The 144179-nt window shown below is 43.1% G+C and overlaps 2 protein-coding genes across 3 annotated transcripts in view; one reads left to right on the top strand and one right to left on the bottom strand.

Moving 5' to 3' along the window:
• Nucleotides 1-26445: 26445 nt before the first annotated feature.
• Nucleotides 26446-99553, bottom strand: DPL1 (dihydrosphingosine phosphate lyase). 2 transcript variants are annotated; one of them, XM_087388820.1, is made up of 17 exons: nucleotides 99433-99553; nucleotides 99124-99279; nucleotides 98721-98763; nucleotides 98570-98615; nucleotides 68071-68222; nucleotides 59134-59193; nucleotides 41509-41733; nucleotides 41230-41371; nucleotides 40660-40710; nucleotides 40393-40484; nucleotides 39322-39448; nucleotides 38881-38896; nucleotides 36232-36339; nucleotides 36061-36115; nucleotides 32285-32431; nucleotides 27143-27221; nucleotides 26446-26923 (listed from the first exon to the last, which is right to left on the bottom strand). In XM_087388820.1, exons 2-17 carry the CDS (start codon nucleotides 99275-99277, stop codon nucleotides 26801-26803), a joined length of 1620 nt encoding a protein of 539 aa, XP_087244946.1. In that variant the 5' UTR covers nucleotides 99278-99279; nucleotides 99433-99553; the 3' UTR covers nucleotides 26446-26800. The 2 variants fall into 2 exon arrangements, with proteins under 2 accessions (XP_087244946.1, XP_087244945.1); XM_087388819.1 differs by having other exon boundaries at nucleotides 99124-99312; nucleotides 99361-99545.
• A 33028-nt stretch (nucleotides 99554-132581) lies between these two features.
• The window catches only part of LOC147892304 (GTP-binding protein At2g22870-like), a 16992-nt gene continuing 5394 nt past the window's right edge, over nucleotides 132582-144179 (top strand). Inside the window, exons 1-2 of the mRNA XM_087388115.1 lie at nucleotides 132582-133439; nucleotides 136270-136339. Coding sequence (XP_087244241.1) covers nucleotides 132830-133439; nucleotides 136270-136339 — 680 coding nt within the window. The 5' untranslated portion in view covers nucleotides 132582-132829. The remainder of the gene's footprint in view (nucleotides 133440-136269; nucleotides 136340-144179) is intronic.

Genomic DNA, 144179 nt, shown 5'->3' with positions numbered 1-144179 from the left:
GGAGATAAACACACTGATTTCATAATCATCTACAAAAAAGGTTGATGAAGAAGAGCAAGAATTGTCGAAAACACCCCAAGTAGACCCACAGCAGCTCAGACGGTCTACTAGGGAAAGAAGACCTCTAGCCAGATTGGCATATGCTCAAAAAGGCAAAGCAATTCAAGTTGAAACCACCAACTATGCTCTTATAACTACTGTCCTCCTACCGCCATGGCTATAAAAGAGCCAATGTACTTCGAAGATGTAGTAGACAAGCCAGAATGGCAAACTGCTATGAAGGAAGAATTGGATGCTTTGTATAAGAATAATACTTGAGAATTATGCAACCTTCCACCAGGAAATTAGGCCATAGCAAACAAATGGTATACAAAGTAAAGTATAATACAGATGGCAATATTCAAAGATACAAAGCCAGACTAGTTGCCAAAGGATTTGCACAGCAATACGGTCAAGATTATGATCAGACTTATGCTCCTTTAAAGAAGGAAGGTGCCAAGAAGCTAAAGGCCGGCATCAGAGTCGATGAGGGGGACAAGAGCATCGGGGGTGAGGTGGTAGCTGCCGCATGTGCACTTCGGATGGATCCATTGCCAGTCGTTGAAGGACTGGGTAATAAACTGTGTAATGGGGCGAACCTCCATGATTTCATAGAGGTGGAGGTGAGAGCCCTCGAGCTGCGTTTTCTAGTGATGCATTAGTGCGCTGTCGTGTAGTTCTTGGAAGGATTGCATATCGGGTCTCCACTGAACATCTTCGGATGAGGAGGAGGGGGTTGCTAGAGGAACATCATCGTCATCCATAGGCATAGGATCCTCTTTAGCAGTCCCTATGGGCAACGTGATGATGGGCGTATGTACAAAACTCACCGACTTGAGGAGTGTGTTGAGTGCTTCATTTGGGAGGTCGACCAGGGTGTTGGAGGAGATGGACTGGGAGGTCCCATGCTATGCAAAGCTGGTGTTGGAGGAATTGGAGGAGTACTCAGGGAGGTTTGTGCAAGGGAGTGGGGGCGAGGTGCATTGAGTGGCTTGCTGGGGGGGTTGGGCAGGATCAACAGGAGATGGCTATGGGATTTTGATGGGTGGGGTAGTAGAGTTAAAAACTACTATGGCTTCTTGCCCCTCCACCTCGACAATTTCTTCGAGATATGCTACGTGGATTGTTTCAAAATTGCTGACCAAGGACTTAAGAGAGTCCTGGAGAGCTTGTAGTACCCGATTGTACATAATGATTATGATGAGGGGATGGTAGGTAGTGGAGTGGTATGTAACTAGATGCACTTGCATTTGGACCGCTGAGGCCCGGTCATAGGTCTGCATCCAGTTGATATTGGCTTGGAGGCCATCGGGCATGTAAACCCATGGACCTCTTTGGGCTTGGCTAGTTGCATCACGTCATTGTCCTGTGGGTAATTAGTGGAATCGGTGATGACCCAACACCACACTTGGATATTGAGTAGGATGGGGTGGGCAGCAAGGGCCTGAAGGTCGGAGGGGCAAAGAAGAGAGAGGTTGGCGGCGGGCTAAAGATCAAGAGAGAATTATGACATGGCAAGAATGGGACGGCAGTGGTCGGGATTGCAGTGGAGGATGGTTTAGAGGGAGTTAGGAGGAAGCGAAGCAATGAGGCCGACATGGAAGATAAGGTTTTGTGCACGAAGGGCATCGAAGTGCATTTGTAGGGTTTAGGGGACATTGTATGGGGCTAGAGTGTATGTGGCTACTTGGGCTGAGACCTCTCGGTACATTTGGAACTCATGTTGCTCTCGGTCTTCCAATGTGGATTCCTTTAGGTGGCCAGAGGTGCGTAGGTGCTCATTGTCTACTTGCATAGTAACGGTGAGTGCATGCTCCTATGCCAAGAGATCTTGGAGGGTCTAAATTTGTCAGCGGTATCCCTCCCAAAGTCTATCTTGCTACTCTTTTACTTGCGCCCTTTATTTGTCTGCGATGCATAGGCAAGATTTTGCCTCGCCCACTTGGTCCATGAGAGTTTGTCGCTGGTCGAGAACTCATCTTTGAGATTTGTGACAAAGAGTTCCAACTCTTTGGCCTTGTTGCGATACTCTTTCACTCTGCCGAGGGCGGTTTGCCTTGTAGCTTGGGTGGCGACCATCAACGAATGGCTATCGCGCATGGAGAGTTGTACCTGGAGGAGAGTAGAGGAGAGTTGGGAGGCATGTTCTTGCTACCTTTGTAGAATCGTTTGGGCTACCTGTTGGAGCCGGGCCATTGCATCAAATAGCTGAAGCTCCATCTCATTACAAAAAAAGGGAGCTCATTTTGGGGCCTTTTAGGGTTTAGAAAAATAGGCTCTCGACCAATCAAAAGAGGGCCAATGTAACATTGGAAAAATACCAAAAACCATGTAAAAATATAAAATGAATCATATTCAAAATCTTTTTCTTTTATTATGTCTGACGTGCGTGATCTTCAAAATATGATTTTTTGTACAATATTTGATGATTTTGACATCGCCAACGCATTCGGAGCAGGCCCAAACCCCCTAATCAACCTTGGAGACATCGAAAACCGACGCTCGGAGGCTCAAAAAATGGCAAAAATATTGTCCAGCTGGCCAAATTGCATTTTTGTGCAAATCCCCTATTCCATGCATTTTTTCCCTTTTTCGAGCCTCTGGACATCGATTTTCATTGTCTCCAAGGTCGATTTGGGGGGTTTTGACCCGCTCCAGACGTGCTGGCAATGTCAGAATCATCAAATACTGTAGAGAAAAACAAGGATCTTATATATGCATCTAATGTGAAGCCTGAGTACTAGACTAACATTTTTACAGTAAGTATCCATATTTTATGGCATTTTCCATATTTTGAGTGCAACAAAAATAGGTAAATAGTGAATTTCTTAGAGGACCCAAAAATGAGTTCCCTTCTTTCCTAATGGATGGGCACGGGAGAGCTGCAACTGACATATTAATGCAATGGGGTGCACTATAAAACTGAAGGACTTTGGTGAGCCATGCCCACGAGGATGAGGAGGAGCCGATGATTGATGAAGGAGGTGTCTCCTGAGGGTGGGCTATGGCTGAGGTCCAGACTTAAGGTGCAGAGGATGTGGCCTAAGTATCTTGAGCTCTGGGGTGGAGGCCAATGTGGATTGTGTCATCCCTAGGGAGATCATCGATGTGGATGGGGTCCTATGGTATGGCCTTGCCCTTAGGGCATGGATTAGAGTGATCCATTTGGTGTTGCCTACAAAGAAATGCTTGCATGTGTCAGTCTTCGTACTGGACAAGCAGTTGACTGTGGAGGGATGGTTGAGCGGGGTGGCTGGTAGGGGTGGCACTTGGCTCTGCTATCCTTTATCTCTTAGGTGTAGCCACTATCTCCTCTTCATTGGCTAGCACTGGTCCTGTGATGGCTTTGTCAGCCAACCCATAGCCAATTGGCAGTCTTTGTTGTAGCATATGATAGAGGACTAGTATGTACAGCATAGGGTTGTCGAGGACTTTGTCGTGTGTCTTGAGGTCCTCCCACATCTGGTTGTAAAAATAGTCTACCCAATTGGTGACCTAGGATTTTGCTAGTCTTGCTAGGATGTTGGGCATGATAGATTGGTGGGTGATCCATATGTTTGACTTGGGCCAACCACTAGAGAGCCCATGCCGACTTTTCCAACTCTGGCTTGATGATCTTCGAAAAATGGATGTGCCCCTTGCTCTTTTTCTAGTCATATCTGCAGATTTTGTTGAGGGCCTCGGGCATTTTTTCTTCTCAGCGTATTTGTTGACGATGACTGGGAGGCTTGCACCACATCCATGTTGAGGTGGTAAAAGTGGGGGGTGCATGTCACATCACGCAAGATGCCAACATTAGTGTTGGAGTTGTAGGCCTAGTGGAATTCTCCTAACAGCCTCATGTCCAGGTGACAAGGGAGGCGGCGGTCCGCCATGGATCCACAAGACCTATCAATGCGAGAGATGCCTAAACCTCCAGCTCTTTGAGTGCTTGATATGCCACTGCATTATGGTAGTGGAGGGTGTAGTCGTGTCCCTTGTAGGCATAGCGGGAGTGGATGGCACATTCGTTGAGATGCTAGAGCCACAAGCCTCTCCAAGCGGTAAGTACGTCTGAGACCGCACAATCTTGTATTCCCCTTGCATGGGGGTGGGGGTGCACTTTCTTGATGACTTGGAGGGAGTAGTGCCAATTACTGTAGGTGCATCTTGAGTGGCCTATTGTGTCGATATCTCTTCCTCCACATGTAGGTCCTCTAATGGGATGTCGAAGGGCATACGGATGGTCCCTAAGGGTGTACTTTGAGATTCGAAGGGGCCAGTGGCTTGTGAAATTGGGGGGTGGAGACCGAGCTCCATCTCAAACTCGAAGAATTCATTTTTTGGATCCATGGGAAAGAACAAGTGTAGTTGTGTGATAAGAGAGTCAGTGGAAGAGGAGGAGGCTGAGGACATCAACTAGGGGCTGAAATGCAGGCTAGAAGAGGGTAGAGGCTGGGGGAAGTCTGGCAAAAATTTGGTGGAATTTCACTAGTTTTGTTATGGCGACGACCTGAGGGGATAGGGGGTCCTTTTACTTATTTTAGTATCCCTACGGCCGGGAGGATGGTGTAAAGTGATAGGTCATGTGGATGGGAGTTATGGCGACGGTTAGTGGAATGGGAACTATGACCACAGGCGACAAGTTATTGGGAAGACGATGGTCGATGGGATAGAAGTTAGGGCAATGAGCCATGGGAATAAGAGAAAGGCAACGACTAGCGAGATAGCAAGAAGGCAATGGCCAATGGGATAGCAGGAAGGCAACATCCATGGGGATAACAGAAAGGCAGTAGCAGGTAGGATAGCAGGAAGGCAACTGCCATGGGGATAATAGAAAGGCAACGACTGTGGGTATAACAGCCATCAGAATTTGAGAGAGGAGAAAAAAAAAAGAAAAGAAAGAAGAAAAAGGAAAAGGAAAAGGGGTGTGGGAAGGGAAGCATAGGAGGAGGGTGTTGAGATATCAAGCTCCACTCGTGATATGCCAGGGTGACCATTGTGCATTTATGTCACCGATTTGTTAGCTGCAGATGTGGTTGGTACACTGCCCATGAATAATAGCTAGATGATAGCTATCTTTATGTACTCTAGTTAGTGGCTCAGTTAGTAAGCCACCTTAGTTAGCTGAGTTTGGTTTGAGACCCACATATAGGATTCACCTATTCTTTGTACTAAGAGAGTTCTTTTGGCTTTCACAACTAAGAAGAGGAAAACTATTTTCAGCCTCCACCTTTGTGATATTCCCCCATTGTGTATGTGAGAAAGATGCAAGTGAGACTCCTTCCTTCTCTCCCACTCTCTTCACATGGTATTAGAGCTCGGTTCATGGTAAGGAGCTCAAGAAGGAAAACCAAGTTCACGGTGTCCTAGTAAGAGGATCAGTGTTGCTTTCCTTTTTTTCAAGTTTGGGAGCAAATCTCTACAGGTAGCACAGTCGAAAAGTGCAAGAGTGCAGTGGGACGCCCTTCGCAGTGTGGCAAGAGAGCAGTATATGCTATGAGAGAGGGCAAAGCCCATGGTGAAATTATTTTTTTGATTTGAGGCCATTTCGGGGCCCATTTTGGTGGTGGAAGTTTGCTGCAGGCACTCAGGAAAGTGCCCTGTTTGGTTGTGCGACCACTGTTCTGCAGGTCGGTGAAAAGTTATCACATAAATTACATCGTATGCCTATGTGCAGAGATATTAGCAGTGACATAATCATTCTTATTGCCTATTGATGCATAATCGTCACTAGGAAGTGACTATGTGGTCGAATACCACTCTCGTCAGGTTTGCAGTTTTGCCCTTGTGAGACAGAAGTTGTGTTTTTTTGCAGTGACAGAATATTTTGCAGTGTTTTGTAATGACGTCGGATGCTCTTTCACAGATTGTCACTAAAAAGCTTGACAAGAACAACTTCCAAGCATGGAAGTTTAGAATGACGAATTTCCTTAAGGGAAAAGGCTATTGGGAGTTCATTACTGGAGCTGAACAAGAACCAGTTATTCCTAATGTTCCCAATCAACAAGAGTTGCAGGCATTTAAAGGCTGGCATGAGAGAGCCAGAAAAGTTATGTACTGGCTATCTATCAGTATTTCAGATTCTATGATTGTGCATATTCAGGATGCAAGCACGCCGAAGGAGGTGTGGGATGGTGCAGCACATGACCAATTCTGTGACAAGTGCAGAAGGAAGTAATGATGTGTGGTATGTTGACTCAGGTGCGTCAAACCACATGACAGGTCATGCAGAATGGATGCAGGAGATGCAAGGAAAATGAAAAGACCAGGATTTGTGGAGACTAGTGATGATACTACACATCCTATTTTGCAGATTGGTAAAACTCCTTTGTCTATGCCAAATGGAAAAAAGAAATACCTGTCTGATGTATTTCATGTCCCATATATCACCAAGAACCTAGTTTCTGTTGGTCAAATGGTTGAGCAGGGCTTGTAGGTCAAATTTAATCCTCATGGATGCTTTGTTGAGGATATGAAAAATAAAGGTCGCTTGATAGCAAAAGGGAAGAAGAAGGGAAGGATGTTTATGTTGGATGCGGACATGCTTGAATTGAGAGCAGCGATGTTTGCACATGGGACCAGTGTAGTTGCAAATATTGATATCTGGCTTAAATCCATTGGTCATGTTAATGTACAATGACTTAAATTAATGCAGACCCAAAATATTGTTGCAGGATTGCCTAAGTTCAATGTTGCAGAAATGCATAAGGTATGTGAAGCCTGTCAATTTGGAAAACAGGTAAGGAAACCATTTCCTAGACATGCTCAAGAGAGTAAGAGGTCATTGGAACTAATCCACTCTGATGTCTGGACTACTAAAGCTGCATCTATCGAAGGCTGTCATTATTTTGTCACTTTTATTGATGACTACAGTAGAAAAGTTTGGGTGTATTTTATGAAAAAGAAAAGTAAAGTGTTTGGGCATTTCAAAGCTTTTAAAGCTATGGTTGAAAAAGAAACAGGGCTGCAAATAAAATGCCTAAGGTCACATGGAGGGGGAGAGTACCTCTCAAATGAGTTTGCAAGTTTCCTGCAAGAGCATGGCATAAAGCAGCAATATTCATGCAGTCATACCCCACAGCAAAATGGACTTGCAAAAAGGAAAAGCAAGCATATTGGAGAGATATCTCGTGCCATGCTCAATGAAAAAGACCTGCCATATTATTATTGGGCTGAAGCAATTGCTACAATAGTCTACATAATGAATAGGACTCCCACTATAGCAACACATGGCATGATGCCAGAGGAGAGGTATACTGGTAGGAAACCAGATATTTCTCATTTGAAAGTTTTTGGTTACATTGCGTATGTTCATGTGCTAGATGAGTTGAGATTCAAGTTGGATCCAAAAGCTGAGAAGTGCATCTTTATTGGTTATTCTCTGCAGCAAAAAGGGTATAGATGCTATAACCCTTCTACTCGTAAGTTTACAATGAGCAGAGATGTTGTTTTTTATGAGATGAGCAGGTGGTATAAACCAGTAAATGTGATTGATGATGTAGATGCACAAAATGATAATGCTACACAGAATTCACAGCAGTAATCACAAAATATTAGTGGACCTGTAGTGTTCTCTAGCAGTGGTTCACATACTTCACCATGGACAGGCAAATTGAGATCAGGAGGATCTCCTCAAAGCAATGCAGATAGTGGTATGTAAGTATCACGAAAAGGAAAAGAGAAAGTAGATCATCCCATGGTTGATGTGAATGCAGGTCACTCTTATGTGGATGGTGAATCCAGTGGCTCAGAATAGAGCCTTGATGATAAGTAGGGTATTCCTTCTATTGTTACACCTAGAGTAAGGAAAACAAGGAATGTTTTGATAGCACCTGGTAGTGAGCCTATTTTGCACAAGTCTACTAGAGCTAGGTATCCTGTGGATAGGCTGAAATATGATGGATTTACAGCCATTCACTATGCCTCCATGGTCAAAGTGATACATGAACCAGAACCCACTTCTTTTGAGCAAGCCATGGGAAAAGAAAAATGGAAGAAAGCCATGGATGAAGAAATGGATGCCTTGGAAGCAAATGCTACATGGGAATTGGTGCCTTTGCCTAAAGACAAGAATGCAATTGGCTGCAAGTGGGTTTGTGAGCAGATACAAGGCAAGATTAGTTGTCAAGGGGTATGCATAGACATATGGCATTGATTATGAAGAAACATTCAGTCCGGTTGCAAGGATGGCAACCGTAAGAGCATTCATTGCCATGGCTGCATCATAGGGATGGTCTTTACATCAGATGGATGTAAAGAATGCTTTCTTGCATGGTGATTTGCAAGAAAAGGTCTATATGGAGCAACCACCAGGTTATCTTCATGCTGTTCATCCTGAGTTTGTTTGCAAGTTGAAGAAAGCCTTGTATGGCTTGAAGCAAGCACCCAAAGCATGGTTTGACAAGATAGGACAGTATCTTGTCACTATTGGCTTTTAGATTTCCAAGGCAAAATTCTCACTTTATGTGAGAAAAATAGAGAAAGGCATTATGCTGCTTGTCATTTATGTTAATGATTTGATCATCACAGGTGATAGTGATGAAGATATCCTTCATGTGAAAATGCTATTGAAGCAAAAGTTTGAGATGAAAGATTTGGGAGAGCTACGTTACTTCTTGGGCATTGAGGTGATTAGATCCACAAGTGGGATATGGCTCTTGCAGAGGTAGTATGGATTGGACATGCTGTCCAAATATGGGATGACAGGCTATAAGCCTATTTCAGTTCCTTTTCAGCAGAATGTGAAGTTGAGCGTAGATGCAGGTGAGCTTATGGAAGACCCTATTATGTACAGACGCATAGTAGGAAGTTTGATTTATATGACTATTACCAAGCCAGATTTGAGCTATGCTATTGTGTTAGTAAGTCAGTTTATGCAGGCTCCAAGGAAACCGCATTTGGATGCAGCTAGACGCATACTGAGGTATGTGAGTCCACATTGCAGTATGGACTATTTTATGAGACTGGGGTTCAGATACAGTTGCATGGATACACTGATGCTGATTGGGCTGGTAGTATTTCTGATAGACGATCTACCTATGGATATGTGTTCTCTTTTGGGAGTGTTGCAATCACTTGGAGTAGCAAGAAACAGCCTACAGTTGCCTTGTTGAGCACAGAGGCTGAGTACATGGGTGCAGCAATGGCTGCATGTGAGGCAACTTGGTTGCATAAGCTACTTTATGATATGCACCAGTCTATAGATGGGCCAGTTGTCATTTATTGTGACAACATGAGCAGTATACACTTAGCAAATAACCCAGTCTATCATGCTAGAACAAAGCACATTGAGGTGCATTATCACTTTTTGTGGGAGAAGGTTCTAGTAGGTTTTATTGATCTAGTTTATGTCAGCATAGAGGATCAGGTAGCTGACATATTCACGAAGGCATTGGGCACAAAGAAGCTGTGCAAGTTCAGAGACCTGCTTGGTGTGCAAGAATTGGGATTAAGCTCGAGGGGGAGTGTTGAGATATCGAGCTCCACTTGTGATATGCCAGAGTGACCATTATGCATTTATGTCACCGACTTGTTAGCTGCAGATGCGGATGGTACACTGCCCATGAATAATAGCTGGATGACAGCTATCTTTATGTACTCTAGTTAGTGGCTCAGTTAGTATGCCACCTTAGTTAGCTGAGTTTGGTTTGAGACCCACATATAGGGTTCACCTATTCTTTTATACTAAGAGAGTTATTTTGGCTTTCACAACTAAGAAGAGGAAAACTATTTTCAGCCTCCACTTTTGTGTATATTCCCCCATTGTGTATGTGAGAAACCTGCAAGTGAGACTCCTTCCTTCTCTCCCACACTCTTCACAGAGGGAGGGGGGAAAAGATACATAAGAAAAAGAGGAAAAAAGTAAAGAAGAAAAAAAGAAAAAGTGAAGGAGGTGGTTATGGATGTCGAAGTCTAGGTCGCGCAAAGGGAAACGTGAGGTGAACGGACTAGGTGTCATGTGGACTTATGAGATCAATGTGCGAGAATGCAAATTTGAAGATAATGCACAAGAGATGTACTTGGCTGTAATCACCTATTGTTGATCGTGAATTTGAGTAAGTGCATTGGCATACCAAGGACTTGTGAGCTGCTAGTGCATGGTGGTGATCTGCCTACCATACAGACTCACCTAGACCTAGACTTGATGCTTATGTGGGATGCAGTGGAGATGAATGTCGCATAGCTGCATAGTGTGTCATCCAGCCAAGTAGAGCATGAGTCGAGTTTGTACCTCATCGTGGTTGTCAGGGGTCTGTTGGCATGGTGGTGTTCATTCGGATGGAACCCTTTTGAGGTAGGGTATGCGGGTTCTTGTGTGGCTACAACCATTGTGGAAATAGGTTCTTGTGGTACAGCGTCCCTTGCTATAGCAGGTGGTTCATGCCCAAGTAGCACCGCAAGTGCTGCTATGGGTAAGACGTCCTTTGATGGCACATGCACGGATCTACTGGAGAAGGTTCTTGTGTAACTACATCCAATGTTGACACACGTTCTTGTGTTACTCCCTCGGTTGCCTAGGCGACTGTCTCATTGAGTTGCACTATTTGTGGTATCATGGCACTCCAGGGGCTTGGGGGTTTGCTCATCGTAACGGGCTCGAGGGTAGGTTCTTGTGGTATTGCATTCAATGTTGACACAAGTTCTTGTGTTACTACCTTTTGGACCCTTGCAAGTTGGGATCACATGTTTGGTGCCATAGGAAACTTCTAGACCCAAGCGGCCTACTTGCCTTTGTAGTAGTCCTAGGACTCCAAGAGCTTTTGGCGACCCAGTGCTTGTGGGGCCACTATGCTTGGAGTGGCAGGTTTGGTCCTGGAAGTCGAGGAAATTGGTGACCTCAAGCTTATCTCTTAGATGGGTTTGCATGTGTCAATGTTGGCCAAGGAGTGATCGAAGACCCTCCCCTACTTTGGCTTTTTTCAGCCGCCGATTACCATTGAAGTGGCGTTGAGCACAAAGAATAGCTTCTTGCATCTAATTTTCATGGCATTTCTAGGTGGGCGGTAGGGGTGGCAGAGTAGCTTGCAATGCTACTCTGCCGCCATTACGGTTATGACTTTGTACTAGGGCCTTCTTCTGTGGGTCAAAATCAAGAGTGCTAGAGGTGGTTGGGGCCTTAGATTCGCCTTTATTTAGAGCTTCCTTGCCTCTGGCAAGTGGTGAACTGTGGGGGGAGTGGGATGATGTTCACAAAGAGAAATTACTACAGTCCTCCCACCATTCGTGAGAGATGTTTTTCTACCCCTCCAGTCAATTTGGCAGTTCATGGTGTAGCACCAGGTCCTTCCCAATATCATCTGCTCGTCAGTCACTTATGTGGGGAAAATATAAAACCATATCTCTACTACCTCACCAGTCACTTCTGTGGGGAAAACATAAAAGCAAATCTCTACTTCCTGGGCGAACAACCATTAGCCCCCACATACCCTGATCTGCTTAAGAGTTGACCGTTGATAGCGCATACTAAAGCCATAGTAAGGTTTATGGGTACCTGTAGATTTTCCATTCTTCGCAAGAGATGAACTTGTGGCTCGCTCCCGAATCCATGAGCGCTTGGATGCATAAGCTCGGACCCTATAATTGGACATTCAACCTAGCTTGTTCTATCGTTAGTTCATCAATTAGCCATGGATGTTTGAGTGTTGCCTTAAGAAAGGCCATTTGCTTACATTGTTTGATCTTGATGTTATGTTCCTTGGCTTCTTTGATGGCCTGGTGTTTCATCCGGGCCACCTCGGCCTTAAGCTCCTTCTCCCTATGGATGGTCTGAAGGGTCTGCAGGGTGATACGGCCATAGTATCTTTTCAATTTACTCCCATTGAGGTAGTTGTCCATTTCTACTCCATCTAGGGTAGCTATGTGGCATGCCCCTTGTGGAGTGATCTCCACCACGCGGTAGGGACCCATGCCCTTGTATTTAAGCTTATGTTTGGTGTTGCAAATGCTATAGAGGAGTTTGTGATCTCCTTCCTTGAGGTCCTTGTTCTTAGTATTGTGGTCAAACCATTTTTTACATCATGCCTTCTCTACCTGGAGGCAATAGGCTATACGCAATCTTGTCTCATCTAGCTTTTTATCTCCATTGAGGTGGTTGGCTATTTAATGCTGCATATAGTCCATCGTGGATCTCATTGTTGGATGTGGTCCTCTAGGAGCAACTGCTTGTGGGCTGGATGCAGGGTGCAAAGAATGGAGGAGCATCTTTTGTGAAGTCACCTGCAGGTCGTTGATGAAAAACGATCAAAGTTTGGCTTATAGAGGCTAATTGCCTTTGCTGTAGTGAGGCATGTGCTGATACATTGCACTTTGATGGATAGGCTATAGATGCCTTCCTTTGCTTGTTGTAGTGGCCCTATAAGACAGATTGAAGGCTTAATATCTTGCTAAAGGAGAGTTGGAGCCAACAAGTCTCTCGCTTAGGATAGAGAGCTTTCTTTCTTCTCTCTATGAACTAAGTGCACTCAAAAAACTCTATGAAAATAGAGGGTCTTTCTCCTAAGCTTCAAAAGTAGTGTATGTAGAGTAGACCTCTCTTAAAGTGTATGTAGAGAAGACATAAATCTCTCAAAGACAACACTCAAAGAACTCTCTCTTTCAAGGACGGAATAAATGGATGGAATTTTCTCTCAATGGAAGAGAATGGATGCTCACTCAATCACTCTCAATCAATCTCACTCTCACACGATGATCTCGATGCCTCAGCGAAAGGCAAGGGAGCTCTGTGATACCATGACAAAATATGAAGAGGGGAGAGAAGAAGAGTGGAGATGAGGAGAGAGGGCTCAACTATAGAGCACACCACAAATGACTAAATGGACACTAGATTTAGTTAAAAATGTAGAATATATACAAACCCATTTAGGGTTAGGGTTATGGAATCTAACCCTTTCCTTTATAGCACTCTATATCTGTTACTGCTATGCACATGTAATCACATGATGTTGAGCGTGGTCTCTCAACACACCCCACTCAATTGCAAAGGCCATTTTATGTTGATCCTGTGGAGTGACGGACACCTAATTGTATCCAAAGAATCCATCTAGGAAGCTATAAGCTTCCTTTTTGGCTACTCTTTCTAGCACATGTTTCATGAATGGCAAGGGATAGTGGTCGTGCCTGGTGGTAGCATTGACTTTTTTCATATCCACACATACTCAAATCTTTCCATTCTTCTTTAAGACTATCAAGATGGATGATACCCAGTCTGTATGCTCAATCTCATAGTTGAATCCTGCATCTATGAGTTTTTGGATCTCCTCTCTCACTACGAGCGCATATTTGGGATTCATGGGGTAGGGACATTGATGCACTGGCTTGGCATCATCAAGCATGGGTATTGTGTGCTATATGACTTCAACGGGCACTCCCTTCATATTAGTGTCTTTCCAAGCCATGTAGTCCTTGTACTTTCCCAAGAGGGCTATTAAAGCATTCTCCTCATTGGGGGTGAGATCTTTGTGAGGAACACTGGTTGGGGGTCTTCCCCTTCTGGCCCTAGGTTTACCTTCTTAACCTTAGTTAGGCTATCATATCCCTGGAAGCACCCTTCTTCCTAAGTTCTATTGGCCTACTAGTATAAGATCGTATGATCCTCAATTATGTAGGCCTTGTAATGGGCAGGTACCTATCATAGATCCTCCTTTCTTCATCCTCTCCCTCCACTCCTCCTTGGGAGGTATTCCTCTTGGCCCTAGCAGAAGCCTTTGGGCTTTTGGATGTTGGGAGCTTTGGACTTGAAGCTAGCTCCTTCATGGCAATCATGGAGTCGATTGGGGAGGCAACCTTGCTCAATCATGCTCCCCAATCGAGTAGAAGTCGCACCCACATACATTAGCTAGTGGAGGTCCAATTTGACCCTTACCATCCCCTTGCTCACCTCGTAGGGTTTGAGCATGTTAAACATTCTGAGGGGAGCCATTGGGATCAACCCTTCATGTTCGAATGTTGTCAATTGGAACCCTATTCTCTATGGGACATCAATGCTTGCTAGAATGTGCATTTGGTTCTAAGAGAACTCTAGCTCGAGGAGAGGGTCATACCAAGATTCATATGCCTCCCTCTCATCCTCTTCTTTCCCACAAGTTGGGAATAGTTTTAGGGATGTGGTCCTATCAGTTGTGCCAAATTTTGTGGCAAATATTTGTCGTGATAGTGGGTAGGTCTTGTATGTATGCAAGTCCACTCGGATGATTTGCTCCTCATGCCACAAATAGATGTTGTCAGTACAACAATCGTGTACAAGTTCAAACATTTGCAAGAAGGGCCTACATAGTATGGCTTCATATCCAGGCTATTGGGTAAAGTCCATGACTACAAATCTAATGGGGTACGTGAAGCTGAATATCTTAATGTTAATGCCGGTGAGGGGTTCAGCAATTCCATCATCAGCTTACTTCACAACCATGTGGGTTTGCTCGAGATAAGGTTTGCCCCACCTCTCCTAGCATTACTTGGTGTAGAGACTCACACCCGCTCCCCCATCTAGGATGGCATCAACCTTTTAGTTCTAGTAGGTTATGGGGATGGCTGCATTACTATCATCACCTTTGAAGTATTGACCCAGCTTATTGATGGAGACCTTGGGTAAGGGGGTTGGTAGCTCCTTGGGGTAGGAATTGTCCATTCATCTAGCTTGAGAGGTCTCACCAGAGGGTAGGATTCTCTCTGGCATCTTCACCTCGGTGGAGAAGAACACTACTAACCTAGCACTATTGCATGGTTCCTGAGAGGTCTCTCTACCTACTGATGTGGTAGATCCTCAAGATTGTAAATGTGTCCTTTTTCTCATAGGTTCCATAATACCAGCTCCTCTTGGAACATTCATTGCATTAAGTCTAGAGCCTTTGATTTACCGAAGTTGAATCGTTCCTCTTTTTCCACCCTTTCTAGCACCCTAGGGTCCTTTACTCCTCAGTGAGTGGTCAAGTGGTTTGGGTGGATGGTATCCAACCCTCTGCTAGCCTTTGAGCCTATGCTCGAACTTCTCTTGGCATTCCCGTACCAAGTTTTGAGCGTCTATTATGTGTTGTTTTTCCATGATTGGATTTGGATAGGTTCCCTTATATTGAGGTAGAGGTGTGAGGCCTTGGGCCTACACTGACTTGTTTACATCCGATTATGGAGGCATACTCAGGTCATCCTAGGAGGGTGTTTGTCTGAAGGCAGAGGAGATGGCAAGGGTGGCTATCTCCTCTTCAGATCCATCTTGGATGAGCACATGGTCTACTCCTTTGCCTACCCGAATGGCCCTCTTGGACCTAGTCTGTGGGGGTCGGGACGCCTCGAGGTTTTGCAGTAGGGGAGATTTATCCTTCCTTGCTTGCTTCTTCATTTCCCTGCCTATGGCTTTGGCCTGCATCCTTGTGATGACCTTCAAGGGTAATGCTGCTACTTGACCCTGTTCAATACTCAGCAAATTAATGCTAGTGCTCTTAGGCGGGATGGCCGGAGTCACTGGTCTTCTCAAGGGGCAATCCTTGAATAAATGCTCTACTCCGCAACCAACACACAAGGGCATAGGGCATGTTGTGGGTGAAACTACCAGGGTAAGATCCCTATAGGGGTAGTCCTTTAAAAAATGCAGCCCCTGGCACTTAAAGCATGACACTAGAGGGTTTGCTGAGGGGCCGTCAGGGCTAGTGGTGGTCTTGCTTGATACATCGGTTGGGAAAGGACCCTTGGGAATCGACATTGGGAGGTGTCATGGTTTCCCCATCTAGAGCAGTGTGCACAATAGAGTGCTTGCCTTGCCCTAAGGCAGGGGCACTCATTGGAGGGATGATTGCCATTGCATACCCCGCACCACACATTGTCTCTCGTTGGAAACAAATGGGGGTTACTCGACATCTCCTTGAAGGTCCCTGACTTCCACTACTGGCCTAGCTGATTCCATAGATTTGAGGCCAACTCACTCGTATCCAAGCCCTTGGGCTCATTGTTCTCCTTCTTGGTAAGCTCCACACTAGAAGACCTTACTGATTGTGATACCTCTGATGGAGTTGTGGTTTTTTCATGAACAACCTTATCCATCATATTATCACTTATACGGATAGCCACCTTGATACAAAGTTCGAAGGAAGTAGGATTCATAACCATTAAGTGGTCATGCAGCTTCAAGTCTATCAATCCAATGAGAAAGCGAGGCAACAATCATTTATTGCTCATCGTTTCATATGGTTTGCCACGAGAATTGAGGTGTTTGATTCTGGCGATGTAATCTCGAAGGGATTCCTTATCATTCTGCTTCACCTCATATAACTGGTTAATCGGGCTCCACTTATGTCCACTTGGGGAAAACCCTACAATGAATGCTTTTTGCAGTGCCTCCCAGTTTATTTTATTCCGGGTTGAGATCCCTATACCATTGGCCTGCCTTACCATCCAGACTAAGGCCAAATGCATCAACCATTTCTAGATCTTCGAGAGCACCAAAGGCTTCATATATTTGCTCAAATCACTCCACGTGGGAGATAGGATCTCCTTCCCCAAGGAATTTAGTCATCAACTTGGAGATGGTTATGGGTCGAATCCTAGAGGGATTGGCGATCCTTGTTGGAAATACGGGTGCAATCGGGGGTGGTGCAGTCCCCCTTCCTAGTGCATTCATCAGGTTGCACATCACCTCATCTGATAGCACTGTTTGGGAAGCTTGTGGAGGCGGCACCATTGTTGCTGGCCTAATGGGTCATAGAGGTGGCCTCAAGCCTAGCCTTAGTGGTGGGATCCATTGAGTTGCCGGTGCTAGCATTGGGGCTGAAAAACCTACCCCCCCATACATAGGAGTAGCAGCTGTAGGAGTGAGAACTGTCGAGTTCCAGGAGGGAGCAAGTCACTAGGCATCTGCATGGAGATTCCTTACATTGGATGGTAAGGTGGACCTTGTGGAGCTATGTAGTCGGCGAATGTTGACGGCACCTGGAAGGTCAAAAGTTCATAGGAATTTCCCCCTTGAGAGTCTCGTGTGTTTCCTGTGAAGTCCCTCATCCATGGGTCTTTGTCCTCCATCCATTCCAAGTCAGCATGCCTTATGAAGGCTATGGGCCTTGAGTCCACAAAGGCAGTCTCAGTCCCTATCTATGGCTCAAGATCTGGTTGTTGCAGCCTCCCCTTTCCTCGCACATACCGGTGGTGAAGGGGTTCTCCATGTCTATTGAGTCCATTTGTCCCAACCATCCAAACATGTTGGATATCGTACCTCTTAACTTGGAGGCTATGGAAGGGGCAGGAGAGTTAGATGGAGCCAAGCTAGTATAGGGGGTTTAGAGGCCCTTGGACTTGCAGGGTCTTGCATCTCCTCGTTCAAACTCTCCATCTTGTTGGAACTAGAGGGGTCCTCATATCGAGGCCCTAACATTGATTGAGAGCTAGGAACAAAGCTTTTGGTTTGGACTGATCCCAAATTGGGGCAAAAGGCGAGCTAAGCATAGCTCAAAACACTGTCCTCGAGCTCAAGTTCCTTGGGCAAAATTCTTCGAGACCTCAAGTGCATGTATAAGATCTCCAAGGTGATATACTCTGGCTCAATTTTAATTTTATATTTTTTGACTATCCCAAAGGTATCTCGGTGATCATGCGGATAGAGATAAGGTGACAAGCATAGGGTCAGAACTACAGCGATGAGCATAGGATTAGAGCTAAATCGATGGACGAGTGTAGGGTTAGGAAGTTGACACGTTTTGGCGGGATGGAATGTAGATGGTATGCCCACGATTGTGGGGTTAGTGCTAAGGCTATGGGCGGCAGGATGCTCACGTTAGTGGGATGTAAGTATGGTGATGAGCATGGCGTTGATAGTAAGGCAATGGGTTGTGGGCATAGTCTCAAGACCACGGGTCAACGCCTGTCAAACCGACAAGATAGCATATTCTGACACGTATTAATTAGGGTGGTGGGTTAGATGGTGGTCATAAGTTAGGTCATGGGGATGGGCTAAGCCAACAGGTCAACAAATATTTGATCATGGGGATATCACTATAGCAATGGGTCAGGGGGATAGTGCTATGGGAACGACCCGTGGGGATAGGAAATGTCTCGAAACATGAATTTTGATGACTTCTATTTGGTGATTTTTGGTGATTTTTTAGTTTTTATTCCAAGCTTGAGTGTTTGTGGGTGCTATGCACTACCTAAACTACCTATAATCAATAAAAAAGAACAAAAAACATCAACTTTTAGTGCATGAATGAGAAATTTCTACAAGTTGGGTTGTCCACCCTCAAGAACCATTTTAAAATTGCACTTCCATCTCCATTTTTAGGTGTTTTTGTTAGGATTTTCTATCACACACGCCTTAGCAATCTTCTAAGCTACCTTCCTATCACTCAAAACACTACCAAACATAAAAAACAAGCTTCCTATGCTAAAAAATGCTTTCCAATAGAAAATAACAATTGTTCACCTTTTTTTCGTCCAAACACCCACTTCTTCACTTATTCCACTCCTACAACTCCACTAACAAAGCTCCAAGTTAATCTTGAAACAATGTGCAATGGGTAAATGATGAGAGAAGGCAAATGCAATGCAAAAGCATACCTTAAACTCCCCGGCAGTGGTGCCAAAGATGTGTAGTATCAACGGTGACTCACGTGTCACGAGGATCTTGAAGGAATGCCAATGGATCCTCCACTCCAAGCTACTCCTTGTGAGAGCAATGCAAAACATGAGCCATCTGCATATGTCACTCAAGCGGCTCCCGTATGTTGCAATGTGTTTCCATGAGAGAAAGGGGAAAGGGGAGAAGGGGGGAAGGGGGAGAAGGGGAAAGGGGGAAGGGGGAGAAGGGAGAGTAGCAGGAGAAGGGGAGAAGAGAGGGGAGAAGGAAGGGAGAAGGAGGGAAGGAAGGAGAGAGTGAAGGGTTATGGAGTGGCAAACACAAAGGCACTACAAGGGAAACAAGAGAACACCCAAAGACACTCTTGGAAGAGAAGAGGGAGCTTGTATTCCAAACTCATACAACAATGAAAACCAAAGGCAACCATTTGGCCTTTTATACAAGTCACTTTTTGAAGGGAGGGCCAACCCTTTTCCTTTTTGCACTCTCCCTCTCTTTCCATTCACAAGGCTCTTGGTCCCATAGGATGTCAAGGTATCTTCTCTATCCTTCTATTGCAGCTTCTATTATAACGCTTCTCCGTGTGTCAAAAATAGCACTTGTGTTAACTATATAAAAGCGCTTAGGACAAACTGGACACTAGGAGGTGCTCCTACCCGAGTCACAAATAGCACTTGTGTTAACCTTGCCCATCCGAGTCCTAAGCTATTTGAGGCTCAAAACTTGGATGTGAGGCTCAAAACCTAGATTGGCGAGGTTGATCTTGAGCCATTTGTAGCTCAAAACCCATAAGGCCTATAGTTGTAAACCCATAGGGCCCACAATTGTTCTCCATCCATGGCTGTGGCTGTTAAAGTAAATCATGGAGCCTAATCACCTCCAATCACTCATTATCATGCATTTTGGGGCTGTGGTTGTTAACACCCTGGGCATCCCACAACCTCTTTAGCTGCGTCCCTGATAAACATGGCCCAGTATTCTAAAAAACTGCTTGATCATCCTGTCCCCTTGCTGGACCCATCTGGCCTGGGATGAGTGATACAAAAGCTCATCTCTATGGACCTCCATGGCTTATAGGATGAGTCTCACAGCCTCATGGCAGCCCCTAAGCCACTAAGAGACTAGGTCATGCTCCTTGAGTCTCTCTATGGAAGCTAGATCCCGCCCCAGTGCCTCTCACACTCTTGAAGTGCATGCTTCCATAGGAAGGCCTATGACTAGAGCTCCTCACTACCTCCTCTGGATTGCATCTTCAACCCAAGCAACCCATCCCTCAACTAGCCTATTATCTGGTAGCTACCATATCAAAGCCACTACCCACTAAATCTCCTCCTCCTATAAGAGGCTATCCAGGATGAGGATACCCTTCTGGGGGAGACCACTGCGGGGCTACTTGAGGATTATTATCATCATAGGGAGTGGTTTGACATGGTGGTACCTACAAAAAGGGAGGTAGAGTCGCCCGTGTGTAAAGCCCAGTCCCCTATGTAGAATCTATCTAGTTGCTCCAGAAGCCCATCCTATCTTCGTTGTGGCCAAAGGAGCACTACACACTACTTGGGAATCGCATGAGCTCCGCCTCTCGCTAAGGATCCCTCCCTCTAATCACAAAGACCAACATTAAGAAAACATCTCAGCACACTTTTGGAGTGGCCAGTAGTGTGATTGAGCAAGCTTTACCTCAGGTGACAATCTGACCACTCCTATTGCCAGGCCACAGATAACTTTGGCACCATGGGCAAGCCATAGGTTCAAACACTGCACGCCCATCCAATCCTCCATCGTACATGACAACTGATATCCAAGCATGGCATCAAACATAGCTATAGTCCACTTCTCCACCCCTGTGGAAGCGAATTGAAATCTACAAGTTAGATGTCTGTGGGAGCCTGCTACATTGATCGAACCCCCTTTCTGGGTTTGTAGAACCAGCAGTGTCATTTTCAATGGCATAGGATAGAAATCCAAAATATCAAGGTAGTTCTAGGGCCTGCACCTCTAGAACTCCCATGAAAGAGGTTGCGCAGGCTGGAGTAGTGGAGATGAGAACTCAGGGGATGAGCCACTTCCCCCAGAGGTCTGTTTGGAAGCTGAGGGGTGAGAGGGGGGAGGAGTCACGTGATGAGGCTGAACCGTGTTCAGGAGATCCATTGGACTAGGCTTTTGAGAGGCAAAGAAGCCCCTGTCTGTGGGGTCCCACCCTTGCCTGTGTGCTAAGGGTTGAGCACGATCTGGGAAGGAGCACGAGATGTTGAGGGAGTGGTGGGGAGGGGGGTGAGAAGTGAGGGTGATAACAACTAGGCGAGTGGGTGGGGGCAAGAGGGAGGATCGGGGCAAGGAGAGGGGCAACTTGTGGTAGCAAAGAGGGGTCAGAAGGGTGGGGAGTCAGGGCAGGTGGGGGGGAGGCAACCTCTCCTAATGCGGAGGGATAAGTCGGGGATGTGATTGGAGCCAGTCTCTGGGATCTAGCCTATGAGCCTGCAGTCTCCTTCTTGACCATCAAAGCGAGTCTATTTGCTTGTCGAGCAAGGTCCCTACACCTCCTTGGCCCTATTGCTACTGAGTGGATGTCTACATGCCCTAGATCCCTTCCTTAGCAGGCTTTGTCAGGGGGTGGGATTTTCCATGAAGATGTCCCTGAGAATGAGAGGCTACTTCATGCTCAGCTTTCACATTTGCTTTAAGGCGGGCTCTCCTTCATCACTTCTTCATAGTCTTTTTGGAAGGTTTGTTCTTATGCTCCACTTTTATCCATTTACCACTAGAGGACTCCACCCAGGGTGTCTGAGACTGGTACTACTACTGCCTATGCAAGTGACTTGATCTATCCATCGGTGGCTTTCACTGGCGATTCTACGATTAAGGGGATCATCTTAGACCTCGAGAGAAATCCCTAGGTAGGTGTCCGTGCTCTTTGCAATGAAGCACTGACCCTAAGATCTCAATCGTCTGACGTAGCTCCCTTCCCTTGAGAGTCTCAAGAAGGATCCACTGTGGAATGGACCTAGGGTCATGTATCACCAGTTGGAGTCTAGGGACCCCCTCATCTATCACCACTGATGCAACTGACTCTCGGGGGGACTCCCGTGCCAAAAGCTCTACCAATGAAAGGGAGAATGGGCTTGTACCCCTAGGGAAGTCTTGGAAAATGAAGCATCATTGAAAAGTGAGGCAGACGGTGGGACGAGTCCATGTCCTCTATCGTAAAGCCATGGTACCATGGAAAAACAAAAACCAGGTGCAGGCCCAAATAGATGGGGTTCTACTCAACTAGTGCCTAGGTGGTGTCGAGTGAGTGTAGCTAGAGAAGGAAGACTCCTCATCCATAGATGGTGACCTCTTGGATGTTGTCCCCCTCTAATGCTAAACTCACCTATTTATAGAAGAGCCTCCATCCTCTCCAACTCGTGCTTTCTAGTTTTTCACAACCACTTGCAACTGAGGAAGAAATTCCCATCTTGCACCCATACATTGCCTCAAATGGGCTCATTCCAATAGAGATGCTTATTGTTGTTGTGGAAAATTTAGCAAGTGCAAGCCACTTATCCCACGACCTCTATGTGCCATGACAGAAATGCCTTTGGTATTCCACTACCGATTTTGTTCACCCTTTCAAATTGACCATCAGTCTCAAGATGGATTGCATTGCTAGGGGTGAGTAATTGCTATAAATAATTCTGGATAAAACTGACATATAAATTTTGCATCTCTATCTCGCTGATAATTTCTTGATGGAATCCATGATGCTTAAACACATGATTAATGAATAACTAAGCAACCTGTGATGCTAAATATCGATCCTTTGTGGTAGGGCACGAGGAATTGGATCACAACTTTTGAAATTCAAAATTGCCCTATTACCACTGCACCGATCTTATTCATAGTGAATCTAAATAAAGGAACAAGTTAATCTCAATAGACCCATGTCATTTGAAAATAAAAATTATTTATAAGAGATGTCATTGTTGGCCAATTAACATGTTCAATGAAAGTCAAAGTCCTATGTATAGTTGGGAGCATGACATAACGCTTGCATAATTTCTTCTTGACTCCGTTACTTATTCAATATGATACTTTTTGGAGTTGGATTCCCATAATTCATTTTGGACTTCTTACATCTTAAAAGAGTGCATGGGTTTAGCATATTCTTTTGAGAGAGAAATAACATTTTGCAGGAAACACATCTCATAGTATTTGGATGAACACAATACACACTCTGATGGCCAATTGGTTGAGCATGCAAGGGTCTTCCTAGGTGGCCTCAACTAAGAGGACTATCATCCTCAAGGAGTGAAGAGGCTCCCATTTTTTATCAAAGTCCACCATAGGGTTGAGGTGGCATTTTCAGCCTACATGCACATGTGCGTGCACACATGCATGCAGACCTAGGTAGGTAGCATAGTGCCAGTTTTGCTCTTTAAAAATAGACAAAAAGTGATGCGGTATTTACTCTAGCTCACTTAAAATAAGCACTATAACGACTTGTTGCATGCGGTCTTTTCTAACCTCCTTGTATCCATCACAACTAACCCTCAAGAGATTGGGAGCTTTAGTCGCACCAACCCGAATACACTCTCAATTTCTTCATTCAAAACACAAACGATTTGTTGCTAGTAAAGGAACTAGCCGTGTGGCAAGGGCTTGCAAGTTTAGCAAACTATACTATTCAATTCTCAGCAAATGATTTTGAGACCATCTAGAAGGTGGTAGCAATGAAAATCAAGCACAAGATGTTTATGGTAAGGGGATTTCGATCGACAGATTGGTGTTTTGATATGATTGAATTGTTGTGTGCCTATTGATTGCTTCAAAAAATCTAGAGAGTGATTTCATCCGCTTGATCTGAGCTTAGACTGTAATAAGATAAATTTAAACAAAGTGTTCACTACCTCAATTAGGCCTTTCAAAGTGAGTGATTTCTTTTGGTTGATAGGAGCTTTGAACAAGCGTGAGGGAGGCCTTGCAAAGGAAATAGACTCCCCCACCGTTCTTGCTTGCAGCTCACTTAGCTTTTTGGGTGCTTCTTTGCATCTTCTTTTTTGTTTTGTTTGGGGTGTTGCTTTTCAATCCTTGCCTTTTGAAGAAAACTTCCACAACAAACGGTGTACTGGAACCAATCTAACTTACAACTCATAAAAGTTGAAAATATTCAAGGTTTCATTGGATTTTGTTCCATGGATGTAAACAATCGCCATGTAAGTGAATAAAGAAAATTAGAAATAATTGTACTCGTGGATATCAGTTCTTGTAGGTGCCTACTTTCCTACTTTCAAATCTTTAATCCGTGAGCACTCAATTCTCTCGCACGCTTCAATCTTCATGCTCACATTTTATATTGGATCTGTCGAATTTCCATAGGGTAGATTAGTTTTTCCAATTACTATCACCCTCGCTTCCTTCGTGCCGCAAAGAGCATTGGGGGAGCTATTTCAATCATTATTTGTGTCTCTCCTCTAATAGACCCGTAAGTCATGAGTTGCGACGTAGTATATGAGGCTATTAGCATGCTTGAGAGTGAATTCATCTCACCTGGCATACACATAGAGAAGCAACAGCTTTACTTGTCCACTCGGGCATGGATAAAAATGTCAATATTTACGTAGGCTTCTATTCAACAAGGTGGATCTTGATGAGTAACCCTCCATGAGTAGCCTCTACAAGACCTTGGATCAATTATCTCCTGAACATAACCAACAACTGGCCTAGATGGAAGAGCATGGAATTACAATAGTAAGAGAGAGTAGTAGTTAACACACTCGCAAATGCACTTTTAGAGCTATTTGAAAATTGCAATTTCTAACCATGCCCATTATTCGAATAGCTAACCGGACCCCATGATGATACATGGCCGAGATTTTGACCTTGAGGAAGTTTTTCTTATCTCAATATATAGTTCTAACCTGGACTGAAAACAAACCTTTGCTAGCATAGTGAAGTTTGCTTAGCATTTTGGCAAACACTTAGCATGTCATAATGAAGTCTACAATCTAGAAAGCACATAACATGTCAATAGACAATCGTCTATAGAAGCTAACACTCTGGCCAGCTCCTTACCTTGCTTTGTTCTTAGATGACACCAACTCTTAGGTGGTTTTTGGTTTTCTATGATAGAAGCCAACTTCTTCTCTTTGTGGGTTCAACCTCAAGTGCTCATTCTTTTGAATGCCCATATATAGTTCTAACCTAGCATAGTGTTCAAGTTTGCTTAGCATTTTGGCCAACACTTAGCATGTCATAATGAAGTCTACAATCTAGAAACCTTAGTGCTTGTCTCATAACATGTCAATAGACAATCATCTATAGTCGCTAACAGTTTGGCCGGCTCCTTACCTCTCGCGTTGTTTTGAGATGACACCAACTCTTAGGTGGTTTTTGATTTTCTATGATAGAAGCTAACTTCTTCTCTACCTTCGTTGGTTCAACCTCAAGTGCTCATTCTTTTGAATGCCCATGGGATTGTGCTTGCTTATCCGTTTCCATTTCAAGAAAACCCAAATCTTCTTCCTCTTTGAAAAACTTACCTATAAACACTAACAGATGTGACTAGAACAAATAGCCTGCACAACAGCCTAGATTCCTTCAAAGGTATTATTTGTTGATTTTTCCTTCGAATTGGCTAGATTGCAAAGATGCCTATTACATCAATGCAAAATGGTGTGCAATGTAGATGCGAATTCTATCAATGCGAAGTGCTATATGTTGAATGCAATGTAGTAAATGCAAAAATGTACTTAAGGACATGTTCCTTGGTCTTATAATTTTTGGAGAGGACGTGTGCCAACTCTTCCCCCACTTGAATGTATGGTTGGGCAAGAAGTCCTTTGTGCTATGTGTAAAGTCCAAAGTGCTATGTATGATAAGTCATATGTCCTAAATGCAAAGTGCTACATGCTAAATGCAATGTGCAATGTGGTGAATCCAATGTGGAATGTACCCCAAGAAGGCACGTTTCTTGGTCTTATAATATTAGGAGAGGAAGCGTGCCAACTCTCCCCCACATGAATGTGTGGTTGTGTAGATAGTGCAGGAAGGGCACTTTCCTTGGTCTTACAATTTTTGGAGAGGAAGTGTGCCATTTGTCCCCCCACACGGATGTATGGTAGTGCAATAAGTGCAAAGTGCTATGTGCTAAATGCAATGTGCAATGTGCTTAACTCAACATATGCTTGAAATTAGAATACATTGGCAACTATGTTGGATAATAAAGAGGGAGAAAGTAAGATAAGAATTGAATTGATACATTGTACCATGACTGCGTACACATGATTTGCCCCAAGTATCAGCTTATCAGCAATGATAACGAAATGCAATCTAAGTTCAAAATGCATAAAAACTTAACGCTATATGTTGTCTCAAGCTATGTATTTGACGAAGACACTCCCTTTATTAAATATTCATCAATGTGGATTGCAAAAATGTAAAGAATACTTGAATATTAAAAAAGAGGGTCCTCAACAAATCAAATTAGTACTGAGGAACACTGCAGCTGGAGTTCAACATAAAGCTGCTGCAATGTGATTTCGAAAGGAAAAAACCCTTTCAACTTCCAATTCACCTTCTCTTTTATAAAATTAGGTGTCTGATTTTACTCCAATACTGCTTTCTCAGGGTCTACTTTTGTAATCTCATGGTCATTCCTCCTCTCAAATTTCCAATACTAATTGTGGTTGAATTGGAGCTCAACTACTGACTCTAATTGTTATGTTCTAAATGTACTCTGTGCACCTTAGTTTAGAAGTAGTTATTCAAGTGTTTAGTTCTTGTTAATTCCTAATCAATGCACCTTAGTTTAGAAGTAGTTATTCAAGTGTTTGGTTCTTGTTAATTGCTAATCAAAACGAATAGCAAATGTCTTCAAATTCCTCCACCTACCCTTCTATGAAATCCTTAATCTATCATTCCTTATGTTTCCAGTTGCATACATAAGGCAAGAAATTTATTCTGCTCTCCTGAATGGTGCCAGACAACTGCTGGTGATAAATGCTTGGCATACGAAAAACTTATCCCACGTGAATCTTCTTCGAACAAGAACCACATAAACTTGGACTCCTACAATTTATTATCAAGCCAGAGAGCTGTGAACTTTTGATAAGCTGCACGCCACACTGGCTGAGGTGTCCAATAAGGCATTCCTATATGGGTTTTTGCAAGGCCTTTACTCCCAACCTAATGATGCAATAGTATTAAAAGTAATCATGTAATTTAGGATACCTATATTACGAGATCAATTCAGCAAGTGTTGTCCATGTACGCAAGGAGCAGATCCTTTACAGTTCCTCTGTCTGGCATCTTTGCTGCTGCTCCATAAATTGGGGCCATGCCATCTTCGAAGCTACCAGGATTTTCTTTTACCTGTAGACGTTGATGTTTGGGGGGGGATTAGAACTTTTAATGCCGACCAGGGGTGATCAAAAGTCATTAATGCTGGCAAGCTATTTAAAAATTGCAAACTTAGTGAGGGGGAATCCAAGCCCATCTGAGTCAATGATTTTTCCCATTAAATGTTCTGTTGTCACCAAAGAACCCACTGGGGGGAACCATCCACAATGAAAAGGGATACAAAAGGTTTACCCAATTAACAGCATCCATCAGGTCCTTCACAAACTCTTCTACCTTGTTGACGTGTTGCAGAGTGATACAGATGTGTAAGCTGCAGCCAGCATTGAACAGTTGGGCTACAGTAAGCAAGAAATATAATGGTATGCATACCATTCATCAACTTGTTCAATCTCTGAATCTTGCTTCAAGAGTCCATGAAAAGGCACAAATGATAACTTTTAACTACAAGAAGAGGCATAGATGATATAAAGTAAATTTAGCCTTCTTGACATGATAATGCTACATTCACTGTATGTGTATAAATGTTTGTTTATGTTTTGTCGTTGCTATTTTTGTGGATCGCTGCGAATATATAAACAAAAATGGGTGCTTGTAACACGTGTGCCACTGCAGGTCAAGGAAGTATTCTTTGATTAAAATACAATCTTTCTAAAACTTTGATATGTGATACATAGATGTTTAACTTTCTATCAATGACAACACATACACTTTAAGAAGGGCCTCCAATGTTTGCTTGTGGATCCTGACCCACATTTTTTGCATACATATTTGGTGGGATGCCCAAGGGTCCATGTGATAGTGGAGAAGAAATTTTCAAGTTGATGATTTCACGCTAAGGATATAGCACCATTACTATTCCATGATGCCTGATTAAATCTACCAGATACCCCTATATGTTTCCAAAGATCCCATACACATCCACGCCTGCTTGAGTCCAAAAAGCTACATAATCAGCTAACAGACCTCCCTGTTATGTTCAAATCGGAATGTAATATAACGTTGGAAGGGTCGGTGGACAAGTCGTTAGAAAGGGTCAGCGGACACTGACTCCTTAGGGAGGGTTGGTGTGTTTTGTGTGTGTTTTCAAGTGAAGAGATCCCTATTGTGGCACATCCAAGTCACACACGTTGGAAGGAGAAAAAATTCTCAAATACTTGTGAGTATGTAGAGCAAAAAATTTGTTGTGTGACCTCTACTTCAAGTAGAGACAGCCTATACAAAACTTGATTGTAACAATTTGGTATCAAAGCTTGGTCGAGGGTTGCAATTCAATGTAGGTGCTTGGTTTAGGCATAGATGGTTTTGGGGTTGTCAGTTTGTGTGGTTGATAGACTACCCTACAATATACTCCAAGCACACTCGAACCGTTCTCGTTTTCCACATGTTAGTGACAAGCATAATGGAAAATTCAAACTAAGAGAAGTTAATCCATAACCAAAAAGTAAGATAATAGCAAAATGTGTCTAACGCATGCACATTTGAAGCTAGCATTTGTGAAACAAAGCAACGGATTAACAAAAAAGTAAGATAAGTACAAAATGTGTCTGACGCATGCACATTTTAAGCTATCATTTGTAGATGGCCTCTCTCGGCTCCCGTTGGATCCCATGTGATCACAACAATGAGGTACTTAGGATATCTAGTGGGCATTGATATTACAGATGAGCAGCCAAAAGCCTTGGTTCTAGAGAGTATGCGAAGCAAGCTACTGTATTGGAGCTCAGCCAAACTCTCATCTACATGGTGAGTCTCTTCCTGGTGTTTTCACAAGGGTTGCATGAGGCAGCTTAGACGCTTGGTGTGCAACTTCTTGTGGGCAACAACATTCGATGGTATCAGGAACAGTAGAGCGGAAACAGTGATCCTACCTCAAGTAGGGAGAAGAGTTGACATCATTGATCCAGAAATGCAAAGTAGAGCCTTGATGGGCAAGCTGGGAGTGTGTGGTCTCACCCCAAATTGGAGCTTTGGAAGCTTTGCTTCAACAAGGGGTTCTAAGAACACCCCCCCGCCTACAAGGATAGTTGTAGTAGTCTCATCGATGGAGTTTCTAGAGGCCCCCTTTAGAAGGAAGGGTTCGCCGTTGATGAGGAATCCACCTAGGCTTTGCAGCATTTGTCTCATCCAAGCCAACCCTCGGTGTCGAGAGGAGTTTGAGCGCTAGCCCCTTCTCTAGCATCTGATGGTTCAAGGCAAGAGGGCTGCATGTTCGGGCAGCGGATGCACTTTGGTTGAGTGCAGTGGGACAATGGCCCAGCTAGTTCTTTTGAAGCATGGAATCGGCAACCCCAAGAGACGAAGGCAGATGCAAGAGCCCTTTTTGACCCAAGGGGGGTGGACAAGAGGATGCTCAAGATAGACGATGCCATCCTCGAGTCTTGGATTGTTGGTCTACACAGAACCTCAGCTCCCCTGAGCTAGCATGGGTAGTTCTCTTGTACAGGGGTGCCCTAAGGATCCTTTATATGCATTGAGCAATCGCCGCCTTCCGCCCCATGCAATACAAAGTGGGGTAGGGGGGTTCTTCAACCAAAGTTAGAGGGAGGCCCACAGCTGAATGGGGCCCTAGTTTTTCTTGAGTGGACTAGAGTAGTGGGTCGTCTTGTTAAGGGTTGGTCTATTGACCTAGCACCAGTCGCTTTGGGATAGAACCGATCGCGATGGCGCCTTTGGTTGTAGGAGGGCTGTCCCCTTAGAGAGGTACAAAGGCATCCAGGCCTAGAGTAGGGCTCTCGAAGAGGATTATAGAGGTGTCGTTCTCGTACAATACATGCATTGGTTGCCATCTTCAACTTGAGAACTGGGACCCCTTCGAGAGAGACATATTAGGTAGAGCAATAGGTGTCCCAAGAGGTCATTCAAGATTTTGATTGCGATTGTGGACTAGCCTCCAACTAAAGAAGATTACATATTTCTCCTGCATGGTGGCCCTCGTGGGATTGCCCATTGGCCCATGGTTAGAGCAAATGCAAGCGGATGGGAGGTGCCACCCATGCGCAGACAAGACACCTCTAGACGCAGAGTTACGCCACTACACAAAGGATTTGGCAGGAAGCCCTCTGGATCATGGCTACGATGCATAGGCATTAAATCCTGGCTGACAGAGGGGAGTCATGCCTTCTCGATTGACACTATTACGCTAGCCTATAGGATTGAGATGCTAGACCTCCTACTAGTTAGCGGCTCGTGTCCTCACTAGAAGGGACACGGGATGGTATTTGCGAGATGGTGACTAGCAATACTGCTTGGAACCTCTGGGTCGTCCGTTGTAGTTTGGTGATGGGAGGCCAGCAAGACCCCCCAGCAGCCACCCTCATTGCCCTTTGCTAGGATATCATCTATACCTTGCACACCATATGTGAGCAAGGGACGATGAGATCTCAGACGAACGCCGAGATGCAACCCAACCTGGTTGTTAGCTTTTCAGAAACTTCCTAGGCAATGAGCTTGGTTCTCCACTACAGCTTGACGCAACATTCCAAGTTATCACGTACCTCTAGCCAGCCAAGGATTATGGCTCTTGTACCACAAGCCGACGTAGGTTCCATTGATGGCCCTATCTTCATCCATGACTCTAGTGGTTGAGAGCGATGACAAGGCTTGGTACGCACGTACACACAGATGGTTTGAGAGTCTGGGGCTCAACGGATAGTGGCCCTTCGCGCTCCTTTGGGACGCGGAGGCAACTTCCTATGGAGGAGGAGGATAGAGACCAGGCACTGTCACACATCAGAGGAACCGGGACTAGGGCGGCAGAAATAGATGCAACGATACCACTCCTAGTGGGAAGGACTGAGCACCACCTGGACTCCGCACTATACTAGGCAGTTTTCACGGACAGGAGTGCCTCTCAGGGTAGAGTTCCTCAACCACACTCTTTGCTGCTTCCAGCGGAGTTTCTACAGAGTAGGGGAGGGAGGCCTTTTGTTAGCAGAGCTCGATAGTAATCAATGGGACGAGGATGCTATGGATGGGCTTACTTGGTAGAGGATCGGGACTGTGGGACGACTGGGCAAGAACTGGATAATTGACCCGGATACGGTTCTCTCGGACAAGGAGGGAGCACATTGGTGCCTTTGGTTATGGGAGGGGTGTCCTCTCAGGGACATTCAGTGGACTCAAGGAGAGAGGTTATGGCCGCTCGAGTAGGGCACTTTGACAAGTAGCTTTCTTCTCTTACGCGACCCTTATAGGTCGCCGTTTGCTGTTAGAGGCAGCAACATAGACTCCCTTGAGGGAGCAACACGGGGTCGAGTAGGAGGTCCCCAGGGAGACCATTTCCCGGTTCTGGTCATGCTTCTCGTCCCGCTTGCGACCATGGAAGATTTCTTGTTTCTTTTGGATGTGGTAACACACGGGGGCTTACCCATTGGACACTGGTTGGAGCAGATGAGGGTGGATGGCAAATGCCAGTATTGTACACATGGCATGACAGAGATAATTCCTCACTGCCTTTGGGGATGCCCGGTAGCACAAAGGGTTTGGTCAGCAGCTTTGAGGATAGTGGCGAGTACCCAACGCATGGAATGCAACTTCACTTGGGGGATGGTGGCTTGGCTCACGGTGGGGGGGCATAAGTTCTTAAAGAACCCACCTTGCCATCCTTTCGGATTCATGGACAAAGAGTGACCAGGATCAAGGCACACGAGGTAGTTCCACAGTCGCTAGCATCACTGCTTGGCATATCTGGGTCGCTCACTGCAGCTAGGCGATAGGAGGCCAGTAGACTACAACGGCCACTCTAGTTGCCACATGGCAAGACATCATCTACACCCTGCGTGCTATATGGAAGCGCCGGACTCCGGGATCTAGAGCGACTGCCAGAGGGCGCGCACGTTTCTGCAAGGCATGGCCTGCAAGCTCCTTCTATGTTCTTACGGAGAGAGGGCATCCTTGGTTGTATAGTCTGCTATTGTGTTTGTTAGCCCCTGTTCCAAAGACTCTCCAGGCAATATGCTGGGAGCTCACGAAACAGGTTGGCCCCTTTAGGTGGCAATTGTTCTTTCTTTTCCCTTAATCAGCACCTCTAGATTGGCTGATTTGTAAGGTGGTTTCTTTTCCCTTAATCAGCACCTCTGAATTGGTCGAATTGTATGGTGGTTTCTATCAAGCATTAATAGAAGTTCCTTTTTTTCTGTCTTCAAAAAAAAAAAAGCAAGACTTCATTTATAGTCACTAAGAACTGCAATATGCAGTGCCTACTACTTCTTATGGCATTTTTAATGTCTGTCTCTAACGAATTACTTGTCATACATGGGCAAGAATCAGTATTCAGTCCAGCAGTTTGTGCATGTAAAAGGTTATAAGTGAATGAAAATATAAACTATGCATAAAACCACAGCAGAACTTCACTGAAAACATTTATCATGCTACCTGCTTGGTTTATGCAATGCATTCAGGCTCCATCCTTTAGCTGTCATTGCATCATTGACTTTGTAAATGTCAACCGTATGTGATGAAAATGCAATGACTGTCATGTCTGGCTTTCCTATAATGTAGAGGTCTGCAATGCTGCTGATTCTGCCACAAGGTCACGCCAAAAGTGCTGACAATTTAGGCTATATTTTGACAATACTTTGCAAGACAAAAGAATACAGTAGTGAAGAAGTATGGCGAGCCATGAAAATATGAATTGTGTACTAATTTGCCTATTTTAGGTTCCCCTAACCCCAACAAGCCACCTAGACAATGAGATATCAACAGACAACACCACAGATGGACTATCATCCTTCCACAGCTTTCATTTAAAATGCAAACATAACCACATATTTCCATAAAGCAAATATATTTATAAGATTAGTTGCACATAGCTGTAAGTATCACACAACAAAACCTCTTATGAAATTGTATCTATTGATAATTAAGTTTGTCCTTACGAGAAAGCTTGGACCCAGGAATCAGTGCAGGAAAATGCACACACATACTGCATCTTTTCCACGGCCAAGGTTGCAACCAGAGCTAAGAGACGTCATTCAAGTACAGTAACCAGTTTCAGAAAGAACGCCATACAAAGTACGTATAAGAGTTGCAAAGCTAACGTGGAGTTGGCCCCACAGACAACATAGGTCTAGGAATCGAATGGATAGCTAACCAATTGGTAGATGACCACGGGCTCGTCCTCCTCGTTCCCTTATTTAGATTTTCTCTCTCTTGCAGTGACAACGCGATGTATTTATTCTTCTCATTAGAGACTTCAGCCTTGGGTATGGTTGCCCGTTTAGTGGCCCCGAGTTGCACTTCCTCTAGACAAAATTGTATGAGTGATTCAAGATTAGCAATACACTCAAGGAGTGTTTAGTAGATAAACTACCTTGGAAATTAGTTCTATCTCTTCATTTTCATTTTGGAGTGTTTAGGGGTTCCTCTTGTCTCTCCTTAGTCGTCCAGTGGAGTTGGCCCCACAAACAACATACATAGGACCAGGAATCAGATGGATAGCTAACCAATTGGTAGATGATCACAGGCTTCTCCTCCTTGTTCCCTCGTTTGTATTTTCTCTCTCTTGCAGCGACAACGCAATGTATTTATTTCTTCTCATCAGAGACTTCAGCCTTGGGTATGGGTGCCCGTTTAGTGGCCCGGAGTTGCACTTCCTTTGAGCAAAATTGTATGCCCCTAGCTTCCTGCAGATCTACACCTTATGCACCTGCGTAAATTTCTGCTGGACAGCCCGTCAATTTCCCCTACAACTCCTACACATTCCTGATTGCTGGCCGTTCAACTTGTCCTCAAACTCCTGCCGGGTATTGTCAGCGCACCATGTGGCGGCTGAAAATGCCACCTCATCCGTGAAGGACCTTCCAAGACTTGAATCGAGCCTCGGCTTGGATTTATAAGTCTAGCTTTGTTATCTCTAGCATTCAACTTCTTTTCTTTGGAGTTATGTCTTAAATAGCAGTTAACTAAAAAAATAGCACATTTTTACTTCAAATGAGAACGTCTATTGTGTTCATAAATCTTGGCAGAAAGATGGAGAACTTCATCTAACAATGACAATGATATTAGGCATGGTGGATACTAAGATGGAAAGGCTTTTGAAAAAACACACATGTAGAGTGGGTTTCTCATAGAAAATCCCCATACCTTCTATTTGATAGGGGAGTATACTTGAAGAAAACCTCTCATAATCCCTCTTCATGAAGAAACTCATTTGAAGGAAGCAGTTTCATCGTGAAACTACCTTGGACTTTGAAGAAACGCTGTCATCACTCCTCTTCATGGGGGTTTCTCCAAAGAAAGCCATTTGTAGGAAGCCTTCCAAGGTAGTTTCGCCGACAAAACTAAATTCTTGGACAACTTTTTTAAAAATGTCATGACTTTCACATCCAATGTCCAAAGATAGTCATTTAGCCACTCAAATCAAACGAAAAAGGCCATTTGAGCCATCTACAAGGTTATAAGTTATAATTATAACATTTAGAGTCCTAAATTTTTGAATTTAATTTTTAAGAGTATAAAAATAGTCACAATATGTATTTAGTCTTAGTAGATTTTTTACTTTTTAATGAAATAATCATTAATTCTCATTGTTGAAGCCTCTAATGAGAGTCACAAAAAGTGATAAGAAAACTCTATGGAGAGGAGGTATAACAAGCTATGGTTTGATGGAAGCACAATATTTAATTATTGGTTCATTGTTTTTGCCTTGGTTTGCCAAATGACTCAAGCATAAACACCGTCCACTGGCATATGCATCAATAATATCTCATCCAAGAGAGCATAGCACTATCAGTGCATCACCTGCAATGTGTCAAAGATGTCCCTCAGCATAAAATAGCATCCATGTGCAAAGCGTCCATAAAAAATAGCATCCCACAAGGCAATTTGGGCCTATCAGTGCATCCAATAAGGACCGCAATGCATCCAAATGGCCTATAAATCATCCACTACAACCCAATGCATACCACAAATGAGCGCACACTACTCAAACTGCAACCAGAGTGATTTGCATAAGGTATGCTCAAGAAATCATAGTACTTAATAGAATATACAATCTATAAAATTCGTGCTACTAAACACTCCTAAACACTCTTGAAATAGCCAGCAAATTGCATTCTACTAAACACTCCGAAACACTACAGAATGAAAATGAAGAGATAGAGCTAATTTCCAAGGTAGTTTCTCTACTAAACACTCCTTCAGTGTATTGCTAATCCTGATGTGCATGTCCAGACTTTTGCAAATGGAATCGTGGAGGTGTTCAATAAGGAATCGTGCGGTAACTTGGCGATGTTGTAACTTGTACACGGCTTGCAGAGTAGACGTCGTACAGGAAATTGGTAGCGTCGCTATGTCTCAAGGTGAAGCTATCGGGAGCTGCCACAAGAGATAGCAGTGACGCTTTCATAAGCTACAGGCCGATTGAGATGATTTTGCTGGCGGTGAAGAAAGCGTTGACGATCAAGAGAGCAGGTTTGTCTACGCAGGATAAGAGCAACATTTGCAGGTCTGGGCCAGCAAATAGTAAGCTGAGTGTCGGCAACATAGAAAACGGCATGCTCACGATGGTGCCAAGAAATCAGGGAAAACAGATCAAGTTGGTCGACAGATCCGCCGATAGGGATGATGAGCTAAAGAAAGAACGATAATCAGAAATAGGCGTGCAGGTCCACACGAGCAGATCAGGAACGGGGTTCCAGGAAGGAGTGGACGTGTGTATCAGGAATAGTCACAAACAACACATCCTCGAAATCAGCCAGGAGCGGAGAGTAGCAAACAAATGAGGAGAAGTCTGGGAGCTTGAACTAGCTCTGATACCAATTGTTGGTTCAGAGATCATGGAGGAGGAGGTGGTGATAGTATACACATGATAGGCACACAAGTAGTTGTGGATTGCTTGATTTGCAAGAACTGTGGCAATTTTATAGGCTAGGAAAGGCTTATCTTCAACACTCAACCACCTCATAGATGAGGTCACACAGGAATCAAATCTAATCTAACCCCTCGCACTCTCAAGAGACAGACCCACACACTAGTGGCCCATGTGACTCACATAGGGACACATTCACACCCACACACTGAAGGACACTCTAGGCCAGTGTTCCACACCTTTGCCTATGAAATATCCAACACAATTAAAATTGAAGCTATACATCTTATTCTAACTGACTGCAATTTTTTGACACAAACTTCTTGATTTCTAGACTCACCCTTTCTTAAATTTCTCAGATGCTTCCATGACTTGTCTTGCTGCATCCATATATCCTACAGTTCAAACAAAAAATTCTATCAAACATTCAACCGGCTCCAGTCATGAAAACAATAAAGTTCTCAAAAACTCAATGAGCCTTTAAATATGAGTAATACATATCATCACTTACCATCGACTCCAAGAGACATCATTGAAGCCCAAGCCCCCGCAATGAGAGCTCCTGGTCTGCTCCCAGCCATGGACGGAGAAATATACAGACCACCAGACCACTCCGTCACTTCAGATCAAACAACAGAGAAATAAGTTTAGATACTGCATGCAATGGAATCAAGAGGCTCTAAAGAAATTTTAGATTTTAAAAAACGGCCATTGTGCTATATCTTTAACATGAAGACAAGGAGCCAACGCATCACTGTAATGCAGAACGCTTTTCTTGCCCAAGGAAAATAAACATGAACGCTTTCACACAACCTCCAGTGATCACTTTATGAGATCCTCACAGATAGAGGCTAGAGCACTTGGAAAAGCATGTAGAATTTTGTTTAGTTTTCACAATAAGCATTGAAACGGAGAGATTTCGTGCATGTAAATGGGGTCCCTCAATGAAAACTTAGCATAAAATAGTGTTTCTACATGTTGACTGTCAATAGGAAGATTCTGGGAAACAGGAATCAGGCAGTATCCATGTGAAGCGTCCTTTGGCATGATGTTGCATCATCCAAAACAGTTCCTAGATATACAGCCAGACCCTATGACATGGTGATCGTGCAAATAATGTCAATAGGAAGATTCTGGGCGACATGAATCATGCAGTATCCATGTGAAGTGTCCTTTGGCGTGATGTTGCTATCCAAAACAGTTCCGAGGCATATATCCAGACCCTATGACATGCTAGTAACTCTGTAGGTCATTTCATCTTGTTGGAGTTGGGTTTGCTTTTTTATTGTCTCAGCTACCCAATATTTAAAGTTTTTTTGTTAATCTCGGAGTTATTAAAGTATCCCTATACAGAAATTAAGTTTTCCTAAAGGGTAAAGTGATTTTCGGCATGGTACATTGGTTGCATGCTGCATCCTGTGTTGAGCCTGCTGGCAAGATTACGGAATCAACCATTTCCTAACAATCCATGTGCCATGTCCTTCTTTATGTAGCTTGTATAGCTCAACTGCCAAGCTATTGAAATTTGGCATTCGTCGGGATAGCACGTGCGTCAATATCTATGCAGTGTTCCATGCCATTTGCAGACCACTTGTAGGAAGGATGATACTGTCTGCAAGCTTATTTACAGGGCCATTTGGGCTTGGATTTCCTTTAGCTGATGCATATGGCCTCCTTATTGAGCCACTTCAGTCAACTAGATTTAGCATGGCAATTAAGGTCACATCATACTGATTCCTCTCAATGCGTGTCCATTGGCCGTTTTCAGACAATTAATAATCTGAACTCATATAAAATTACAGTCCATATAATTCTAGATTCAAAAATAATTTCCTAAGAATAAGGAACTTGAAGGGGCAATTGAACTGTCTGCCACAGAAAGCTCTAATCTGTGGATAAGAAGCCCAAGTACATTTGTTTATATGTAGCGTCACAAACAGCATAGCATTCTCAGCTCACAAGAGAGAGGTCACAAAGTTTCAAACCAAAAAACCTATAAGCATCATGTGGAGGACAACCTATAGCATCTCTTTTTGCAGCATCAGCACCAAAGGTCTATGCTATATTCACTTTAATATTTTTCATATGTAGATGTTATGATAGCTTAGTCTGTCCTTTGGCCCTTTAGAAGTGATAAATTTGTTATAGGGGCCAAACTGAGCTGTTATTCTGATGATAGTGTTGTCTGGTTGACAAGTTGCACGCATGCCAACATAATCAGAGGGTGGTACAACACACATGTCAAGTCATATCAAGTAATATTACAAGATGACCAACAGGCCTTTGCACCCCTTAGCTCAACCAGATGAAGCATCAGAAGGAAATCTTGCATGCATCACAAGCAGACTGGGAAAAATGCCATTTTTCTTTTCAGCAACAATTGGTGACTAAACCTGCCGCGCATAAACCATAGTTAGGGGAAATGGAAACAGAAACGGGTCCCACTCCATTTCCCCCTGGGAAATTTTTCCCCACAGAAATACTTTCTGGACAGCCCCGAAATGATATTTCCCAAAGCACCACCTCCGAAACGCATTTCCCCGTAACTATGGCATAAACTAATTGCAGCATATTTGGTCTAGATGAATGCCTTGAATACCCTTGGTGATCCCTTGACTAATCTTGACTAACTGCACCATATCTGGTCTTGATGAATGCCTTGACTAACCTTGATGTTGAAAGCATGCCCACACAGGGAAAATAATTAATTAATAATAACGTTGTAAAAAAACAGGTAAATCCTTTGACTTTAACAAGCATGCAGTGTCAACCTTGCAAAATGAACAAAACCAGTTCCATACATTAGCAGCCATCCCATCAGAGACTCCATGAAACTTTCTTTTATATCTGTCCAATTCTATAATAAGATGGGAATCAATGGTCTTGAGATGTTCAATAAAAATTTTGAATGTGGAGTCTACCAAGTGATCACATATTATAGCATTTATGAGAGTAGCTTGCTTCCATGCTATTTGGTAGTATGTTGCCCCACACTTTTTATTCAGCTTAGTATTTGCATCCAATAAAAAAGACATTGCTTTGGGACTAGCTAGCTTGTACTATGACCAAATGCCAGCTGCCTTCCACCTATGAAGAGCTTAATGAACAAAACAAATACATGCAAGCAAATTCTTTTAAAAAAATTGTCGATCCAACTCACCAGCCACAAATTGGTGCTGTTGCAGATGGCCGTTCACATCAGCAGCAGTACCACATAGAATTGAACCAAACAACAGTTTATGAGCCTTAATTGGTAAAATTTTAAACACAATATATTTGCACAATATTGAATTTCACATAATGTGTATCTGCAACATAGATCCATGTCAACTGTTTACAAACATTAATTCATAGGAATGCAATATCGTTCGAAATTCCTAGAATCTGACAAGAGACGAGCTTGAGTGCTCTTTCTTTCAACTTTCAAGATATGATTGAATCGTAAGGATTCAAGATTCAGGTCCTTCAAAGATTTTAGAAGCCTTTAATGTCTAAAGCCTCTTGAATCCCATTAGCATTTCTCCCCGTCTTTGTAAATAAAGCACAGGGATGTATATCTACAAGAAAAGAAATGTTCTACATAAGAAAGTCGAACCAATACCCGACGGATTTCATGATTTCTGTAGAGCACAACGCTTGTGCCTTTTGGTCCTAACCCATATTTGTGAACATCTACTGATATGGAAGTTACTCCTGGCACAGTAAAATCAAATGCTGGAATAGGATACCTACAAAAACAGTCGAGGGAAGTGAGCAACAAATAAACTTGAAAGCAGAAATACGCATAAAACTATAATGATTGGGATGTAATATGATTTTTTAAAGCTTCATGGTGCTTTTGTTCTCCGGAAAACCTGTGTACTTCCATGAGTATTTATGCAGAATTGAAAAAATATCAGCCACACCAAAACAACAAACATAAACTTTCAGATATAGCATACATCCTGATGCCACCATGCACTATCAGCATGCAAAGAACAAGATAATGCACAGGTTTTTCTCTAGAGAATATTGCTAGGAGTTCTTCCATCTGGACAGTTTTTGTCATGCCGACATGTTTCTCCACCTGTTTGTCACAGATGCTTGGCTCCACAAGAGTCAGTGCCTCATCTTCTTTGGCATTGCTCTCACACTCCTGACTTTTTGGGATTGCTCCGCCAGCGTTTACAAACAAGATTCCACAGTGCAGCTTTCAGAAAATCTTTCTAATTATTTGGGATTCACCCACAACGACAGGGATTTGATTTGTTTTTTGTATGGGTTCGGTATTGGGCACTATGGACTCTCTAGAAAGATAGAAATCATAGAATCTTTGGTGATCCCTTTTTCCCCCTATACTCCTTCTTCAGGCACTCTTTGCAGCAATCTTTTTTTGATTGCTTGCAAATAGGGACTTTTGATCATGATGTATATTTGTCATATCTCTTGATGTACTTGAGCACAACCTGCTTTTGGATTGTGACTCTGTAATATAAAAAATAACTCTTTTCACCCAAAAAAATGTGTGTGTGTGTGTGTGTGTGTGTGTGTGTGAGAGAGAGAGAGAGAGAGCGAGAGATAGAGAGAGAGATATTTCCACGTAAGCAGTCGTTTTTGACATTAAAATATAATTATCCTTATGCTTATATACTAGGTTGCAACAAGAGTTTCCCAAAAAATCCAATATTCATACCCAAGTTTGCGTGCAAAGGGTAGTACAAAGCCCCCGAGGCAGAGATCAACATGAAAGCATATTCCCTTCTTTTGAGCCAGCACACCCATTTCCTACTTCCAACAAGAGGGCATGTTGAATAGGCTGATCAGCTGAAAATCCTCCACATTACTATTAAGAGAAAAAATCTGTAGAATTTATAAAAGAACAATGCTTTGCTTGTTTATCCAAAACATCACAACTTGACAGAATAGCATAAACAGTATGAAGAGAAGTAAGCTGGTTTACTTCGAGAGGATCTATGATTCCATGAGGAAAACCAGGTGCAGAGCCTACAATCTGCACCAAAAATTTTCACAACTCTAATCAACCTGTAACACCTCCTGGAAGCAACTGCTCAGGAAACAGCCTAGTGCACCCAAAGCAGCACAAATAATTTAGGAGGTCTGAAGCAGAACAACACTTTCAGAACAGAAGTAATGACGTCCTCAAGGTTGAGTTCATTATCATTCTACTCAAAGCATATACTGCATCAGAATATTCTTCTTAAAGTTCATGCGTTGCAGGATATTAATGACAAACATATTCACACTGACTTTCTTATGCCTCTCTTAAGCCACCTTGTACTAGCACATTGGATACACACGTCCCACATCTCTCTCTCATTCCTCAAAAGCAAGAGTGAATTCTCTAAATCCCAACAACAATCCTGCTTCTACCTCCTTTAAGTTAGGTGGGGCATTTGCAATTCTATATTGGCATTTTTTAATTGGATCGCTCAAAGCTATGCCATGGTTGTATTTATCAGAAAAATCAAACCGAAAGAAAGATGGCACTATTTTTAAATAATACACCCACCAAAATTGTGTTCCTGTTTACAAGCCTCTTGATGCTTCCAATGTCTGCTTGGAATTCTTTATTTACTGCAGCACGCCATAACTTGATTTGAAAATATTGGGCAGCTTTATCATATGCTGAATGAGCAGATTCGGGAATAATCCTGTCAGAGAGAACGCAAAATTCCAAAAATTACAATAGAAAACAGAATATTATTCTCTGCAAGAGGCAATGTTTTATGATTTCTGAAGTCTGTAGGATTGCACTATATATTTTTGGAGGATAAAAAAGGTTGATTACATTTCAGGCCTTGTGATACCCTTCACTGATTTCATGTAGTCTCGAGTTGACTTGACAGCCATCAGAATGCTCTCTGTGCCCCCTGATGTCATGTTCCCACACACTTGTCCCCCTGCACACTTGTCCTTTGCCCCAAGAAGGGAAGCCGTAATTGCAACCACCTCTGCCTCAAACTTTGACACACTTGGAAAAAGGTCTGGATGCAAAGGATTTGTATGTGCAAACCTGCGACAATGCAAGTAAAATAATCAGGAAACCAAAAGAATGTCAGTCTTGTTATCATAAATACCTGCAAAGCAAAGAAAATATACACTATACCGAAAAGAGTAATATATTCCATTCAAAACAACAAAGTACCAAAGTACAATCATTACACCAGAGGTCGGAGAGCTATCTCCAGCCCAATCCTCCTCAAAAACCCCAAAAAACAATTACATCAGAGGTGGAGAGATAAATCTCAATTCGTAACCTATTCAAAAGGCAGGAGATCTCAATCCTACAAATCTACGAAGAGCTCAAAAAAGGCCTTCCCTGACTGCTACCTTGCCGCAACAGGTCAACACATGAAACCTTTGAAACCTGCATTGTTCCTGCATGAAGTGCCACAATTCCAGGGGACAAACAGTGGCCTGTTTTCCTAGAGCATGTAAAACACGGGTGCCAGAAACTATTTTGAGGGAGAAAATAGTAAAAACCATGCTCAAGAAGAACTATTGAAACAGTGACAAGAGGAAAATAGGTTGAAATCAGTTCCTCTAACTCTCCTAAACTGGATGTCACCCCAAACTGGCTCCCTCCCGAAGAATCCTTCTCTAAGCCAAAGATTGACAGGAGTAGCAGTGTGCCCTCCATTGTCAGCGACCCAAGGCAGAATGGCGAGAAAGATTGTAAACTACTCGGTGCTTTCTATCAATTCAAACAACGGATTTTGCAGAGGCATTTGAATGAGATGATTGCGAGTTGCCAAACACATATACTTGAACTTAAGAGTTTGCAATTAAGCTGGAATTAAGACTTATACAGCTTAAACACAAAGTGACATCATTGGAGAATGCAATATGATTGAGGGGCCAAGACGGGCCCCCCCCCTTATCCAGGCTCACTTTATTCTTGAAAATGGAGATACAAGACCAAGGTGCAATGCACCTTCCAAACTGATGAACTCAGTGAAAACCTAGGACCTAGATACAAGACTCAAGAGCATATGTACAAGGTAGACAACAAAAAGGAGGACTCCAAGCTCAGGTTTCAGCTCTTGGCTTGCCCAATCCACAAGGAAGAAGCCTGCAACAATCACCACTTACATCCAACATTAGAGACAAACACTAGTTTCTAGAAAGATAGTAGAAACAACATGAAATAGTGCTGTAAATGAGATAAACTTGACAATACAGGCTCCCTTCGTGACTTGGCCCTTTTGTAGATGAAGTCCTTGATGCCTCTGAAGCTACCTTGGGTGAGGAGAGTGTGGAAATGGGGCTGGAATGAGAACAGCTTAGAAAGACAGCCTGTAGGCTAGAGAGAGAAAGCTTTTATGGAGTGATAGCTGTAGAGAGAGAGTGCCTATGCTGATCCCAAGGGAGGAGATGTAAGAGAGGAGCTGCTGCTGTTCTAGAGGTGCACAGAAAGGCAGATTTCTGCAAGGGAAATGGGCTGGAACAGTAGAGAGAGAAATTCTGCAGTAGAGAGAGAAAGACTGCAGCAGGAGAGAGAAAGGGGCTGTGGCTGCTCCAGGCTAGGTGAAGGAGAGAGGATGCTGCTGCTGTTCCAGAAGAGCTGAGAGGGGGCAGATTTCTGGAGAGTAGGGGCTGGAACTGTAGAGAGAGAATGTGCTGTTGTAGAGAGAGAAAGTGCTGCTGAGGTGAGAGAATGGCCTGGGGAGAAGCTGGCTGCACCCAAGGAGCTGGAGAGGTTCTGCTGCATCATCTAAAAGGAGGGAGAAGAAAAGTGACGAAATTTTCATGTGTGGAATGAAGGGGAGAGGTCTTCTTTTATAGGCTCAGCCCTCCTCCTAGGCCTAGAGTGGAAGGTGGACACTTGTCCCAGATTTTTGGTGGGCTGCAGTCCCAAAGAGGACAGCCCACCACTTGCCCTAAATCTACCAGATTTGGGGCCAAACACTTGGCCTGCATGCCCTGCCACTTGCCATGCATGCTGCCACATGTGTGGGACAGGTGGACTGACCTGCCAGCTCAGATTCCAAGTGGCAGTCTGCCACGTGTCAGCTGCCACGTCACTCCCAAAATCCCTAAAATTTCAAAGTTGTCAGAATTTAATTCTGATCGCACCCACGGGTTCCTAACAGCTTAGACTATCTATTGACGTACTCTAAGGTCATAATTGAGCCATACTGAGCTCATTTGTTTGTCGTCTTATCTTGTATCTCCATTACTCTTGGCATGCTGCCAGGCCCACACCCAAAGCTCAGGGAACATTCTCTTGAATGGTTCCTAGGTCGGTATGCAATCTGTGCATTTGATTGGTCCCATGTTTGGGTACTCAGGTGGGGTGTGGTTTCTAGATGTCCCTCTCAAAGAGAGGCCATCACTCTTGTGGGTCACTAATGCCCATAACCCCAAGCAAGGGGGTCCACCCTCAAATGCTAGACCTAGTCCCCATTGTCCGTAACTGAACAGAAGGAAAACATTTCATTTCTTAATAAGCATACTATTGAAAAACAAAAAGAAATAGTACCAAGCAAGTGGATACATGCTGAAGCAGGATGACATTCCCTCCGTCTTTCATTCGGTTGTCCGCAACTGAAATGCTTCCTCATAAGCATCCAGGATTTCAGGACACTCCTAAAATGTAGCTCTGTCCACCCATTGGGCATCGGTGGATGGGAGCCCTCTGAACTTCAAAAGGTACATTTTGCGAGTCGTGCCTCGACGTCCCGTAGTGAAGTTATGCAAAATAATTTGCTCTGGGATCAACAAAATCTCAGTGTCCTCTACTTCAGGTGCATCGTCCAGTGTGTGCTCTTGAGGTGGTTCCCCAATGAAGGGTTTCACCAAGCTTACGTGGAAGACATTGTGGATCTTCCAATGCTCTGGAAGTCTCAATCGGACCGAGACATCATTTATTACCTGCAACACCTGAAAAGGACCATAATATCGAAAGGATAGCTTGAAGTAGATGCGCTTTTTGCCCACCAATGTAAACTACTCGGTGCTTTCTATCAAATTTCAATAAGACCCATTGGCCTTCTTTCACTGCAAGCGCCCTCCGTCTTTTATTTGCAGCTGCTCTTTGTTTCTCCTGTGCCTTTTGAATGGCTGCTCGAACCGTGGCATAAGCAGAGTCATAATCCTCCCAAAAACGATCAACATACTCACTGACTTTCTCTTCTTGGCGTTGGCGGAGGATGTCCCACTGCACCATTGTATCTCTCTTAAACTCCTTAGGCAGGAAGTGCCTCATCAAGTTCTTCTTGAAGTGCTTCCAGGTGTGGGCTTGCTGTCCAGTGTTGACCATAGCTGCCCACCAGAGTGAAGCACGGTCTTGCATGTGCAGGACGGCAAACCGGATCTTCGCCTTGTCTTCGTACTCATCCCCCTCAAAGAAATACTCGAGGTCTCGGATCCAAGCCAGCAAGACCTCGGGCTTGTCCTCTCCCTTGTACTTGGTAAACTTGAAGAGCTTATCTCCAAGAGGTACCTTAAGCTTTGCATACCTTCGTCTCCGTGGACGTCTCGAAGGAGATGGACTCCGATGACGCCGTCTACCTCGAGGAGGGGAAGAAGAGGATGATCTTCCCTCCTTGTTGGAGTTGGTGTTGTCCGCACGGCCTCTTCCTTGGGATTGGGGCCCTATGTCATGAGTTCCTGCTTGGCTGCTTTCCAGCACTTGAACCTGTTGAGCAATGTTTGCCAAGAGAGCACTCAACTCATGCAGGTTAGGAGGAGGGTCAGGTCCATTGGCTGCCATGATGACAAGATAACTCAATGAAGGAGAGACTCAACAAGAGAAAGCACAGAGTACAGGACCACTGCCTAAGCTCTGATACCAATGTAAACTACTCGGTGCTTTCTATCAATTCAAACAACGGATTTTGCAGAGGCATTTGAATGAGATGATTGCGAGCTGCCAAACACATATACTTGAACTTAAGAGTTTGCAATTAAGCTGGAATTAAGACTTATACAGCTTAAACACAAAGTGACATCATTGGAGAATGCAATATGATTGAGGGGCCAAGACGGGCCCCCCCCCTTATCCAGGCTCACTTTATTCTTGAAAATGGAGATACAAGACCAAGGTGCAATGCACCTTCCAAACTGATGAACTCAGTGAAAACCTAGGACCTAGATACAAGACTCAAGAGCATATGTACAAGGTAGACAACAAAAAGGAGGACTCCAAGCTCAGGTTTCAGCTCTTGGCTTGCCCAATCCACAAGGAAGAAGCCTGCAACAATCACCACTTACATCCAACATTAGAGACAAACACTAGTTTCTAGAAAGATAGTAGAAACAACATGAAATAGTGCTGTAAATGAGATAAACTTGACAATACAGGCTCCCTTCGTGACTTGGCCCTTTTGTAGATGAAGTCCTTGATGCCTCTGAAGCTACCTTGGGTGAGGAGAGTGTGGAAATGGGGCTGGAATGAGAACAGCTTAGAAAGACAGCCTGTAGGCTAGAGAGAAAGCTTTTATGGAGTGATAGCTGTAGAGAGAGAGTGCCTATGCTGATCCCAAGGGAGGAGATGTAAGAGAGGAGCTGCTGCTGTTCTAGAGGTGCACAGAAAGGCAGATTTCTGCAAGGGAAATGGGCTGGAACAGTAGAGAGAGAAATTCTGCAGTAGAGAGAGAAAGACTGCAGCAGGAGAGAGAAAGGGGCTGTGGCTGCTCCAGGCTAGGTGAAGGAGAGAGGATGCTGCTGCTGTTCCAGAAGAGCTGAGAGGGGGCAGATTTCTGGAGAGTAGGGGCTGGAACTGTAGAGAGAGAATGTGCTGTTGTAGAGAGAGAAAGTGCTGCTGAGGTGAGAGAATGGCCTGGGGAGAAGCTGGCTGCACCCAAGGAGCTGGAGAGGTTCTGCTGCATCATCTAAAAGGAGGGAGAAGAAAAGTGACGAAATTTTCATGTGTGGAATGAAGGGAAGAGGTCTTCTTTTATAGGCTCAGCCCTCCTCCTAGGCCTAGAGTGGAAGGTGGACACTTGTCCCAGATTTTTGGTGGGCTGCAGTCCCAAAGAGGACAGCCCACCACTTGCCCTAAATCTACCAGATTTGGGGCCAAACACTTGGCCTGCATGCCCTGCCACTTGCCATGCATGCTGCCACATGTGTGGGACAGGTGGACTGACCTGCCAGCTCAGATTCCAAGTGGCAGTCTGCCACGTGTCAGCTGCCACGTCACTCCCAAAAACCCTAAAATTTCAAAGTTGTCAGAATTTAATTCTGATCGCACCCACGGGTTCCTAACAGCTTAGACTATCTATTGACGTACTCTAAGGTCATAATTGAGCCATACTGAGCTCATTTGTTTGTCGTCTTATCTTGTATCTCCATTACTCTTGGCATGCTGCCAGGCCCACACCCAAAGCTCAGGGAACATTCTCTTGAATGGTTCCTAGGTCGGTATGCAATCTGTGCATTTGATTGGTCCCATGTTTGGGTACTCAGGTGGGGTGTGGTTTCTAGATGTCCCTCTCAAAGAGAGGCCATCACTCTTGTGGGTCACTAATGCCCATAACCCCAAGCAAGGGGGTCCACCCTCAAATGCTAGACCTAGTCCCCATTGTCCGTAACTGAACAGAAGGAAAACATTTCATTTCTTAATAAGCATACTATTGAAAAACAAAAAGAAATAGTACCAAGCAAGTGGATACATGCTGAAGCAGGATGACAAAGATAAAGCCCCTAAGTCCGAGCAGGAGAGGTAGGGAAGAAGGGGGAACGTCAAGCAAGTCTATGCCATGTCTAGTACGGCCAAGCAAAGGGAAGAGAGAGAAAGAAAGAAAGAAAGAAAGAAAGTCTATTAACATCCACTGGAGACCAAAAGGTCTATGGGACAGCAAGAAACCCTCTAGTACATCTGCTTTAGGGAGGGCACATGGCAGCTCCCAAGGAGTGCAAAAAGCAACCCCTATTATTTAGAGTACCTACATGATATTCTGGAAGAGTAAACAGCCATACATCAGTTTAAGACTGAGAGTCTTTTGGTTTTGATTTAAACTCTCTGATTAGTGCTACGCTTTCACGGTAAACTGCCCATTTTCCATCCTTTCTGGCAGCCCCGACTTTAGCTAATTCAGTCGCCTTAATCTTGAGTTGAGTTTGTGTAAGCGCCTCTGCTATCCATACTTTGGTGCCCTTCAGCTTTGTAAGATTGTCGAAGAAGCTTGATCCGCATATCTTTTGACTTCAGTGTAAGGATTGCATGACCTCTATAGTGCAAAATAGAAGCTGGCCTGGAGTCATCATCCTACTCATCATCATTCACCCATTCAATGTTGGGCAAGCTTGATTTGATCTTTGTCAAAATTTCACTATATGTGTCCTCCTCTTTGTACCAATCTTCTGGGAGTCCCCCTATTCTAATCTTCAGCGCATTATCACATCTAGCTTCGTGTTCTTTAATCTCTGCTTGAATATCAGACTTACTTGCTTTGTTGTCCACTTCCACAATCACTTCCTTCTTAGCAGTTTGTACTTTGGTGTGAACAAGATCTTTGACTATAGAGACTAGCTGCGGGATAGGACTATAGAGACTAGCTGCGGGGTAGGGGGGGAATCCTTACAAGATTTTACAGCCTCATCAATTATTGCCTGCTTACCGGGCCTTTCTGCCAACTCCAATCGTAGCTCTCTCACTGCCTGCTGCAGATTAAAAATTGCCCGAGGATGGGTCGTTTTGAGCCTTCTTGTTGGTAATTATGTGCATATGGAGAGGGTGTCACATAGTTGGCTGTATGATGAACCCCCTAGCTTAACCTAACCCCCGGGTTGGGTTGGGGGTTTAGCCCAACTCAAGGTTAGGGAGGACTAGGACTAGGTACATACGGGAGGTATGGAGAGATGGAGAGGTGTTGACGGAGGGGGGGGGGGTACAGAGGTGGTACGGACGACTAAGGACAGAGGTACGACTGTGGTATGGAGGCACAGACGGGCTGTATGGTACGGATGGAGTGTCATCCTGCTTCAACATGTATCCACTTGCTTGGTACTATTTCTTTTTGTTTTTCAATAGTATGCTTATTAAGAAATGAAATGTTTTCCTTCTGTTCAGTTACGGACAATGGGGACTAGGTCTAGCATTTGAGGGTGGACCCCCTTGCTTGGGGTTATGGGCATTAGTGACCCACAAGAGTGATGGCCTCTCTTTGAGAGGGACATCTAGAAACCACACCCCACCTGAGTACCCAAACATGGGACCAATCAAATGCACAGATTGCATACCGACCTAGGAACCATTCAAGAGAATGTTCCCTGAGCTTTGGGTGTGGGCCTGGCAGCATGCCAAGAGTAATGGAGATACAAGATAAGACGACAAACAAATGAGCTCAGTATGGCTCAATTATGACCTTAGAGTACGTCAATAGATAGTCTAAGCTGTTAGGAACCCGTGTGTGCGATCAGAATTAAATTCTGACAACTTTGAAATTTTAGGGTTTTTGGGAGTGACGTGGCAGCTGACACGTGGCAGACTGCCACTTGGAATCTGAGCTGGCAGGTCAGTCCACCTGTCCCACACATGTGGCAGCATGCATGGCAAGTGGCAGGGCATGCAGGCCAAGTGTTTGGCCCCAAATCTGGTAGATTTGGGGCAGGTTGTGGGCTGTCCTCTTTGGGACTGCAGCCCACCAAAAATCTGGGACAAGTGTCCACCTTCCACTCTAGGCCTAGGGGGGGGCTGAGCCTATAAAAGAAGGCCTCTCCCCTTCATTCCACACATGAAAATTTCGTCACTTTTCTTCTCCCTCCTTTTAGATGTAGGGGCTGAAGTAAACCCTTGGGTTTTCCTCTCTCATACTTAGCTTTTTGACATGCGAGACAAGCTAAAATGTAGGCAGCAGTGTCCTTTTTCATGTTAGGCCAGTAGAAAATTTTATCCATGGCTGAAAAGGTGGCCACAATACCCCTATGACCAGCATAGGGTGGGTTATGGCTTTCCTCCATCACTTTAGATCTAAGCTGCTTTGTGATACATAGTTTGTTCTCCATGAATAAATAGCCATCCCTGATGTGGTAGGCATGATGGGTGCCTCCATCTTTCAAATGTGCCCATGGCTGAGCAAAATCAGCATCTCCCTCATAGAATTCTTTGAGGGCTGTTAGCTCATCATGATAGGGAACTGAAATATGGTGAAGCCGTGGTCTACAAGAAAGGGCATCAGCCACTACATTCTCTTTTCCAGGAGTATATTGTATCTGAAAATGAAATGATTGCAGAAAGGTAGACCATTTCATATGTCTCTCTCTGATCAGAGGTTGAGTTAGAAAATATTTAAGACTTTCATGATCAGTTTTTACAAGAAAATCTATCCCTAAAAGATAATGTTTCCAAAGTTTGAGAGCATGAATTACAGCTAAGAGTTCTTTTTCATAGATATCATAATGAAATTCAGCATCTCTTAGCCGTCGGCTTTCAAAGGCCACAGCATGACCATCCTGGGTAAGAGAAGCCCCAAGGCAATCGCCACTGGCATCAGCTGCTACTAGGAATGGTTTCCTTAAGTCAGGAATGATAAGTACAGGAGCTGTAGTCAGGGCATGCTTTAGAGCATTAAAAGAGTCCTTTTCTTTTTGAGTCCATCTGAACTTCAGATTTTTCTTAGTGAGATCATGTAGAGGGGCTGCAAGTTCAGCAAAATGCCAAATAAACCTTCGGTAATATGAGCATAGGCCTAGAAAAGACCTTACCTCATGGGCATTCTTCAAGTCAGGCCACTCTACAATTGTCTGTATCTTGGCTGGGTCCATACGGACACCTTCTCGTGAGATAATGTGACCAAGATAGTGAATCTCAGGAAGAAAGAACTCACTTTTCTTCTCATTGATGTGAAGGGCATTTTCAGCTAAGATTTGAAATACAATCTTTAGATGTTCCTTATGCTCTTCCTCATTCTTGCTGAAAATGAGGATGTCATCAAAGAAGACGGCAATGAACTGTCTATAGTTCCTGAACAACCGTTCCATCAGTCGATTGAACGTGGCTGGGGCATTAGTAAGGCCAAATGGCATTACCATATATTCGTACAGCCCAAATGTGGTTCGGAAGGCTGTTTTATGAATGTCCTCAGGTACAACTCGTACCTGATGGTAGCCACTCTTAAGATCTATACGGCTGAAAATTTCAAATCCTCCTAAACGATCAAAGATATCGTCTATACGAGGAATTGGGAAACGATTCTTAACTGTCTGTTTGTTTAAGGCTCTATAGTCTATGCACATCCTGAAGGTTTTATCCTTCTTTTGGACTAGTAAGACAGGAGAGCAAAAAGAAGAACTACTGGGTTGGATCAATCCCTTGTCTAAGAGTTCTTGGACTTGCTTGAAGATTTCATCTTGTTGAGATTGACTAACTCTATATGGGGGTCTATTTGGAGGTGAAGACCCTGGAACTAAGTCAATTTTGTGATCCTCTGGTCTCTCAGGAGGGAGGTGACTAGGAAGTTCCTGAGAGAAGCAACTAGAGAATTCCTGAAGGAAATCTAATCTTTCTTTTGTGAGAGGATCTGACTTTTCTTCACTTGGTTGCTTATCGCGTACAAACACTAGAAAAGAACATACTCCTTTCTTAAGCAAATTGGGAGATCGTGCATGACTTACCATAGGAATGGTGTTTCCTGAAACTCCCGCTGTAATGCTCACATCTCTACCCTTATGTTGGAGGGTTAGAATATTCTTCACATAATCGATTCGGGGGTTGACTTGCTTATGCCAGGGCATGCCGAGAATTACATCTGATCCTTGAAGTGGTGCCACCATGAAGGGTAGATGATCCAAGTACCCTTGGATGTGTACCCGAAGCTTGCCGATGATGGGGTACACCTTCTCTTCTTGGTTCTTGAAGGCTGCAGTTGCCTCCAAGGCTTCTCCTTTATCCTCTGGGGCTATCCCCAAGTTCTGTGCATGACCAGCAAACCTTTTGGGAGAAATTCCTTCCTCTTGTGGAGTTTGCTTATAACAACACAATTCATTCCTCCACTGGAAAAGCTCCTTTCGAAATTGTATATGGTAGATCTTTACCAACTCCACTCATGCAAACAAAAGAGAAAATCTTTGCCGCTGATCAATTCGTGGAGGATTATGACTCTGCTTATGCCACGGTTCGAGCAGCCATTCAAAAGGCACAGGAGAAACAAAGAGCAGCTGCAAATAAAAGACGGAGGGCGTTTGCAGTGAAAGAAGGCCAATGGGTCTTATTGAAATTTGAGAAAGCCGGGTTAAAAACCAAAGTGGGCAAAAAGCGCATCTACTTCAAGCTATCCTTCCGATATTATGGTCCTTTTCAGGTGTTGCAGGTAATAAATGATGTCTCGGTCCGATTGAGACTTCCAGAGCATTGGAAGATCCACAATGTCTTCCATGTAAGCTTGGTGAAACCCTTCATTGGGGAACCACCTCAAGAGCTCACACTGGACGATGCACCTGAAGTAGAGGACACTGAGATCTTGTTGATCCCAGAGCAAATTATTTTGCATAACTTCACTACGGGACGTCGAGGCACGACTCGCAAAATGTACCTTTTGAAGTTCAGAGGGCTCCCATCCACCGATGCCCAATGGATGGACAGAGCTACATTTCAGGAGTGTCCTGAAATCCTGGATGCTTATGAGGAAGCATTTCAGTTGCGGACAACCGAATGAAAGACGGAGGGAATGTCATCCTGCTTCAACATGTATCCACTTGCTTGGTACTATTTCTTTTTGTTTTTCAATAGTATGCTTATTAAGAAATGAAATGTTTTCCTTCTGTTCAGTTACGGACAATGGGGACTAGGTCTAGCATTTGAGGGTGGACCCCCTTGCTTGGGGTTATGGGCATTAGTGACCCACAAGAGTGATGGCCTCTCTTTGAGAGGGACATCTAGAAACCACACCCCACCTGAGTACCCAAACATGGGACCAATCAAATGCACAGATTGCATACCGACCTAGGAACCATTCAAGAGAATGTTCCCTGAGCTTTGGGTGTGGGCCTGGCAGCATGCCAAGAGTAATGGAGATACAAGATAAGACGACAAACAAATGAGCTCAGTATGGCTCAATTATGACCTTAGAGTACGTCAATAGATAGTCTAAGCTGTTAGGAACCCGTGTGTGCGATCAGAATTAAATTCTGACAACTTTGAAATTTTAGGGTTTTTGGGAGTGACGTGGCAGCTGACACGTGGCAGACTGCCACATGGAATCTGAGCTGGCAAGTCAGTCCACCTGTCCCACACATGTGGCAGCATGCATGGCAAGTGGCAGGGCATGCAGGCCAAGTGTTTGGCCCCAAATCTGGTAGATTTGGGGCAGGTTGTGGGCTGTCCTCTTTGGGACTGCAGCCCACCAAAAATCTGGGACAAGTGTCCACCTTCCACTCTAGGCCTAGGGGGGGGGCTGAGCCTATAAAAGAAGGCCTCTCCCCTTCATTCCACACATGAAAATTTCGTCACTTTTCTTCTCCCTCCTTTTAGATGATGCAGCAGAACCTCTCCAGCTCCTTGGGTGCAGCCAGCTTCTCCCCAGGCCCTTCTCTCACCTCAGCAGCACTTTCTCTCTCTACAACAGCACATTCTCTCTCTCTACAGTTCCAACCCCTCCTCTCCAGAAATCTGCCCCCTCTCAGCTCTTCTGGAACAGCAGCAGCATCCTCTCTCCTTCACCTAGCCTGGAGCGGCCACAGCCTCTTTCTCTCTCTACTGCAGAATTTCTCTCTCTACTATTCCAGCCCATTTCCCTTGCAGAAATCTGCCTTTCTGTGCACCTCTGGAACAGCAGCAGCTCCTCTCTTACATCTCCTCCCTTGGGATCAGCATAGGCACTCTCTCTCTACAGCTATCACTCCATAAAAGCTTTCTCTCTCTAGCCTACAGGCTGTTTTTCTAAGCTGTTCTCATTCTAGCCCCATTTCCACACTCTCCTCACCCAAGGTAGCTTCAGAGGCATCAAGGACTTCATCTACAAAAGGGCCAAGTCACGAAGGGAGCCTGTATTGTCAAGTTTATCTCATTTACAGCACTATTTCATGTTGTTTCTACTATCTTTCTAGAAACTAGTGTTTGTCTCTAGTGTTGGATGTAAGTGGTGATTGTTGCAGGCTTCTTCCTTGTGGATTGGGCAAGCCAAGAGCTGAAACCTGAGCTTGGAGTCCTCCTTTTTGTTGTCTACCTTGTACATATGCTCTTGAGTCTTGTATCTAGGTCCTAGGTTTTCACTGAGTTCATCAGTTTGGAAGGTGCATTGCACCTTGGTCTTGTATCTCCATTTTCAAGAATAAAGTGAGCTTGGATAAGGGGGGGGCCCCGTCTTGGCCCCTCAATCATATTGCATTCTCCAATGATGTCACTTTGTGTTTAAGCTGTATAAGTCTTAATTCCAGCTTAATTGCAAACTCTTAAGTTCAAGTATATGTGTTTGGCAACTCGCAATCATCTCATTCAAATGCCTCTGCAAAATCCGTTGTCTGAATTGATAGAAAGCACCGAGTAGTTTACATGGAGGGGGCTGTACGGATGGGGAGCTGCAGGTGAGGCTGTGTGGAGGTACGGACGGAGAGAAGGAGAGGCTAAGCGGAGGGGCTGAAAGGGAGAGGCTGAGAGAGAGAAAGCGGGAAGGGGGGGCGCTCTGAGTACTATCCAACTCAAAGAGGGTGTGGTGAGGGTGAGGAGCAGGGTCAGGCGCTAGGATGCGGCCAGGGCCTGTTCTTGGAAGCACATTGAAAATCTACACTTTCAGGAAAGACTAGCCTCAGAAAAATGCTCCTCATATGTCACACAATTCACTCATATGAAAATCTAGAGGTGTCTAGCAATTCTCAATGGTACGGATGGAGGGGGCTGTACGGATGGGGAGCTGCAGGTGAGGCTGTGCGGAGGTACGGACGGAGAGAAGGAGAGGCTAAGCGGAGGGGCTCAGAGGGAGAGGCTGAGAGAGAGAAAGCGGGAAGGGGGGGCGCTCTGAGTACTATCCAACTCAAAGAGGGTGTGGTGAGGGTGAGGAGCAGGGTCGGGCGCTAGGATGCGGCCAGGGCCTGTTCTTGGAAGCACATTGAAAATCTACACTTTCAGGAAAGACTAGCCTAAGAAAAATGCTCCTCATATGTAACACAGTTCACTCATATGAAAATCTAGAGGTGTCTAGCAATTCTCTAAGCGTCTAGTGTTGAAACTGAAATGCAACTGAAACTGGAAAAAGGAATACACTCCACATGTGGCAGGTTATCCTGTCATGTGTCATCCATGAGTAATCTGAGCTCTGTGCAAGCCCAACTAGGGTCCACTGGGAGACCTAGTGCCTCTTGAACATGCATAACGTCTACTCCCGTTGACCCCTCTTTGTGGTGTGCACTTGTGGCCTTCATGAAGCAGCAACTTGGTGCTATGATGCAGCAATGAGGATGCCTTGGATGGGATAGGACCTTGCTCCGCCTATGTCCAGCCTCTTTGCTCATGTCTCTAGAGGATAGGCTCAAGGTCCCGAGCTGAGTGATCCCTAGTCACATGAGCTCCTCACTTGTGAAGAAGTCTTTGATCTGCTACTGTTGGGAGCCACATTAGGGTGGGTCATGGTTGTATGGCCTTCCTCTTAGTAGCCCAAGCTTGAGAGGTTAATCATAGACCCTCATCTGTGGGGTGACGGCATTTTCTAGGTCAATGGGTTAGGAGGTAAGCTAACCTATCATCCCAAGGCGCATACTGTCTATGTTCCAGCATTGAGTCGTAAGGATTGGCAGCGGTTCATTTTATGCAGGGCTATGTTTGATCAGTTGTATGACATATGCACAAAATCACATGATGCAAGCTTTGCAAAGTTAATTGCTTGCTACTCCTATGATTATTGACTTTTCAGTTATAGATGTAAAGAAAACGCAGGAGTATTTTGATGTATGTCTGTTCAAATGGAAAATGAAATGTACACTGTTACAAGTACATAAGATGGGACTATTTAGCCTAGTAAGTTACTACAGGGAGTGCCTGATCTTCTGGTGAAGGACCACGGATTTCATAATGTGTGGACAACAACGGTTGAAAATTTTATCCGACAAGAAAAACCATTCATTTTTGTGGATGGTTGATGGTTGATCTCACAGATTACTTGAAGGTCTAATATATTTCATCAAGGTCAATCTTTGATCCAGATATCATGACATTCGAGACAACCCACTCCTTATTTCAGAAATTGCAATGTGGTTGTGAATACTTGGCTCCACCATTTGCTAACCAACACACTAGCTACTTTCTAAAGGCAACGAATGATAATATTTTTGGTTGCCTTTTTGGATTATATACTTGTATACATTATATCGTTGAAAGAACACAAAACACCTTATCAGATTTTTGTGGAAGTTTCAAGGCAAGAGATTTTTGCTATCGTCTTAAACCCGCTCTCAAAAGCGTTGAAAAACAAGGAAGGCAAGCAAGCCAAGTTCCCCCATCCAAATGAGGAACTAAAGAAGAGATTTTTGCTATCGTCTTAAACCCGCTCTCAAAAGCGTTGAAAAACAAGGAAGGCAAGCAAGCCAAGTTCCCCCATCCAAATGAGGAACTAAAGAAGAGCTATGAAATTTCAAAGTATATAGTAGTCATTTGTGCTGGAAACTGATGCCATTATGACTTAGCTTTCTTCCAAGATAGTAGGCTGTGATTTTGACTTTCACAGATACACAAAGCAAGTACTGCACTCCACAGAGGAACTCTTGGCAATTATCCATGCACGAATGCTCTGTGGGCAGTATTTGTATGGTGTGCTGGATCAATTATATTCATGGAAGCACGTATGTAACAGGCTTGACCTCGAGCATCAAAAGGCAAGTGGGTTAAGTTCATGCAAGATTATGACTTCGAGACATGTTACTTGAAGGGAACACTCAAGTGAGGCGTGCGGGAAAAATTTTCCTTCACATAAATTCATATCACTTCTGTCTTTATCTTAGAGGCATTCAAAGTTCACCTAGAGATTTAAGAAAGCTTCAAATTGTTGTAGCTGAGTTCAAGAAGACGCAACAATACTCCATAGTGAATGAATTGTGGTAAGAAAGAGACACTTCGTGTTGTCGAGGCACTTTTACTTGCAAAAAATAGAGTTTTGGGGTGTATTAGGATTGGATCCTAAGCTAGGGTTGGCAACCCTCTGGGCTCTATAGAGAGGTGTGTATTTAAGGGAAGGCCGAGATACTCATAAGGCTTACAAAATATAATAAAGGAGCTGACATTAGATTAGAGAAAAGCCCTCAATGCTGCCATTCATCATTGTGGAACTTGGATCCCCAATGAAAAGTGGGTTGCATCATACGGATATCGGAGCCGTGGCTTACCATCCTGCGTCCAGATCTTCATGGGGGAACTCAATGTAGGATTTCTATTTCTAAGTGTGAGTGTGACAACTTGTTAGTGTGTTCTTACATGCATCCAGATATATGTCCCATCTAGACAACTGGTCTAGTAGAGGTGTTTAATGATGCAGTTTTGCCTTTAAAAACTTCCTCTTCTTTCTCCTAAGCAGCTGTTTGTTTATACTTTCCTTCGCTGTTTTGTTTTCCTATACTTTCCTTTGCTGTTTTGTTTTCCCTCTACTATCGATTTCAAGATGTCCTCATGTTTTGTCATACCAGATGTTCCATGGAATTACTTGTTCAATTGCCTATCTGAACCTCTTAAGGGCTTTGTCTTTCAAGATCTTTATTGATTGGTTTTTCATCTCGGTGGAACTTCTTCTCTAGTGTAGGTTTGGGATTTTCAGTAATTCATTCCTAGACAGCATTTAATTTGTTATTCCTTCGTGCTCTACTGTATAGTACTACACCTGCTATGATGGATATCGCCCTCTTGTCAGAGTCCAAAAGTTGATGACCGGACATTAAGTATGAATTTCTCATCAAGACGAGTCCTTGTTGAAGTATCTACAGCCCACCAATGGATGCTTTTGAGGTCCCACATGTAAAAATTCAGCTGTATAAGCTCCATCTCCATTGGGAACAGCAATATAGTATGATACTTGACCATGTATGTCATATCTCCATCATTTCAGACTCTGGCATTATTCTCTTCTCTGATTCCAGCCATTCTGCTGCCTGCTTGGTCTTTACCCTACTAAATTTACCAATCATTTGTTGATATAGCATACAATCCCTGTGTGAGTTCAGACTACGGTCACCATGAAGCCTTTTGTAGTTGGGCCTTTATTCCCTTAACATACCCGTGTTTCTAGTGCTTTTTCTAAACCATAATATTATACATGCATACATAGATACACACATAATACTTATTACTTACATATAGTTACATTTGCAATAATGCACACCTCCCCCGCCCCTCTTACAATTTCACTTGATAAGCTGGATCCATAAGGGGCTTGGTCCTCATAATTGGCTACTGATCGGTGAGGACTCATATAGCTACAACCCCTAAAGCTAATTTAGATAGACTTGTAATTCCGCCCTAGAACATTCCTTAGATGTTTGTCATGTTGGCCCTTAAGCTCGACGGCTGTCCACCTTAGCTGATACGCATGCCTACATACGTGAATACATCCCTGAGGTTGCATAAAAGCTAGCTACGAGATTGGCTCACACTTACACTACTCCCCCTTAGATGAGGATTTATGTCCTCATTATCAATAGCAGGGCTTCAGTCAACCCTCTCACAAGAATCATCATCCTCCTACCTACTCTTCCATTGGATGAAGTATTCATGACAAGTATGGTTCTTGAGACCTTTTGCTCTTGATTAAGAACCAATTCCTCCTTTAATGGAATATAGGTACTTGAATTCTCCAGTTGGGGACTAGATCCTCATCAGAGATCAAGCTGTCCCTATCACCCAGTATTTCTAAATGATCAATGGACTTAGGGAGTTGCCAGTGGTGGTAGGCAGGATGATTTAACTTCTGTGTGATCAAGTACGAACCACAAGACTAAGAAGATATCTTATAAATAATGCTTTCTAGTTCGTATTGTCTTAGAGTTTGCAAATGTACCCACATGCCCTCCTTCAAAATCCGAGGTGATTTACCATGATGAGCACTAATATAACATCCTATCATGCCGAACCAAGATTGACCTGCTAAAGTTTGTCATGTGCATTCCAGTTCTAGCGGTAGTAAACCTACCACAGTAGGTCTCAAACAGAAATTTAAGCAGAAGCATTGGAAAGGCCGACTACAAATAGGGAATATGAATGAAGCTTATTTCAATTCAAAGAATACTGGGGGGAAAAGTTGGCCCAAAGAGCCATAAAAAGACGGATCAGTGCCTTAGCCCTGTCAAAAAAACTCAGTAAAGATTGGAAGATTTGGAATGACACTCAGACCCTTCTAGTCTATAAAGCACCCTCGCCATCTTTCTGAACATGAGGACATTATCAAAACAAGTATTTTAAAACAAACCTAGTCCAAATTAGATTTAATTAAATTTTTGAGCTCAAGACGGATCACAGTTCATCTGAACATCTTTAAGAAAGAGTAACTGCACTTACATCGCATATGCTGCATTCAATGTGTTGAAATGCCCCTCAGTTTCATTCCCACCAATGTACCTGAATTTTTTAACAACACAAATACCATTACATATACCAAAGACCTGCACAATTACATCATAAGAAAAAGAAAACCCTTACTCAAAACGTGCAATTTGCATATTGGCCACACCTCTTCACACCATGTTGTGAGAAGTGCAGCGAAACTGAACAACAATGGAAAGAGAGAGAGCAAACTAATCACAAGACTGAATGGGAAAACAGAGAAAACAAGAGAGACTTGCACAAGGATCTCAGAAGTGCAGCGAAACTGAACAACAATGGAAAGAGAGAGCAAACTACTCACAAGACTGAACGGGAAAACAGAGAAAACAAGAGAGACTTGCACAAGGATCTTAGGGAGAAAACCCTCCACTTCTAGGGAAAACCTCAAATCAGAAGTGGACTAGCTGCTGTACACTGAGATGGAAACAATGAGGGAAGGGAGCCTTATATATAGGGTCACCCCCTGCCCTAGGGAACCGACTGGAGGGGGCTGAGGTGGCCGACCCAGGGTCAGGTCATGTGACCCCGATTGGCCAAATGGGGCCCTGGCTGAACCCCCAATCAAGGCTCCACTAGGGCCATGAAGGTGGCCTGGTGGCAGCCGTACGGCAGGCCCAAGGCAGGCACAAATGACTCCCTAGATCTGTCCGCAGCAGTCGCGGACTGCAGGCGGCCTAGTACGGGCTCCATACACCCCCACACCTGCTCCGTACACCCCCCACTCATGTGCTGGACTGAGCAGCCATCACAGTGATCCCCCTCTACCTCACCTGGGCGGGCAAACCCACAAGCAAGGCCCTCAACTCTCCCTTACATGGGCAGGCAGACCCACAACCAAGGCCCTCGGTCAGTCATACAGGAGATGTCACCTCTAACACCCCCTCTCAACTGCTGGATCATGGATCATCCTGAAGGAGTTGGAATGGTCTCCAAGCGGTTGCTGTGCCTAGGGCTTGGTGCCTTGTTGCCCTCCATCTTGCAGTACGTAAGCTGGATCACATCAGCAAGCACCTTCTCCCGGACATAATAGTACTGGATCTCAATGTGCTTGGTTCGAGCGTGGTGAAGGGTCACGTAGATAAAAGAGAGCACGTACAAGGTACAAGGGTCGATGAGAAACGCCGTCACGTGAGTCTAGGATAATAGAAAAGAAAGAGTACAAAGTACTTGTACCTAGACCTAGGACTAAGTGTCCTAGGTGTCACATGTCCTATGTGGCCTAAAAGGCACTAAGACCTCAAGTGCCTATATTTATGCCTACAAGGCACATACCATGGCCTATAGGGCATCACTAGAACTACCAGGAGATGGCCTACAAACCCCCCTCCATGGGATGGGCTGAAGTACTCTAGAAACGTCTCAGAATACCTGGTATTTTCTCGTCATGGTGGCACATGTTCATCCAAAAGGATATAGCCACCTATGAATGTACAAGGGATGTTAGATCATGTAACAAAGGGAACCAAGTGTAAAGCCTGTCGAAAGACTTCGAACTTGGGATGAGGAAGTGCCTTTGTAAACATAAATGCTATGTTGTCCTCTATGGGAAGATAGGACAACTCTATGTCTCCTGCTGACAACCGCTCCCGAACATAATGATAATGAACTTCAATATGCTTGGTACGCGCATGAAACACTGGGTTACGCGCAATGGCCAAAGCACTCTGGCTGTCAGTGTAGACAATAGTGGAGGATGTCTGGCAAATACCAAGATCTGTAAGTAACTATCGAAACCAAACACACTCTACTATTGCAGTGAAAGCTGCCTTGTACTCAGCCTCACAGCTAGATGTGGCAACTGTTGGTTGCTTCTTGCTGAGCCAACTCTTGGACAAGGGATTGATCCAACCAAGTACTTCTCTCTTCTGCTCTCCTGTCTTACTAGTCCAAAAGAAGGATAAAACCTTCAGGATGTACATAGACTATAGAGCCTTAAACAAACAGACGGTTAAGAACCGTTTCCCGATTCCTCATAGAGACGATATCTTTGATCGTTTAGGAGGATTTGAAATTTTCAGCCGCATAGATCTTAAGAGTGGCTACCATCAGGTACGAGTTGTACCTGAGGACATTCATAAAACAGCCTTCCGAACCACATTCGGGCTGTATGAATATATGGTAATGCCATTTGGCCTTACCAACGCCCCACCCACGTTCAATCGGCTGATGGAACGGTTGTTCAGGAACTATAAACAGTTCACTACCGTCTTCTTTGATGACATCCTCATTTTCAGCAAGAATGAGGAAAAGCATAAGGAGCATCTAAAGATTATATTTCAAATCTTAGCTGAAAATGCTCTTCACATCAATGAGAAGAAAAGTGAGTTCTTTCTTCCTGAGATTCACTATCTTGGTCACATTATCTCACGAGAAGGTGTCTATATGGACCCAGCCAAGATACAAACAATTGTAGAGTGGCCTAACCTGAAGAATGCCCATAAGGTAAGGTCTTTTCTAGGCCTATGCTCATATTGCCGAAGGTTTATTTGGCATTTTGCTGAACTTGCAGCCCCTCTACATGATCTTACTAAGAAAAATCTGAAGTTCAGATCGACCCAAAAAGAAAAGGACTCTTTTAATGCTCTAAAGCATGCTCTAACTACAGCTCTTGTACTTATCATTCCTAACTTAAGGAAACCATTCCTAGTAGCAGTTGATGCCAGTGGCAATTGCCTTGGGGCTTCTCTTACCCAGGATGGTCATGCTATGGCCTTTGAAAGCCGACGGCTAAGAGATGCTGAACTTCAATATGATATTTATGAAAAAGAACTCTTAGCTGTAATTCATGCTCTCAAACTTTGGAAACATTATCTTTTAGAGATAGATTTTCTTGTAAAAACTAATCATGAAAGTCTTAAATATTTTTTAACTCAACCTCTGATCAGAGAGAGACATATGAATTTCTGCAATCATTTCATTTTCAGATACAATATACTCCTGGAAAAGAGAATGTAGTGGCTGATGCCCTTTCTCGTAGACCACGGCTTCACCATATTTCAGTTCCCTATCATGATGAGCTAACAGCCCTCAAAGAATTCTACGAGGGAGATGCTGATTTTACTCAGCCATGGGCACATCTGAAAGATGGAGGCACCCATCATGCCTACCACATCAGGGATGGCTATTTATTCATGGAGAACAAACTATGTATCACAAAGCAGCTTAGATCTAAAGTGATGGAGGCAAGCCATAACCCACCCTATGCTGGTCATAGGGGTATTGTGGCCACTTTTTCAGCCATGGATAAATTTTTCTACTGGCCTGACATGAAAAAGAACACTGCTGCCTACATTTCAGCTTGGCATGTCAAAAAGCTAAGTATGAGAGAGGAAAACCCAAGGGTTTACTTCAGACCCTACTCATTCCTGAGAGACCATGGGAACACATCACCATGGACTTCATTACAAGAATTCCCAAGACCAATCAAAATCATGACATGATTTGGGTGATAGTAGATCGATTCAGCAAGCAAGCCCACTTCATTCCTTGCACAAAGAATCTCAAGGCACCTAAAGCTGCCCATTTATTTATTAGACACAACTTTAGGCACCACGGCATGCCCAAGTCTATAGTATCAGATAGAGACTCAAAGTTCACTAGTAACTTCTGGCAGGCTTTGTTTGAGAACATTGGAACTCTTCTAAGTTTCTCCTCAGCTTTTCATCCTCAAACGGATGGCCAAACTGAAGTTACGAATAGTACACTCTTGGATTTGCTGAAATTTTATCTGCATGACCAGACCTTTTGGGAGAAATTCCTTCCTCTTGTGGAGTTTGCCTATAACAACACAATTCATTCCTCACTTGAAAAGCTCCTTTCGAAATTGTATATGGTAGATCTTTACCAACTCCACTCATGCAAACAAAAGAGAAAATCTTTGCCGCTGATCAATTCGTGGAGGATTTTAACTCTGCTTATGCCACGGTTTGAGCAGCCATTCAAAAGGCACAGGAGAAACAAAGAGCAGCTGCAAATAAAAGACAGAGGGCGTTTGCAATGAAAGAAGGCCAATGGGTCTTATTGAAATTTGAGAAAGCCCGGTTAAAAACCAAAGTGGGCAAAAAGCGCATCTACTTTAAGCTATCCTTTCGATATTATGGTCCTTTTCAGGTGTTGCAGGTAATAAATGATGTCTCAGTCCGATTGAGACTTCCAGAGCATTGAAAGATTCACGATGTCTTCCACGTAAGCTTGGTGAAACCCTTCATTGGGAAACCACCTCAAGAGCCCACACTGGACGATGCACCTGAAGTAGAGGACACTGAGATATTGTTGATCCCGGAGCAAATTATTCTGCATAACTTCACTACGGGACGTCGAGGCGCGACTCGCAAGATGTACCTTTTGAAGTTCAGAGGGCTCCCATCCACCAATGCCCAATGGGTGGACAGAGCTACATTTCAGGAGTGTCCTGAAATCCTGGATGCTTATGAGGAAGCATTTCAGTTGAGGACAACCGAATGAAAGACGGAGGGAATGTCATCCTGCTTCAACAACATGTATCCACTTGCTTGGTAATATTTCTTTTTGTTTTTGAATAGTATGCTTATTAAGAAATGAAATGTTTTCCTACTGTCCCTATGGGCATTAGTGATCCACAAGAGTGATGGCTTCTCTTTGAGAGGGACATCTAGAAACCACACCCCACCTGAGTACCCAAACATGGGACCAATCAAATGCACAAATTACATACCGACCTAGGAACCATTCAAGAGAATGTTCCCTGAGCTTTGCGTGTGGGCCTGGCAGCATGTCAAGAGTAATGGAGATACAAGATAAGACGACAAACAAATGAGCTCAGTATGGCTCAATTATGACCTTAGAGTACGTCAGTAGATAGTCCAAGCTGTTAGGAACCTGTGGGTGCGATCAGAATTGAATTCTGACAACTTTGAAATTTTAGGGTTTTGGGAGTGACACGTGTCAGACTGCCACATGGAATCTGAGCTGGCAGGTCAGTCCACCTGTCCCACACATGTGGCAGCATGCATGGCAAGTGGCAAGGCATGCAAGCCAAGTGTCTGGCCCCAAATCTGGTAGATTTGGGGCACGTTGTGGGCTGTCCTCTTCGGGACTACAGCCCACCAAAAATCTGGGACAAGTGTCCACCTTCCACTCTGGGCCTGGGGGGTGGGGGCTGAGCCTATAAAAGAAGGCCTCTCCCCTTCATTCCCTACATGAAAATTCGTCACTTTTCTTCTCCCTCCTTTTGGTTAATGCAGCAGAACCTCTCCAGCTCCTTGGGTGCAGCCAGCTTCTCCCCAGGCCATTCTCTCACCTCAGCAGCACTTTCTCTTTCCACAATAGCACACTCTCTCTCTACAATTCCAGCCCCTCCTCTCTAGAAATCTGCCCCCTCTCAGCTCCTCTGGAACAGCAGCAGCTTCCTCTCTCCTTCTCCTAGCCTGGAGCAGCCACAGCCCCTTTCTCTCTCCTGCTGCAGTCTTTCTCTCTCTACTACAAAATTTCTCTCTCTACTATTCCAACCCCTTCCCCTTGCAGAAATCTGCCTTTCTCTGCACCTCTAGAAAAGCAACAGCTCCTCTCTTACATCCCCTCCCTTGGGGTCAGCATTGGCACTCTCTCTCTACAGCTATCACTCCATAAAGGCTTTCACTCTCTAGTCTACAGGCTGTTTTTCTAAGCTGTTCTCATTCCAGTCCCATTTCCACACTCTCCTCACCCAACGGAGCTTCAGAGGCATCAAGGACTTCATCTACAAAAGGTTCAAGTCATGAAGGGAATCTGTATTGTCAAGTTTATCTCATTTACAGCACTATTTCATGTTGTTTCTACTATCTTTCTAGAACTAGTGCTTGCCTCTAATGTTGAATGTAAGCGGTGATTGTTGCAGGCTTCTTCCTTGTGGATTGGGCAAGCCAAGAGTTGAAACCTGAGCTTGGAGTCCTCCTTTATGTTGTCTACCTTGTACATATGCTCTTGAGTCTTGTATCTAGGTCCTAGGCTTTCACTGTGTTCATCAGTTTGGAAGGTGCATTGCACCTTGGTCTTGTATCTCCATTTTCAAGAATAAAGTGAGCCTAGATAAGGGGGGGGGCCGTCTTGGCCCCTGAATCATATTGCAATTTCCAATGATGTCACTTTGTGTTTAAGCTGTATAAGTCTTAATTTCAGCTTAATTGCAATCTCTTAAGTTCAAGTATATGTGTTTGGCAACTCGCAATCATTTCATTCAAACGCCTCTCCAAAATCCGTTGTCTGAATTGATAGAAAGCACCGAGTAGTTTACATATAGAGGGAGACAGGTCCAAGCGTACTAGAGCAAGTTCGATAGCCTTTCTGCAGGTCTGTGTGTGCTGGAGGGTGTGGTCTTGGAGCAAGTTCGATGGCCCCAGAAGGGCCCTTTGATGTAGCAGCGTAGTGATGATCATTTGGAAGCTGTTGGAGGGGATCAAGCTCAAGAGGGAGCCAACAATGTGTGAGGTCTGTGGTGGCATAAAGCAAGCGCTAGCGGCTATCGATATGTGTGATCTACTGTGGTCTACAAGCTATGGCCCTACGTCGGACAAGTGCCACACTCACTCCCATCATTCATGCATTAGATCTAGTGAACATGGAAGGAAGGTCCCCTAGTCTAATCTACGCCTCAACCCACTGGTAGGTTTGTTGCGTCTCTCGGTTTGGTCCTCAGATCCGCCGTCTCCCTGAGGCCTGTTGGGCCAAGCTGTCTGACTGAAACAACTGAATGATCATGTCTGAGTGGAGTCCGACTGCACACCCTAATCTCATCCATGTGCCTTGAATAAACGCTTCATGTGTTGGAGAGCCTCATGAATGAAAGTCGACAGGCATCTCTGATCTAGATAGGACAAGAAACTACATAGGGGTCTGAAACCATCCCTAAAGAGACAGTGATAGCAACCTTGGATCTCCTAATATACAAGGTATCTGAAACCAAAATGCTCCTCTGACTCGATCTCATGTCGTGATCATGTTCTCTAGATATGCCCTCAGCTCATCCATTCTCAATGCAAAGTCAGTGTGATGAGACGCGGAACTCCCTTATCGATATCCTCAAGTAGTGGGGGAGATGGATCCGTGTATAGCATGGTGGGTCAATGAAGCCCTCCACTTAAATCCACAAGTAGTGATCTCTGTAGAAGCTAAGCTTCACAGGAAGCTCGCTAGGTGCCAACCAGAACCTAAATGTGTGTAGTTGTAAGAGATCCTCTCAAATACCTCGTTCACCTCATGGCATGTAAGTGGGATGAAAAGAGCCTCAATGTTGTACTGGAAGGGGGGTAGTCTGTATATGCTTTCAAACCATCTACATGTACATGCATACTAACACCTCTGGTCGGCCTCAACTGCTAAAGCCATGGATAAAGATAGGGCAAGCAATGGTAGATTGCGTCGGCCTGTAGTACACAAGCCATAATCCTTGATGCTATAGATATACATGAAAACCTGGATGTTGCGTCAAGCTATAATGGGGAAGCTCCGCATTAAGCCAAGACTATGCGGGTCTGAAGGCTTACTAGGGCGGACCAAGGAGTCAAAGAGAAACTACTTGGTCCGAGGTTCCTGGAAATAGGAGTGAAAGCATTGCCGCTCAAGTCTAGCAAGTGCCACATATCCCCTGCTCAGTCAGACCTGCATCACTGGTCGCATCATGAAAATCGAGACGAAGAAAAGAACCCCCAAGTATGTGTAGGATACAAAAACCTCCACCAGTTACCCATCTAACATAATCCATATGCATAGCTGTCCAGGATGTGTTGGACCATGACCTTGGTTTTACCAAGGTTGACCTTCAAGTCAAGTGCCTCGCAGAAAGTATTAAGTGCACCTAATTGCCACTAAAGCCCCTCTATTGAGGATGAGAGTAAGACCACATCATCTGCATATAGCAGGATCTAGATCAGGGATTGGGCGAGAGAGTAGCCAGCCACCCCTAGGGTCTTGATGAAAGTCTCAAGCTCATCTAATATACACGCCAAATAAGGTCTGTGAGAGTGGACAAGCTTGTTTGACCCCAATAGTGCTCATAATCTCCTCTGTCCATATGCACCTATCCGAAGTCTGCCTGATACTCTCTCATATTGTGCCATGACTGCCTAGATGATCTCCAGATCATACCCCAACACCTACAGACGTCTGATAAGGCTATCCTTAAATGCACAATGAGGCATTTACAAATCAAAAAATTGCATGCAGGCAAAAGTTGCACATGCAACCCCTATTCAGGCATTGGCTACCTCTCCATATACTATATCTCCAGCTAATGTCCTGCAAAATATAGTTACATCCTTGAATGCACAGTGAGGCATTTACCAATCAAAAAATTGCATGCAGGCAAAAGATGTGCATGCAACCCCCCATTCAGGCATTGGCTACCTCTCCCTATACTAGATTTCCAGCTAATATCCTGGAGTGCGCAAAAGTAAAGGCATTAACAGAGGTATCTTTTTCCACAATTCAGCTTTGATCTGCTGCTATTGTTTGCTTACATTGGTCAAATTTCCTACTTCTGAATTTGATAACTACATAATCTCCTCGTTTCATGCATGTGTAACAATTTAACTAGGCATTGCTTGGTTTTAAAAAACAGAAGTGGAAGCAGTAAATTCAAGATGGCAGCAATGACAAGCACACAAAGCGCATAGTCTCACAGGTGATGTAGTATTAAAAATTTATGTTGCTAGAATAAAATTTTCTATAGAAATCTAGGCAAAGCAATTGATTATCAATGCATAACTTCATCTAATCTTTGTGTTCTCTGTGCATATTTATTTACACTTCATGCATCTACAAATCAGAAGCTGGGAGAATCAACAGTCTTCTTTAAACAATACACTATCCAACAATGTCACAATGGAAAAAAAGTTGCCAATGCAATGAATGCAAACAAGCCATACTCGTAGTACCTACACTGCACCAGAACTTCTCCCTTGCCATGTTGAATCCTTTGACTTCTCATGCTTCAGCTTATCAAGGACTTTACTTCCCAAACCTTTAGGGGGCAGCTCAGATTGCCAAAATTCCCGTTCAGAATTCCCACTGGATCTCATTTTACTTAGCACCTAAAAACATGTGAGGTACAACATCAATAAGGCATGAAAATGACTTTGCAACTCAAATAACTATTTCTGCTAGAAGATTATTGTTAGGTTCCCACACCTGACTATCCATCTCAAGGTCTCACTTGCAAGATATATTGACCAAAAAGAAAGAAACTGAGGGTGAATAGCGTTCTGCTCACCTTCCAATCAAAGAGCTACTCAAAGCTCACCCACGAGCTGGAGGTCAAGGTTCCAACTACACCTAATTCCATAAGGAAGTCAGAATATCTATACCCACTGTCCATGGAGGAAGGGCAGGCTCTTTCTTGCACCTATCCTCTGCCTAGTCCCCCAGGGGTGTAGAAATGACTTCCAATCAAGGGGAAAAGGGAGAGCATAGTTGCACGAAACGCCCGTTTCGTGGGCAGAAACGGAAACGCCGAAACGGAAACGGCGTTTCGTCAAGAAACGCCGTTTCGTCAAGAAACGCCGTTTCGTCAAGAAACGCCGTTTCGTATTTTCTGTTTTTTCACTAACCCTAAAAACGGGATTTCTTTCGCCGCCTTCGTCTTTCGCCGCCTCCCGCCTGTTCTACTCCTCTTGTGCATCCTTCCTCCTCTCTCCACCTTCTTCAAGCTCTCTCCATCCCATCCTTTGCTCTTGGACCTACCCTCACCTCCATCCTTCTCTGAGCTCTCTCCATCCTCTTCATCCTTTGGGACCATCCTGCAAGCTGCAGCCTGCAGCTTGGCAGCCTGCTCTCTTGACTCCATCCCTCCATCCTTCTTCTCTCCATCCTCCTTTACTTCTACCTCTCCATCCTCTCCATCCTCCTTTACTTCTACCTCTCCATCCTCTCCATCCTCTTTTACCTCTATCTCGATTCTTTCCATCCTCCTTCTACGGTCTACCTCCCATCCTTTCTCACGAGTCACTTGTGACCTCTCCATCCTCCTTCTCACCTCTCCATCCTCCTCAATGCCGAGAGATGCTTATTGGGTCCATGTCTCCCTCCTGAATAGTTATAAAGGAGGCAGTGGCTCCAAGAAGTGGAGATGCAACTATTGCGGCATAAGCAAGACGGGGTCTGTCACACGGGTGAAAGACCATCTAGCAGGTGTTCCCAGCAAGGATGTAGGACCTTGTGAGTTCCTGCCTACTGCAGTGAAAGGTGGCCTAACAAAATGGAAGCGTGCGCGTACGGCAGCCTTGGCTGCAAAAAGTGGAGGACAAGGGTTGCAAGATGAAGAAGAGGCTGCTGACACTGAGCCATTGGATGATGCCAGCACATTGGGTTCTACAAAGAGAAGTAGAGGGGCATCAACTACATCGAGCGCGGGTCCTAGTGCCACAAGAACACCCTTGCCACATGGATCAATTAGTGTGGATGCTAGTGCGGGGAAAAGAGGATCACTGCAAAGGTCTAGCATTCAAGCACGCTTGCAAAAGCAAGCAGTGAAGGAGGCCACTAGTGAGCTTACAAAGCTCTTCATACAATGTGCAATACCCTTTCATGTGGCGAAGACTACACGATGGAGGAAGGCCATGAGAGCCGTAAGCCGCATTGGGTATGAATGGGAAGGGCCTACATATGAGGCCTTGCGGACAAGAGAGCTAAGAAGAGAGAGGGAATGTGTGGAAGACCAAATGAAGCCCTTGAAAGAGACTTGGAAAAAATATGGATGCACACTCTTATGCAATGGATGGTCAGATGCACGCAAGAGGAATGTGTACAATATTTTAGTGTCTTCTTGCAAGGGAACCATGTTCTTGAGAGCCATAGACGCTTCCACTACAGGTACAGTGATTACAGGGCTGTATATTTGGGAGCATTTACGGGCAGCCATTATGGAGATAGGTGTTGAGTATGTGGTGCAGGTGGTGACAGATAATGGCAGCAATTGTGTGTCAATGGGTGCCATGTTAGAAGATGAGTTCCCTAAGATTGTGTGGACACCCTGTGCCTCACATTGCCTTGATCTTTTGATCGAGGACCTAGGGAAGATACCTTGGATTGATGCCATCTTCTCCACAGCCCGCAGTATCGTGAAGTTTGTCACGAAGAGACCCAAAGTCCTCAGCATCTATTGGGCTTAGTGACCTTGAGCTATTGAAACCTCCAACCACAAGGTTTGCTTACATGTTCATAGTGGTGGAGAGGCTTGTGCGAGTGCGCCAGGGCTTGTTGCGCACGGTTGTGTCTCGAGAGTGGGGAGATTGGGATGATAGAGGCCAAGCAAAGTCTATCAAATTTTTTCGCATGATCATGGATGAGTCTTGGTGGAATCAGGCGGAGGCATTAATCAAATCGATTAATCCTATCTACACGGTGCTTCGCATCACAGACATGGAGGGAAGCACATTAGGGCTCTTGTACGAGTTTATGGACAAGATTGGAGAGGCCCTCAACAGAAACACTTCCCTATCGCCTGATAAGTAAGACTTTTTACTTTTGTAATATGTATAATTATTGCAGTTACTAAATGGCAATTTGTTATCATGAAGCCTGGAATTTTCAGATATATATTATGTATGTACTATTATCTATAGTCTATGAATTTTGCATGCATAATGCATTCTAATTTCTTGTGGCATGATTTAGGGTTGAGTCCATCCGTGCTATATGGAATAAGCGGTGGAATTGGTTCCACCGCCCAATCCATGCGGTGGCACATGTATTGCATCCGTTCTGGCGCAGTCAAGAGCAATATGAGAATGACGAGTTGGAGGAGGGGATGCAACAGTATCTACAAAATTGGACGGGTGGTGACTTGGAGATGCAACGAAGACTGGAGGATGAACTTCTATTGTTCCGCAATCACAGCCTCTCCTTTGGTCGACCTACGGCTAGGCTCCGAGAGACACAGTTGCAACCTGTCTCCTGGTGGGAGAAATATGGCAACTGTACTCCTACTTTGGTAAGAGTCTAAGAGACAAGTTTCAACGCCACTAGTTGGAGCTTAGTCATTAAGTAATTTTAAGTTTTATCTACTACAAATATGTTTAAAGTTATCAAGTTCCTGATACTTATCTCGGCTTAATTGGCTTATGGCAGAAACGCCTTGCTATAAGTGTTCTCTCACAGGACTACAGTTCCGGTCCTTGTGAGAGGAACTGGAGCACTTGGGCCCTCTTTCACACAAAGAAGAGGAACAGATTGAGCACGGCTCAATTGGAGCGGTTGGTGTTTTGTCATTGCAACCTCCGTCTCCTTGAGTTCACCGCCGGCTGCCCCGAACCTCGCCAAGTGAATGTAGACAAGGTGGACGTGGAGAAGATGGAGGTCATACCAGATATCCCACGGGAGGAGCTGGACATATACACCATGTTGTATGAGGAGCTGTCAGCACCAGCACACCACACACGATCATACACTCAACCATCTGGAGATGGTGCTATTACTTCAGTTGCACCCGATGGTCCTGATCCTGATGTTGATGATTCTTCTTCAGACAGTGACACAGATGCCTCGAACTTATCTGAGGACGCAGAGGATGACGATGACAAGGAGTCCATGGATGATGCAGATGATCAGTAGTCCTGCTGCTTTTTTTTATATCATCCATGAGTGCTTTTATTTTGAGTCTTGCATGACTCATGAGTCATGAGTCATGAATCATGATCATGAAATTTGTGGACCATGAATCATGATCATCTATGGAGTCTGGACATTGAATACTTTCAAGTTTCAAGTTTCAAGTTTCAAGTTTCAACTTGTGTGCTAAGTTTAAACTTTTAAGTACTTCAAACTTCTAAATTTCAGATTCTTGTAATGCCAAACTTGTTAGTCATGACTCATGATACATGTTGATTTCAGATTATTGAAGCATCATTCAAGAATTTAGAATCATAGAGGCATGAATCATGAATGATGCATTGATGCTTGAAGGCTGAAGCCTGAAGCCTTCAAGTATAGATAATTGTAATTTGTATTATGTATGATTTGCACTCTATTGATAATTATATTATGTATAAAAAATAAATTTTTATACATAAATTGTATCATATTGCTGTTTCTTCCGTTTCCGTTTCGGCGGGGCCCGGAAACTCCGTTTCTTCCGTTTCCGTTTCGGCTGGTAACTATGAGGGAGAGAAAGTGGGGATACACATTCTGAGAGCTGAAAAGAGAAGGAAGAGCAAGGTTCACAGGTGTAGAAGCCGAAAACAGGAGAGAGAGGCTAAAATATCTGCAACAGGATCCCCAGAGGTGCAGAACAACCCGTACAGCTTCAGAATGGGTCGTTCAATCAAGAAAACATGATGTACCAACTGGAAATCAGGTCTTGGACTGCGTGCCAGCAGTTTTAGTGCAGGAGAGCTGCCTTGAGATGCATGCCAGCAGCAAAAACGGGCTGAAATGCAGCAAAAGCAGGTCAAATTGCAGCAGATATGCTGCCTAGGGATGCGTGCCAGCCCTGGGTGGCTGTTCCAGCTTTGAAATCTGAGCAGAAACCAGCAAAAACAGCTTCCAATCACCTTGGGAAGTGGGCAGCAGCAAAAACCAAGGTCCTTGCACCTTGAGAAAGATGAAAATCAGCCGTACAACAATGAAGTTATGTTGAATAACGTGGGGGAGGGTGAAGGGGGGGAAGAAGCTTGTATGGGGAATTGCCACATGACCCCTCATTAATGCTCTAACCCTCCAAACTAATGAAACAGTTGGTTTGCCCCCACATTCAAGTCCTAACCCCTCCTCACCAATGAAACATTGGCTTTCCTTGGGCCCAACATTTAGACCCCTCAACCCCTAGCATTTGGGCCTAGTAGGTGCATTGAAAATTAGACTAGGGACTTCTAGGAATTGGATGCTTCCTCTAGGCTAGTCCCCTCGCCAAAAGTAACCACGGAAGTAGCCACGGGGTTAGCTACACATGAAATTCACGTCCCCATGACATACCCCCTCTTAAGACAGCAAACAAACTCGTTTGCTGCTACAAAATACAGTAAATAAACAACAATGAAGCATAAACAGCCCATACCAGATAATACATTATATGTGATATACAACCAGCAATGCTGATATGGTTTAGGAGAGCGCGCGATTCCATCCATACATCAATGCATCACCTGTGTGGAGTGACTAGTACACTCATCATAGAGGTTCCATGGCAGAAATACTATCAACAACCAGTACCTCAGGTGAGACCTACAGTGTCACCAAGCAACCTCTAGATATCATGTGAGTTGTCTGTATCATGAGGTAGCGCAGGTGCTACCCCCCATCTAGAGCATCAGGCAATGCTCCAGACCTCTACTCTGCTAAGCCTAAATAAGCATGTACAGCAGTGGGCTCGAGGGCAATGCTTTGCCAGGGTTTATCCAGAATAGGCAATGGCTGTAGTAATCCAGCTGGCTTTTGCCTATCATACTTTACCTTCTGACAAGTGATGCATGTCTTGACATAAGCCTCTACATCCTTCCACAAAGTCGGCTTATAGCTCCACACCTTTGATTGTGGCTTCAATGCCTCGATGTCTTGCATATGGATGGGCATGACTCTCCATCCAAACCTTTGGCCTCAATTGCTTTGTGACACATGCATCATCAGAAATCCATCCTTAAGTATATAGTGCTCATGTCGATTGCCCTCAACCAGTTGATCATAAATCCTTGCAAAATCATCATCATTGGCATACTGATCCTTCAAGGCGTCAAGTTCATTGTGGTATGCAATGGTGACAATTGAAACTTGCGGTTTCTTTGACATTGCATCAGGACTTGGCTTCCTAGAAAGTGCATATTCTTCTTGCCAGGCACATGCACAATCTGAAAATGAAACATCGAAAGGAAGTTTGCCCACCGCATGTGCTTTTTTTACAGCTTTCTTTGAGTAAGAAAGTACCTCAAGGATTGGTGATCCGTCTGGACATAAAAATCAGCACCCAAGAGGTAATGCTTCCAAGTAGAAAGAGCATGCATGACAGCTGCCATCTCTTTCTCATATATCCCAAATTTCATCTCAGCATCGGTGAGCATTCTGCTCTCATATGCAGCCACTCTACCGTCCTGCCTAAGCACTCCTCCTATGCTGTTCCCACAGGCATCACACTGGACAGCAAAGGGCTTGCGTAAGTCTGGCAAGATTATGACAAGATCAGAGCATATCTTCTCCTTAAGCTCTTCGAAAGCTGCAATTTCCTTAGTACCCCATCTAAAAGACACTCCTTTCTTTTGTAGGGCATGCAGAGGCGATGCTATTTCAACAAAATAGCGGATAAACCGCCTGTAGTACGAGCATAAGCCAAGAAAGCTCCGTAATTCATGGATATTTTTCAATGGTGGCCAATTCCGTGTGGCTTCAACTCTGGCAAGATCCATCCTAACTTCTTCCTTAGATATTATGTGCCCCAAAAAGTGGATTTCGTGCATGAAAAATTCACTCTTCTTGGCATTAACCAGCAACTTATGCTTCTTGAGCTCTGCAAAAACAATGGCCGAGTGCTCTTTGTGCTCAACCTCGTTCTTAGAGAACACTATGATGTCATCAAAGAATATCACGACAAAAGCTCTGTGCTCTCTGAAGATTCCATCCATCATCCGATTGAAGGTGGCAGGTGCATTTGTCAATCCAAAATAGCATCACAAGAAATTCATACAATATACCTAGATGAATCCAGGAATATTCCCAAACTCATCCTCTAAAAACACAACATAGTGCAGTTTCAATCTCATGATAGTCACTCACAAGGTTGAAAACCATAAACTCCATCATGCATAGCAGGGACTAGCTACTATGACATCCCCACTGACGTCATCAGTGCCCAACAGTAGGTGCAGACCATAGTATAAAAATATGCTCTCACACATACAAATCCACACACCCACACATACTTGAGCATCCATTTATACAAAGTCTTCGTACTGAGTTTCTGTCGGCACTCCGGAGGTGAAGGGCAGAGTCAGCCATGACGAAGGCTAGCACTAAAGGAGAAGGCTAATCAAAAGGTAGTCCAAAATCTCTTCATTCAAGCTACAACTGCTTGTGAAGTCTATAAACGTTTTCATTTTAGTCTCTCCCCAACGAGCATCTAAATCTAAATCTAGCTGATAGGGCAATGCACCATTTAAGATAGAAAGAATTATCACAATACCAGCAGGCCGCAACTTGGACGAAAACTTCACAAGGTCAAATTTGCATGTCCGCTAATACAGCAGAAGCATATACCTAGATGAATCCAGGAACATTCCCAAACTCATCCTCTAAAAACACAAGATAGGGCAGTTTCAATCTCATGATAGTCATTCACAAGGTTGAAAACCATAAACTCCATCATGCATAGCAGGGACTAGCTACTATGACATCCCCACTGACGTCATCAACGCCCAACAGTGGGTGTAGACCATATTATAAAAATATGCTCTCACACATACAAATCCACACACCCACACATACTTGAGCATCCATTTATACAAAGTCTTTGTACTGAGTTTCTGTCAGCACTCCGGAGGTGAAGCCAAATGTGGTCCTAAAAGCTGTGTCTTGTGCACATCCTCAGGTCGTATCTTGATCTGATGGTAGCCACTCTTCAAATCTATCCGGCTGCACATTGCAAACCCCTCTAACCTATCCAAGATATCATCAATCCTGGGTATCGGGAATCTGTTCTTAATGGTTATCTTATTCAGAGCCCTATCATCTATGCACATCCTCCACAAGCCATCCTTCTGTTGCACAAGCAAGACCGGGGAACAATAGGGTGAGGAGCTGGGCTGAATTAACCCCTTCTCCAGGAGATCCTTTACTTGATGCATTATCTCCTCCTGCTGGGCTGCACTAACCCTTTAAGGTGGCTTGTTTGGCGCGCTGCTACTGGAATTACATCTATAGCATGGTCCTCAGGTCGTTCTGGGTAATTCTTGTGGTAGGAAGTCAAAAAAACATTCACGAAACTGAAAAAAAAAATCTGTCCTCTTTATCCAACTTAGAAAATTTAGAATTTTCCAAAAATTCTAAAGTGATCCACTGAAGGCTTTCTCCCATGCCAAGCCTCATAGGGAGTCATTGTCTTCAAAGCCTCTGTGGAAGCCTAATTCACAACATAATTGGCACACGAGTCCTTTGAGCCAAAATCTATGAGGCAACTTCTTACTAGTGAGCATGCATCTATCCATCTCCATGAGAGTGTGATTTTTCTGCTCAGCTTTGCCATTCTGGTGAGGTGTTAGCCTCATTGTAAGCTAATGTGTGATGCCTTTCTCCTTCAAAAATGCTTCAAATTCATGAGACATATACTCCCCCCCTCTGTCAGTGCGAAGTATCTGCACCTTGAGTCCAGTCTCATTTTCAACCATGGCCACAAAGTGTTTGAAATGCATAAACACATCTGATTTTTTCTTCAAGCCATAGACCCAAGTATAATTTGTGTAGTCATCTATAAATGTAACATAATACAGATAACCACCAAAAGCAGGTGTCCTTATGGGACCAAAGACATCACTGTGTATGAGCTGTAATTTGTGAATAGCTCGTACTACACCATCCTTTTTAAAAGGAAATCTATGCACCTTACCAAGGATGCATCCCTCACACGCATGAGGAGGAGGTGACTCCAAAGAAGGCAATGCATCAACCATAGTATGCTTCTGAAGTGTCATCAAACTACCATAGCTCATGTGCCCATATCCGGCATGCCATAACTCCGCATTCTGCATGACAGCAGTGGGAGTGCTTACAAGTGTAAGATCGTATCTTTTCTCATAAGTATCAAGCTGAAAAAGACTCCGATACAAAGTGCCAGACAACATCAAAGCATAATCATTCTCTTTGTCTCGAACTGCACACTTGGCATCATCAAAGATGACCTGAAATCCTCCTCGATTGAGAGAGGGCATTGAAAATAAATTCTTCTTTATACTTGGCACATAGAGAACATCAATAATTCTGAAATCTGTGCCATCCGTGGAGGTAAGTATGATGTCACCCACTCCACACACTGAATAAGAAGAATTGTTTGCACATGTCACCTTTCTTTTTAGCGGGTGGTGCATGCAGAGATGCAAAAAGACTCTTCCTTCAATTGATGTGCTTGGAAGCACCACTATTAAAATACCAAGTGTTTAGTGTCTCATTGACACTGAAAGAGCAGGCATCCTTTGAAGGATCATAGCTGCAAGTCAAGAAAGCACACAAGTCATCCTCAAGAGTAGCTGTAGTATCTAGATCAGCCACTGGAAAATCTGAAATGCAAGACAAAAAGGCATAATCCTCTTCCACAAAGTTGGTTGTAACATCCCCTCCTTCATGTGCATTAGGAGCTGATGCATCTGAGACAACCAAGCCCGAATCCTTTTTCTTCTCCTTAGCTATTCACTTCTTGCATTCACCAATGTAGTGACCCGGCTTTTTGCAGTTGTGACAAATGCCCTTCCTCTTTGGTTTCTCAGCATCACCTTTAACCTTATTAGAGGGCTGTCCAGAATCAGCTTTATGCTCATGTGTGGGCTGATTTCCATGTTGCTTTTGCTGCCCTTTCCCTTTGGGCCTGAACTTTGAAAGCATGGCATGCTCACCAGCCCGTGTGGCCATGTTCTTTCTTGTTTGCTCTTCCTGCAGCAAGAGTCCTACCAACTCGTGAAAAGAAAGAGGATTGCTACCCCCCCCTCAATGACAAATTCAGTGAGGTATGGAAACCAAGATAGGACTCGGGAAGAGAATTCAGAGTGGTGGTAATCATCTCTGAATCCAGAATAATCTCATCAGTATTCAGCAACTGTTCCCTCAAATCCTGAAGTTTGGTGAGGTAAGTATTCATGGAATCACCCTCATCCATGTGATTATGAGATAGCTCTCTCTTCAAGAATGAGACTCTCTGTTATGCTCTAGCCGAGATAGCATGACCTCGGAAAGATCGATGGGCATTTTCCCTTAGATGACCGACTTTTGTAATATTTCATGTGCGTAAATTAAATGGTCAAGGGAAGTAACTGCCAAGGTCCTAGGTTAGGGTGTACTGGCATCGACTAGGTGGTTTTGAGTGCTCAGGCCTAGGTGCACCTAAATGTGTAAGAATGCCAAGGGGCAAATGGTTTAATTGTGCCCCAAGAGAGGGGTAAATGGTGTACCAAGCTAAAGGTCTAAAATGATGACATGTGGCAGGGGAGAACCATCTAGGGAATTGTGGGCTTGTGGATAAGCATGAAGGAATGAAATTACATATCTTTGTGTATGCATGCGATCCATGAGAGAGGCTGGGAGGAAAAACGGATGCCATCGCCTGTGAGCTAGCCAGTGAATCAACGAAAACCAGAGAGATTAGAAACTGTACGTATCATTTGGTATCAGAGCGCTGGTTATCAGAAAAGGAGGGATGAAGATGGACGAACGTTGCACAAAAGCAAGCTACGTTAAATTCTAACAGCGAGGCTGTCGCTCGGCTTTTATTGTCTAACCTTGGAGAGCTATGACTATGAACGTTGCGCATAAGCAGGTCGAGATTTATTACATGCCTTTCAATTACGTGGGCTACATCAACGTCATAGTTACCAAACGCGCAGACGCTCTCAGTCTGGTTATGAGAATTTGGTGAAGGGGAGGAAGACTCGCTCACAAACATATCGATTATGTCATTGGAAATGGCAGTTACACTTGAGACCGCTGCAATTTCAATTCCAAAGCTAGGCATACGACCGGCGCTAATGTAATATACTTTACTAGCTTGAGGGAAAAAAAAAAAAGCTTTAGAGCTCAGGTCTTTATGCCTTAGTCGTGAACGTGGGCGAGCTAGAGTCAACACCAATGGTCACGTAACTAGCCCGTGGGCTGAGACTGATAATAGAGACCAGGCTGGTACGATTACCTGCAGAACAGTAGCTTTCTGATATTCAGTCAACTGCGTGGGTTCAAATAACATCGACTACGTCTGAGAAAGAAGGGCGTCCAAATTCGAGCTACGTGGAGCTTCCAGGGAGCAGTTCTTTTCCCTTTTATACAAATTTTCAATTTGTAGTTTACTATTCCTATACAGCAAAGGGGAATTTGAAGAATGGAGGCAGAGGGACAAGATTCCAGGGTAAATCCTGGTGAATCTAGAGCACGATCTATGCAACAAGTGTCCCATCACACCACACCTACTTTGGTGGGTAGGATTTCTGTACTAGAAGATGCCTACCAGCAGCTTCAAGTGAACACTGGTCAAAATGAAATTAGAGAGATGGTGCAAGCCTTGTCGGCTAGACCATCTAGAAATGAAAAGGGCAAAGCTCTAGCAGAGCCAGAGCCCAGTATACACTCGTCGGAACGTGCGAAGGTCAAGGTACACTCGTCGGAACGTGCGAAGGTCAAGGTACCTAATATTGCCAACTATAGACCGGAAAAGTACGCTAATCGGATGACCAAGCGCAGTTCTGATGTGATCGAGGTTTGGTTACACAAGTGGGAAGAAGCCTTCGCCATTTGTGAAATCAGATCTGATCTAAAGAAAATCCGCGAGACCACTCACCTGTTTATTGAGGCGGCGGATAGATGGTGGATAAAGCAATAGAAAGATCAGGTTTCCCCTACCACCTGGGAAGGGTTTAAGGCTGAATTTAAGAAACACTTTCTTCCACCTGACGAAGAGTCCCGAGCTTGGGATGCTTACAGAAACCTTCGCCAGAGGAATTTGTCGGTGGCAGAGTACACTAACAAGTTCAGGGAATGTGTTATGAAAATAACAGACCCTCTCCCTATGTCGGTTCAGTTGAAAGACTTTATCTATGGACTGAACGATAAGATTAAAATGGAAGTTCGGGCTAAATATGTGACTACATTAGATGAATCTATTGCAGTAGCCCTGAACTATGAGGATGCCAGAGGCAGACCTAGTGGGTTTGTGCAGGCAGGGACTCAGCATGAATACCCGAGAAAAGGGGGATTTCAGAGGAAATGGACTTCAAAGACAAGTGTCTCGCAGCGAAGTGGCCAAACCATGCAAGTGAAGCCGGTTGAGGGACAAGCAAAGACAAGTACCACCGTTGGGGTGAAAGGAAAAGTAACTCCAATAGCAGCCCGGTCTTGGTCAAAGTCCTTGTTGACCCCTGGGCAAAAAGAAAAAGCTAGAAAAGAAGGATTGTGCTTCGGCTGCCTTCAGCGACATCAGTGGAAAGATTGTCCACTAAACAAAGACCGTCGCACGGCCAATATGATAATATCTGAATGTGACGCGGAAATGCAGGAGAGTCACAATGCGAAACATATGCAGATGCAATTGGCGGGACCTTCTCAGAGGTTAGTACATGTGTTGTTAAGTGTGTCTGTTACTAAGTTAGTAAGCGGTGCACCTGATAACATCCTTTCAAAGCCCGCAGCAACGGGGTGTACGGTTTTCGATGAGCCCGAGTTGATTAAAATGAAAGGGCAAGTAGCCAATCATGATGTGATTATGTTGTTTGACTCAGCGTTAACGCACAATGTAATTAACTCGAAGCTTATTAAGAGGCTCAAGTTGAAAACTAGTCCGTCTGACTATGCTTATACGGTCAGGATGGCGGACGGAAGTTCAACTGAAGTATGGGACCAAAGGGTTACCCAGTTGGAACTTCGAATACATGACTATGTTGAGAAGCTAGACTTTGAGTTGACCAGGCTTGCTCACGCAGATATAGCCCTAGGCATGGCTTGGCATTTTTGAAAAAATCCAGCCATTGATTGGAAAAAGCATATTTACCAGTTCAAGATGAACGGGGTAGAATATGTTTTGCGAGGTGAGAAGGATTTACCTCGAGGACCATTGATTTCAGCCATGGAAATTCGGAAGACTCCGAAAGAGTTTCTGTGTCTGTGTATAGCATCAATAGAGTTGATTGATGATGCATCGGCTAGCACTGAGGCTACCCAAGATGGGGAAATGGCCGAGTTAGCTAAAGAGATATCGGAGAAGTTCTCTGATTGTTTTCGGGATGAGTTACCTTATGGGTTACCTCCAGAGCAGAATGTTCAGCATAAAATTGAGCTTATCCCGGGGGCAGAATTTGTAAATAGACCTCCCTATAGATTAAGCTTTACAGAAGAAGCTGAGGTGCGAAGACAACTAGAAGAATACCTCAAGCTGGGGCAGATTCAACCCAGTTTTTCACCTTTTGCTTCGCCAGTGATATTTAAGAAGAAGAAAGATGATACTTTTCATCTCTGTATAGATTACAGAGCATTGAATAATATCACTATTAAGCACAGGTATCGGATGGCTCGGATCAATGATTTGCTAGATGCATTAAATGGGGCTGTAATTTTCAGTAAGATAGATCTTAAGTGTGGCTACCATCAGATCCGTATTAGAGCCGAGGATGTGCATAAAACCGCTTTTAGAAGCAGGTTTGGACATTATGAGTTTTTGGTAATGCCCTTTGGACTTACCAATGCTCCAGCTACATTCGTCATGCTTATGAACGATTTACTACGTCCGTATATCGAAAAGTTTGTAGTACATTTTATTGACGATATTCTGGTATTCAGTAAAAGTATTACTGAGCATCACGAACACTTAAGAATAGTGTTCACTACTTTGAGGAAAGCCAGTCTTTATGTAAATAAAAAGAAAACTATACTGTGTATCGTTAGACTTGAATATTTAGGATTCATAATTACTCCAGAGGGGGTAGAAATGGATCCAAAGAAAGTAGCTGCGATACTGACTTGGCCAATCCCTCACACTTTGACCGCTTTGCGATCATTCTTGGGATTTGTCCAATTTTATCGAAAGCATATCAAAGGATATTCCGAAATAGTATCGCCATTGACTAATCTAATCTCAGATAAAGTACCTTTTATATGGGAACAGAATCAACAGGAAAGTTTAAACACCATAAAACAAGCTGTGGTCACAGGACCGGTGTTAAAAATAGTTGATCCCCAGAAACCGTTGTTCCTGGAAACCGATGCAAGTGGCATTGCGGTAGGAGCAGTTCTCCTCCAAGAGGGAAGGCCAGTAGCCTTTGAAAGCAAGAAGCTTTCTCCCTCTCAACGAAATTGGCCAACTCATGAATTAGAGTTGTATGCTGTTGTCTATGCTTTGAAAACATGGAAACATTATTTGTATGGATCAGAGTTTTATGTGGATGTTAATCATGATACTCTGAAACATTTTTGTAAACAGCCTGACTTGAGAGGCCGCCAAGTTAGGTGGGCAGAACTCATGCATGAGTTTAATTTGACGATTCGGTACCGAAGAGGGAAAGATAATAAAGTTGCTGATGCGTTGTCACGCATTATGCATAACATGAGTTTCACGGTGTTAGAGAGTGCTCTAATGGCCGAGATTAGAGAAACTCAAAAGGTGGACGAGTTTGTCCAGAGCCTATGGCCTAAGGCTCATGTGTTAAAACCCGGGGAAAAGGATGACCTGGCATCCAGAAAAGGCCAAACTTATGCAAGATATGCCATAAGGGATGGTATGCTGAAAAGAAATGGCAAGGTAGTAGTACCTTATCAGAATGATCTCAGGCAGAGAGTCATTCGATAATGCCATGATAGCCCATGTGCGGGACATCCAGGAGTCGAGAAGACATATGATCTCGTGAAGCGAGATTTCTTTTGGCCAAAGATAAAAAAGCATATTCATGAATATGTGACACACGGCCAAAGATAAAAAAGCATATTCATGAATATGTGACACGGTGTTTTTCGTGTCAGGTAAGTAAAGCAGAGCGGGTGAAGCCACCCGGACTTTTACAGCCCTTGGAGATACCACTAGGTAAGTGGGAGAGCATTTCCATGGACTTTATTGTAGGGCTGCCTACGACACAAGGTGGATATGATTCTATCCTTGTGATGGTTGATCGTCTTACCAAGATGACTCACTTCATTCCAACTAGAGAATCTGTTAGTGCCCCGCAAGTGGCGGATTTGTTTATTAGACATATATTTCGCCTGCATGGATTACCCAATTCCATAGTGTCAGACAGAGATGTCAAATTTACCGGTCATTTTTGGACTGCGGTATTTGAAACACTAAGGACTAAGTTGGGAATGAGTAGTGGGGATCATCCAGAAAGGGATGGTCATACAGAAAGAATCAACCAAATTTTAGAGGATATGCTTAGAGCATATGTGTCATTGAGGCAACATACATGGAACAAGTGGTTGCCGTTGTTAGAGTTTGCCTACAATGATAGAAAACATTCCTCTACAGGGTTCAGTCCGTTTGAACTGAACTATGGTTATAGGCCAGCGAATCCAACAATGGTTGGAATACCTCAGAAAGTGCCTAGTGCCGCGAACTTTGTGGTTCAGATGCGGGAGATGCTAGCACTTGCAAGAGCTAACATTCGCCAAGCTATGGATAGAGCTAAGGCGTATGCGGATGAAAACCGATCCGCTAGAGAATTTAAGGAAGGAGAAAAAGTTTTTCTCAGAGTTTCTTTGCACTCTAAGTCTTTGACTGCAGGAGAGTGTGCTAAGTTATCACCTCGATATTGTGGGCCATGGTTAATTCTAAAAAGAATAGGCAAGGTAGCCTATAAATTAGAATTACCACCGGGGTGTAAGGTGCACCCACTGTTTCATGTTTCTCGTTTAAAGAAATTTTTGCATACTGGTGACTCACTAATCGAAGGTGGTGTTTTGTTTCACGAGATAGAGGATAATGCAAGACGCAAATCAACAAGAATCCTGGACCGAGGAACAATGCAAGTGCGCAATCGGAAGATAACCACAGTGTTGGTTGCATGGCATGGTCTACCTCTATCAAAAGCTACCTGGGAATCCGTATACCAGTTACGGAGAGTATTCCCAGATTTCATCATCGAGGACGCTGATGCTTGAAGAGGGAAGGAATGTTATGCTCTGGCCGAGATAGCATGACCTCGGAAAGATCGGTGGGCATTTTCCCTTAGATGACCGACTTTTGTAATATTTCATGTGCGTAAATTAAATGGTCAAGGGAAGTAACTGCCAAGGTCCTAGGTGAGGGTGTATTGGCATCAACTAGGTGGTTTTGAGTGCTCACGCCTAGGTGCACCTAAATGTGTAAGAATGCCAAGGGGCAAATGGTTTAATTGTGCCCCAAGAGAGGGGTAAATGGTGTACCAAGCTAAAGGTCTAAAATGATGACATGTGGCAGGGGAGAACCATCTAGGGAATTGTGGGCTTGTGGATAAGCATGAAGGAATGAAATTACGTATCTTTGTGTATGCATGCGATCCATGAGAGAGGCTGGGAGGAAAAACGGATGCCATCGCCTGTGAGCTAGCCAGTGAATCAACGAAAACCAGAGAGATTAGAAATTGTACGTATCACTCTCGCATCATTTCTTGCGACAAGCATGCTCTCTAAAATATCCTAAGCTTCCTTCGAGGTCTTGCATGACCGAATGTGAGGAATGATAACCTCTTGACAGAAAGAGAAATGATTGAAACAGCTTGTGCATCCCGTGAATCCCACCATTTCTGTTCTATTGTGGGAGCCACCAAAGTAGCAGCTGCTGCTCTACCAATTGTCCTGCACCTTGACCTCTACCCCTGCCTCCACCTGTAGGAGTGACAGGTGTAGCCACAGTTTCTAGCCTTGTCTCATCTCCATTGACATAATCCCATAGATATCCATCAACTAGAATGTTGCGCACCATAAAGCTCCACAAGGAGTAGTTGGTGCCATTCAACTTATCCTCCTGTGTGAGGACTCCAAAGACCTCATTGGGATTGTTCTGAGCCATATCTACCAAACGCAGCAAACTAGACAAGTAAAATCCCTTCCTGGGATGTAAAATGAACCACTAAAATCTGCAAAAATCTGCCCAATTTGACAATTGCTGTCACAGCCTATCAAAGGCTTAAAATGCACCAAAATGCTCTACAAATGCCCAAAATCTGCAAAATCAATCTGCAAAAATGGCAAATGTCTGCAATGTGACTCAAACTCAGTCCAAAACTGCTTGCAAAGCTCCCAAATGATCTGTCCACTACCAAATTGCATCCAAAATGTAAAAGCCCCAAATTCCTGCAAGAAATTGCAACTGAAAGAGGGCAAATCGACCAAAAACCCCAAATTTTGCAATTATCTGCAAAAGCCCCAAATTTCATCTACAAGATTGGAAGCAGAACCAAAAAGCCCAAATTTTTGGAGTAGATTCTGCAACCTGACTGCAATCCCTGCAACAAATAGAAGGCCCCAAATACAAGCCAAACAATGGCTATTTGCAAAATGCGCCTGCCAAAAATCACCTACAAGATTCACCTGCAAGGAAGAACCACTGCGAAAGCCCAATGCGAAAGTACGGCCTGTATGAATGAAATCCGTACTGATGAACGGACAATGTGTACGGATGCAAGGTTGTACGGAATGTGCAAACTTGTACGGAATGTGTACGGTGAAGTACACTGAGCTGGTGCATGAACCGTATAGCTCTACGGCTTATGGTTGTACGGCTGACGAGAATGTCGACTGTACGAACGGGCTGGAGCAGTATGGCATACGGACGGAAGTGCAGGACTGTACAGGCGAGCTTCCTCATGCGGTACGGCTCCACGGGCTGTACGGGCAACGCATAAGTGTATGGACGGCTATACGACAACGTAGAAGTGTACGGAGGGAGCTTCACGGACGGGTTGTACGAAGCAGTACAGTAGAGGTGCAATGGTCTGTACAGCTGAAACGACAATTGATTTCCATACAATCGTACGGACTATATGGACAACTAGGTACAGGTTGAAGCTCCGAGATGCCGGCATGGAGGAGTGAGAGCAGATGTAGGAACTACCTGCTCTCACACCAAATGTGAGAACATGGGAGCAAGAAGCAAGTGTGAGCAAGAGCAAAACGTAGAATGCAATAGAAGAGATAAGGTGAGTACAAGTGAGGAGATGGTTTTGTCACTTGGACAAAACCATACTAACCCACTAACTATGGTTAGGAAGAAAAACCTCCTAGTGAGGCAAAAGTGCCCCTAACTCACTTATGGATTACATTCGCCTAGAATATGCCAATAATTCTAACAAGTGTTAGGGACTTTACCCGGCAAGAGCAAATTGGTCCACCATTGAAGTGCATTGCCCTTGAGGAATGTGGCTGCCTTCCTGACCTTTGATGACTCCGTGAAGTTCCCACCGGCATAGGCAGCATCAAATTGTTGCACAAAAGTCAATGCTTTCAGGCTGTCTTGAGTCTGTCTCAAATTTTACAGCAGCCCACCCTCTTGTAGTTTTTCAATTTGCCCTTGGGTGCAATGTTGTCATACACAGGTGGCTGCAAATAAGGAGGTGGCAAACTCTGTGCATTACTGCCAACTCCCATAGCTGGATTGACCATTCCAGGTCCTATTACGTGCATCTATGGCATATTCATGGAACCACTCATCATTCCCAGCATCCCCATCTGCATTCCAAGCTGCATCCCTATGTTTGCATACATCATGTTGGCATTTGCAGCCAGCATACCCCCCATCATTTGTTGCTGGAAATTTTGCATTCTTGGCTGAAAACTGCCAGAGTATGTACCAGGCATACTGAGCCATTCTGCGGCCTGTCCCACCATTGCTTGAAAAACTAAGCCTCCTCCAAAATATCATGGATGCATCATGGGCGAGGACTTGCTGTCCTTGATTGACTGAATGAAAATTATTGGCAGCACCAGCTACAGGAGTGATTGTGGGCATCTCTGGTGGCTGTCCACAGAAAGATACATGCATGTCACTCTTCTTCTACTTCTTTTGAGCTGTCTTTTTGCTTCCAAGAGGAGCAATATTAGTAGGAGGAGTTTGCATAATCTCCATGAAAGTTTGTTGCAACTGTGACAGGGCTCCCACTGCACTTTGCATTCGCAACTGAAAAAGGGCATTGGGATCAAGCTCTTCTGCCTCATCTACGTCATCCTATGAGTCCTCAATGGCATGTGCAAGAGAAACAGGCTGTTCCCCACCGTCCTGCTCATCACCCCTGTTGATGCTGTCCTTCTCAAAACTCTCTGACGCCCTGTCTTCCTCTTGCTCTAAGATAGTCAAGGACCTCTCACAGTGTGACATGCTTGCTAGTTCTTTGGTTGTAACTCGGATGCAATGGGGGCTTTCTTCACCCAACACTGCCAGGGCGCACCTCTATAGGAAGATGTGACTCTCCCGGCAATGGAACCACTGAAACCGGCCTTTAGTAAACCAAAGGGCAATAAACCGTAACTAGCTTAGCATCCATGCCATTTATAGACACATTGCTTTCAACCACTTCCTTAAACGCAAAACCACTTAGAAACAATTTTGAAAAAGAAACTGGATGGAGGCTAGAATGCCCCTCCTCAATGAACCAAACACAAAACACCACACTGGCCCCAAATACCTTGGCGCCCCTTTCGGTATTTATTTAATTCTTCAAAAGTGGAATTCTGCTTTACAACAAGGGTGCACCCTTTATACTGTTCTCCTTGCATTATCCACTACCAGAGCCAACACTTGGCCTCTACCTGCATCCAATTCTAGTGCACCACTAGTACCCCATTGCCAGGGTCAAAACTAAGGCATATCTCAATAACTGTGTCACCTGATTGTAATAAGGCATCGAAGCAAATCCCCTGAATTGCTCAAATAGCCTCAAGGCATCAAACTACAGCCGATCTGTTCCTCTGGCACCCACCAAGCATACCCTCTGTAACTGGGTTTCTACCTACAACCTGTGATGCCCCGAAAGAACTCCAAACAACGAAATGCAAAGCAACAAGCTTCCAAGATAGCAAAAGCAAACCAAAAGGAAGTCAGAATATCCATACCCACTATCCATGGAAGAGGGGCCAGTTCTTTCTTGCATTTATCCTTTGCCCAGGCCCCAAGGAGTGTAGAAGTGACTTCCAATCAAGGGGAAAAGAGAGAGAAAGTGAGGATACACATTCTGAGCGCTGAAAAGAGAAGGAAGAGCAAGACTCACAAGTGTAGAAGCCAGAAACAAGAGAGAAAGGCTAAAAAATCTGCAACAGGATCTCCGGAGGTGCAGAACAACCCGTACAGCTTCAGAATGGGTCGCTCAATCACCAAAACATGATGTACTAATTGGAAATCAGATCTTGGACTGCGTGCCAGCAGTTTTGGTGCAGGAGAGCTGCCTTGAGATGCGTGCCAGCAGCAAAAACGGGCTGAAATGCAGCAAAAGCAGGTCGAATTGCAGCAAATATGCTGCCTAAGGATGCGTGTCAGCCTTGGACAGCTGTTCCAGCTTCAAAATCTAAGCGGAAACCAGCAGAAACAGCTTCCAATCACCTTGGGAAGTGGGCAGCAGCAAAAACCAAGGTCCTTGCACCTTGAGAAAGATGAAAATCAGCCGTACAACAATGAAGTTACATTGAAAAACGTGTAGGGGGGGAAGAAGCTTCATGGGGGATTGCCACATGGCCCCTCATTAATGCTCTAATCCTCCAAACCAATGAAACAATTGGTTTGCCCCCACATTAAAGTCCTAACGCCTCCTAACCGATGAAACATTGGCTTTCCTTGGGCCCAACATTTAGACCCCTCAACCCCTAGCATTTGGGCCTAGTAGGTGCACTGAAAATTGGACTAGGGACTTCTAGGAAGTGGGTGCTTCCTCTAGGCTAGTCCCCTCGGCCAAAGCAACCGCGGAGCTTGGCTAGTACCTCGTCATCTCCGCTACTTTCAAAGGTAGGAACAAAGCTATTCCTTTCCTCTTTTGCTTCCTAAGCTGCGTGTTCTTGTTATCTAGTTGGCATCCGCATGGCCTTGTTCTCAGCCTACACATTCCTATTCCTCTTTGGCTATTTGGGCAATGCAGTCCCATTCTTCTCTACCTGCTTGGGCAACGCAGTCCAATTCTTCTCCTAATTCAAATGCTCTTTAGCTGAACAAGCATTTTGGAGTTGTAAGCCCTTTGTGATAAGGATGTTTGTTTGTTAAGCCTGAATTTGCAGCATTGCCTGCATCATGGCCAACAGGCCAGATGGTGTGGTAGGGGCTTCTAGTGTGGGTCCACCTCTAGATGTGGACACCACCTTGCCACCTTGACTAGAGCCCTCGAGCATGTCTGTATTCCTGGTGGACCTCTCGATTGGTCCCACTCGATCTTATGGATCTCCCACCGAGGCCGAATAAAGGTGGGAAAAAATAGAGAGGCTATCTACTGTAGTAAAGGACACCCAGGGTGTCTTGTTTCCACTTTCAAGCTCCTAGTGCTCCTGACAATCTCATAGGTTAATTTTGACACTTTGATACCAATGTAACGTGCATGAGAACTACGAGTTTCCCTCTAGCTTTGGCCATGCTAACCATAGTGTGCAGAAGGTTGAGTGCTATCTGGAAAGAGGGATGCCCTAACTTGCAGGGAGTCCATGCATGATGCTAGAGAGCTAGGGCTAGGTTTCTAAGCGGCACGCTGTGCTCCCCCTTGCTTGCGGAGTCTAGCATGCCGCCTGCAATTCTTCAAAGCATTCCTACTAGGATTCTTGTGCTCAACTCTGGTCCAGATCCCCTAAGAAGGCTTCAGAACTCCACCTAGGGTATATGGAACTCCAACCACTAACTGGTTGCATGTTGTGCTCTCTCCGAGTGCGCTGGCCTTTGCTCCTGACGAGGCTGAGGAGGAGCCCTACCCATACCCTTCCAACAATCCCGTGCCAAGTGGACCAGCTGTCTACACTGTAAGCACTGACCTGGCAGACTCGAGATCTCGATGTGCTGCCTAAACTCTCCTCCCTCGAGAGTCTCATAAAGGATCTCCTCAGGTAGGTTCTCTAGCCACTCAACTCGGTCATCTGCTACCATTGACGCTACGGTCAAGGGCAGAGACTCAATCACCATGCCAAAAGCTCGCCCAATGGGGTGAAGGATAGTCCAATACTTCCTTGTGAGCCCAGAGAAGCGAAGCGTCACTAGGAAGCCGAGCACATGATGAGTCAAATCCATATCGTCCACTGTGAACTGGTGGTACCAAGGGATAATGTACACGAGATGTGAGCCATTAACAAGGGCCTAGGTGCTGACGGGGAGCTCAATTGGAAGAGAAAGACCCCTCTCCCATGATGGTAGCCTCCTAGATGTGGTCACCTTCTAGGCCTAACTTGCACCTGGCTCCTCGTGGGCGTGCGGCCAACTATCCTTGCTCTGTCCTAGAGTGACTTGACTGCTTTCTTCACCTGTTACTTGTCTTTTGGGGAAAGGAGAACCTTAACGGCTTGGGGAGTCGAGGATGTTGCCATGTGAGCTCCTCTTGCTAGACCAAGGATCGCCAATGAGGTTCAGCCTCCAAAATGAACAAGCACACGCTACGCTGCCAAAAGAGAAAAGAGGGAGAAGGGGGGGTGGGGGGGTGGTTTGTGTAAAGGAGGAAAAAGAGAAAGGAGGGGGACCAGAAAACCTCCCAAAGAGCTGGCTGGAATGGGCCAGCTCAGCCAAGGAAGAAGGTTCAGACCTCCAACAAAAAAAGCCACCAGGATTGAAAAGGCTTGCCAAACTAAGGGAAGCTCGGGGTTGAGAGGGCTTCACGTAACACAATTACAGCAGCTGCAACAGCTCCCCAAGCGCCAACAAATCAAGAAAGAGATGAAAGGAGCCTCAATGGAAAGGTCTCTCAAGGTGGTGACCCAAGAGAGCTCCAAACCGCCAAAACTGCCCACCAAAGGGCTGCTAGGGTCTACAAGCAACTCGGGCCAAGAGAAGACCCAAAGATAGCATGAACAAGCCCAAAAGCTGTACGGGCCAAGATGGAGCCAAAACTCAGCTCCAAAAAACTCGAACTTCTAGGGGCCAATGGCGCAATCTGCTCGCCCCTTCTTGTACCTCAAGCACCTTTAAAGGTTGCAACTATCAGCCTGCCTGCCAAGAGAGCAGACCAGCTAGTCGCAACCCTTTTCAGTGGCTCCTGAAGGACTTGAACTTATGCCCCAGCTGCAAGATGAAGGCCTCCTGGAGGAACACGCAGGGAAGCCACCCCAGCCCGTCCCTTCTTGTACCTTGAGCACCTTTAAAGGCTCCAACTATCAGCCTGCCCACCAACAGAGCAGACCAGCTAGTCACAACCCTTCTTCAAGGGCTCCTGAAGGACTTGAACTGCTGCTCCAGCTGCAAGATAAATACCTGCTGGAGGAACATGCAGGGACGCCACCCAGGCTGCACATCCAGCAGCTAGGCATCTGCTCAAACCGATAGCGCCTGCAATGGCGCACCCGCAACCGGTAGAAGATCTCCACGGGCAGCTCCCACACTACACCCAGATGCAGCAGACTCATGAGGTCAAAAAAAGTTGGGGGGGGGGGGGGGGGGGGAGGCTGCAATGAAAGAGGCGAGGCTGCAAGCGATAAAGGAGGCTGATGGGCAGGGAAGGAGAGAGGAACAGAGGCGGAGGCTGAGGGTGGGGAGAGGCGTTTGGAGCACCACCACTACTGTACTGATACACAAAGCGGGGACCCCATGGACACTGGAAACTATGATTGGTCACACTTTGGCCAAGATCTATGGATAGATACTAGAGAGGGAGATCAATGGCCACACAGAGGCTCATGGATAGCGGGCACTCAGGCAAGCAGGAGTTCGGAGACAGCACTCCACCCTAGATCACATCTTCACCTTGAGGGCTAGCATTGAGGAGGCACGGTCGAGACGGCAAAAAGTCTTCACTTGCTTTGTAGACTTTTTTTCCCCTTGTTTTTTTTGGCTTTGTAGACTTTCAGAAGGCCTTCGACACTGTTCCACAATCCCAAGGCTACAAGAGACGCGGATTCCAAAGATCATGATCTCAAGGTTGATGAGCCTATACAAGTTGGTTAGAGGGAGAGTTTGCACCCCAAGAGGTGGGTTGAGAGCACGATCGGGATAAAGTAGAGATGTCCCTTCTCACCTCTACGTTGATGAGGACCGACGTGACGGTACACATACTACTATATGTGGACGTCATAGTCCTCATATCATCTTCAGCAGAGGGATTGCAGAGACATCTTGAGGCCCTAGAGGTGTCTTGCAGGAAGAGAGACCTGACAGTCAACCTCAAGAAAACCAAAGTTATGAGCTTTAGCATCTCACGTGCAATGCTTCATCAACATAGCTTCACTTACCAAGGTGAGCCAATGGAGATAGTGCAGTCCACATATCTAGGGGCAGTATTCACAGGGCCAATTTTCACGATGACCCATGTAGCTAGAGCACGACTCACACAAGGGCAGGGTGCCTTGGCCCGACTAGAGAAGTGGTGCTTCCAAGCGCATTTCCAAGATCCACCAATGGCTTTTCAACACCCTAGTGAGGCCCTTTGCCATGTATGCAGTACCTTTCTGGGGGAGTGATCTTCCTGTGGCAAAGTGGAGGAGATTTGAGTGGCTACAGGTGACTATGGGGTATAGGATGATTCAGAGTAAGCCCTCAGTTCTTCATCAGATAGTCCAGGTAGAGTTCGCCATGACACCTCTACACGTCGATGTCATTTTTCAGACAATGACATTCCTCCACAGAGTTTGGGCCCTACCCCACTAGAGATTACCAAGGCTGGCACTAGAGTCATCTAGGCAATTAGCAGAGCGCGGAATCGATACAATATGATATCGATGCATATCCACATGATTTCCCGGTCACCGTATCCAGATGGACCAACTTCCCCCCTTTCAGTACAGCATGGATGCACCGCTTCAGTCGATCCGACGAGATGAGATTAACTGTATCATATGGTTAGATCTCCTCCAGCTCCATATGTCTCGTAATAGGGGGGGGACCAAGAGTTCCCCACCAAGATCCAATTCTATCGTGAGCACTTTTTGGGAGTATTGGAGGATGGACTCATCATCAGACCCCAATACCTCGAGGAAAGAGGAGTCTCACATGCACTGAGAAATACCATTGGCCAGAGGCGGGTCTCGTCCCACCAGCTGAGGATTGAGACAGGGAGAAGGAGCAGTGGATCTCCAGGCTATGCACGCTAGGGGAGGTCGAGACACAGGAGCACTTTCTATGCACTGCCCAGCGTACTATGAGATATGGGGACGATAGCATTGCCTCTTCCAGGAGGGGCACGGCTTTGGTCCACTCTCACAACTGATCCACTACCACGACTAGGTCTGCGTTGGGCTCTATCTAATTGAGATGCGATGACACAGAGAGACACTATTATGACAGAACAGAGAGTAGCAGGAGGTGATAGCGCCACAGGCCATTGAGGCAAATCAAGCACAGAGGCATATCACATATTTCTATGCATTTGAGTCAGCTCCAAAACATAGTGGGGTAGAGTAGTTAGCTGATATGAGGGTAGTACCGATCAACAGAGAAGCCGACACAATAATGTTGAGCGAGGGACACAGAGACCACACATGACACGGAGAATAGCCAAAGCACATACTATGGAGGTCAGGCCTATCTCAACCCTCCTCAGAGGGGACCGGCGAGACAAGGCATCACTCTTGATATTGCCCATTGGATCCAGGATCAGGGAGACCACGTCTCCCGCCACAACGCAAGACAGCTGTCTAGATGCAGATTCAAGATATTCTCGCAGCCCACTGGAGAGCCACTACCGTGCCGGGGTTCAGCTTCTAAGTCTTAGCTTTCAGTTTCAACTTGTATTTGAGTTTTGTCTGAGCTCTTGAGCTCTTTAGTTGAATATAGCACTCAACAAGGGCCCTAGCGCACCCTTTGCTTCAGCCCTTCAAGGCTTATATGAGTTGTTTTCGTCTGGTGTACTTTGTCCCATATGCCCGCGAGGCCTCCCAAAAACTCTCTCTCTCTCTCTCTCTCTCTCTCTCTCTCTCTCTCTCTCTCTTTGTGCTATCTATCTATACACCTTTGTAAGACTAAGGCTATCTAGTTCGTTATTGCAGGTTGTTTCACTACGGCATGTTTTGTGTGAGGACTTCACACGCCGGCTGTTATCTTCATCAAATCTGGTATTGGTCATCTTCATCTTCCTAGGACACTCAATGGAGAGTGGAGGGGGGGGCTTTTATAGCCCCCAGCAAGCCTGGTGGGCTGACCAATGAAACCACCAGCCCGGTCATCTGACTTGACCAGGCAAGTCGTCTGACCCAACCATGATTAGGTCAAGTTAGGGTCGTGTTGACCCGACCATTCAGGTCAATTGACCCAACCTGGTTGGAGCCCAATTTGGGCACCCGACCCAGCCCTAACACCTGCCTAACCTAGCCTATCCAGGCCTACCTAATCCTTTCCTCTCCAGTCAGGCACACCCACATAGGAGCCCTCTCTCACTATGAGAGGCCATACTTTAACACCCTGTCTACAGCTCATGTTGAGCACAAAGATCTGGAGAAGTAAGCCAATGAAGATGCGACCATGTGGTGTCTCAGCTTGTAAATTTCACCTATGACTGAGCACTTTCGAGAAACTGCAATTTTCTACAATTTTGCACTTCTTTCAGTGCAGACACTGTCCAAATGCCTGCAAATCTGAAAATTGCCTATGGAAAAGGGTTTTTGACAAAAAAGACCCTGCATGTGAATATGAACGGCACATATTACCAGGTTCCACGTGACTTGCTATCCTGTTACCTAATGATTGTTGAAGGTGCTTTGGTTAGCCAGGTCAGTGGCAAAGGTGAGAGCATGTAGATGGCTTGGCTGAGCTTTTGGCCCTTGGGGCATCCGGCTCCATTCTCAGTACAGCATGCACCAAATTCCGCGCTTCAAAGTCACTGGAAGAGGCAGGAGACACTCCAGGGTTGGAGCCAGCATAGCTCATTGCTATTGGATATCAAATACCCCACTATGTTTTGGGCGGCCAGTCACTATAACCTAAAGCCTCCATATGAGTAGAGGACAAGGAGCATGTCAGGGAACTCAGAAAACAAAGCTGAACAAGATATCCAGTCATGGGCGGCAGCTCAGATGGGACTGATCTATGTCCAGATCTGGAGAACCAGTGTGCAGAGGACACATGGCAGCCACTTAAAGAAGATTGCCAAGTGGCCCGTCGGCTGCATATCTATTCTGAAATTGAGAACCATGTCGCTGCTCTCTTGTTGCTCCTTCATGCATGCTGTAACTCCTTCCATTTTTGGAATTTATCAGGTCGTCTATTGTTGAGATTATTTGTTGTCCTCTCCCATTTTCTGCTGGTCTTCCTTGAGCATGTGAATTTTTTTAAAGAATTCCTTTGACTATGCATTCTTGTGCTGCCATAGCATCTGTTCCCTTGCTATTCTAGTGTTGTAGTCAGGCTTGCTTCCAATTTCTTCAAATTTGTTTTTTCTTCCTCCCAATACCTGTTTTCTCTGAAGGGCATTGACCACCGATTGTGATGTGTATTGATCTTCTGATGTACTGCAACAACTTATGCAGTTCAAAAAGCTACAAAAATCAGTCACTACACACACATAACCAACCAATGTCCAAGAAACTGGGAGCCTAAAGAAAAGTGGTTGTGGGCATCCTAACTTGTCTCCAAGGGTATCCTAGATTATTCACATTATTGATTAAAATTAATAGTCTTACAAGTTCTCTGAACATAACTGCAAACGTGAAGGATGATATCTTTGTTGAGATGCTATATTAATTCCTGGAGCAGGGACATGAGAGGGGTGACAAGGGAAATGTAACGGATGATGAAACTAAGGGGAGGGGGGAGGACTGGAGATATCTTTTTTTAAGGAAACCTCAGTGCTTCACCCTCACCCCACCCTCTTAGCTTCACCCTCAGCTGCATCCTTAACGCCCTTGCCCGGCTCTAGACAGCCGGACTTCCCATCACAGCCCTTCCATCGCTCCTCCATACAGGTTTGGAAAGATGCCTTACCCATATGCAAAGACATATCAACAGCACAAGAAAATGGTGAGCATAATAGACCCACAAGAGCATATTTATTATTTACAGCAAGAAATCCATGAGCTCAAGCTTAGAATTGCAGCTCTAGAAAGGGAAAACATTGATTTGGAAGGGAAAGGAAAGCAGGAAATTATTCAAGAAGTGTTGCACAAATGTAATTCATCTCCACCAGCACCTCAACTGGTATCCACAGTAAAAGAGATGATCACTACTCAGGTAAGCTCAATCAAGCAGGTGATGGTGGCTGCAAATGTTAGGAGTAAGTCGAAAAATCCAGTGACTGTGTTCGAGCGAGCCTAGAGTTCGAGCAATCATCATGAGGAGCTTTGTCTAAAACTATAGTAGCAATCAATTTTTACTTATTGATCACCTTATGACCATGATGCTAACTAATTATGGATCACCTTAATATGACCATACACCTCTAGGATGGAGGGAGGAAACCAAGGACCCACAAACTCTATCTGAGAAAATCCATGGTCATAAGACCAAGGAGGCCGCGATATGGAGGAGCCTCCCAGGAGGCCGCGATATCACAGTCTCCTGGGAGGCTCCTCCTAATATTCATTGCCATTGTCAGATTCTTGCACATACCCTGAGCCCTTTCTTCCACTCCTCCTTCCTTGACTCTTGAAAAAGCATTGCCAAACATTACTTTTTGAAATTGTTGTTTGTATGTAAGACAATAAATTACCTGCAATATCATGGGTAGGACAACCCCGTAAAAGTAAGCAGTGCATGCTACTTTTGAACATAAACAATTATATTAGAATGTCTAAATTTACAAAAGTCCTCGCTTGAACGCAATCACTGGAATTCTGGTAATCCTCAAATGTTAGCAGTAAGGTTAACAAAGCTGACATCTACAAAGAAGTGAAAGAGCAGGAAGCCAGAGAAGTCAACAAGCTGATCCTGGATTACCAAATGGCTGCCAACTCACGGGGACATTCACAGAAGACAAAATCGACTACCTCAAGCAGAAGATCCCACAAGTGGAATGGGATCCAGATGCTATCTGGAATATCCAACTGAATTGGACATAGATACAAGTCTGCATTAGTGACAAGGCAGCAAACATCAAGATTCTACAACAAACACATAAGCTGAAGGGCACGAAGATATGGATATCTGAAAAACTCACTCCAACTTAGCTCAAACAAAGATCCATTGAACTTACTAAAGTGAAAGAAGCTAGGAAAGCAGGAAAATGGGCAGTCTACCGTGAAGGACAAGCATTGATTTGAGACTTCAAATCCAAGCCCAAAGACTCTCAGTCTTAAACTGATGTAATGAAGGTCACACCATGATAGTACTGGAATATAGGTAAGATCTATAATAGCTATGAGAGTTGCTTTATGCACTCTCTTAGAGATACCTTATGCACTCCTCCTCTCCTCGGAGATGATGTATTTTTATTTTCCTGATGTGTATCTTTGTCTCACAGCCCCGTGAGGACTTCTGCAGACGTTAATAAATCTCTCTCTCTCTCTCGCTCTCTCTCTCTCTCTCTCTCTCTCTCTCTCTCTCTCTCTCCGTGTCAGATCAGCAAGAGACTGGACATGGACCCAACAAGTTTCTGCCCATCGTGGCATCTTGATGTCACATCACAATTTCAGGCTACCTCACAACCCCCATGGATGCACCCATGGAGAGTAGGCAATGACAGCAGCAGATGCCACACATGCCCACGAGGCACCAAGACTCACAATGGGACCCCACTGTGGCCCACACAGAGCTCATACTACCCATTAAAACACGACATAAAATAAATCTCTACAGAAGGAGCATAGTCAGACTCCTACTTCCACAAGACACCTCTAGATCCTCTATCAGGGGTGTATTTCTTTTGACTTTGGTCTCATAGGCCTCTTTGGCATTCCACAGACATTAATATATCTCTCTTCCCCCCCCCCCCGCACCGGAGTGCTGCATGTCTGATTGCCCCCTTGCAGCTGTCGGGCTGGGAGTCGGGACAGCAGTGTGTATGCCTTGAGGCAGCAGCTTGTTTGGGCTGACATGGCTGTGGTTGTTTATTGGTTGTGAGCCATGTCATTTGTAGGTTGCATATGCATGTTTATTTTCATTCCGTGTGAGTTTTCTTCACAAAATTACAAGACTACTCCAATTGATTGCAGTAATTTAGGATTTAAGTTAAGTGACAGACATTTGATGCAATGAGACCCATTATTGATAAAACAAAGGAGATGGAGGGTGAGGAGGAATACTAGTCAAATCGAAGGATAAACCTGAAGAGAATGCAACACAAAAAAGATGAGAAAAGGTCAAGCAAGGGAAGAAGTTTTACTGTCATGCAGGGCACTGTCCATATAATCAATAGCACTGGTAGCCAAACTTCCAAAGAGCATAAAAATGTGAGATTATTCCAAGGAGAGAGGTACAAATCCCAGAAACGGTTTTATGTTTTCAATTTAGATAAACATGCAGATTGTCCATTTGGTAACTTTCGTTTTTCTCACCAATGTGCTCTAGGCACACATGTTAAAAAATCAAGGGCCTTTGTACGGTGACTTTCGATCATTTATATGGCTTGCATCTACACAGTTTTCCTTCTTCCTTTTTATTTTAAGGGGTACTTTAAGGCGTTATGTGAGTTAATAGGGTGATAGAGCTACTCTCTCTCTCTCTCTCTCTCTCTCTCTCTCTCTCTCTCACACACACACACACATACAAATTGCAGTGGACACTAACCTCCTCCTTTTGCTTCTGAATTCGTTCGGTCACTCCAGGAATCTTGCTGTAAAGGGTACAGTAGCTGATCAATGACTTAAAAAATTCGTGTAGCAGGAAAGAAAGCAAAGCAAAAACTACGCAAAATGCAACGTGGGGCGTTATTACATACCACAACAGCACCATTAAAAGGGCTGAAAATGTTGTTTTCAATCCTGTCAGAGAGCAAAATTATGTTAGAAACCAGTCCAAAGAAAGATGCATTCTGTGCTGGTAAGAATTCCCATAAGCTTCAACCCCTTCTCCCACAATTTGAAGAAAGATATCAGGACAACGTGATAACCTTGAATTTTCACTAGTAATAGAACAAAAGAAGATCATGGCTAGGACTTGTTGTTAGCATATGGCGAATCCGGATTTAAAGAAGCTACAGAGTGATAGAGCTATGCATGCCCCAAGAAAAGAGCTGTGCTACGCCCTCAATTTAGGTGCATGGAACATCTGAGATAGAATAAATCCAGGCAACCCATTAGACGCGGTAGGTGCGTTGAGAAAAAGATTTAAAAAGAACGTACCGTGATGCTGTAGCTCGCACAGGAATGCGTTCAGAGGATGAGCGATGGCATAAAATAGGAGAGAAGCCAGCAAGGGAGTGACCGCAACGGCAAGCGGTTCGTAATGAGAGAGCGCAGCGTTGATAGAGGAGCGGAGCTGTGCGAGAATCTCCATAGCTGCATCCATTGGGAAGTGAACAGGACTCTGACCTTGAGATGCAACCAAACGAATTTGACGGAAGTGAACAGGACTCTGACCTTGAGATGCAACCAAACGAATGTCAAATGCAGGAGCTCAAACCAAATTCCTTGGCTTGGCCGCCACCCCACCTCGCGTTTGTCAATTCCAAATGCTCCATAAAACAACAATAGTCATTTCGTAAAGCATAACAGTCAGTCCACTTTTGGCCCCCTTTTGGGGAAAAAGGACCTTCTTGTACACGCAAATCTAATGAACGACTAATCCTCTTTATTCTCTCGGGCATTATATCAATTGCATGATTGTTTGAGTGTCTCTCTATACTTGTCTATGTGCGTCTCCATGTGTATGTGCATGTCCATGGGTGATGTGTATGGTGTGATGTGTATGTGCAAGTATGTGACTCTTGTGGGTGTGTTTTTCCTTCCATTGGCCTTGGAGAACCTGGATGTCCTTACTTTATTTCCTCTAAAGGAATCGAATTTGGGGGGGATGTGCTTCATGCTGATGGTAGTATGGTTTGACAATGCATTATCATCCCCTTTGACATTATCTTTCTCAGATGGTTCAATGTTTCCAATGCCAAAGCTAGAGCTCACTTCTCGACTTAAGGATTGGGCTCTACATCGCCAGGGTTCAGGAAGTCGTCCATTATTGGTTGTTTTCACTTATGGCTAGCTTGAAAAGGTTTTGATGCCTCCACCTTGGGTTTCAAATAGGCCAAATCAAATTTGGGTTATGAATCATAATTGAAAGTTGTGGCGGAAAAGATTACAGCAGGAGTTCCAAAGCTGCAAACTACCTCTTCGTCACATTTACATGTGCATGTGTGCTTATGTGTATGATGTGTGTATGTGCATGTGTGTGTAGGTGTGAGCCGGTATATGTGTATATAGTGTGCATGTATACATATGCATATATGTGTGTTGTGTACGTGTATATGTGTGATGTAGAGTGGTAGTCCAAGAGCGTGTGATAATTTAAGAGTCCAAGGGTGGTAGTCCAAGAGCCCTTGGTAGTCTATAAGTCTACGAGTGGTAGACTAATAGCCCAAGGGTCACAATCTAAGAGGTAGTGATAGTCCAAGAGTCCAAGGCTGGCATGTGCCAACATTTCCTAAGCTCTTCTCCTCTAAGTTGCCACATGTCAAATCATCCTTGTTTTTATTTTTGGGTCAACAGGTAACAGGTAGAATAGATTTCTTATTTGATGTTTTTTCCTTAGAAAAGCATAATTCTAAACTTCTCCTTTCGGTGCATGACATAATGTCAAAGAGAAAATGAGAGAGGACCCTAAAGAAATGCTACATCAATATGAGATGGCTCTAAAGTAGTGCCACATCAATGGTTCTCAAGGGTAGGGGAAATAGCATCACCAGGTCTTAAGCATGGAGCACTACTTCCCTTGATTCCCTCTATTTCCCATGTCATTTTGCATGGCATAAGTGAAATAGCTATTTTGCCTCTTTTTCCCCTCCATGACATAAGCACCTTAGCACCTCCTTATGGGTAGAGTTAATGGAAACATTTTGAGTTTAGATGAGGTCATCATTAAGGACTTGAGTTCTACTCCCACAAGGTTATCTTTGCTTGGTTGTTTTTCATCTTGCAACATGTGCCTTCCCTTTTCCGTGCACATTTTGTGCCCAATGAAAAGGGAAAAACCACCAATGCTCTCTTGCTCATCTCTTTATAGAATTCCCAATCACATTGAGAAAAAGCTTGTCCTTCTCATTTCGTATCTTCACAAAACGATCACATATTGAGTTGGTGTGGTGAGATTTGTTACTTTTGTATTTCATGAAATTTGCATGATATCATGATCAAGGAAAAGAAAGACACAAGAAAGAAAGGAAACCATTGAGAAAAGTGGACAAGTCCTATGTGAAAAAATTATCATTTAAAATATGTGAGGGTCTCTTTATAAACTTTTTGCATGCTTGTTTTTTGCATGAAGCTCTCTTACTTCCACCTTTCAAACCATGGTCGTTGCTTTAATCATCTTTACTTCTCATTCTTATCACATAATCTAAATTTTCACTTTCAGGAGGCTTTACCTGCTTTTAAGTTTGCACATCCATTTTCCCTTACTCGAGCTTCTCAAAAGTCTACATCCCACACCAAGTTGGGTATGCATCATTGATATGGATCCTTTGATCTTGTCTCTATTAGATGACATTGAGCATGTAATAGATTTGAAAGAGAAATATGATGCATAGAGACAAAGGTATAATATGGGGAAACAGACTGGTTATGGTGGCCACCTTGTAGTAGAATTGGTATCCCGCTTTTATTTTTCACATTACTATCTTTTCCGTAGGGGAGTTTGAGGTATGATCATCATTATAGTAAGCATATCCATGTACATATGGTGGGTGATACATGTGTATGTAGATGAGCCATAGGGTTAGAGGTATAGGGAACCCTAGGGGATGTGAGTCAGCATAGATAGTCCTTATTGACTTAAGTGGCCCTTCTAGGCTTCAATAAGTTGTCTTTTAAAAGGAGAGAGAATCATATTGTATATTTTGTGTTTTAAAAGAGATAATATTTTATATTTTATATAGCGACTCAAGGTGTCTTCTCTCTCCTAAGGTGTTTATGCTAGCCACCACAATTCAATATGTCAATGGAGTTGATGGTTCAGCCCTATAGTGGATGTGAGGGTGAGCTTAAGTATTCTCCCATTCCACATGGGTTGTGTGCTCAAACTAACAAGCTTTAGTTTCACCTTGTATCAACATCCTAGTTCTCTCTTAGATTGTTGTCCCCCCAACCCCCTTCCCTCAAATATTGTGTTAGCTATGGCCTCTCTCTTAGAGATTTTCTTGTTTTGTATGTGGCTGACAGATGTATTTGGGATTTGGGGTGAGAGAGTGAGACTTTAAGTAAAATCTTCCCCTGCCTATTATTTTGAGTAGATTGAGAGGTGGTGGCTTTGCCTACTTCCCCTCTTTTTTTTTTTGACTATTGCAACAAGGTGGCGATAGTTTCAAGAGCCTTTAGGATTCTCCTTGAAAGTGAGATCTTAAGATCTTGTGTGTGTGTGTGCATGCACCATGAATATTAAACCTTTTTGGAGCTTTGTCTACCACCTAAAGGACAAGCTAGGGGGTACTCTTGTATGCCTTATGGATGAAAACTATCGAGAGGGGTTTCCAAGGGAGAGGTTAAGTGAGTACTAAGGAAATAGGATAGGTAGGGGAGGGTACTCCGCAACCCTGCCTAGTATATTATTAACGATAGGTAAAGGTACAAGGGAGGGAGTGACCAAGGGGGAGGTACTATAGGTGCAAACATACTCCATATGATAGTGTATCTACTACAACAACGTTTGGCACTTGAAGTCAACAAATGTACAAGGGGAGGACTAGTGATTAAGGAGCCTTTCAGCCGCCACAAGACACACAGAGAGAGAAGAAATAAAAAGCAAGGAGGAAAGGGGGAGAGAGATGAATGGAGAGAAAGAACAGATAAATAGAGAGGGGAGGATAGATAGAGAGGAGGATAGAGAGGGAAAGAAGGGAGGGGGGTGGGTAAGAGAAGAGAAAAAGGAGAGAGGGGAAGGATAATTAGGGGTGGAATTATAGAGGGTAGAAGTAGGGTGTGAAATGGAGAAGGGCCAAAAATAAGGAACTAAAGGGAAGGGGGAGAAAGAGTAGAATGTGTGTGTGTGTGCACGTGCACGCACGCGTGTATGTGTGTGTGCATGTGTGTGTACGTGTGTGTGCATGCATGTGTGTGTGTGCACATGTGTGTGTGCGCATGTGTGTGTGTGCGTGTGTGTGTGTGTGGAAGATTTTACAACACCCCTTTGCATAGTGAAAAGACAAAAGAGCGAAGCTAGACAATGAAATATGACTAATTGAATCAACAAAAAAGTTTGTACAAGTCGGTGAATCCATGTTTATGAAGGAAACTAGTGGTGGGCATTTTTGTAGAAATGACTTTGTGGAAACTATATGGAAGTTGAGCTTGGATAAATCCTGGCAAGCATCACTTTTATTGAAGAGGGGCATCTGCCTACCTACCACCATCCAACAAGAAAACATGATAAGAACCAACTTTACTTAGTTGGGAAGACAGGTGTCATAAACACCCCTCCCTTGTTATCGGGGTCCCAATAAAATAGAAGATTGGCCACAAACTTAAATAGCTCGAACTAAATTAATGAGTATAAAAGGATGGGTTTTTAGAGTGTGGAATAGTATGAAATAATTTGAAATGAAAATGGAGGGGATTTATGAAAGGGAAGGTGTAAATTGAAGATAGGGACTTGTGAATTAGATGTGTGAATAAGAGGGAATTTTTATATTTTTTGAAAAGGAAAAATAGGGGGGTTTTAAGTAAGGAATTAATAAGTAGATAAGCACTAAGAAAACTTGGGTAAAATGAGAAAACCTAGGTGAAAAAAAATTAATAAGGTGAGGAAAGAATAGATTTTCTAGTTAGAAGTAGGATGAGTAGGGTAAGTAAAAAAACCATTAGGAAAGGGTTTACTAATAAGTAGTAAAAAATAATAAAGTAGATCAATAGAGTAAAGAACTAATAAATGTAACTAGAACAGGAAGGGCGGGGGGGGAGGAAATTTATAGAGAGAAGGGGAAATAATAAAGAGAAGGGGGAGGGAATATAGATGAAAGGAATGACCTAGTTGGTATGTGTGTGTAGCTGAAAAGCTTAAATTCGTTTAAGATCAAGATACATTTGTGAGACTATGGTTCCATGTTTGTAACTCTTTTAATCCTCCTAACCTCCCTACATCATAGTCAAATAAGGAGCTTAAATATTTAAGAAAAATCAATGCACTAAGGGCTTTAAGCAATAAACTCGATGATTTTATAGGGCTAAGTCATGACAGAGAATGTGGTATAGTTAGTAGCAAAAGTGGACGGGGTAAGGATGAAAATAACAAGTATTACATCAATGTTAGCTAGTAGCAAAAGTGGAGAGGGTAAGGATAGAAATAGCAAGTACCAAACTAACTCAATGTTAGTGTGGACAATCTTCTCATCAATAACTCCACTATATAGAGTCAACAGGGCACTATTAGAAGCTAAGAGCATTAAAAGGCTATCCACTCCCTCTAATAAGTGCAAATTCTAAATAGCACAAAATCCTCCCAAAAATTGTCAAAGTTCTAAAAGGATATGGGACTAGAATATACAAAATAACCTACTAAAATTTGAAAGAGAATTTTTAAAACTCTAAGATACAACGTGTCAAAAATCAAAAGCATTATTCTAAATTTAAAGAAAAAAGAGTTGATAACCACCATTAAATAAGTTGAAAGACATTGCATGCCATTTGTATATAACAAGACTCAAGGCTTTACAATGCAACAAAACAAAAGGAGACAAGGAGAAGATTTAGCAAATAAAAGGTCTAGTCTACTAACCCTAAATCTTGGCTAGCTTACATTTATTAAGCCTAAAATTTTAAAGTGTAAATAAAAGTGTTAACCCAAATTTTGGCTAGCTTACATTTCTTATAGTATAACATAAGAAATTTAGCGTGATCAAGTCTAGGGAACACTTGTGTGCATGTGCACGCATGCACATGTATGCACATGCATGCATGGGTGTGTATTTGCATGGAGAGAGAGAGTCTAATTCTTTAGCCCATAAATCTAAGATGGCATAAGATATTTACATTGTCATTTAATCTATCGCTCAACTTTACATATCCAAAAAAATGCATATCTCAAGGAGTTATTGCCCTCTTAAAGACTAGGCATGAGAAGAATGGTTATCATGATTGTATTAGTTTGTATTCAAACCATGCAATGCATGTTACAATATTGCCTCTTATTGTGCATGTGTTTCTAACTTAGTCTATCTTAGTATTTGTTATTATTTACAATGAGTTGTTCCCAATTGTTCCCAATTGATTACATCAATCTCTTTCCTATATTGTCTCTTCATTCTTGACTAACTACACTTTATGAATATTATATTTCAACCTAGAAAAGGTTCCAATATTAATGTGATGATATAATGGGTGGGAAGATATGTTATTTCAAACTTGATAAAACATAACACAAAATACATTATCTTCTTATTTTCTTGACTAACTGCACTTAAAGATAAATGTTATATTTTGACCTAGAAAAAGTTATGATAATTACATGATGATATAATAGGTAGAGGATATGTGCTTTCAAGGTTGATAAAGCATAGCAAAATATACATTATCTTTTGATTTTCCCATGTTTACAAGGCTTTTAGCAAAATTATTATTTTTTCAAGGTTTGATTCTACATGCCAAAATGTCAACAAACAATTCATGCATACTAGACATAAAAATGTGCTAATTAATTAACTTGTAAAATAATGGATATTCAATTGGAATTAACATTTTTTCCTTAGTAGGAGATGTTTATTATTGAGATGCATACACTCTATTTAAAATTTGTGTGTGTATGTGTGTGTGGCAAGTGATGCTTGGGGTTATTCCTTTTGGTAAACTCCTAGCATGCAGACATATTGCTCCTATCGTCTAGCTCCAAGGGAATTCTTACTCCACATTTTCTAGCATTGCCCTATGACTCGCGTTTTTCTCCTTTTTCTTCCTAGCATCTCCGAGCCTAGTTCCTACTTCTTACTTTGGCAAGATCTTTTGGCTCTTCAAGATTTACCAATTCCGAAGGCAAGAGTTCGATCTTTTTTCACTTGGTGTGATATTGGGTACTCTAGACTCTATGGAAAGATGGAAATCATAGAGTCTTTGGAGATTCTACTTTTTCCAAGTTTCACTAGTTCCGCCTAAAGGGTGACAAGTGATATTTCAATGTTGAGAAAGATAGTGGTAAACCAATGAGGTTTTATTTGGCATCGAGAAAGGAGGAATAAGGGGATAGATTTTAAAGGGATTGTCATTCACTAAGGGGTTGATATGGGTCAAGAATCTTGATAAGGAGAGGACTACTTATGAGGAGAATGTCATCCACATAACAAAAAGTAAGGAGAAAAAGGGGGAGAATATCAACATTACAAGATGGACAAGTTTTATAATAGATTTGAATTCAAAGCTTGTAAAATAAAGGTAACACCAAAGAGAGGAGTAAGAATATCTATGGGAATTCCTTTGTTTGAGTCCAACATTGAGAACCAACTTGGACAAGACAAAGGCCAAGAAGTAGATGATTGTAGCTAAGAAAGGTGTCAAAGGGAAACAAATTTTCGACCTTATTATTTTTTAAACCTTTGAAAATCATGTGTAAAGGCCATTTTGCAAATAAAAGAAAGGCAAGACATGAGACTATTATCCCTGTGTGAGGAATGGCCTCATAGCAATCACAGGCAAGACATGAGACTATTATCCCTGTGTGAGGAATGACCTCATAGCAATCACATGAAGAATATAAATAGTGTATTCCAAAAGGAATGCTGATACGAAATTCAATATTGGAGCCAATATCCAATAGAATATTAGTGTTGAGACAAAAATATTTTGTAGGTGAGATGGAGCTTGTGGCCATTAAGGGTAATCATAGATTTAAGTTCTTTAAGGCCAGAAGAGATGAGGCTAGTAAGGGGGCATTGGTAAGTGAACAAAAGCTGTGTTTATGTTCTTTGTAAGTGCACATGAGAAAATCTCTAACCATGTATACATTATTGGCCTAGATAAAGCTTCCCAAAATCCTACCATCCTTTGCGAATTTCTAGAGACTAGCGTTAAACAGACTTCATTCCCCTTCCCACCGCTCCTTTTGATACTCTATCCTCCATAGCCAAAAATTTCACCAAGGAGAGGATTATCTTCAAGTCGAGATTTTTGTGTTTTAAATTTTGGAAAGTGTTTGTGAAAAAATCCCATATGAGAAAGGTGGTCAATGAAAGGGTGGGAGTCAAGGTTTAGACAAGACCATACATCACGAAAGCAGAAGAAATATGCGGATGAATGTAGGAGATACTTGTTTTTTAGGGAGGGAGATTATGTGCATTTATGCTTATTGAATGGTAATACCAACATAGAGCTTTCTCGTCGGTATTATGGCCCTTACAAGGTCATCCGCAAGGTTGGAGAGAGGTTGCATTAGAAGATAGCACCTTTGAAATAGATTACAAACATAGAGACTATCAAGCTTCGAACAAACATAGAGACTTCAAGCTACAAATAAACAACATTGTCATAGTGAGATTATTATCAAAATATTTCTCTTAAACTATGTAGATCATGATAAACAATTAAGCCAGTTGTGTAAAAATAAAAACACATAACTAGGATAATACCTTGCAAACTTAGATGATAGATGCTCTTGTCAATGCAAACTGCTCTTAGACTCTATAAGTATGATTTGCCTCATTTGCTTGTCACACACAAGTCATGGCAATAGTTGGTCATCACCCATACAAGCTACAATATCATCCATCAAGCATGGGAGATCACTTAAAGGCAAGAATATGAATCACTTATACATAACAATGTAAGAAGTGAAGAGATGTAGTTAGGTGACATGTCCACAATATAAAATTTTTCATAGTACAACTCAGTAATCAAATGGATTTGCTCATGAGGATGGAGTAATTGATAGTCATTTTTTACTTTAATAAAATCATATAATTTTGGTCTTTTGTAGCCCTTGATGATAGATAGAATGTCAAATGAGAGGCATGACCCTGTGACTAGCCTTAAGTGTGGTGTACCACATCTTTAATATCACTCAAACATATGAATAAAGGAGCTCAAAAAGTAGTATAGGAAGCTTAAACACTTGCACGCCTACATGGATGAGCTCCATTGATGCTCCCTCTTTGCAATTTTACTTGCACATATACATAGTATTGTACAAAATGTTATCCATGGAAGGACTATCCTCAAAGAGAGGTATCAACTCTACAAAAGAGAAGAGAGTGTTGTTATCCTTGTATAGCATGTATATTGTATAGCTTGCAAATTTGAGAACAATAGAGTAGTCCTAAAGTACTACAAAGTAGAATGTACGACTACCTCGTGCACCCAAACAAATCTCCACTCTCCATGTAGCCCACTCCTGCATAATTCATTTTCTTGACATAAACAATGTATGAAAATGTGAAGCCCTACATATCTCATTACCAACCTTGCACTAAGGATTAAATCACAACTAATATGGATTACATCAAAAGTACCAATCCCAAATTAGAAAATGATGTAGCAATAACTAGAAGTCCATGTCAAACGTGATCCTCCATCAAGGCATCAATGATGTGGAGGTTTTAGAATCATAAATGTCATGATGGCAGTCAAGCAGAATATCTTCCATGCTAGCCTCCCTTACCACGTGCATCCATGATTAGAAAGGAGGGTCAAATTCAATGCACATATATTTGAATTTACTATTTGCTGAGAAATTCCATCTTAATGCTATTAGCTACCATACAGGGCACAATGAATATTGTGTATAGGAGCATCCATAATGATATGACATACATGAACTCATTTGGGTGCTACTCAAAATAAACCACTCTCACTTTTATGAAACTATAAGGTGTTAAAATAATTTGGACTTACGTAAAGATTTGAACGGGATATTTTTACGAGAATGTACGAAAATTATAACAAATTGGAAGGATGAAGCAACACAAAACTGTCAAACTATATTGCTATGTCTGTGCCCATGTATGAGCTAGTAATTGGAAGTTGTGATAATAGAAAGACCTTGTATGAATGTAGGTCTTGTTAGATTCCAAATCTTAGGTCTTGTGAGCTTTGTGTGTTGTAACATTTTTGTTGGAAACACAAAAGATTAACTAAAACATTCATTGATATAAATTCATTCCTCTATAAGAGCTTCTTGTAAATTCTAGGGTAGCCTCCCTATAACACATTTCCATGCATCAACCACTACACTTTGGGAGGCACCATATTAGTTCTTAGGCTTTGCAAGGCAATTATTTGTATAGTAATCTATGCAACTACCTATTTGTACATAGAATTAAGTAGAGCATGGGGTCCTTGAGAGACCAACTTAGGTTCAAATCATTGCCTATTTCATGCTCTTTGTAAGCTAAGAATAATCAACATTGTTCATAAAAATTTAAACCAAGTACTTTTGTGTGTGTAATCCAAGTATGTTTAAAGGATTAAATAAACAAACCATATATTACATGCATCAAAATCTATAAGTAAAGCTATTAGTGGCACTAGGCAGTGATAAGGAAATCAACACTAACTTGAAAGTGTGAAGAGTGTCTTTCTCTAAGGGAGGAGTGTGAAAGAGAAGGCATGGAAGTGAAGGTTCTAACTATGATGTCACCACCCATTGTTAGGAGCAATGTACTATGCAACAAACAATATGAGGAGAGAACATAAAAACTCATTGTCCACCTTAGGGAATTTAGGAATGGTGGGGATATCTGAGAATTCAAAGTATGTTTTCAATGTTTTGGAGTGCCTTCATGGGTATATTAAATGTATGATGTGGACTTCACTCCCCATGTATTCCATTTCCCTAATTAAGGAGGCTCTCTACCTCTTGCATTAAGTATTGTCCCTCTCCTCTTCTCTCTTTCCACACATTTTCGTATGCTCCCTCTGTTGAGAATGGTGTAAATTGCACCATCTATATAGGGCATAGGGGCAAATCCTAACCTTAACCCTAAGGGGTTCACATGTATATCTTCATGTTCATGTTAAATACACTTAGTGTATAGGTAGCTATATTGTGTGCACTCCTCTCTCTCTCCCTCTCTCACTTCCGTTATCATGGTTAGGTTCATACAATTGTGAGTTAAGAAGCTTAGTCAAGGATGTACCATGTGGCAGCCTCATCATAGGTCCCATGTCATTTTCCCATGTGGCAATGCCACATCAGCAAGACTACCATGTTAGTGGACACATGTCATCATCCTACCATGTCATCTATCCCCAGTCACCTGCCCAATCAACATGACACATTAGTAGTCCGTCCTAAGCACTGAGTGCCACACAAGCACACTCTTTGTATTCTGCATGTGACGTCCCACTACCATGTCACCTCATGTACCACTTCATCATTTTGATCACCCTCTTGGGATCAAAATTTGGCTATCCCTCAGGGGACCGTATGTTTTGATCCACAGGGTATTTTGCAGTGCTACAAAAATCAAAATTGCTCGTCAATCACGCTCTACATAGTAAGCACCTTAGATCTATCATCTGACATTTCCATAGGTTAGCATCATTAAATCTTTATCATCAGAACCACCTCTTATAATTTGCAACGCATCCAGCACATAAAATGAGTGAACTAAAGCTCATTTTATTGCATTTGATGCTTTGACGTGTAGTCTAGCTGTAGACTAGCACTACCACAGAGGAGATCCAACTCCACCAAGCCAAGTCAGCCATTGCCTCATTACCTGATTAGTTCCCATCGGTGTCAGTCCCATTGGATCTATCATCAGTGTACACACTCATACATCTAACCAGCGCAGTCTTTTGGCATCGGCACTTCAACACCTTAGTGTGACACTTGGCAGTGATCTTCCTCTTGGATTCAAGATTGTTGCATTCTTCTTGCATGCACACATGCCACCCATGCACATCATATTTATGGACTGTTTTTGGCATTGGTTCCCTTACACATACGTTAGCCTTGTACATGCTCTTGGCTACTCTCAATAAGCACTTGTCATCATTATGTTACAAGCTTGATCCTTGGCACACAGGTGTTCTCACATGACTTGGTTTTGATCGTGCAGTGTAAGCCCCCTAGTGACATCTTTCCCACAGTGTTCTCATGGATAGACACTGTTGTTTTTGGTACATGGGTAAGCCTCTTGCACAGAGCACTAGACTATCTCCATCATGGAGTTATCAACATCACACAGTTGATGATACACCAGTCATGACTCTAAACGAGATCCATGAGTGGAAAGAGAACCTTCTTCGATCATTTATTGCAACAGGCTATGTACCAGTATACGATGCAGACTTAAGCCTCATTGGCCTTGAGAGATCAGATGTAGATTCTCCACATGCTAGCATGGATCAGTCCGCAGTCTCTGATCATGCACATTACTTGGTAAGCCCTCAACATGAGGAAAATTTGATGGTAAGTCCTTAGTATGAGGCAATCCCATCTATATCAGCACAGTCTAATTCTCATGATGCCCAGCCATCATCTTCATGCATGGATTCGACTCCATCTTTTGCCACCCACTGATACTATAGACACGCAGCAAGAGTTCAGTTATGATCATGCAGTTATTCAGCACAGGTAAGTCCTCAGTATAAGGCACTCACATCTTCTGCCGCATGTAGAGATATATGCCGCACCACATCTAGCTCTTTAGGTGATTCTATTCCAACATCCATCATTGATGCTTTCAACTCTGACATGGAGCATACCATGGACACGGTTCCTACTAGTAGTACAAATCAAGAGATTATTCTACGAGACATTCCAACATCAGCTCAGTCATGCTGCATCGCACCACCCTTGGATCCAGTTATCACCACCACCTCTTTCGATTAGCAAATAATTACTCCGCATGAGGATACCTATGCATCAGTGTGATCATGCCTCAATGTAGTGAACATCATCAAGTTTAGCCATAGCGCAACCTAGGGAGACTTGGTGTTTCAACATGCATTTATGGTTGTAGAGTATAGTTCTTACATGATGTAGATTAGTGGTTGGATCCATGACTTTAGATCGGTCCCTACATCAACATTTGGCACTGCATATGCCTCAGGGACATCTTATGCATTTTCAGTTGTATTTTAGGATTCTAGGCCTTTATACTATCAGCTCCTTCTGAACAAGCCTATGAAAGATGACAGATGCTACATCCCATGCCAATGGATGTTTAGCTATGTGTACATCAGCAGATGACCTTCAACTCATGACAATTGAGCATACAAATCCGACAAGTTGCCATACCTTGTCAGTTTTATGGGCCTCTTCTTCATTAGAGCAGTGTATCGCACCTGCACCTTTGGCCATAGATTTTCAGCCCTTGGATCACTCTGTCCACACCGACTATGTGGTCTTCTTCAACCCCGCATCATACGACAGAGATTACTCTACTGCAGCATACATTCGACATTGCTGTCAGTTCTTTTGGGTTGATGACACCCTCATATGTCACAACCTACTGGATTTGTTATCCATAGCTACACCGACTAGCTTCACATCCGGATGCCTCTTCCATAGAGTAGCTACACAGTCCATGGTGACACATGACATGTTCAGCTTTGACATGTTCAAAACACAGCCATAAACACAATTCACCACGCAGTCATCTTTTGATCGACCAGTCTTTCATCCAGGTTGACTTTAATTTCTGCATATTTCCTTCCTCTTCCTTTCGTCCTATCTTCTACGTTTCATTCCCAAAGGCGAAGGATGACCCACAATTTAAGAGGGAAAAATCCACATTATGTACAGGATTGTAAATTGTACTCAATGTATATGCTTCTACTACATAGTCACTGTGCTTACATACGCACATACTACTTTGAATTCTTTTTAGTTTTGGTTGCTATCATTTGCACCAAACAAAATCCACAAACGGGTCTTGTACATGCACCCTCTACTTACCCAGTGCAATTTAAGAGGGGGTGTTGAGGATGGCATAAAGTGCACTGTCTACTTAAGGCATAGGGGCAAACCCTAACCCTAAGGGATTCACATGCATATCTTCGTGTTCATGTTCCGTACTCTTAGTGTATGGGTAGCTATATCATGTTCACTCCTCTCTCTCTCCCTCTCTCACTTTCGCTATCGCCCTCCTCTTCTCGTCTCCCAATTTGCCTCTCTCTTTTTACTCTTTTACTAATCAATGCACTTTATATCATTCCTTAAGAGGTTTAGGGCATGTTTTCCACCTTGTTTATAAGTATTTGCCTGTAAATTTATCATGGAGCAAAGTCCTTCTTGCCACATTGAGATTTCAGCCATTATGAGGAGCAAAATATGTTGGGCTTGTGGCAAGGTCTAAGTAGTAGTATGCTCCATGTTGGATTCTTAGGTGTTTACAAGTCCTTAACTTGCCAAAGAGTAGAGTTGAATAGCTAGAAGGATTTGATAGCTAGAGAGACAAAAGCAACTGTAGTAATCTAGATTATCTCATGATGTCTTTCCATTAACCTTAGTCCCATAGTCCACTCTATGTTGGGACAGGATGTTGGTGATACTTCCGTTTTGGTAGCTCCTTAAATATATAAGATCATCCACATGGCAATCTAATATAGATAACAACTACTATAATCGAACTAATTTATCATCACCCTAAAGGATACAATTGATTTGAATCTATAGGTCTTCATATGGAAGTGGTCCATGGAGGATCCACATTCTACAACTTGTCAATTGCATAGTGCAACAATAGCAAAGTCTCACTAATTTCATCGCCCACATCTTGCCTTATTGTGTTTGTACACACTATATAGTTCTACTAATCCATTTTGGGTGATGGCTCATGAGGATTGAGTGCCTCATTTTAAGGGGTTTCATGGCACCACAAAATAGTTGATCCCTTAAGATATAACCTTAAAAAGTCTAATACGATGGATGAGTCCTTGGATAAGGCTTCATTTCTAATAAATAAGAAAGGTGGGGTATATTAAGTTATAATAAGAACCCATGAATGTCATGAGGTGAGGTATAAACTTTATTCCTTATTTATGGAAAAAGTATAAGTTTATGAGTGATCTCATAATTGTAGTCACTAGGGCTTGATTTTAGAGGCAAATATAGTTAGAGTCCCTCTTGTTCAAATCAAGAAAAATAAGGCAAAATAGAAACTTTTGTAAAAAATTGCCATGAAATACTTTATCTATTGTTAATTGAAAAATTAATCATGCACTAAGGAAAAGGGATAAAATTATTAAGATGGAATGATAGGTAGTCCACATACTTATTTAGGTGAAAGTAACCCAACCTACGGTATCATATTTAGGGTCCTTTAGTTAAAATACCGCATGACAATTTAAAGCATTGTATTATTAGAAAAAATGATGCTTAGAGTTTTGTATTGAATCAAGTTGTTGAGTTAAAGTTGAAAATTGTAATGAATTGGTCTGCATATGGATTGTAAACACATACACATGCATGCACAACTAAAGTGCATGCAAATATGTGTGTGTATATGCATGACCTTGCATGCGCATGCTTGCACGCATGCACACACACACACACACACACACACACACAAACATACACTTTGTACAACATCGTAATGTTGGACTAGCATTCAAGGCTAGGCCATTACATTAATTTGGTGATTGAATATCTAGTAATCCTTGAAATGCTTTAAAACAAGAATTGTGGTTATGGCACATGGTAAAGGTCTGAACTTCACTCATGTACGGAGTCATATCTATGAAAGAGTGATTGAAACCTCTTGGTGATAGTAAAGGAGTACATATACTATAACACTGAATAGTCCTTGATATGCTTGAAAGTTAAAGAGCATTAAAACATTATTTGCAGCCCATGGGAACCCAAGCTTCACAACTAATGATACATGCATACGGTTTCATCTTTGTGATATATATTATGGGAGCCTTTGAATGATAATAGAAGGATACATATAGTATGTTCATTATATGGACAAAAATTCCAAACTACAATTCGCAACTATCTTAAGAGGGCTCATAAGATTACATGGTTTTCATGATTAGAGTACATGAAACTTATTGCACATATTATACTTGATTTTACGTAAAAGTGCTCAAGGGGAATGAAATGACACACAAAATTGAATTGGCTGAGTCATCCAAAGCATGGATTGGCTATATAAACCTTCCATACATGCCATAGCTACTCAAAGCACACTTTCTTCCTCCTAAGCTAGAGCATAATATATATGACTCACCTCTCTACCCTAAGCCACATTGAGTAGGCTCCTCGAGGCAATCTTGTTGCCCTGCCATGCGCACACGCATACACACACACACACACACATGTGCACACAAGCATGTATGGATGTGCGTGCACATGTGTGTGTGGATGCACACATGCACAATCACTCACTCACACATGCACCACACTCACATACACATGCCCATGCAAACACACACTTTTTGTCCTTTGTTATCCATGTCACAATTAATTAAAACAATTCATAATTTATGATGTTATGTCTAGCGAACATTTGTTTTTGTTTTTTGCCTCAATCATGTGATTTGACATTGCAATGAGAACACCTAATTCTATGTGTCATCAAGTGTACCTTATCCAATGCCATTTTGTTGTACATGTTGCTATTGAAGTTTATGTGTGTAATTTTGTCACTAGTAGATAAGATGAATCTCCCAATGTGAGTAGTCATAATTTGTTATGTGTTTGTGTGACCATCATGTTAAAAAGTCAAGTTTAATCATGGCTATGGTCCACGTTCAATCAAAATTGGCTAATCATACGAAGCTTAATATAGGAATTTAGTTTGCACGAAAAAGACATTTAACTGATAGAGAATTTATACATGTTTCAATATGTATATTTATATACATATCTTTATATTACTATAAATATAAATACACACACATGCATGCACACACACACACATATATTTGCTAAATATATTTTAGACCATCTATATCAAAGCATTTAAATATTTAAATATTTATTTCAATACAGAGAATCAACATAATAACAGGTAATTTGACAATTACGACTTTGTTCGAAGAAGTATTAGTCAAACTTGTTTATGTATCTTGCAATGACCTATACATATAGGGCACTCTTAATCATTTTGTATATTTGAACCATTTATCAAATTCTCAAGATCCTACAACTAGGAAACTCCTATATATTTAGGAGAGGAAATGACATAGCTATATATATATATATATATATATATATATATATATATGCATATTTATATGCACTCAAAAAATCTAACTCTGTACAGTTATTTAATTTAATTTCTAACATCATAAAGAAATAATCAAAATTTTAAAAAATTTACCTTAGAAAATGTTTTTGATATAGAATACAAACTACTAGAATAAGACCGTCTTAGCTCAGCAACTCTACTTAAGTAATCATTCCTAATCGAATATCCTAAATCCAACTAAATTTAATACCAAATTGAACTCTAATCATACAAATATAAAATCTATAATCAAAAACTATATATATACTTAGAATTAAGCATAAAAACATAGAACCTCCTCACAAGATCTGAAGACAATATTAAGGAGACATATTATTTCACTTATACCAACCATAATAAAATCTATATAACCAAAATGGTTTAATAAATTTTTTATAATTATATATTTAGAACAAAGTATATCAAGTTAATCCATACAATGATCCTATAAATTATCATTGCTTACTTAGATATACTTATATCAAGTCTACGTACCAGTAATCAATAAATAAATAAATAAATGTATATATATATATATAATTGTGTATAGATTTTTTATGTATAACTATATATAGTGTTACGGAAATTATATTTATGATATATCTTGCTTTGGACATTATTATTTCTGTCGAGTATGACTATGGCAAAATACTCCATAGGAGCGCACCGGACGCGGCGGGGATCCTAGTGGATACTTTGTGTGGTTAGTTGGGGACGCCTGACTAGCTTGTGTTTTGCCATGCTAGATGGTCGGTATTGTGGGTGATTCCATGTTAAACTGATGTCGCTAGTGTTATTGGTGTTGTGCTTGATTATTGTGCTTTGAGCACAGTTATGTTGGGATCGGTTGATTCGGTGATTCGTTCAATCAATTGTTAATAACCAATGTAATGGGCGGCTTGAGTACAGGTGATGCAACTCATAGCGAGGATTGGAGTTAGTGCGAGGGTACCGATTGAGATGTCGCACAGTGCATTATGTATGGCCATGGGCCAATTTTGTATTTGTTTAATTATTGCAAGTTTGAGCAATATATTTTGTTGAGGACATAAATCATTTTGGGCCCTAAGATGGCTATGTAAAGCAAATCCCTCATTTTTGGATGAGAGGGATAATTTTGGCTCCTTGGTGCTTTTATGAAAAATCATAAATACTCTAGATGAGGAAGCATGAGCCACTCATCTAAGGGGGGGAGATTGTACCCATTGTGCTGTCGTTTTCATGGTGTAATTGTGTTCTCTTTCTCCAATTGATTAAGTGGTGAATTTGTGTGAAGATAATTACCTTCTAGTTTCAGTGGTATCAGAGCCTAGGTCACGCTCTTGTGAAGAAAAGAAAAGTTTGAAGCTTCCTCTTGTGGAATTCAATAAGTTTTGTGGAGGATTCAAGAGGAAGTGTGCATCGAGGGACATACCCCACTGGCTCAAGGCTCACTTTAGCTTTCAATGAATTGGCTTTGAAGATTACACCCAACAATGGAAGGCTGCAGGACATTTAATCTCCTTGGTTGCATACGGCTGCCGGTGTGCTCCAGAGTCTACTAAATTGTCTTGGCTCACATGATTTCTTTCTCTATCTGTGCGCTCAACAAAGTTTGGGTCTTGTAGTAGTCGTCGTGTGCGCAAACACCCGTGCGAATTCGGAAGTCGCCTCCTACTGACAAGCATACTTGCAGTCACCCGTAGTAGTAGTCCTTGGCCCACGGGCCTTTGTCGACGTAGACAGCGAAAGAGCTCTACTCATCTCATCTAGCCCTCCATAATCCATGCAACAGCTGCCCTTGAAAAAAGCTTGGGACTTGGGAATCTTTTCTCTGTCAGGGTGCCCACTGCAGACTAACCAAGAGCTCCCCATTGTGTGCGGTCATCTCAACTGCGAAACTGTAACTGCTTGTAGGATTATGGTCTTCATGTGCACCTCACGGACTCCAGGGCACTGAATAGACAAGCAGCCACTGTAGTCAGCTAACTGCGCAAGCTCCGAGATGGCCTCCTAGCCTTGGACCGTGCACCTTGGACCATGCACCTACCTGTAGTACTGCTCAACAAGCTTCTAAGCACTCATCATTACTCCAGTTGCCCCTTTCCTCTCTGTCTACTCTTTGTGATCATCATTCATCATGAGCTTTATCGACGTGCATGTCTAATCGTAAAACTCCCCACCGACTACGTTCTAGCATGCGACATTTTCTTTTTCTTTTGGAATGATAAAAGTCAAGTTTTTTCCGCTTGACCTCCAAAACACCTTAGTCTTCTAAGGTTAGTTTCAACAACAATAACAAAAAAAAAAGAAAAAAAGAAGAAGAGGAATTTCAGCAAGCTATAGAGCTCAACAAAAGGCGAAGACAAAAGCAAAATTTGAAGATGCTTGAATCAAGAAGGCGATTTGGAACCACGAAATCACCGTGCAATTAATTGGAGATCAGTCAAACGCAAGGTGACTACGAGCGACATCATTGGTCACATATCTCCCACTCTAGTCTTTTCTACCTCCGATCAAAGAGCGAGATAAGTGATTTCTTTTGTTTTATATTTCATACACTTAGTATCTTCTGCCATCCATTTCTTACCATACACTCGAAAATGCACTTTTTCATTCGTTTAATTCTCATACACTTAGTATCTTTATTTTTCTCTGCTCCGCTTTATTTGTATTTATCGCATTATCATGCCATAGTAGCCACAACCACCCACGCTCCAAGAGCAGCTGGATGCACTTCAGGCACAGTTGGCTGATGAGCGTGAGCATAGGGAGAGATTGGAAAAGAAAATCAATGGTAAGAAAAGGAAAAGACATTCATCTGATGATGAGTCATCCGACGGTGATTCTGACGATGATACTATTATTAGGACAGTCAAAGCCACACTAAGAGCACAAAATTCGAGGAAGAAGAGTAAGATAAGTAGAAAAGCTTTCTCATTTCAAAATTTTGATGGAAAGAAAGAAGCACGCACTGTCTTTTGTCTTGGATCGATCAACTAGATGATTATTTTTCGAGGGAGAAATTCTCTAAAAAAGATAAGATTAAATGTGCTGCAAATCATTTAGTAGAGAGTGCTGCACTTTGGTGGAACATCACTAAGCACAGTAAAAGGCAACCAAAATCTTGGAAGTCTTTTCAAAAGCTCATCAAGCGAGATTTCCTTCCCTCACATTTCAAAGCAAAAGCTAGACAACAATGGGATACTTTCAGGCGGTTCGACAAGGAAACGATCTCCACATATACTGATAGATTTTGGCAAATATTGATCCAATTACAATCTTTAGAGAAAATTAATGAGCGCGATCAATGCAGGAAGTATGTGGTAGGTCTAAAGTCTAAGTTGAGAGCCGAGATTAACATGTTTCATCCTCGCTCATTGAGCTCATCAATTTCTCTTGCAATGAATTGTGAAAAGAAGAATGGGATCCCAAAAGAAGGAAAAGATCAGGAACGGCATATACCCTTCCATAAGAAAAAGAGATTTGATAAAAAGCCTTCTTTAAATCTAAAAATGGTTTTGTACCACAAAAGATAGATTCTTCTTCGAAGCCAAACGGTGGGACTTTACCAATGAAAGAAATAAGGTGTTTCAAGTGCAACAAGTTGGGGCACATAGCCACTGAGTGTCTTGAAAGAAAGAAGGCCCCGACAGCAAAAGTGCACATGATTGACGATGAAGCAGCCAAGCAAGAGGGAGGTAAGTATAATTGTCATGCTCTTCTAAAGATGAAAGGTTTCATTAATGGCAAAGAAGTTGTTATTTTGCATGATGATGGTAGTACACATGATTTCATTTCAGAAAGAACCTTAGCAAAGTTAAACCTAGAGTCTTTCCCATCTAACTATAAGGTCAAAGCTACTTTTACCAACACAAAGTACAATTGTACTAGAGAAGTCAAGAATCTTGACATCTCAATCAAACCCTACAAGGATACATGAGACTTTCTAGTGGCACCCCTACAGGGAGTAGACATCATCTTATGAATGCCATGGAGGCATCAATACAATCCTAAGATAGATTACGATTCACATCAGATGTGGATTGAGAAGGACAGACAAGAAATATGTATGAAAAGCTCAACAAAATCTGAGGTCAGTCCTTTACTCAACCACACACAAGCTAAAAGAGCAATTAGAAAATGTGAGAAGACATATCTTATTTTGGTGAATACGGTTATGGCTACTTAGCCAAACACTAAGCCTATGCACCAAAAATTTCTTTCTCAATTTTCTGATTGTTTCTTAGAGGATTTACTGCTTGAACTACCATGTTCTCGACCTGAAGATCATATGATAGAAATCCTACCGGGCAACACTCCACCTTGCAAAGCTCCTTATAGAGTCAACCAGCTAGAGCAAAAGGAAATACAAAAGCAAGTGGAGGAAGTGATAGAGAGAGGATTGATAAGACCCAGTAGTTCTCCTTATGGAGCACCTATCCTATTAGTCAAAAAGAAAAATGGAACCTACCGAATGTGCATAGACTATCATGCACTGAACAAAATCACAATGAAGAACAGATATCCAATCCCTAGGATTGATGATCTTTTGGACAAATTGAAAGGGGCCAAGGTCTTAAGATAGATCTCAAATCCGGCTATCATCAAGTTCGTATGGTAGAAGAGGATATATACAAGACTGCTTTTAGAACTCAAACGGGACATTATGAGTTCTTAGTTATGCCTTTTAGGCTAACTAATGCTCCAGCTACTTTTAGTAGGATGATGAACCGAATCTTTCTTAAACACCAAGATTGTGTGGTAGTATTTTTCGATGATATTCTAGTGTTTAGCAAAGATGTTGAGGAGCATAAAGAACATCTGAAGCTAGTCTTTTCACTCTTGAAAGAAAATCAATTGTACATAAATCCTAAAAAGAGCAGTTTCTTTCAAGATCAGATAGAGTATTTGGGTCACATTGTATCCGTCGATGGGAATCAAGTAGATCCAAAGAAGATTGAGTGCATAGTCACATGGCCTAAACCCCGAGATATACATGAATTGAGATCATTCTTGGGATTGTGTAGCTTTTATAGAAAGTTTGTCAAGAATTTCGCATACATTGCACATCCATTGACAAACCTTCTTAGAAAAGCTAAGCATTTCTTATGGATTGAGCGTCAAGATAAATCTTTTACAGCTTTGAAAGAAGCTCTCACTCAAGCTCTTGTGTTGCAATTACCCGATTTCTCTAGACCATTCTTTGTAGTTGTAACCGATGCTAGTGGATATGGAATTAGAGCTGTACTTATGCAAGATGGACATCCAATAGCATATGAGAGCCGAAAATTAAAACTAGCAGAATGCAATTATAGCACATATGATAAAGAATTAACCGATGTTGTTCATGCCTTATGAATGTGGGAACATTATTTGATGGGATCTGAGTTTCTTATCAAAACCGATCAGCAAAGTATCAAGCATTTGTTGACTCGGCCACTTATATCAGATAGGCACATCAAGTGGGCATCATTTATACAGAGTTTTCAGCCCATGATTTAGTATCAACCTGGAAAGGAAAATGTACTTGTTGATGCTCTTATCAGAAAGCCAAGAATTAATCACATCATTGCTGTAGAGACCCAGCCTTTTGAAGGTATGAAGAATTCTTATCAAGGAGATCATATGGAACAAATTAGAAAATAACAATTGGAATCCTATGTTGGACTATTCATGCAATGATGGAGGAAATGGAACAAATTAGAAAATAACAATTGGAATCCTATGTTGGACTATTCATGCAATAATGGAGGAAATGCACCAACAACCATATATGGGACGTAGGGGAGTGACTGCCACTTTACAAGTGATAGCAAGAGAATTCCATTGGCCTACTATAAGAAAAGATGTGGCTAAGTTTGTAGCCGAATGCATCACTTGTCAGAAGATCAAGAGTTACAAAGGAAAGACCCTAGGATTGCGTATGCCTTTGCCTATTCCTACGCAACCTTGGGAACAAATATCTATGGATTTCATAATAGGTTTTCCTATTACAGCGAATCAAAATGATATGATTTGGACGATAATCGATCGCTTTAGTAAGCAAGCTTATTTCATCCCATGCAAGAAGACTTTAACAGCTCAGCAAGCTGCACATTTATTCATCAAGAATATCTTTGTTCATCATGGCTTGCCAAAGACTATAGTGTCTAATCGAGATTCAAAGTTTTGCAGTAATTTCTGGACTGCATTATTTCATAATCTAGGTACTAAATTAGACTTCTCATCAGCTTTTCATCCAGAATAGAATGGACAAACTGAAGTTACAAACAGTACTATTCTGGATATGATAAGAGCTTATGCAGGAAGTTAACCAAAGACTTGGGACAAATACATTCATGTCTTACAGTTTGCTTATAATACTCCTCATCCTGCAACTAGAAGAGCACCCTTTGAGATTATCTATGGGAAGGTTTTACCTATTCCTATCACACGATTGACCCATAGAGTGGAGGCAGCAGATGCATTTACCCATGACTATCAAAATATTCTCAAAGAGGTTCGAGAAGCCATTGTAATAGCTCAAGAGAAGTACACAAAACAAGCTAATAAGAAACAGAAATACATGCTTTTTAAAGAAGGCGATTATGTACTTCTTCGGATTGAGAAAAGAAGATTGAAGAGTGTTGAGAAATGGCTAGTAATCAAGATGTCACCATGTTTTTATGGACCATTCAAGGTGATTCAGAAAATCAATGATCTACTTATAGGCTTGAATTACCTGATAATTGGAAAATACATAATGCTTTTCATATCAGCCTCTTAAAGCCCTTCAAAGGACCTTTACCTATTCATCCCATCTATGAAGAGGCTCCATTGATTGTTGACGAAGAAGAAATTTTAGAACCTAAATGCATTATTGATCAACAACAGACCTCGACCCGAAAAGGAAATGTCTATACTAAATACTTGTTCAAATTTAAGAACCATCCAATAGATGATGCTCAGTGGATGCATGAGCGGTTCTTTCGAACTTTTCCAGACCTCCTTAGCTCCTATAATCAAACACGCAACTGAGGTCAGTTGTAATCCAAGCAAGAGGGACGTTATGAAAATTATATTTATGATATATCTTGCTTTGGACATTATTATTTCTGTCGAGTATGACTATGGCAAAGTACTCCATAGGGGCACCGGACGCGGCGGGGATCCTAGTGGATACTTTGTGTGGTTAGTTGGGGATGCCTGACTAGCTTGTGTTTTACCATGCTAGATGGTCGATATTATGGGTGATTCCATGTTAATACTGATGTCATTAGTGTTATTGGTGTTGTGCTTGATTATTGTGCTTTGAGCGCGGTTATATTGGGATCGGTTGATTCGGTGATTCGTTCAATCGATTGTTAATAACTAATGTAATGGGTGGCTTGAGTATAGGTGATGGAACTCATAGTGAGGATTGGAGTTAGTGCGAGGGTACCGATCGAGGTCTCGCATAGCGCATTATATATGGCCATGGGCCAATTTTGTATTTGTTTAATTATTGCAAGTTTGAGCAATATATTTTGTTGAGGACATAAATCATTTTGGGCCCTAAAATGGCTATGTAAAGCAAATCCCTCATTTTTAGATGAGAGGGATAATTTTGGCTCCTTGGTGCTTTTATGAAAAATCATAAATACTCTAGATGAGGAAGCGTGAGCCACTCATCTAGGGGGGGACATTGTACCCATTGTGTTGTCGTTTTCATGGTGTGATTGTGTTCTCTTTCTCCAATTGATTAAGTGGTGAATTTGTGTGAAGATAATTACCTTCTGGTTTCATATAGCTACGACATTAAATTAGAGTGAAGCATAGAGCAACAACTAAGACAAAGAAGAAGACAAAGACCACTCAAGAGAAGACAACCGACTATCAAAGGAAGAGAATTTACTCTCTCTTTTCCACTAATAAATCATTATTGTTATCAAGGAGAATGAACCCATGCCATAAATCCATAAAAGTATATATGTGTGTGTGTGTGTGTGTGTGTGTGTGTGTGTGTGTATGTGTGTGTGTGTATGTATGTATATATATATATATATATATATAAGTAAAAGAAAAGGCGGAATCCAACTTAAGGAATAACAATACTTTACACTACATAAACTTGACTAAAGAAAGTGCCTAGTCATACATGCAAATTTATAACTCAAAGAGCTTTACCCAACCCCACTAGGCCTTAGAAGCTCCCTTGCAAACAAATCATCTTCTCACCAATCCAAGAGGGAATGATTCTCATGATTAGCAAAGCGAAAACAAGAACAACCAATAAATTGAGCCACTCAAGACATGCCAAAATGAGCAGCTCCAGAGCGAAGTCACGAGGAAGCAAAGCTAACTCACCTTGAGCTCAAGATAAACATGCCACCCCGATATTCAATTGGATCCACTCGGGGCCTCAAGGAAGAAGCTGGGAGAAGATCCATCATTAACATCAAATTCACTCATCGAGTTGCCAGGTCCCAGACGTAAGAAAAGAGCAAAACCTCCAAAGTATAAGGAAGTCAAGCTATACAAAAGAGCAAAAAATGCGCAGATGAAGGAAAAACCAATCCATGAGCCAATCTCATGAGGGCAAGGAAGCCGCTCAATGGAAAACTAGGTCTCCTTCCAAAAAACTACGAGACGAGCTCGATGTGCTCTAGCAAATTGAAAAGTAGAGCCAAAAGAACACCATAGTTGACTGGTAAGTTAAATGGCAATGAGAAAAAGTAATGAGCGCAGCCCTCGTGACAATGCTGTCTAGTAACAGAACATTGGTTGACTTGGAGAGCCTTTGAAAACTCCTTCCACTCAGAGGTCAGTGGAGTTGCATGTCCTGATGATGGAAGAGCACGAGGAGAGTATCAGCATCATGACCAAATGCACTACGAGCAATCAAAGAAAGCACCCCACTACTATGTTGAAGTAGCTATTAAAGAACAAAACAAACCATTGGCCCAATCGGCACCATTACTGGAGACATTCCACTGAGGAGACCAATTAGCATGGTGATAGTTGCCCCACCTCATACATTGAGCTCACTAGAGCAACGAGTAGTAATCCACCAGGCAGCACAGAGAGATCTTGAGATCCGAACTCACACTGAGCCAGCTCATGGGAAATACTCAATAGGGCCAAGGAGATGAGAAGTCTCAAAATATGGAAGTTTGACAAGGATGAGAGCTTGAGTTAAACAAAAGGTGACAACCACTGCATAAGGATAGAGGAGGGATAGAGGATTCTTCAAAGCTGCATCAACAGATCACACACAACTTGTGCCACTGCACTCCCCGTGAAGACGACTTCAATGATGACCATCCAAGAAACGACAAACAAGAAAGGAAGATGCACTGCCCACATTGATCAACTATAGCAGGTTTGTCTTTAACTTTCACCAATGCTTTAGTGGAGAAAGTCAACTTAAGCCCACATTCATTGCTGTCAATAGCCCTCTAATATGCACTAAAAGAGATTAATACCCAACCATACAATGACCAAACCACTAAAATCATAAGCATGCATATTCAACATTCATCAGAGCATGAAGGCAACAAGTTAGATTGTACACTCAACCAACCACCCCACTAACTTAAACATAAATCATTGCTTACCATCAACTCTAACTAGAGTAAGCTTGAAAAAGAATAATCTTTACTATAACCACGTCAATTCTATATGTACTTTAAGGCTAGAATCTTCAGCGAGAAATAAATTAAATAAATATCTTTCGAAAATACCCCAAAAATGTATCTATATAACTAATGGGAGACTCCTCCGTAATGACTTGCAATTCTTAGATACTTAGCACCGATTACTACAAAAACTTGTGATCAATAAGGCACACCTAAAAGCATTATATTATGACCATTCCTAAATCCTAAGAGTTTCTAATCTCCATTAACTGAAAATCCCAATGATTATATCTAACCATATTAGGGCCACTACTCAATCCTAAATCCTTCTAATCTCCAATAAATGACAACCAATCAATATAAGCCCTTCTAGACCCATACACATACCAGACATTGAATCAAATTTAGAGACCCCCCAACACAAATATGAAGGCATTTATTAAACCTTAAGCATGCTAACCATAGAATCAAGAAGCAAAAACTTGACCAAGGGAGGAGACTGAACTAAAAATTATGAATAAGAAGACTTGAAAATACTAAGATTCAAATCAATCGGTTTAATTTAGATCAATCCAATCAAAGCATCACCTTTCACCTATAAAATCCAATTACATGCACCCAAAACTCCTAAATGCACCCACCAAGTAGTTTGGGACATACATAGTAAAAGACTCTAATACAAAACAATCATAAAAATCCACACTACCAACCATATATGATCTCCGTGTAGCAACAAGTCTCCAACTACTATGTAGATGCAATATGTTTCTGTAACACTATAAATCATTCATGACAGATAGTAAAATGCCAAAGATTTAAAAAATCCACAAAGCCAATCAAATCCAATCTCTGTGTAGTAAAAAGTGTGATAATAATATCTTTGTGTGTGTGTGTGTGTGTTTGGATTAAAAAGTCCCATCAATGATTGAGCCATACAATTAATTCCATCAATTGGATAAAAAGTAAAAAAAGAGAAACATATAAGAAAAAAAGGGTTTGAGACGTCTAAGTTGAAAAATGCAACAACTAGAGTTTGCAAAATTTTCCACCAAAATTAAGAATTTGTAATAATACCGAGTTTGACAAACACAATATTGAAAAAAAATGTCAAATCCTCAAGCATTCCAGGTTCCAAGGTCAAGGTCCACTTACCTGCCACCATCCAAACAAACCAGGTGTTAGAACATCATAGTTACATTTGGGTAGACAGGTAATGCATGTTTTACCTAACTTTTTATCGATTCACCTAGGAATATAGACAACCATATGGATTCTTAGTTAATTAAAAAAAGTTTAAGTCACACGTGGAGTAAGGAGCGAATGAGCACATGGGTTGAGAAGGGCTTCAAAGAGGTATGGAAGGATGAGTGGGCTTGGTGTTTGAGGTAATTAAAAAGAGAGTGTAAAGGGGAGATTTCACAGGGGTACATAAAAGAATACTTCACAGTTGGGGAAGTATACGTGTGTGTGCATGTTTGTGTGTGTGTGTAAAGAAATAAGTGTTTATGTTTGTGAGATACATTTACTAATCAAAATTTGTGTGTGTGTGTGTGTATGTATGGCCCACCCCCAATCGAGAGGGTAAGACAACATGGTGGGGAGTAAGCCCACCATGTGGAACCTAATTCCCACCTAATAATAAGTGAATAAAAGTGGATCTATATGATAAGTATGATAAGTGTCTCATCCTGATTCCAGGTATCTCCATATTGGTTTGCCAATAGTAAATACGTGAACCAATTCTGCAAAATAGATATAAAAGTTAGTAAAAAATGAGACGGATCACAAAATGACTAGGGATTATCCATCCTAAGGAATTATCCAATGAATGTGAATTAACTGTATGGCACTAGCCCGAACAAAGGCTAATTGGGAAATCAAAGTGTGTGTTTAGATTAAAAAGTCCCATCAATAATTGAGCCATACAATTAATTCCATCAATTGGATAAAAAGTAAAAAAAGAGAAACATATAAGAAAAAAAGGTTTGAGACATCTAAGTTGAAAAATGCAACAACTAGATTTTGCAAATATTTCGACCAAAATTAAGAATCTTTAATAATATTGAGTTTGAAAAACATAATACTGAAAATAAATGTTGAATCCTCAAGCAGTCCAAGTTCCGTGTCACCATCTAAACAAACTAGGTCTTCGAACATCATAGTTGCATTTGGGTAGATAGGTAATGCTTGTATTCCCCAGCTTGTTATCACTTTACCTAGGAATATAGACAACCATATGGATTCTTAGATAATTAAAAAAAGTTTAAGTCACACATGTAGTAAGGAGCGAATGAGTGCATGGGTTGAGAAGGGATTAGAAAAGGTATGGAAGGATTAGTGGGCTTAGTGTGTGGGGTAGTTAAAGAGTGTAAATGGAGGATTTCAAGGGGGGTACATAAAAGAATAACTTACAATTGGGGAAGTATACATGTGTGTGTGTGTGTGTAAATAAATAAGAGTCTATGTGTGTGAGATACATTTACTAATCAAAGTTATTTTGTGTGTGCGCGCACGTGCGTGTGGGTGTGGGTGTGGGTGTGTGCGTGCGTGCATGTGCATCTATATGTGTGTGTATGTGTGCATGCATGCGTGTGCGTGTGCGTGTGTGTGTGCATGTGCATGTGTGTGTGTGCGTATGTATGTGAGACAAGGAGATGCTAAAGTACACAGTTTTCCATGGGGGCTACACTGGCCAATCTGTTGATCTTGCCTCAAGTGAGTAATGTGGGCATAGAGGCCAGGCTTAGTATTCCAATAGACAAAAAGTATCTACCTATGGTCCGCATAGCAAAGATGCAATCATGATCATAGTGGAGGTTAACATAAGTGCCTAATACTTTAAAGTGAGGCCCAAGTAGATATTGCATAATGCAATGCCAAGGATGCATGAAAGTAAACAATTATAAGCCCAGGCAAACTATCAACCCCATGTGGATTCATAGCACAAAAAGCAAGTTAGAGGGAAGAAGCCTATGTATAGAGTATTTAAATCGCAATCAATACAAAGATTATCATGATAGTAGAAGTGCAAGTCTGAGAGAAGAAGAAGGCTATGCAAACGTTTACTCATGATCACATTGGAAATTATCGTGATAGAATTGAAGTGACAATGAGTGTATTTTTTGTCTCATGCATCTTGATTCTTCAAAATGGCATTATATGAATGAAGGTAACCATTGTGTTCTTTACAAACTACGCTAGCACATAGCCATGCCATCATGTGTAAATGAGAATAGGTATATCATACTTCATGTTCACGATCAATTCTAGGTTTCTCGACCACGGAATCTTATGCTGGTTTCTACGAGGGCCTTACCCCACCAATACTTCATGCTTTGTTGAGCCTTTTCTTGTAGTACCACCTTGTCATAGAGGGCAAGCATTCTTTCCTTTATAAGGTGTTGTGGGAATTGGGGAGATTCAAAAAACATTTCCACTTTCCATCCAATCTCAATGCTTCTCTATAGTGCTTATTGGTATTCCAAAAGAAACCAATCAGTTTAGTTCTTCATACATTAGTGGCAAATTTTTTTTTCCTATTACCAATTTATATGTACTGGGGAATCCCTTTGTGAATCCATGTCTATAAAAGACTCTACCATCTTAGTCATTCCCTCTTCATGTGATTGAGGGGACATTTTGGGGGAATCCTTTACTCTTCTTATTTCAAATTCATTCATTATCATTCCATGTCTGGATGGGAAATATACTTTAATTGGCTTAGTTTCCAAAACATGTCCTTAAAAATTCCAAGCCATATGCTAGAAAAATAGCTTTAAAATGTAGTAGGTTTCATCTGTATTGTAACGTGATCCTTGACAAAACTTGTCAAAAATAATTGTGTGTGCTTACACGTGCATGCATAGTGTTTGATGCCTACATAACCATTCTTGTGAGTATTTACTATTATCTATGCATTGTATTGTAGTCAATGCCAAAAGGTATGGAAGTGTTTGAAGAAGGACATATGGGGCAACACGAGGAAAATTATATATTAACATAAACACTTTATACAAATTAAAAAGTAACAACATACCACCATCTTTACTCCAAAGATAGATGTTGTTAACACCAATGTAAGAGGCTAAAGATTGCATTCTTTATTGAAAATTTTGTAACTATTTCATATAACAAAAGTCCAAAACTCAGTAGCAAGACATTATTCACACACTAGATTTACTCCAAATATAAAACTTGGTACTTGCCAACATCCAACATAAACAAATAGAAGTTAGTATTTTGGGAATTAGGTGTCAACTATCCTATCTTCATGTGATTGAGGTCAAATAGTAGCTTCTAGATCATGCAAGAGTAAATAAATAAAGGCCAATTTTCTACAATAATATTTGTTTTGGGGCCTTCATTTTTGGGTACATGAATTTTTGATTCACTCATTTTGGTACCAAATTCCGAATTCATTATTCTTGATCTAGGTTCATTGTTTTGTAATCTCGATTTTGGATTCCAACGTGGTGATTACAAAAATCCAAGTTTGATAGGCAATAGATATAACCTATTTTGAATGCATGAATTTCAGATTCAATGATTTGGACATGAGATTGTTGATTTGCTGTTGTAGATCCAAGCTCCTTATTTTGTAAACCAGTAAAAGTCACACAAGGCAAATATTGACCAATAGCTTATGACATTTTCAGGCCAACAACTTTCCAAGAGAAAGATAAGTAGAATCATATCAAGTTCAATTTTCATGACATTCATTCCCCAAAAATCATAGCATATATCAATTTCCAAATTTAACTAGGTCTATACCACCAAAGTAGGATGAGACAACCAGGATGCATTAGGTAAGCTTCTAGGATATGCAATTCCATAAGTCATAAGATACGCTCTTAAAGAACATGCTACAATGCTTTTTGATTGTAAAATGAATTATCGAGTTATATCAAATCCAATCAATGCTTCTTTAAATGTTAGTGCTACTAGACTAACACAAGTAACAATGCGAATAATTACAAATTGAAGAAATCATTTAGAAGTCCAAGAGTAATCCCTTAGCTAATCTTCAAGTGCAATATCCTTTAAGTTTTTTTGTAACATACTCATCTAGGCATTACCAAATCCAATCCAATGCTTAAGTGATATCAATCCAATCGAAAACTTCAGAATAAGAACATGGTAGAAAGGAGTCCATCAGAGGCAAACCTAGATGTTATCCAAAGAAAGAAGTTCGTTCATAGTTGCCATTAAAAGGGCCATCCTTACAGTCGATGTTAGTAGGATAAGATCTTAGAGGTAGCACAAAAAAGCACACGACAGTAGATGAAGGAAAGAAAGTACTAACTATCCAAGAGTTGATGCAATTTATAGAGGTAAGTGCTACAACAGGTCATATCCTTAGATCATGTGCTTGTTTGAAGAAGTTATAGTATGTGGCAGAGTTAAGAGAGGTAGTGGCACTCCAAATGCATTAACAACAACCTCACATGAAAACATTTAAAAATGGGCCTCATCTCATCATTAGAATAACCCATATGCAAAGTATAACCAAATGTGCTAACTGCCAACTAATGACCTTATGCCTTTTCACCTTCACTAGTAACAAGCATGAGACAAAGGATAAAGTAGAGTAAAAAGGTAGAGTCAATTAAATAATGAGAGAGAGAGAGAGAGAGAGGGAGAGAGAGAAAGAGAGAGAGAGAGAGAGAGAGAGAGAGAGAGGGGGAGGGAGGGAGGGAGGGAGGGAGGGAGGTAGGGAGGAAGAGAGAGAGAGAGAGAGAGAGAGAGAGAGAGAGAGAGAGAGAGAGAGAGAGAGAGCATGCATGCGTGCATGCACGTGTGTGTGTGTGTGTGTGTGTGTGTGTGTATGTGTGTGTACCCACCCTAACTCCAGTGCACACAACATAAAAGTTAAGATAGTGGGTCCTCATCTTTTCAGGTGTGGGACCCATTGCCTTCTAGAGGCATCAAAGATCGACCAAAATTAAGTTTAGAGACCCATGTGGCATTAGAGATAAAAGTGATGTACCTTAATCGGCTTCCTCCTTGATTGGGGTTGTGGTAGTGATGATTACAACTTGAAGCATATTTGCTAGCATAGTTGCTCAACCCCCCCCAAAAAGAAATAGACAGAGGCTCCTTAGGGAATTCGGACAGTCTTCATCTCCTCTCAGTACACACCTAGGAGGTGCTGGACACTCTCAATACAAAATGGTTGAGAATTGATTTCATTAAAGCATGGCCCATGTAGTTTGGTTGTTTAAGGACAAGGAAGTCTCCAATAAAGTATATTTTCTTATGAACACCAAACTATCTAGATAGATTGTAGGACTACTATTAAAGGCAAAGGGTGTAACATCTGCATTACACGCAAGAGACTACTTGAAGGTGTAGTAGATCTATTCATGATTTACATATTGTTTAAGAGGGTTTGGGAGGGAATCCAAGAGAATGTTGGGCCATTTCTTTTTCATTTTATTGCACTATTGCTGTTGATGTTTAGTGACACACAAGATCCACTGGAATGCACCGAGAAGTATGGTTGACATCAAGGTTGATCATGCCGAACCTCTCTCTCTCTCTCTCTCTCTCTCTCTCTCTCTCATGCGTGCGCGCGCTTGCATGCTGTGTGTCGTGCGTGCGTGTGTGTGCGCGCATGCGCACATCTTATGGGATTGAGACGATGTTAGATTTTTTTGTTCTCCTCAAATAAGTTATGAGCTATTTTAATACATTATTTGTGACTTTAACGTGTTTCTTCTTTGGTTGGGCTAAGTTGCACTTGCTATTTGTATCCCTTGAAATCGTCCATCTTGCTATTTGTATCCCCTTGAAATCGTCCATTCTTTTCTCCCTCCCTCCCACTCTCTCTCTCTCTCTCTCTATTCTTCTTCTTCTTGCTCTCTCTCATTGGGCTAAGTTGCACTTTCAATTTGTATCCCTTGAAATCCTCCATTTTGCACCATTTGGGCAGCCTTGTTATTGGAGAGACTCAAAGGTTGCAAAAAATGAGGTTCTCGAGAGCTCACGGCTTACGTAGTGTTTTGCTTTGAGATATGTCCCAAGACCCATGAGGACCTCTTTACAAAAACAAAAGGATGGGCTCCTTGCCACAAAGAGGCAGATGCACAAGAGTGGCAAGGAGAACCTGTCTTCCTGTAACTTTAGCTTGATGCCCCAAACAGGCCACTATTATTTCTGGACATGGTGGTTGTGAGGCACAACTTTCTCCTCTCACAGCCATGCTTTGGAATCGAAATGGGTCCGCTTTGTATGAGGTGCTGTGTCTCTTCTACGTGTTGCCCACTCTCTGGCAAGCCGACTGCAGCAGTGTTGCGGACACACCTCTTTCCCAAGTCCTTAGCCCTACGCGTCAGCAGTACAGCGAAGGTGGCCCCTACAGCGGTAGTGGGGCTCGTGGAAAAACCAGACATCGTAAGAGAGGACCCTGCATCAAACTTGCAAGAATCTATGCCCAGTGAAACAGAGCTCGACTGCTCCGATTCAGAAGGCGTTATGCCCAGTGAAATACAGCTGGAGGTGATCGAGGATATGTTCCTTCCTCCTGGTGCAGTTCTAGCGGACGAGAAATCCTTAAGGAGGCTGCCTGGCTCAAACATCTACCTTGGGCGTGATGCGATATCTGGTCGAGTTAAGCAGGCCGAATTTGTGAAAAGCAGTACAAGAGTCGTAGATTGCCCGAACAATGGCCTCCCAGAATTTGCGTTAGTAGGGCGTTCGAATGTGGGGAAGTCTTCTCTGGTCAACGCATTAGTTCAAAGGAAGGAACTTGCTCAGACTTCCAAAAAGCCAGGTAACTCCATGTTTTTTGCTATTCGCTTGGGCATATTAGCTAGAGAGTTAGGATCCCCAAATGCTCTTAATATAAGATCTTCAACAAACACTAAGGTGAAGTGCATTTATGCCACTCGTCGAAAGAAAACTTTCATATACAAACATTGTAAGAATGTCTAAAAGGAACAAGTCTAGATCCTTAAAATAGAATGTCATCTCTCTTTCTATTTGGTGCCAGGTTGGTGTCCTTTCATTAATGAGCACATAATGTTAGGATAATCGACAAGGATGTTTCATCTCTGTCAATACAAGTTAATTATTGTTAAATGTAGCGATGAGAAATCAGATGAATATGAAGGAGAAAAGGTACGAGATGTATCCTAATTAGTCATGGATAGAGGGGGGAGAATCAAGGTGAGTTTAAAAAATAAAATAACAAATAAAAATAAAACCAGCCGACTTATATTAAGTGGATGGTCAGTAATGACCAAGATACAAAATTTGGTTAACTCCCGGGGCAAACTGCCCGTGGCCTACACTGTAGAAACAGTTATTGGTCCACTAAATAAAGCTGCAAATATCTTGAAGGACACCCCCTAGTAGGGAATCCTTCTTCATGAGCACCCTGATCAACAGATTAGCTCTCACTGCCTTGCGAATCAACGAAGGTCTAGGACCCGGCTGCACATTGGTCCTTCCTCCACGACCAAATGGTCATCAGGACCCCGGCCCTAATGAATGGCCACGAGCATGCCAAAGTAGAAAAATCAAGACAGGATTTTGTCATGCCAATTGACCCCTCCACTCTTGTGACCTTGTCCACAAAGAATTGAACCACCTCTGTCCACGGAGCTGAACATTCAAAAAACTTAGGAAGCCATTTAGCCAGCAAAGCCAAATTCCTTAAACCAACATCCGGCACGGATAGGCCTCCCTGCAGTTTAGGCAGATTAAGAGATTCCCATGGGACATAATGAACTCTCCTTGCTCGTCCCTCCTCGGCCCACAAGAATGGTCTGAGAAGGTCTCAATTTCTCGCCAGTGACACTCTCTAAAGTGCCACACTGATGCCAAATAAGTGTTTGAAACAGTCAAGACATGATTCAGCAGCACAATCCTTGCATTCCTCGACAGATATCGAATTATTTCTCCTCTAGGACCCATTCCACAGGAAGGACCGCTGCTCAATCAGGAAGAGCCTGAGCCTGAGTATCATGCACCGGATCCACTGAAGGACCATTAGCTTGTTTGGTATTCTCCGCGCTCTCAGGGCATTCTCTTGCAAAATGCCCAGTCCTTTTACAAATGTACCAGGCATCAGGATACGTACCAAATCTAACTGTCTGACGAAGAACTTCCCCATCCGGAAAGGCAATACGGAAGAAGTCCGGAGTCTCTCGACTCCTATTCCACATAATCCATGCCTTGCGAACACCAACATCTCTCTTTGGAGCATGCGGGACAAGCAAAACCCTCCCCAAGGAGGAAGCAATCCTATCCACAGCATCACCCAACCAGATTGGAAGTCTTAAAACTCCACCCAAACTGGGCATTCATGAAAAAGAAACTCATCGACACTGAAGGTTGGGCTCCACGGCACCACCAACACCATCGATCCTTCGAAAACCAATGCTTTCCCGACCAATTCAGCCTCAGAAATACAGTGCAAAAGGAAGAAACCATTACCAAGAAACCGACCAGAAAAACAGGGTGGCTGGAAGTCTCCCTGTAACACCACGAATTGGAAGAGTTCATCCATCGAGGGCACTCTGCCAGTGAAAAAGAGATAAAGGCCTCCCCTTGCGAGTCTCTTTTGATCGTGTCCAAGGGCACCTCACACACCACTAAATGCTGTCTTCCCTCATTGAACCACCCCTCGTGTTCTGCCTCTCTAGCTTGCCAGCCCAATTCAAGCTTGAGCAGCATTCTAAGCTCGTCCTCAGACAAGGGCGAGAAACCCCCTTTGAATTCACGCGAAACCGCCTCGGCATATGAGAGAACTCTCTTTGTTTGCACCCTCACCACGTTTCTCTGACACATCGATTTTTGGGCCAACTATCCCCTCATCTTTGTTTAGACACTCCACTACCTACACTTCACCAGAAACCTTGCTCATCAGCCCGGTCTTGGCACAACGCGCCATTGACTCCACTGATCTATGTCTCTTCAGACCCCTCCCAACCAGCTCATGATTAGTGAAACACTCATGCAACAGAGCTCCTTCTGCGCTCACCTCCAACCTCGACTAATCCCAACACACTATCTTCAAATGACGCAGGCGCAAATCAAGGGGAGTTATCGCATTTATGTTTGATTTTTTTGCTTTTGCCTTTTATGGGTGGCCTCTTCAAAATAGGCAAAGTGTTCAATTCCACTTGGAAAATTCAAATTTTCATAGATACAAATGATGATGATGTTATGACTATGTAGTACTTAGCATTTAGCATGGGTGATGATGCTCGTTTAGTAGCTCCACCCTTTCAGCTTATTGTATCAGGTTTCTTTCAGTCTCATAGACCCTCTCTCTCTCTCTCTCTCACACACACACACACACACACACACACACACACACACACACACACACACACACTATCATCCCTTGCTTCCCCCTGGAAACCCAGTATAGCTGCTTATGCTTGGGCACTGATGACGACATGGTGTTGTTTTGCTTGCCAAGTATGTCTTCCTTTTGTTTTTCAAAACTTTTTTGTTACATCTTTTTTCTTCTTTTGTTTTCTCTTTTATTTTCTTTGTAGAATTTTGGACTTTAGAACAACAGAAAATCTAAATTTGTACGATTGGATATACTCTAGTCTTACAAAGGTATATTAAATTCTACTTTCTTGTAGGTAAGACACAGGTCATCAATCATTATCTCATAAATGCGAGTTGGTACTTGGTTGATCTGCCAGGCTATGGGTAAGCTTTATCACTTATATCAGTAGGGTTGCTCACATTTATTTTGGCCTTTAATTTCATGTATGCATGCATATTCATAGAGGTTTTTAAAGAAGCGCTTCAAGAATTATGCTTCTGCTGAAGGTTTCTATGTAACATATGCTATCTTTGATTGATTCTCGTTTTGCGTTTGGCGTTCTCTTTTTTTGCTAACCAGCACCGATTCTAGGAATACTTCAAGTGAATGTTACGTTTTATTGGATAAGAAGTACGAATAAGATAGACTTCCAATAACAGTCTGCTTGGCCAAGGAACCATTGCCATGGATGTTTAGTACGTGCCTCCATCTGTTTCCATTAATATGCATTTCATGCATGCAGATTTGATGATTTCTTTTGAGAATGGGCTGGTTTAGTATGATGCTTTTGCTATGGTTTGATAAATGAGCATATTCCAAGCATGATGATTTGGTCCATATAAATCAAGTTTTGGCTTTTAGCTTGTAAGATCCCTTGACCTTAGGGCTCAATGGGTTTGAAGGAATCTGGTTCCCAAGGGAACCCAATGAGCTCAGGAGAACCTTTGATAATGTAATGATCACAAGGGACTGAGGATGGATGAACTAGCTAAGTAAACTTTCCAAGCTAGGGAAGACTATAAACTGAAATGTACACCACGAGACATTGGGAATTGTAACCCAGATATGCTAATGGGCAAAAACTATCATGACCAGTATGGAAACCGATTTGCATGACACCCCCCCTGTGCAAAAATATTAAGACCCCCAATTAGGTGGGCTCAGAAAGGCTCATTTTGGCTTAAATAGGATTACTCAATGCAAGGATAAAGGATTATGCATTCAAAAAGTAATTCTTTCTAGTTTTGCTTAAACCAGTGTGTTGTTGCCTTAATTCCCTCATTCTTCGGTAAGACCAAGAGGTCAAGCCAGCTCTCTATTGTTTGCCATGCAGAAGCCTCGAGCATTCCATTGCTGCTTCCTGTGTCTTTTCTTGTTTACCATCTGCCAAGACCACCAAAGCGCTGCACCCTTTGCTTCCATTTCTTGTAAGTTTTTTCCCTCTGAGGCTGCTCAAGCACTTATTGCACTTGTTGTCTAATTACTGGTAGGAACTTGTTTTATTGCACCCACTTGCTCTACAGCTCCATGCTGTTGTAGTTAAAGTAGCACAACTTGCAGCTCGCAGGATGTTCCAGGCTGCTCTAACAGCAGCAGAGATTAGTTTTCTTTCATGGATGTGCTCCTATACAACTTTAATGTCAATGTCTCTCTGCTTTGTGGAGCTGGGCTGCTGCAATGCTTCAAGGATTTGTAGCACCTCTTCCTGGGTCTATGTTTCTCCACCACCTACCAGCTGATGTACTTAAATACTTCTTTCCAATGCTTTTCTGCTCTAGCCCTAGTTGCCCGGCTCAAGAACCGCTTATAGGATCACTGGAACATCTTGTAGTCTCTGGATGATATCTTTTGGAACCTGTACAAGAGGGAAGATGGTATGTGTAGATGTAGCCACATTTAGTGCTGCTTCTGATGCTCTCTGATTATAGCTGTAAGATGCTAATGGAGAGTAATGCCAGCTGGAGTCTCTACAACAGGAAAAGAGGTATGTGTTGCTATAGTGACATTGAGTGTTGCTTCTGTAGCTATACTTGCACTCTTCACACCTAAGACACTCGATGCGAATTTACAGCTGCAAAAAACTACGTTTATTATTTATAAGCAGCTATGAACATACTTATTTGCAGCTGTGAATTTGCATCAAAGGCACACACACACACACAGAGCTAGTGGAAGCTATTGTAGTTTCTTAGATCTTAGCATGACTCAATTCTCTTTAGGTTTAGAAGTTAATGTCTATGATAAATGACGACATTCTGACTATGCTATGTTGAATATGTGGAAATTCTTGATGATTATATGGATGGTGGTAGTGAACCTGAGGGTAACTCTTGCGTTGAGGACGATGAAGTGTTTCAGGACACAGTCCTGGTGGGGTTGCATGCTCAAGGGAATAATTTTCAGAATGTAAATCAGGGACAGCAAGCTTTTCCCCAATCCTTGATGCATCCATGACATTTTGGTGGCGGTTCAGTGTTCTTGGCTATGGCTGGTCAAGCTGTAGATATTCCTGGAATGCTTGGAAACTACCCAAAGGTTCTCACTTGGTATGCAGGGTATGCAAGGGAATATGTTTGGGGGTATGCAGCCTGGAATGCCTAACATAATGTATGGCAATATTGGCATGCAGCCAAAAATGCAAGGTGGAATGTTAGGGAAATTTGGAGCTCCCACGGGTATGTTTGAAATGCGTGGGGCTGGCTTGGCAAACCCTCCAATGGGTAGTGGCAATGGGGGACAGGCTGGAGGTAATGCTATACATCCTCTATTTTTGCAGCCATCTGTTTATGACAATTTGACACCCAAAGGGAAGGTAAAGGATTACAAGGAAGGTGGGGCAGCAGTGAAATTTGAGACCTTCAAGAGCTCAAGATAGGTTGAAGGCTTTTGTGCAACAGTTTGATGCAGTCTTCTCAGGAGGGAGCTTCACCGAGTCCTCTAAAATGCAAAAGTCTGCCACCTTCCTGGAGGGAAATGCTATACAGTGGTGGATCAATTTGTTGCTATAGAACAAAGCACCAACCAGTTGGGTTCAGTTCAAACAGGTGTTCTCAGCTACTTGGCTGACCACCACGTTTGAGGTGGATGTTATGACAACATGGCACAAATTGGATGCAACCAACAATCATAACTTGGAAGAGTATAATAAAAAGTTTTGGGAACCCCTGTTGCCGGTTAGCTCTTATCGGCATGTGCCTTTGTGAGAGCAAATTGAAAAATATTGCTGTGGGCTGCCCAAGGAAATCAGAGATTACTGCACAAAGACAAGGGTAACCAACATGTCTTAGCTAATTGAAAATGTTATCACACAGCTGATGCATTGTTGCTTGGAAAAACCAGCATGTATAAGAGCAATACGTCTGATAGCTTTAAGAAAGCAAGGAAGCCATGGAATGCTTCCAAAGCTCCATTCAACAAAGGGTAGAAACGTGATAGGCCAGGCTCTAATGACTGTCACGTGAGGAAAGGAAAGCTTTGATGGAGGCCAATAAGTGCTTTCACTGCAAGGAAGAGGGGCACGTGGCACGAGAATGCCCAAAACACAAGCTCAAAGGGAAAATTGTCACGTGGATGTGAAAAGTGATGTAAAGTACTTTGTAACTCAACCCACGCTTAACCCGGGGTTAATCATGGTTAAGTTTAAGGGACTAGCTAGAGGAAGTGCACACTTCCTAGAAGTCCCTAGGGGCAAAGTCTAGGTGCACCACTAGGTCCTAGAGGCAAGGCAAATGCTCTAGAGAGGGGTCTAAAAGTTGGGCCCAAGGACAACCAACGTTGTTTCGGTCAGGTGGGTTAGAGCTTTAATGAAGGGCCAAGGGCCATGCATGTAGGTGCATGCCCTTTTCCCACCTACCATCTCTCTCCCCTCACCCTCCTGGAGGCTGGGAGGTCTAGCAAAAGCTCCCCCTTCCGTTTTCGTTGCATTTGCTGGCTCTTGCTGCTGTTCAGCTGCTGCTTTGGCTGCTCTTCCATCTCTTGCATGCTTTTCAAGGCAAGCCCTGTTGCATGCACGCATCCTGAGGTTGTGGACGGTTGCTGGTGCTGCTGTCCGGGCTGCTAGGCTGCAATTTTCGAGGCATAGATCCTGAGGTTGAGGCTTTGTGGCAGATCTGCAGGCCGGTGTCCTCTTCTGCCTATTCCTTGCCCCCTTCCGCTCTCTTTCTTCATTTTCTATCATCTCCCTAAAGCTGGAAGTCACCTGCACCTTGTTGGGAGCCTGGTCAAGGGATAGGCGTGAGGATTGAGCTCGCCCCTCTGCCACGGACAGTGGTTATTTGGATTTGGACTTCCTTTTGTCAGCTTTTCTTGCTTTGAAGCATTTTGCAGTGCTCGTGTGGTGTTTTGCAGTCCTTTCTTGTTTCTCTCAGGCTACAGCAAGCACCCAAAGGTGTTCCTGGGGTAAGGATTAAGGACATTGTGGATGCCTTGAGGCTGCTTGAGTACAGTTTGCTAGTGGATTGGATGCTTGCATGCCTTTCAGTTGGGTCAGGTCAGAAGTGGATGCCTAAGATTTCCTTGCTACTGGTTTTCTAGTGGTGCACTTGGATCAGATGCTGAGAAGACAGAGAGAGGATTTGCAGAGAGGAACGGTGCAAGGGTGAACCCTTGTTGTAAGCATTAAATAAATATCGAAAGGGGCGCCAAGGCATTTGAGGACAGTGGGCGTGTGGTGTACCGTTTTTCACTGAGCAGGGGCATTGTAGCCTCAACATTGTTGTTGTTGAAGTTTATTTCTAATTGTTGCTAAGTGATTGAAGTGACTGAAGCTTGCATTGTGGCTATTTATGAGGTTTATGATTGAGTAGATGAAGATTACTGCCCTTTAGTTCTTTTAAGGCCAGTTACAGTGGTTCAATTGCCGGGATTGCCACCATCTTTCTATAGAGGTGAGCCGTGGTAGTGTTGGGTGAAGGACACCTTCTTTGCAATTTTTGCTCTAGCCATCAATCTTAGCAAGCATGTCAAACAATGAGGTTGTTGACCATCTTCGAGTAGGAGGGGCAAGAGGAAGACAAAGCATCAGAGTTTTGAAGAGGAGCATAGTATCATGTGGGGTGAGCATGCCACTGAGGACTCACAGGATGAGGTAGATGAGGTAGAGGAGCTTGATCCCAATGCCCTTTTTCAGTTGCGAATGCAAAGTGTAGCGGGAGCAATGTCGCAGTTGCAACATGTTTCACGGAGATTATCCAAGCTCCTCCTACTATTGTTGCTCCCCCTGGAAGAAAAAGACGCCTAAGAAGAAACTAAAGAAGCATAAGAAGACTCACATGCATGCATCTTTCAGTGGACGGCCATCAAAAATGCCCACTGTCTCCTCTGTAGCGGATAATGCCAATAACTTTCATTCAGTCAATCAAGGACAGCAAGTTCTCCCTCAGTCCATGATGCATCCATGATACTTTGGAGGGGGATCAATTTTTCAGGAAATGGTGGGACCACCCATAGAAGGGTCCGGAATGCAGAATTTCCAGCAGCAAATGATGGGTGGAATGTCCCCTACAAATGCCAATATGATGTACTCAAACATTGGGATGCAACCTGGGATGCAGATAGGAATGCCTGGGACGATGGGCAATTATTGGAATATGCCACAAATGTAGGGAGTGGGACCCGGAATGCTCAACCCCACCATGTGTATGGGTGGAATGGCTCAAAATGCTTTTTAAAAGGTGAAAGCATTGTCTAGCGCTACCCATGCGACTTGGCCCTCAGATTGGAGTGGTTCACGATTGTAGATTTACCATCCTTGGCCTCGTGATTTGGTTGAGGGCTACCACACTACCTGTGTCACGTCTCCCATCTTACTTGAACTGAACCAATGTTAATAGAACAACGTCCTAGATTGCTTGTGGAACGTTGTTGTGCTTCTGTGAGATGGAAGATGGGAGACGTAATGAGGCTTACCTTATAGACGTAATGAGGCTTACCTTATAGACTTGATGGAACCGCTTCCCCACGAGCCAAGCGCATCCCATACAATAATGACGATGGGTACTTCAGATCTACAATGCATTATTCTCCTTGTATATCTTCCTTTTCCCACACCTTTGTCCCCCCAAGCAAAGAGGAGGGACACAGGGCTTTTGAGTAGGTTTTTGGAAGGATTAATGATGTCGCTTACATGCTGAAGTTACTTGCAACTTGGACCATACATAGTGCCTTTCATGTGAGTTTGTTGAAGTCTTTCCATGGTGACGTGCTTGCTAACCTGCTTCTGAGGATCAGTCCAAGGTTGAAGAGTTTGTTGAAATTTTGGCTTTGGAACAGATTGGAAAGAAAAGTACTGTTGGAAAGGTCACCTCCCCATCTGTAAGCCCCCAAATGAGGAGAGTGCGGGGGAGGGAGACCTAGGGCAGGATGTGCCCAAAGAGAATACTTGGATGTGTGGATCTGGGACAGATCTGGAACATTCATGGTTGGTGGGGTATCCCAAGGAAGAAAAGAACCTGGCTGTCAGGAGCAGATCCATGGACGACTGTCTTGCTGGAATAGGTCACGGATGACGTCAGCAGTAGTATGGAACTGAGGCGCACACGTATGGGCAGATCAGGAGGGAGACCTAGGGCAGGATGTGCCCAAAGAGAGAATACCTGGATGTGTGGATCTGGGACAGATCTGGAGCATTCATGGTTGGTGGGGTATCCCAAGGAAGAAAAGAACCTGGTTGTCAGGAGCAGATCCATGGAGGACTGTCTTGCTGGAACAGGTCACGGATGACGTCAGCAGCAGTACGGAACTGAGGTGCACACGTATTGGCAGATCAGGGTGCCGGCAAGGGGCGCAACAGGATAGGGCAGACCAGCAGAGGGAGTCGGCTATATGAAGAGGCTGGTTGGGCTGGTTGGAGCCAGCCAACCAGGCCTTATGTAGGGCAGACCTAGGGGCTGGGACCCTACCTTGAAGTGTGGGTCAAAGGCCCTAGAAAAGAGGGCCCCAAAGGGGCATTTATAGGCAGACCAGGTCAGGGCCTGGTCGGCCTGTTTGGGTCGGCCATAGGCAGCCTGACTGCTTGGTTTTTTTGCCAGCCCTTAGGGCCTATAAAAGGAGAGGCCTCATGCCTCATTTCATATCCAACAGCTCAGTAGAAAGAGGAGCAGACAGGAGCAGCCTGAAGACATTCCCTTGGGCCTCATTGAAGGTGAGCTGCAGACTGAGTTCCCTAGAGGCTGGACCTTGACTGTCTTCTAGGGCAGCAAGGTGTTGTGATCATCATACCTTCTGGAGCAGCCATTCACAAGCAGGTTGGAGCAGTGGAATAGCTATCTTGGGGCCTACATTCAGGAGGACCAAGGGGACTTGTGTGCTGCAGACAAAGCTTGGCAGGGGCTGCCTACCTAGGCTGATTCACAGGCAGTAAGGTGGAGAAGAACACACTAGACGGAAAGTCCACAGACGCTTGAGGTGGAGCACGCGGGCTCGAGTCTAGAGATAGCCAGCAGATAGGAGAAGGACCTTGTGGTTAGATCAGAGGACCACATCATTGGTGGGACTCTGGATCTATCTCTTTTGTATTGTGTCCATAGTTTTGGACGGAAATATATTATTTTGGTGGTTTCTCTATTTGGCTGGTTCATTGTCTATTGATAAGTCTGCACATCTATTTTATGCACTTAAGTTAAGAAGTTTGTGATTTTACACCCCACACCACACTGTGTGAGCTCCTAGGCATTACTATCAGTCTTCCGCTGTGTGTACCCTCTGTTGGGTAATTTCTAACAAGTACAAGGTAGAGTTTCCCGTCGCTACCTGGGGAAGTGCAAGAACTATCTTGCATTGGATGCGAAGTGGATGGAGGAGCGTGATCTGGCCGAGTCACCTCAGATTTTGCAGCTCTACCCAGACTTGAGCCCACTGCGGTGCAGGCTCCTACAGGTTCAGCAGAGCAGAGATCTGGAGCATTGCCTGGTGCTCGAGAGGAGGGTAGCACATCCCCTTCCTTCATTCAGATTGCTAATGTATTTGGAGATCGCTTGGTGGCACCGATTGTCTCGTCTCACCCGAGATATTGCTTGCTGACAATATTTCTGCTGTGAGGTCTCCATGATGGGTATTCTAGACACTTCCCATAGAGGATGCATTGATCTATGGTTGGACTCGCGTGCTCTCCTATACCATATGTTCATTGCGAGGTTGTATTTTACAGATGATATATATTCTGGTATGGGCTATTTTTTGCCTATTTTCTTTACTTTCATTGTCAGTTTTCAGCCACAACCTGGG

The sequence above is a fragment of the Dipteris shenzhenensis genome, chromosome 17 (assembly GCF_047967505.1).
Source record: "Dipteris shenzhenensis isolate YYH24624 ecotype China chromosome 17, Dip_SZ_1.0, whole genome shotgun sequence".
NCBI lineage: Eukaryota > Viridiplantae > Streptophyta > Polypodiopsida > Gleicheniales > Dipteridaceae > Dipteris > Dipteris shenzhenensis.
This window is presented reverse-complemented; position numbering and strand designations above follow the sequence as displayed.

Excerpts from the sequence above, each read along its gene's own strand:
- DPL1 (XM_087388819.1), bottom strand. The coding sequence starts at position 99,289 with ATGGATGCAGCTATGGAGATTCTCGCACAGCTCCGCTCCTCTATCAAC. Across the intron at positions 59,194-68,070 it reads GGGAGAAGTTCTGGTGCAGT|GTACATTGGTGGGAATGAAA; the intron begins GTAGGTACTACG and ends TAAAAAATTCAG. Across the intron at positions 40,711-41,229 it reads TAAACAGGAACACAATTTTG|ATTGTAGGCTCTGCACCTGG; the intron begins GTGGGTGTATTA and ends TTTTTGGTGCAG.